Raw genomic sequence first — 144,179 nt, forward strand, 5'->3', positions numbered from 1 at the left:
AATAAATAATTTATTTATTTTTAAAAAAGAGATGCATTTCTAAGGAATAATTTCCAATGAGCCCAATCTCTTGCATCTTCCCATTCATAGAAAAGCAGTAAAATCATTAACTTGAGATATCTTTTTTTTGTGATTAGCAGTAATCTTTTGATGTTTGACTACATGTTTTTGTTTGGGTTTTGTTGTTGTTGTTTTGTGGGTTTCGTTCAGCAAAAACTCCTATATATCCTGGCTCTTCCCTTACTTATTCAGAGCAGTTCCTCAGAGCTATCTGAGAGGCTGTCTCCCAGGCCATAGTCCTCAGTAAGTTCCCTGAATAAAACGTAACTCGAGGCTTCCCTGGTGGCACAGTGGTTGAGAATCTGCCTGCCAATGCAAGGGACACAGGTTTGAGCCCTGGTCTGGGAAGATCCCACATGCCATGGAGCAACTAAGCTTGTGCACCATAACTACTGAGCTTGCGCTCCAGAGCCCGCGAGCCACAACTACTGAGTCCGCGTGCCACAACTACTGAAGCCCACGCGCCTAGAACCCATGCTCTGCAACGAGAGAAGCCAGTGCAATGAGAAGCTGGTGCACCACGATGAAGAGTAGCCCCTGCTCGCCACAACTAGAGAAAAGCTCGGGCACAGCAATGAAGACCCAATGCAGCCAAAAATAAATTTATTAAAAAAAAAAAGTAACTCGCAACTTTTAGGTTGTGCATTTTTCTTTGGTGGACAACCATAAGTATTTTGAATTTTATTCCAAGTATGATGGGGAATCATTGGAGAGTCTTAAGCGAGCGAGTACCCAATCTGATAATTAAAACAAAAATACAAACAAATCACCTTGGCTGCTACGTGATTAGTAGGAGGTGCGGCTAGCAATGTGGAAGCCACCTGACCAGTGAGGGACTATGTCCAAATCCAAGCAACAGAGTGGACAGGATCTGAGTGACCTCAGTAGAGTGAAAAACGGTTTTAAATTTGAGAGTATAAGCGACAGGATTTGCTTATGTTTTCAGTAGGGGCACAAAAGGAAAAAAGAAGATTCAAAGAAAATGTCTAACTTTTGCCTTACAAACCGGAGTCCATTCAGGGAAATTTAACTGATCACATTTCTGTTAAATTCATCCAGTAAAAGGATCCTGTGGGCAGACAGTGGTTGAGGACTTCGGGGTTAGGGGGGGGAATAAAGGGAATCAAATACAGTAAGGGGGAGCATTTGGGCGGGGGGAAGCACTGTGTTGTGTTTTGTTTTTTCTTAAACAAAGCCAAAAGATGAGTTTATTGCTAGGGTTTCGACCTGCAAGCCCGAAAACTCAAGGGTATGGGAGCAATGTGTTCACTTTTTTAAACGTTGAGTTTTAAAGGATTCTGCGGAGCTGGCCTAGAACTCTGGGAGAAGAGCCTGGACTGGGTGATACCGTATTTCCTCTATTATAACTAACACACATGATTTCCCCCTACATTTACAGGTCTGGAAATCTTTTTCTCTCCGGTGACTGAATTTTCAACGTGGTAGGGGCTTTTCCCTTGCGGTGCACCTTACAAGCGACGGGGTCCTCCGAAATACAGCAGATTCGGAAGTCATCACCAGCGTGATCTCTGGGACCCAAATGAGATCGCTCACTTAGTTATTCCCCTCAACCTCTGGGAAATACTGTAGCAGCGACTTCACGGGATGTAAACTTCTTCACCACCCTCCGCCCGCCCCCTCGCGGACCCGCGGCCGCTCCTCTTTTCCGGGAACGAGCCACGGAGACAATACACATGCAGGCCCTGTAGCGTTCTTCAGCTCGGCGCCGCCTCGCCGGTCCCGCGCCCGCTCCCGCCCGCCGCCCGGGAAGCGGCCTGTGTGCTTTCCAGGCAGAACGCCGACCAGACGCCGGACGCCGCTGGGGGCCGCCTGGGACGCCCCTGCGCCCGCGGCCAGGGCGACCCTCGCACCCCCGCCCCAGCCTAGCCCGCCGGGGCTTCCCACAGAGGCGCCGGCCCGCCCCGCCTCCCCCACTCCGCGCGCGCCAACTCCCAGCTCACGGCCCTGATTGGCCGCCGCATTCCCGCTTTCCTTCCCGAACCGCCATTTTGAAAATCTTGTTGATTCTGGGCATTCGAGAGAGCGGCGCAAGCGTCACGCCAGCGAGCAGTCCGCGCGCGTCCTCCTCGGTGTCCGTCGCCACCGCCCGGAGCGTCTTCGTGCCCTCGTGCGCCAGGCCCGCGGCGGCCGGGACCCGTGGTGAGGGCCGCGTTGGCGAAGGACAGGCCGAGAGGGCGCGCGGGGCCCGCCCGCACCGCCGCGGCCATTTGGACGGCGGCCTGGGGCGGGGGAGGGGACGCGGGGCGGCCGGCGGCGCGGGCCGGGCGGTGGGAGGGGCGGCTAGGCGCCCGCGCTTTCCCGCCTCAGGACGGCCGGACTGCCTGCGGGGCAAGAGGGAAGCCGCCCCCGGGGAGTGAGAGCAGCAGACCCGGCTACGCTGGGAGGCAACTTTGCGGTCAGGTGTCCCGCGGCTCCCGGGGGTGGCCGGTTGGAGCCGCCGCGTCCTTCCAGCCAGGGGCGAGGGGACCGAGACGTGTGGCTTCCTCCCCGCTCGCAGGTCCACAGCATGTCCTCCTCCGGCCCCGCTGCGGAGGGAGAGGGAGCCCCCGCCCAGCCCGCGTCCGAGAAAGAGCCCGAAATGCCCGGCCCGAGAGAAGAAAGTGAAGAGGAGGACGAGGACGACGAGGAAGAGGAGGAAGAGGAAGAGAAAGGTGGGGAGGAAGTCTCGTTGCTAGTGATCGATTTTCCCGAAAACGGTTTTCTGGCTGTTTTTGCGCTTAGAGACGCTAAATCGGAGTGATTTTCAGTAAGAATGTTTGCGGAATTAGGGTTTTTCGTGTTGAGCAGTAGCAGAGAAAATAACTTTGGGAATTCCAATTAAAAAAAAATTACTCGTTCCGTTGTTACTACTTTGGAGTGCAGTTTACTTCTCGCCAGCAACAGAGAAGTTCATAACATTTTATCATTTGACAGGAAGTTTGTAAGTTTCAGATCTGTTTTTTTAAAACTGCTAGCCTTGGGAGTTCCTAAGGTAATGTTTTGTTTTTGCTAATTTAAGTACACGTCCTTTGCCTTTTGAAATTATTGTAGGGTCCTAACTGAAATCATATATTAAGACTTGAAAAAGTTACTAATACGAGTCCTGGAAATATTTTAATAGTTTTAATTTATTTGCCGAACTTCAACAGACGTTCTTTTCAAAGGCTTAGGGGAGTTACTTTCACGGGGAAACACCGGTGAAAGCTGTTGCTCCCTTAGAAAGTAGTTAAATACGAAAGCAGTGAACTGTGAAAGAAAGTTAAATGAGAGCTCAGAGCTGTCTCAGTTTTGGTGTTGAGAGAGAGCGGTAGTAGCCTATTTGGAGGCACGAAACCGAGGAGCCTTAGAGAATTGAGTGGTATGCTGCGTCAGTTTATCCAGGATGCATGGGTCAGTGCCCCTTAGGTGTGCCCGCTTCCTAAAATGTTTCTAACCACTTAAAGCTCCGTGTCACAGATCTTATCCTTCTCTCGTGGTGTTAGCCCAATCTAGGTTTGTTTAATATTTGACTACCGCTCAACCAAACTTGGGAAGAGGTTTGAGGATTTCGTCCCAAACCCAGGTTTCACTGTCAATTTTTTTTTTTTTTAAGTCTAAACCAGTCCACCGTCAGCACTTTTTATAAATACAATCTGGGTTGAGATTACACGGTGTGCCTTTTGTTTGTCTAAAGTGGTATGTGCTCTAAGGGGAAGCATGTCCACGTTTAAGTACAAAAACGTTTAGGAAAAATATGAGTTATTTTTAAATTATTCATAATATAATAACTGGAAATTGGCCGCAGTATCTCACTACTAGTCCAAGACTTTCTCAGCGCTTTTTCCTCGAATTTTTGGTTTTGGATACCACCGAGATGATGAATTTCTTCACATCAGGAAGAAATTACAGAAGTCATGTAAAAATTCTATAAATGACCGGTACAGTAATGCTAGGGAGATGGATGGCAGTTTAAATTGTGATCTTTTTTAACATGAAAATTTAAAAAAAAAATAGCCCCAGGCAGTTCTATAGTTGTCCTAATTTATTATTGTTCTCCTTTTCCTCATTTGAGGTGTTTGTGGAGCAGTCGAAATTGTGGATGTTTTTATCCTACTTGGCCCTGAAAATTTAACTCTACTACTGAGGCATCATAGAAACAAGACACTGAAATTTGTGCCAAGTAAGGGGGTGAATTGACTTAGCTTGGCCGTGGTTTGGGGAGTGAGGGGAAGGGCGGTAGGAGATGCCTTGTAAAAGATGACTCCTAGGTTTCTGTCTTTGGCAGCTGGGTGGATAATACTGCCATTTTCTGAAAGATAGAATTCATGAAGGTGAGTGAGTTTGGAGATGATTATGACTTCTGTTTCGGATGCATTGAGTTTGGAGCCTGTAGGACATGAAGTGGAGCTGTTCAGATGACAGTCTGAAGCTCAGGAGAAGGCTCTGGACCGGAGGTAGACCAGGAATGCCATTAGCTTATAGATGGTAATCAGCAGCAAGCAAAGGGCTTACATCACTCAGGGAAAGGAAGTGGTGGTCACCAGCGTTGCTTTAGAGCGCTTTCTCTCCTTGCCGCACACCATTGCCAGCATACACCTGCTGGAATCCCTTTCTTTTTACTAATTCTTTATGGGCAGATCCTTACGTCTCCAAATCTTACCTGTCCTTCAAAGCCAGATCCAGTGTTTTGGTCCTTTTTCCATAATTGAAAAAGAATTACTCTTTCATCAACTCAGAGAACTTTCAATTATATCTTTCTTAAAGTGTGTTATCATCTTCTACTTTGGAGTATATTTGTGTCTCACGGACCCCAGTAGACATGATCTCTTTCAAGAAATATTCAGTTTCTTAATCATCTATTGATGCCTCCTTAGTATCTAGTGCAACTTGGCACAAAATAGGCATGCAGGTGAATGAGTGGAAGCACTTCCAGCAATCTATAGTGTCCTCTTATTTATCTGACTTTATCTCAGTCAGAAAGTAAGTGGATTTTAGAAAATCCAGCCTAGGGACTACCCTGGTGGCTCAGTGGTTAAGAATCTGCCTGCCAGTGCAGGGGACACAGGTTCGAGCCCTGGTCCAGGAAGATCCCACATGCCTCAGAGCAGCTAAGCTCGTGTGCTACAACTACTGAGCCTGCGAGCCACAGCTACTGAAGCCTGTGGGCCTAGAGCCCGTGCTCCGCAACAAGAGAAGCCACCGCAATGAGAAGCCTGCGCACCGCAACTAGAGGGAGCCTGTGCGCAGCAGTGAAGACCTAACACAGCCAAAAATAAAAAAAAGAAAATCCAGCATAACGTTTAAATTGTAAAATATATATATTACCTAGCTTAGGAAAAAAAAAGCAGTCCGGACTAAACATTGCAAAACTTTTTTACAGGGTTTTATGACCATTATTATGAACATCATTTATTGAACTACAAAGTAATGCCCTCCCAATTGATTGCCTTAAATGTAAACTTGTAGAATTTTACCCTAGCCATAGTAACTCCAGGCTGCTCTGCCTTACTGTTGCTTTTCTTCTGTCAGCTTACTAAATTATTGCTTTGCCCTGAATATCTCTTGAAGTTCTTAAAATCTCAATCTAAACTTGCTGTTTTCTGATGTACGGTAAATGGAATCCCAATTAATAGAATTATGTCTAGTCAAATCGTAGGTTTAATGAGTACCTTGGTGATTTTTCACAAATAAAATGATTGGACTTCCATAGCAATAATTGTAGCTGGATAGAAGTTTGTTTGCTTTCTGATTTTTTTTTTAAAAACTGGTTCCCCTGTGGGGTTGCCAGGTAAGTAAAATGTTACTTTTAAAAATCTTCAGCGACGCTATTAACTTATCACGTATTTTCATCTCTGTTGTATCATTTACTTCTCAAAATCATGCTCAGGAGAAGAGTTTATGTTTATGTAATAAAGTTAATACCTTCTTTAAGCTTTTTGTTATTTAAGAAGTATTAAATTGATTTCTAGAAAAGAGTCTCATCGTGGAAGGCAAGAGGGAAAAGAAAAAAGTAGAGAGGTTGACAATGCAAGTCTCTTCCTTGCAAAGAGAGCCATTTACAATTGCACAAGGTAAGTTTATGTTCCTTTCATTTTATAGTGAAAACGCCTAAATGTACAAAATGATGGATAGCAGTGCTTATTAGTTTTTAGTGTTTACTAAGTAGCAGTATATAACTGGTGTAATTCTATTTAATTTGCCCTATTAGAACAAGTTATATGTAAATTATGCTGTAAAAAACAATTCTCATTAAATTAAATGTTCTAACACATAATGGGTATTTAACTTTAACATGGTATTTTTTCCTAGGAAAGGGGCAGAAACTTTGTGAAATTGAAAGGATACATTTTTTTCTGAGTAAGAAGAAAACGGATGAGCTTAGAAATCTACATAAACTGCTTTACAACAGACCAGGCACAGTAAGACCTTTTTTATACCTTTTACCTAGTAGTATACTTATGTGTTAAAATACTTCACAGTGGAAGCATAATTTTAGTTCTGGAAAGGACTTAAGCAATCAACTAGATCAATCTCCATACCATACAAGTGAGCCAGCTGACACACAGTTGAATGACTTATCACAGGACATGTAGCTGGATATTAGCCATTAGTATTTTAACATCCAGGGCTCTTCATACTGTAGTTGTTTTTAAGGCAAACTAAAATTTCACATTGTGAAATCAAAATTATGATGATTTTAGTGATTTTTAACTGTATTAGAAGAAATCTGTTCTTTGGATTTTTAAAAAATTAATTTTTATTTATTTATTTATTTGGCTGTGCTGGGTCTTAGTTGTGGCACGCAGGATCTAGTTCCCTGATCAGGGATCAAACCCAGGCACCCTGTATTGGGAGCACGAAGTCTAACCGCTGGACCACGAGGGAACTCCCTTTTTTGGATGTTTCTAACCATTCAGAAATAAATGATTACAGCATATTGTATCTCATTTTGAATAAATATCTGTTAAATTAGGTGGTAATTTTTTGCCAGTGTTAGAATAAATCAGTGTTTCATTTACTGAATTACTATACTGTACACACAACTTCAGTATTTCATATAAGTGAGGAGACTTTGAGCTGTGAGTGGACAAAGTAAAGTTTGACATTGTTTGACTGTCTGAAGCATGGTAAAATTTATTTTCATGTGTGTTACCTCAGTCGACCCTGACAACAATCTAATCTACACAAGTCCCATTACTGCTAAATGGTATTAACTTTTGGAGGTGCTCTGTTCTTTTTAAAGAATCAATCCCTGACTTTCTGTTGGAAAATAAGAAATATTACTAGCAACTTGTATTATGTAAGGAAAGGACGTCATTTATTTTTTAATGTTATTTATTTATTTTGGCCGCACCGCACGGCTTGTGGGATATTAGTTCCCTGACCGGGGACTGAACCCGGGCCCTTGGCAGTGAGAGCACGGAGCCCTAACCACTGGACCGCCAGGGAGTAGGCTGTCTTTTTAGTAACTTTCCACATCCCCTGGTGCTGTCAGGTAACATTTAGTTGTGGTTTTATAATTACTAGTAAAAATTCCCAGATGAAATGCATTTCAGTTCAAATTGTTATTTTCAAAGAATTGAGTTTGAACACTTTATAATGTTAATATTTTAGTAGCAAATACAGTTTTCCAATGTGAAGAAAAAATGTTGAATACACCAATATTATAGTGTGGAGACAGGTGTGAAAATAAAGGTGTTGGCTTTGAAATTTTTCTTGTGTACATTACTGGGTAATAAGTAGTAGCATTAATAATAGGAGAAACATTTTCAGGTGTCCTCATTAAAGAAGAATGTGGGTCAGTTCAGTGGATTTCCATTTGAAAAAGGAAGTATCCAATATAAAAAGAAGGAAGAAATGTTGAAAAAGTAAGTTATTTTTATAAATATCATAGTTAATGTGCTTCACACTTAATTTTAAACATTTAAATATAACTGCCCTTACATTTTCAGTAGACTGATGATTCTTTGCTTTAAATTCCAAGAGCATGTCATCATAAAGTATTAATTATTTCTGATAAATAGTGGCTGTCAAGATTATTGAAAACTCAAAAGACATTTCTGTTTCTTAGAAGAATGATACAGGTAAATCATTCACACAGTCCAAAATTCAGGAGGTCCAAAGGAAATGTAGTGAAAACTCTTCCATTCCTGTTCCCTGCCAGCCACTCTGTTCTCCCACTTATAGGTACCATTTAAACTATTTTGAAGTTAATCAATTTGATAGAAATCATTTCCATTCTAATGCAAACAAGATGATATATTCTTTAAAAAAATTTTTTTTAATGTGATGATATATTCTTATAAGTGTTTTTGTTTGTTAAGTCACCTGTAGTTTAAAAACTCTAAGTATTAAAGGTCATTACCTATACCTTCTTTGAGACATTGTCAGTAGGAATACTCGGGAAAATGTGTTGTTTAATCAGTCACCAGCCAGAAGAATTAACAAGTCTGTGAATTTTATAGTATTGAAAACTTTAGGTTATATTTCAGTGAACTAAGTGAATTTATTTTCATACCACCTTTAAGACTTAATTGGTAAATGATGTTTTCCATTTATTAATAATTACATCTGGTTGTATTTTGTGCAGTAGTCAAGATTATCGGGAGTACTTCTAAGATTCAGAGAAACATTGGCTGTTTTCTTAATATTTGTGGCTGAGCCAGTTTGGTTAGCTATTATCTTTATATTGTGGAGAATGTTTATAAACTTTCCTACATAATCACATTGGTTTCTTCCATTTTCTGTTTCAGATTTAGAAATGCCATGTTAAAGAGCATCTGCGAGGTTCTTGATTTGGAGCGATCAGGTGTAAATAGTGAACTCGTGAAAAGGATCTTGAATTTCTTAATGCATCCAAAGCCTTCTGGCAAAGTGAGGATCACTTTTTACTATTTCAGTAACAAATCAGTTATTTGTAGTGTCTCCATTCTCTTTTTTTCTGGAACATTTTAATTAGCATTGCTGTCAACATTCAGTAATATCTTTTACATTCAAAGAATATGCCTTCCGTTGACATATCTGCAACAATTTCATGATAGAAATAACAGAGAAGGCATACGGATGTGTTTTCCCTTATCAGATGTAAAGGATGTAAGATTAAGAAAAATAATTGTTAACTAAATGTCAAATGGGACAGAAATACAAAGGAAGTATCCAGAGTTATGTATATAGAAGGCACTTGAAGGACAGAAACAGGTTGAGCTGAGGGTGAGGTGTTGGGCTGGTGAGGGAGAGTGTGCGACCTATAATCAGATCAGGAAAGGCAAGATGGTGTATTAAAGCTGGATATTTACTAGATACTGGAATAAGGTTATGAGAAAGTGACAGAAAAAAGCTGGCTCTTTGAAGTTTCTTGGACTGTATTTCCAGAATCATCAAGAGAGCCCAGGAGCTGGACAGGGAAGTAAAAGTCTTACAGTTTTCACTACTCTTCTAAAATCTGGATTAGGTTTGCCCTGATTGTTCAACAGTAACAAAGGACATCACTGAGTTAAAATGTTTATTGAAGTGTTAATTATATGACCTTGCATTTTCAGTTTGTTTTCAATCTTTTAGCAAATATTTTCATATTTTCTCATTTTGATAGGAAAGAAATTGGGAAGAGATCTAGAGGGCCTAGGAGTTCAGGGGAACACCATCAGTGAGGGGAGAAGGGCATTAAGATTAGAAACCAGAAAATAGCTCTGGGACTTTATTTTTGTCTGCTCTTGGTCCTGTTGACCATTAGCTGGATAGTGATACTTAAGGATATTTTTGTCATACAGCCACAAACTGAAGGCATATGGTAATGGGGGAGGAGGGGTTCTAGTTGATTTATTTAAAAGATGAGTTTGAACACTATTTCACCAGAAGCAATTACTAAGTTGCCTGAGATACGAGGGATATGTTTATATTCAACGTTTCCTCAGTGATTTTCAAGTGTGTTAGTCTCAAGACCCCATTACCCTTTTAAAATCAATGAGGGCCTCAAGAGCTTTTGTTTATGTGGGTTATTTTGATATTTACTGTATTCTGAATTAAAACTGAAAAGTTCTAAAATAACAGGCTCACTACATGTTAACAAAAGTAATATTTGTATGAAAAATAACTATACAAAATTTTAATGAGAAGAACGGCTTTCTGTTTTTGCAAATCTGTTTATGTCTGTCTTAAGAGAAGACAGCTCTATTCTCATTTGCTTCTGCATTTCCTTCTGTTGCAATGTATTGATTTGCTTGAAGTACATGAAGAAAATCCAGCCACACACAGCTGTGTATCTAGAAAAAGGAAGGATATTTTAAAAACCCTTTCAGTTAATTATGGATAGTCTCCTTTGATATAACACCAAAACTCCACAGTGGGGAGGTTCTTAAAGGTTAGTTGTAATGTGGTATCTAAAACCATGTTAATAAACTTGGACCTTTTACCTATGCATATTTTGTAATATGCACTCTCCATTTGGAAAATGTTGGTTCCCTGAATTATGCATATCTTCCAAATGCTGGCGCATTTCATTGAACACTGTCAAAAAGTCACATTCATTAATATAACCTTTGTCTCATCAGAAAAAAAAATCTTTAGGTATTGGGAGGCTGTCAGTTCCATGATAGTGGATGTGAACTTTCCAAAATTTTAATTTTCACTTGAAATTTATCATTGGCAATACATACTGTCAGGTTTCTTTTGAGGTGACAGGCTCACATTTATTTCTGAGACTATGTCTGTCAAATACCTAAGTCTGAATAGGCATAGTTTTTTAATTATTCTTTTAAAAATGATATTCCATGAAAAAAGGTAGCTTAGTTCACTGCTCAGTTGTGCAAGTGCTTTTCTTTGAGAAGATCAGTGAACTTCCTTATGTAGCCAAAGTACTCTGTGTGTACCTCCGATTTTGTTTACAGATATTATAAAGACATGTACTCAAAGGTTGAGAGTTAACACAGTATTTACTGTTTCATCAAGAACTGGTGTGTGGTTGTGAGGAATATAATGACTACAAACATAGTTTGCTGCCTCCATCTCGATAAGGTACCAGTAGGTTTACCCACCTTTGCTTTTTGCACAATTACTACAAATGTCAACGCAGTGAAAAGAGTGAATAAATAATGCCTTGGTATTATTATGAAAATAGTTCTGACCTTTTGGACTTCTGGAAAGGTCTCAGGAAACCGCAGGTTCGATGAACCAGACTTTGAGAACCACTGTTTTATCCTTTTTTATGGAATCTTACTCTTACATCCATTTTTCATATCTGATTCTGTGATGATTACTCTTTAGTCTAATGGTATCAATCTCAAGCTATTTTCTGTGCTACCATATGCTTCCATCATTTGAGGAATAGTCTTAAAATTATTGATTTAACATTGTTTTACTGTCTTTTTGTACTTCTAGCTTGACTGTTAATCAGATTTTGTTTCCAAAAAGGGATGATGCTCTTGACATTGGATTCTGATTAATAGATTCAGCTATTTTTAGAACCAGTATAGGAAAGCTCTAAGGCATTTATGTATTATTACTTTTTAAAAATGAAAGTCTCTTCGTTTATTTTTAGAAGTTGCATTTTCTTGATTGGTTTCTTGAATGATGCAACATTCTTTCACTTTCTTGTATAAATTTATCCAGCACCCATTCCAGTCCTCATCTTGCTGATTTCACATACAGATTATATTCTTATAACCTGCATCTGGTTTCTGAGCTGACATAGGGATATCACATTTTTCAAATATATTCATGTCTTGGATTTCATTTAGTGAGTAGTGAGAGTTTGGACGGTGAGTTACCTTTTCTCCAAACAAGCATATCAAAGAATTTATCCAGATGGATTTGGTTCCTGGTAATAGGTGGTAATGGCAGTAGTTCACATAACAAGGTTATCTGTATACATTCTAGGAGGTTTCTCGTGGAGAACCTCTCTGAGAAATACCTTTGGTCCACTGACTTATTTTCTGGAGGTACCTAGATTGGCTGTTTCCCAGTCTGTCTTTAGAGAATGGTAGGTTGTTTGGGCAAGCTAGAGGCTGTCCTGTGGGTTGTAGATAGCCTGAAAATGCCACATTACACAAAGCAGCCACCTTTTCTTAATTTTTGTACAGGTAACATTGACCCCTAAGACTGAAATTTCCTGGAAGAGAAGGGACCTGTGGTTCTGCTAGTTTCATGAGACATAGCTTAGAGTTACCAGTAACATTTACACAATCGCATATCTTAAGGTTACGTTACAGAATTTTCCTTATTGTAGAAAATAACATAGGCAAAAATAAAGACAAAAGATGCCCATGATTTTAGAAGTAAATAATTTTAATTCCTTAGTCTTTTCAGATCCTTTATGCAAGGTTATTTTATAGTTTTCAATTTCAGAAGTTAGTAAATACTCCCCTAAGAAAGCATTTAAAAATTAAATTTTTTAGTTAATTAAATTACTTTCCTCACGTGATCTCTGCTTTTTAAATATACATGGTTTAATTGAATATCAGAGTAATGGCAGGGGCACTTATTCTGTGGTTCTTAATTCATTTCACAATTAACATACTCAACACTTATTGCATATTTAAAATCATCAGTGAGAATATAATCCTGGCATTATTGAAAGTAGAACCCATAGGTAATATGAATATAAACTATATGTTTCATCAATTCAAGATGTGTAAAGTGAGGTTTTATTTCCTTTATGGATGATTCCTCCTGGTCGATTAGTGGGTCCCCTAAAGCAAGAAGGCAGTGACAGTTTTAATGCTTGTAGGAGTGAAATAAATAGCAAGTCTAACTGAAAATATCATCTTGATGAAGTATAAACAAATATCTGAACTTAACACAGTGTGCACTTGGGCTTCTAGTCCCATATCAGAATGTAGAACACATACTTCTTTCAAATATGTGAAGAGTCTCTTGCCTAGAACCTAAGGTTCTAAAAAACTGAAAGGGTGTTGGTAGTGCAGACAAAAAGGTTGACTTGACACATGAAGTTAAAGATGAATTCTCTGTAAAGCTGCTAAGCTTGGAAATAAAATTTCTTGAGACAGGAACAAGAAGAATTGAGTTGAGAAGTAGTTATCAAAAAGACGTGATTGACTTGGAAATACAATACCTCATTGATGTTATCCTTATTTTATGCAGCCATTGCCAAAATCTAAAAAAACTTCTAGCAAAGGCAACAAGAAGGAACGGAACAGTTCTGGAATGTCCAGGAAAGCTAAGCGAACCAAATGTCCTGAAATTCTGTCAGATGAATCTAGCAGTGATGAAGAGGAAAAGAAAAACAAAGAAGAGTCTTCAGATGATGAAGATAAAGAAAGTGAAGAGGAGGTAAAATGTTGGGGTTTTTTCCTCGTTTCTTTCCATGGAGAGAGTTAAATACTCCTGCTATATAATAGATTAAGACAGAAAGCATAGATTTGAAGGAACTATGTATGTACCATGTTGGTTGTTTTTAACTCCAAAGACACAGAAAGGATTAAGTGTAAACCCTTTCTTTCCCTTACGGAGCTTTTAGTTTTATTGCCATGCCAGAGTGTAAGAGTTGGAAAAGAATGAAGTTGCTGTGCACTGTGTTTGAGCTGGACCTTGAAGACTAGAGCAGGTAAATGAAGGGGGAGGAGTACATATCCTGACAGGAACACAAAGGAGACTTTTAAAGAAATTTTTCATAGTATATTAATACTTTATGATTGACTTGTACCATTTTATTCTGCTTTATGCAAAAAGCAAGGGGTTTAAGGACCACCGTTTTATCTCAGTTTGGGATTATTTAATGAGACTAGTGGCATTTGAAGTTTATTTGATTGGTGGGCAAATTTTGTGTCACTTAGGAATGCCTGTCAGTTTCTTTTACTTGGCAGTATTTATAAAATGTTGAGAATATTTAGTTTCCGAAGAAAAACTTTGGGAAGAGGAGAGCTGCTGAACCATGTAAGGGGTTAGCTTTACTCTCTCCTTAATATGTATCTTCAATCAAGTAGATGAGGGAGAGGGTACAAGGAGGTGATTTCCTGTTATTGTTAACAGTGTTTTGCTGGCTCTATTTTGACTTGTTTTGGTGCTCTCTTTAATGATCAGAACTTGCTGTGTAAATTGGGTAATCCCCCTTGTCTTATGTAGGGGCTTGATTAATGTGGCTTGACATTTTGGACCAAGATGATTCTTTGGTGTTGGAGGAGGCTGTCTTGTGCATTGCAGAGTATTTGCCCACTAGATGCCGGTAGCACATCCCTGCCCCCAGCCTCCAGCTGTGAAAACCAAAACTGTCTCTAGACATTGCCAAATGTCCCCTGAGGGCAAAATCACCTTCAGTTGATAACTGCTGGATTAGAGAGAATAAAGATGTGGTGAACTGTGATTTTATAGGTGTGCATTTTGTGTATACTTGTCTTTAGGTATTTAAAATCCATGCTTGTTTTAAGGTCAGATTTTATAAAGACTTCTATAAAGCTAAGTATAGAATGCTTCATAATTTTAAAAAGGATACTACAGATCCAGCAGGTGTTTCATAACTAGTATCTTAATATATTTTTGGTATGAAGGAAGATGAGTAATCTGAGCACTAGGGTTTTTATGGAATAGATTTTAAGGACATGTAGGAGGAAAACGTGTTATTTATATGTGAATATAAATAGTGGCAATTTTGCAGTAATAGATTTCCTCATTCAGCAAATTTGGGGTTATCTACTATTGTATATTCACCACGCACGCTTCCCAAGACCTTTTTAAAGGCAGACTTAAAGCATGAAAAGTTGTCGTAGAATATAAACATCTAATTTTTTTTGTAGAAGCAAGATGATTAGCATGGCCTTTGGAAACTGGGTTCAAATCCCAGCTGTACTCTGATTGTCACTGTTTGACTTTGGGCAAGTTACTTGTAAATTCTGTACCTCAGTTTCCCACCTTTAAAATGGGGATAATGATAGTACCAGCCTCCAAGGGTTGTGTTAAGTGCCTTTATTTAAAGCACTTAAGAGTAGTACTTGGCACAAGTACTATATAAGTATTAGCTGCTGCTATTACTATTAGTATTAAGATGACATTTTACCATATGCAAGATTTATAAATCCAGTCTTCTTGTCATTACTAAGGTGCAGGTTAAAAACTGAGGATATTTTACACTCGTTTTCTCATTTGCTTTCCAGATTATTGTCCCTTTGTTCTGAATAGTTAGTTGACATCTGTGAATGTAGATGACTCCTGATTTATAACCGTATTGGTTCCTGGATAATGATCACAAATGGAACTGTCCCACTACAGATCAAAGCCTTTCTTTCTTCATTGCCTTAATGAGGATCATTTGCTAGAAACCCAGGTCAAATGATGAAAATCCATGGAGAAAAAAAAAACAAAAATGCCTTTCAGACATTAAGTATGTAAAGCCACACAATCTAAAAGCTATATCATAATGCTCTGTTTTCTGCTTTGGTTTTTCTACTTGGACTGGTATTGACAGACTTCATAAAATATAATGCCAGTAAAATCTGGACTGAGAAATCTTTTCTTTTCCTGATAAATCACCCTCTAGCAAACATAGGTATTCTTCATTTCTTTAAAGTCTCCTTCAAATTTAGGGCCATCCTCCTCAAAAACTTTATTGCTGATTCCATTGCTGTGAAAGGCTCTGATTGCCTTTGAAAGGTAAGTGTTGGCAGGAAGGATAGTATTTCTATAGTAACTTTGTTTTCCCTTATGCTGTTTTTTTGAGGAGTCTGTTAAGTGGCATCCTTGTTAGGGACTTCATAAACTGAGGTATTTTTGGTCAATACTATGAAAGGACCTCTTTTCTAAGAGGCTATACAGAGGAATTGCAGGTTGATTGGAAAAGTTGAGGATTGCTTATAGATGTAATTTTTTTTTTTTTTATTTTGTGGTACGCGGGCCTCTCACTGTTGTGGCTTCTCCCGTTGCGGAGCACAGGCTCCGGATGCGCAGGCACAGCGGCCATGGCTCACGGGCCCAGCTGCTCTGCGGCATGTGGGATCTTCCCGGACCGGGGCACGAACCCGCGTCCCCTGCATTGGCAGGCGGACTCTCAACCACTGCGCCACCAGGGAAGCCCTATAGATGTAATGTTTTTTGCAGATTTTTTTTCATGGAAAATTACTGGGTTAATATTATTTATTTTTATTTCCTGAAATGAATTTTTCCTTCATAGATAAGAGTTCTCCCTGTTAAGATCAGCTGCTTGTTCTATTTTAGATTCTTGGAGTAAATAACTGAACTTGTTTCTTGTTTCCTCTGTAAATAGAGAGCTTTGGACCAAATAATCTGTATCATATTGCTGAAGTCAGAAGTTTTAAGCAGAAATCCAGTTCAAGTTATAGTTGTTCATTAGCCAGTTATATGAGGCTGAATATTATTCACCCGCTACTTTCCATATTTAGCTGTGTGAAAGAGTAGGATACTTAATTTATAAGTAAATATTATTTTAAAATGTATGTTTGAAATCACTGAAAACTGCAGTTGAAACAGAATTGACAGGGTTTTTGTTTTTCTTTTTAAGTCTTTTATATGAAATATGTCACATTTAGCATGTTAGCCAGCAATTGCTAAGACATTTTGTTTGAGGTTCTCTGTACCTATACCTCTGTTTCTATGATATGCAGCAAGCGGTTCCCAGTGATTTTTAATTCTTTTTCTTTAGAATTAATTCACATAAGGAGGTGCTCTTTCTGAGTGTGACCTGGGTAATAATTCCTTTATAAAAGAGCTGGTCTAAACTTCTTTATCACCTTGGCTCTTGGACATTTGCTTACTTAGGGCAGTAGAAGGAGAGCAATTTGGAACCAGGAAGAAACTGATAGATGAGATTTCTTTAGAATGAGAGAATAGAGGTTTAATTATTTTCTGTAAACTTATTATGAAAATCAACTGATTTACACATTGGAGTAGATCTTTAGGGGAGGATTCCTGAAATGAACCAGTGAGATTAAACCATACTCAGGCATGCCGTTCACAACAAGTATATTACCTTAGGTACAGAGAAATTATTGAGAGTACAGAAAAAAGAATGGAGAAGCAGTGCTCTCCACATTAGAGAAAACAATTCTAATTATATTTTAGACCCTTAAAAGCTAGCTTAATGCTTCTTCAGTTTTTGTTTCCTAGTGTTTTTATAAATACTCTTTATCTCTAGGAAAGTATAAAACAAACTATAGATATTTACTTTGTGAGTATTGAATTTATCTGAATGTTCCCAGATACATCAGGAATATCTTCAGCTCTGAATACTTAAAAGCCCTACTGATAATGTCCAAAACAGGAGTTCCCTTTTTCTTTCAGGACAAGAAGTCCGCAGAGAGGCAATTCTGGGCTAGTAGAGTGGCTCAAGAAAGGTACTAAGAATTTGGGGACTGTCTCTTCCTGAGCCACCATCTTTACCTGTGGCATTAAACCTCATGATCTCAGGATGATTGTTTTACCTTTAGGCATTGTATCCCTGTTCCAGATAAAAAAAGAGTAAAGGGATTTCTTCTAGTGATGTTTTGGCTTTTTCCCCCACTGGCAGGGATACCTTTTACCAGAGATCTCCAGGTACATCTCATTGGCCAGAACTTTTTACCCAGCCACCTCTAGTTGTAGGGGAGGCTAGTAAGACCCAAGTGTTAGCTTTCCTGCGTCTGTAAGAGGAAGGCAGATAAAAAGTGTGATGTTGAGTGAGCCATCCTACAATGTTTACCAAGTGAGAGAAATTTTCAGTTATAGTTTTGATAAACATTTGGGCCATTTGAGAAATTATTTGGTAGTGGTGGGAGGGTGAACGTGAAAGCTTTGTTAGTCCTTAAATATGTTCTAAAAAATAAGAATTCCCCCATCTCAATCTGATCAGAGGAATTACAGAATTATATAAACTATTGAAACCTTTTGTTGGAAGGCAAAATTGAAAAATTACCATAATAAAATCTGTTTAGGGTTAAACTTGCTTTCATAATCTTTTGTGGAATATAGCAAGGTTTGCACATTCTTTACTCTTGGCACTCTTGAGTTTTCTCAGCCAAGTTGTTAAAAGAATAGTGTATTTTAAGCTAATACTTATTTTGTTCATCTGTTCACCCAGTACAACCTTTCTGCTGTGAGGACAGGATTCTGGCTCTGTGACAGGCGTCTTTTTTGGAGACCCTCCTTCAATAGCCCTGCTGCCTATAAAAGATAGGTAAGCCTTCTCCCAAGAATTTTTTTTGCCTTCCTTCAAAAAGTGCTTGTGTCATTCCTCTGATTCTATACCTTCACGGTTATCAGACACATGGAAAATCTCCTTCAAATTTTTAAAAATTTATATTACTACAGTACATTGTAAAAAGTTTAGATGACAGTACATTGTACTACCTGAAATTAATGGCAGCTCTCAGTTTTATCTGTTTCCCTTTAGCATGTAAAAAATACCTACAGTACTGGATGGTCCTGATTGAACCACTCACAGCATATTCAAAAATGGCAAGCCAGAATCTTAGAAATAAATCCTATGAGAATTTGGAAACTAGCTTTTTCTTTTTCACCTAATTTTTTCCCATACATTTTGCTAAAAGACTCACAGTCTTGCCTCCTATTTGATTAAATAACAAAGGTGTTAAGTATCATAAGTACTTCCAAGGTTTTTGCTTTATAATGCCACGTACTGTGTTTAATTACTGAAATATTCAGAATATTTTTAAAAAGACTTAAAATAGGGGGCCAGTACTTGGTTTTTAATGTAATCACTTTTCGATTGCTCAGTTCAATAAATTGAGAGTGTGCTAAGTGCTGTTGGGGTTACAGAAAATATTTTCCTACCCAAATACCATTTGATTGACGCTTAATATAGGATTTCAAAAGAAAGAGAATCTCTCTGTTGATGAGTGGAAGCTTTGGGGAGAGATGGAAGAAATACCAATTGAAATTGACCTTGGGGATAGAAAGGAAAGTTGGACACGTGAACAAAGATGGAGAGTAGGAAAGTACTGTGACAGACACGCTTGTTTGTGGTTACGTAGTTTGTCCAGAAGTAAAGCAGTTAGAGATGAAGCTAGAGCAACGTACCTTGAAGCCAGAGTATAGAGAACCCACGTGGTTGGGCATGGCTGTGTAATACAACCTTTGGGGGTAGATTGATCATTCTCCTTCCTTCAGAATGGTTGTCTTATTCTACCTGAGCATTTTGCTAAGTGGGGAAAAGAGACATGGCCTCTGTCTTCCAGGAACTGACAGTCTATCTGGGGAGAAGTACCACTCATTCCATAAGCATTTATTGGTATGTAACAAGGAGGATACTGTTGAGATCTGCTGTGTGCCATGTACTTTCACATCTTGCTTCTTATTTAGTCTTGACTCCATGAGAGAAGGTGATATATCCTCATTTTTGTACTTTGAGGATATAATAAATAACCAACTTTCCAGAGCTTTAGGTCATACTTTTTGTCTTCAGCTCTATGTCCAAATCTGATTTTAAGCAGTAGCTTTAGGAAAGTTAATATGGGCATATATCCACTTCTGCTGGAAAAAATTTAAAACTAAAAGCTATTGACATAAAGGATCCTATTGATCTCTTTATCTGGCTCTGCCTTTTCCCTATGTCTCCAGTAATTCATGATCTAGACTAGGAGTTGGCAGACTATGGCCTGTATGCCAGATCCGTTTTTTTGGTACAGCCGAGAAGCTAAGAATGGTTTTTCCATTTTTTAAATATTTGTTAAAAAAAAAGGTGAATGTACAACAATGACCATATGAACCAGCAAAAGCTAAAATATTTACTGTCTGGCACTTCATAGAAAAGGCTTGGTGACAGATCTAGACCATATAGTTCTCTCTCATTTTACTGTGGTGCTTTTAAAAAATACATGGGTCCCCAGGCCGCACACTTGATTTTTTTTCTCTCTCTCTTAAATGTACAACCTATTTAGGTAAGTTGTGCCAGAAGACTGATACTAAAAATCAAGAAGTTTGGCTAACTGCTATTGATAGAAAAAATGTTTGTCTTAGCAGGCAGAGTGATTCTAATGAAATAGAACCTCAGGGTTGGAATAGATCGTTAAAGTTATCTAGTCTTCAAGGATCTTTTCCCATCCCAGTTTTCCAAATAATTACATAGCAACTGCTGTGTGCCAGTTCTAAGCTCTGCAGTGGAGATCAAGAGACAAATAAGAGTCTCTGTGTTAAGCCGTTCAATCTAGTTGGTAGGAGGGGAGAGGTCAAAGATTAGGAGGGAGAAAGTACAGTAAGGTATAACTTAAGAGCTAAGAAAGTGGTTTGCTCAAGATGGAGTATTTACCTCTTTCTAGGGGCAGGTAGGGAGCAAAGATCCAGACAGGGAAACGTCATAGGAAGTAGCAATTTGATCTGAGCCTTAAAGGATAAACAGGAGAGGTTGGCATAACAAAAGAAAGATTTGGAGAAAACTATGCAAAATTGGATTACACCGAAGGCCCATCTTGGCTTCAAAAAAAAAAAAATTTTTTTAGAGAAATGATCTTGAGCGCATACAAAGTTAGGAGGTGAGGGCCAGAGACAGCCCTGATACTGAGTTTGGTTGTCCTTTGTTGCCCTTCTATATTTTCTGCCAACATTTTTTATTCATTGTTATTATCAGTAACATTTGTATGTAACAGAAAAAGTTAAATTTAACAGTATGATAAATAGATTATGATATCATTGACTTACTGCATTGGTTTAGTTCAGTAGTTTCACCTCTGGCTTAAAGAAATACATAGGTACATTAGTCATTTCTATAAGCAACTAATGCAGCAGGAGGCACACTGAATTTAATCAAGGTCTTGCTTCTTACTAGCTGTAAGACATTGGCTCACTTAACTACACAGATAAATTTTCCTTATTTATAAAGAGATCAACTGTCTTTGGATTTCTTGTGTGTGTGCTTTGTTTTGTTTTTTAGGTCATAGATCGTGTATGTGAAAATAGTGCTATACAAATGCCTTTTTTCTTTTTCCTTTTAATTACATTTTTAACCATGTCCTGGGTTCAGAGTACAGGTAAAGCAGATCCTGCAAATGATATACAGAGGTGAACATGGCAAGAAATATTTACATGGCTACTTTATGGCGAACACTCTTGTGGTTGTTAGGGACAGATAGAGCTAAATTAGATAGGTGTCTCTTCTTGTGGAGATTGTCAGATAACGCCCTTAAGAAACTTGTAGTGTAGTGGGAGAAGAGACATGCAACTACCTACAGTTTAAAAAACATAAATACGTTAAATATTTTTTTGGTGCCTTTTATGTATTCACTCATTTGATCCTCACAAAATTTTACAAACATGGCCATAGTTTGTCAAATCTGCAATGCCTGTAAGGCATCATTTTAATGTAGATTGCAAAATGTACCCCAGTATCTGAGATAAGGTGTGGGAGGGGGGAGTGTTAAATTTAGCAAAGTCTGGTATTATTACCTCCATTTTTACAGATGCGGAATCAGATACAGAAGGGTAAGTGACTTGCCTGAGAATGCAAAATTAGTCACTGGTGGAGTCAGGATTTGAACCAAGGAAGTTTGGCTCTAAAAACCTGTGTTCTAATTCACTGCTTCACAGTGCCTTCCAGAAAGAAGGGGCAAATGAATTGTAGGTTAAGTACTGTGGGATTACAGATTAGTCAAGTTGGTGGTATTATAAAAGATTTGGAGGAGGTGACTGCTAAGTTGGGTTGAGACTCATGAGTGAGGTTTTCCTAAGTACAGGAGGGGGAATGAAAGTAATGAAGACTTGAAAGGTCATGTAAAATTTAAGTAGGCATGTTTTTTAACTTTACTTGTCAGTTCTCCCAGGGCCCCTTTTCATTACCTCGAAAATACCAGATTGCCATGTTTGCCTTAACTGCCAAAAATTGTACGTTGGGTTCCAATATCAAGGTCTGTCTTTTGAGATGCCCTGTTTCCCAAAGTTACCTTTTTTTCCTATACATAATATCTCGTCTTCAGGGCAGCTCAAATGATTCTTAGCAGCTGCAGGGCTAAAGCACATGATGTGAGTTATTTATCTGATTGCCTCCCTGCTCAAGATGAAACCCATAAGTATGAGTTTCTACAGTTTATTTTACTACCCAGTTTTCACTGTTTCCCCATGCCAACACTTACCAGTATGAAAAAGATACTTTACTGAATTCCTACCTTAAGTTTGTCACAGAGTAATTTGTAACTGGTTACTAAAGATAAGCGAATTCCAGTGTAAATAACATAATTTGTTATTACAGAGATTCGGTTATTTGTGGGTCCAGTTCTACCAGAATGTAATGAAATAAGCATGATGTATCATGGTTAGTTAACACAGGTGTCACTGAGGCAGTCTTACTGCTATTCTATGTATCTATTCTATGTGTTTGCCTTTTAAAGAAAACTTCAGGTCATTGGAGGAAATTACATTTGTATGATGAAAGAATTCCTTTACAAAAGGAAGCACTCATAATAGTAGTAATAGCTAATATTTATTGTTTCCTCTGTGCCCAGCACCATTAAAAGTACTTTTGTGTATTAATGTACTTACTCCCCCTAAGACTGAGTACTATGATTTCCCTCATTTTATAAACAAGGGAACTAGGGCCCAAAGATGTACTGGGTCTAGAATTTGAAACTAGGCAGCTTGCCTCCAGAGCCTACACTCTTATCTATTAGGTTGTATCTTCTATAGTACTTCTGACAGTATGTTTGCAACCTTTTTGTTAATAGATGATAATAGGCTAGTTGTCCATTTAAAAAACTGTAGAACACTCTCCCTTTTAGAAGATTTAAATATAGAAAGAAGCTTAGCTTTAATTTTTTTTGTTTGTCCAGTTGTAACATTTTTTAAAAATTTATTTTATTTATTTATTTATTTGGCTGTGTTGGGTCTTTGTTTCTGTGCGAGGGCTTTCTCTAGTTGCGGCGAGCGGGGACCACTCTTCATCGCGGTGCACGGGCCTCTCACTGTCGCGGCCTCTCTTGTTGTGGAGCACAGGCTCCAGATGCACAGGCTCAGCGGCCATGGCTCACGGGCCCAGTTGCTCCACGGCATGTGGGACCTTCCCAGACCAGGGCTCGAACCCGTGTCCCCTGCATTGGCAGGCAGATTCTCAACCACTGCGCCACCAGGGAAGCCCCAATAGTAACATTTTATGGAGATGGCTTGATTATGCTTTATTTATCACTGCACAGTTTTATGCTTTATCCAACTATTACTACTCCCAAATGCAGGTTTAAAAATGGCACCATAGTGTGTGTTCTTTCTAAAATTTTACCTTATACCCTGGCCTTTAAAGGCTCTGAAAGTATTTTAATCATCTGATTCTAACTCTCTGATTTGAATGGGGATCAAGTGGTAATGCTTATAACATTGTTGCTCTCCCTTCCTCATCCCCCCCATGCTTTCTGTAATAACTTAAGTTTATTATAAAATATTTGAATGACCCACAGGTCCAGATTTTATTAACCTTTGACTGATGAGTGATATATAATAGTCATTATTCTGTGTATTAAGTGCATCAACAGAACTTATGAAGTTTTAGTATTTCCTTTCAGAGCCTCGTGTGGTTCTTAGGAATTAAGTGGATGCTTAGTAAACTTAAAACTTAGTTCAGGTTAGTCATAGAAAATTGATGAACCATTGATGCCTTTCCGGCAACCCCCATGTCTGGAACAGCTCTGAGAATTAGGAAAAAAGTATAAATGGCCTCTAAATAGCAAAAATCCATAGGTGAAGCTTATAGACTTTATTTTTAGAAGCATGTTGGCCCTTTGACGCTGCTTAAATCCATTTTTTTAGTCGCAGTTAAACTAGATAGGTTAGCTAGTTTCCGGCCAACAGTGTATTATTGAGGTAGTGTAGGGTGATACTATACTTAAGTAAATATATACAGTGGATGGCAGTGTAGCAAAAGGAAAGACAAGCACTAAAATCCAATGAACTTCACTTAGAAATAGCTTGAGCCCACCTAAGTTTAGAACAGGTTGGGCTATGTACTTTAATTTTTCTTTACGTTCAACATAATGTCTCTGTCCTTAAAAAAAAAAGTTGAATTTTGATGATAATCTGAAATTCAGAGTATAAAACATTTGGAGAAACATTCTGTCAAGAGTGATTTGCGGTGTTTTTGGTGTGTAAAGATGAGATTTTAAGTTATCTTGAGGTACTTGCCTTATATACAGGTACTCTTACCTTCAGGAACGTTAATGAATTAACGTTTCCTAATTTCATAGACTCTGCTTAAGACAAAGTTACAGTGAACTATAATTTTGTCATTTTAATCTAACCGTATGTGTATACTTTGCTTTTATTTTATTATCTGTGAGTTAGTGTTTAAGAAAACAAGTTCTGGAGTCACATCTATTTGAATCTCACTTCTTTATTTTATTATGTGACTGGACAAAACCTCTCTAAGCCTTCGTTTCCTCATACATTTATAAATAGTTTTTGAGCAGCTCCTTTGCACCATGCGCTGTTTTAGGAGTTAGGGATATGTCAGTGAAAACAAAAAGGTCAAAAAAATCCATGTCCTCATGGAACTTACCTTTTAGTTGGGAGAGACTGACAATAAATAACAGAATATTAATAGTACCTATATTTTAGAGTTTTTTTCAAGATTAAGGTCTGATGGGGTAGACCTTAGTTAAGGGAGGGGTAGACAGTTTTCTATCTATAGTATGTAATAAATGTGAGCACCTAATAATTTTAATGTTTGATTCTTGACCTCACCTGACTAGTCTCGTGTTGGGATAAAATTAAGTTCATTGAGTGTATTAGTCATCTCAAAAATTAATAATTAGTAATAATTTTTCATTGGTGATATTGAACACATTAATTTTCTCTAATATTGTTGAGGGGTGTGGAGGAGTAGAGGGATCGCAGGTAATCTCTCATCAGTGTATGTACTTTGTTTTTCTTTCCAACAGCCACCAAAAAAGACATCCAAAAGAGAAAAACCCAAACAGAAAGCCACTTCTAAAAGTAAAAAGTCTGTAAAAAGTGCTAATGTTAAGAAGGCAGATAGCAGTACCACCAAGAAGAATCAAAATAGTTCCAAAAAAGGTATGTTAGAAATGACACATTTTCAGTGGCCTAAAGATATACATTATATGCTATAATACAGGTTTTTTTGTCTTGTTTTTTTATAATACAGTTTTTAAGCATGTGTGGAAAATAGGTAAACTCTGAGGAACATTTGAGGGGGGAAAATAGTATACCAGTTTTTTAGTTTTTAATTTTTTAATCTAATACCTTTTCAAGGATCTGATGAATACTTACAGAATTCTTCCTAATGTGTCTTGAATATTAATTTACTTTGCTATATAAGAAAAATTTATTTTCTTGTCATAAAATGTCTTACTTTTAGAAAGTGAATCTGAGGATAGTTCAGATGATGAACCTTTAATTAAAAAATTGAAGAAGCCTCCTACAGATGAAGAGTTAAAGGAAACAGTAAAGAAATTATTGGCCAGTGCTAACTTGGAGGAAGTCACAATGAAACAGATTTGCAAAGAGGTAATTGGACAAATGCTGAGATCATTTTGCTTCTGTTTGAAAAATTCTTTCACCCATCCCTCACTTGGAAGCTAGATTCTTATGTGCATTCATTCATTGAACAAATATTTATTGAACTACCACATGCCAGGTATTCTTACAGGTGCTGGGATACCACTTTCAGTAAAATAGTCAAAACCTGCCCTATTGGAGTCATTTCGTAAATAACATTTGAATGTATACAGTGAGTAAAGTTAAGGTAATACATTTCAAACTCCATAGGTGTTCTTTTCCTGATCTAGCAACTATTTTTATTGATGCACCCCTAGATTATGTTAGTTTAAATAAGCAGGATCTTGTGGACCACCTTATTTTCAATATTACTATGATAAATGAGATGTTATAGATTAGGTTATTAGCTCAAACTTCTCTTAAGTTCTTCTGATGCTTCTCAGGAAATGAAATGATCTAGTCTTGAATATGATTCTGTAGCGATTCCATACTGTAGACCAAAATTGGAAGGTTTTAAAATCTAGTTTCTTATGGTAAAATGAAATTAAAATTTGAAATGTACCAAAGGTAGAATATTCTTTACCTTTTTAAGACATACTGTTTTTCTTATTCAGCATTCGCTGAGCCTCTGCTACGTATCAGGCACTGGGATAGATGTTAGAGGTGGAGCAGGAGAAGCCATTATTTGGCTTCGGGGTCTTGTGTAATCTAGTGGGTAGAACGAGGCAACTGTTTTAGTCACTTAGTACAGTGTGTGAAAGCTGTGTTAGAAGAGTACAGAGGGTGCCACACCACCACAGAACAGAGGGTACCTGCTTGGGAATGGGGGTTGGGGGAGTCTGAAAAGGCATCTTGGAAGAGGTCTTAGAGCTTCAGCTTTCATACAATTGAGGAACATCAACACATTCACATAAAACATGACACGTAATGACTGCGAGGAATAATTATTAGTTTAATTTGCAAGGAATAGTCATTAGTTTAATTTGGCTGAAGACTAGAGTTGGAAGGAATTCTTCACAGAAGTTAGGAGAGAATACTAAAGAATTCTGCAGATTTTATATGTGTTGTTACAGAGTTTGATTTTTCTCCCTGAAGCTAATGAGGAATTGGGAGGCAGGGTAGGTTATTGAAAGGTATTTGGCAGGAGCAGTCTAGGATGACTCTTAAAAAAAAAAAAAAAAAAAAAAAAGATTTTTATTTTTTAAGGGTCATCCTAGACACATCAAGAAGAACGGACTGGTGAAGAATGAGACAAGAGTCAAGAGAAACGTTTACATCAAATCAGAGTTACAGGGCTGCCGTAATCCAAGTCTGAAATCAAGAGAGCCTGATCACAGGTTGCTCCGTGTGGGTGTAAGGGCTTGGGTGCATTAATCATAATAGGGAGTAGAACAAAAGGCTGCCTCTTGAGGAAAAGATGAGTTTTGTTCTAGACATTTGAAGATGGAGTATTTGAAACATCCAAGTGGGAGAAATGGTGAACATTGTAATTCTCCAAGGTAGGAGAGAAACCTAGACTAGGATATTGCTGGGAGTTAAAACCAGAAGATAAGGTGGCCTAGAGAAGAAGGTAAAGGATGAGAAAGGCAAAGGACAGACCTGGAGACCATTATCATCAGAGTTGGGAAGTAATTCCTACAAAATGTAAGAAATTGTAGAGTCAGTAGTAGAAGGAAGGCCAGAGAGAATAGTGCTGTAAAAGCCAAGCGAGGAGAGTTTCAAGAAGGGGCAGGGAGGGGTAGTTCCCTGCCTAAGAAAAGGTAATTAACTTACATGGGACATTGGACAATGGCTGTGGAAAGTCAGGTCACAGAAAAGAAACATAAATGACCTGTAAACGTGAAAACATTAACCTTCCCTACTAATGAGGAAGATAGAAATCAAAAGGAAATACTTTTGCTTATTAGCTTTAACAAAATCTTTATAAAGATTAACAGTTTTCAAGGTTGGCAATGGAATAGGGAAACGTACTCTCATCCTTTAAGTTGTAATAACTTTGGCGAATAATTAGGTAGTATATTAAAATTTAAATGGCAAATACCCTTTAACCCAGCAATTCCGTTTCTAGGTCTGTATCCTAAAGACATAGTCACACCTGCACAAAATGATTTCAGTAATGTTAAGCGTGTCTGTAATACTGAAAAGTCAGAAACAACCTAAATGGCCATCAGTAGGAAAATGTTTAAACTGTACATCCATATTTTTGGAATATGAACTGTGTAGCAGTTCAAAAGAACATGGAAAACCTTCCAGGTATTGTCAGATTTTTAAAACAGGTATTTCCCTATTTGTGTAAATACAGAAAAACTATATTGCCATTGATATATTTATATGTTTGTATATAAACTCATTTTTAAAGGTCTGGAAGAATACACAGCAAATTGATAACTGGTTTCCTTTAGGGGAGAGGAACAAGGGCAGACTGGAAGGAAAATTGAAGGGAGACTAGTTCTGTTCATTTGAATGAGTTTTGTGAATACATTTGTGTAATTTTAAGGGGGTTGTTAATAACATGGAGAGGTCAGGTGAGAAGAACGTAAGGGTTTTTTTTGGACTCAGCAATTAAGAGACAGTTGTTCACATAATAGCAGTTTTGAAGGGTGGTAAATGCCAGGGTTGTCCCTTGGACTGAGAATTAATAGTGAGGAAAGTGAAAGCTTCTGATTTAGTAGTTAAATTGGGGGAAGATACAAGTTGATAAAATACTTTTTAAGGTCAGAGGGGAGTGGAAGCATGCGTTAGGCTAAGGGACAATTCTGGGAAAGAAGATGAAGGTACAGGAGCATTGAGTGTTGGGTCCCTGCAGAGGTAGAGGAAACAGGACTGTTGATGAATCCAGACACACATGAACTGGAGGAGAACAGGCACGTCAGGAATTTGAAGGAATTCATAGTCATGGCTTCTTGGCTGAGAGCAGGAGTGTGGGACACTTGAATAAGGGGATGAAATTGCCACTGATGAGAATGTAAGGGGGACCTGATTAGAAATCCTTGGGATTTCTAGGGAGGCTTTGACATTGAATACCAAGTGGGACCATTTTTTTTTTTAACTTTATTCAAGTATAGTTGATAAAATGGAACCATTCTTTTCAAATTTGTTACATTTTCGCATTTGTTACATTTTCAGAATTTAACCATATAAAGGTTGGTAGTTAGACCAATTAAGGGTTGGAGTTTTACAGAGAAAGAACAAAGGGCAAACAATTAGAGTAATGTAAATGATTGACTATATTTGCAGAGGTTGGCACACTACAGCCTGTGGGCCTTTGTAACACAGACATACACCCATCCCTTTAAGTGTTGTCTATGGTAGCTTTTATGCTACAATGACATAATTGAGTAATTGTGACGGAAACTGTCACTGGATAGCTGAAATCATTTACTGTCTAGCCCTCTACAGAAAACATTTGCTGACCTTGAATTAGACAATAGGAGTGAAGCCAGCTTGGTGTATGTGGCAGTTCAGGACCAGAAGTCATTGTGAAGCCAAGCAGCAGGTATCAAGTTGGAAAATTTAGAGAGTAAAAATTCAGGAGTGGAGGACTCAGTGATACAACTGGATCTCAGTGATACAGCTTTGGGGAGGGGATTGAGCAATGCTCTGGGGGCTGAAATTCATTAGAGTTGAAGTTCAGGAATCATAAGTAGTGTTAAGATGATGTAACAGAAAAAATAAGAGGATACCTAAAATATCTGATAGATAACCTACCAATATAAAGAATTTAATCCATTTAACCTAAGGTCTATCTAGAAGTTTTCCTCATCCATGTTTATTGTTAGTTCAACTGAAACTCCCACTTTTATAAAACACTGAGAATGTTTTCATGCTAGTTTACTGCTCTTTATACAGTATTATTGAAACTACTCATTTGGTGTAGAATGCTCCATGGTGAACCACTGGTGGTTAGAACGTACTATTCAAACGTACATGCAGCTCTTGTCCATGGCACACATTTCTTCATTATCCAAAGATAGAGAATATTATTGGATTTTTAAATCTACTTTTAACATTGTTTTTCCTTTTCACTATAGGTATATGAAAATTATCCTGCTTATGACTTAACTGAAAGAAAAGAGTTCATAAAAACAACTGTTAAAGAGGTAACTATATCCAACTTTTCGAACTTGGATCATTTTGGACTTATAAGACAAAAGAAATTACATGTATCAAATACTGCGTATTTTTCAAAATATTTATGTCACTAAATATCACATGTGATGCTCAGATTTCCTCAAAATGGGAAAGATAGTTATTTTCATTCCCATTTTAGAGCTTAAAAATAAAGTTTGAACATTAGTGACAAAACCTGGCCTCAGATGAAGATGTGGGTTCAGTGTACATGGGTAGCTGGGCATCTCAGAGTTCATACAACCACTTGAGCACATGTTCCTTTCTGTCCACCAGTTAAAGGCAGGAGAAGATCAACAGTAGCTGTAGTCTTATATTGATCCCAGCTGATTTCCCAAGGTCACAGTAGTAAAATAGAAGTTAAAAAATAAAATGAGGGCTTCCCTGGTGGCTCAGTGGTTGAGAGTCCGCCTGCCGATGCAGGGGATTACGGGTTCGTGCCCCAGCCCCGGTCCGGGAGGATCCCATGTGCCGCGGAGCGGCTGGGCCCATGAGCCATGGCTGCTGGGCCTGCACGTCCGGGGCCTGTGCTCCGCAGCGGGAGAGGCCACAGCGGTGAGAGGCCCGCGTACCACAAAAAAAAAATAAAATGAGGTTTTATGTGTTCCAACTATTGTATGTTGGGTATGAGGAAATAACGTTTCTCTTTCATTACAGCTAATTTCTTAAGAGGACAGAAACAGATGACCTGTACCCATGGATTTAAAGATCTGATTTATACCATTATACCAGCAAAGAGAATGTATTTCCTTTTCTAAATCTTTGCAAGCATTGTGTTGGTAGAACTTCCTTCTGACCTTTTTATCTTGAGTGTTAGGTGAATTTGCGTTTGGCATTTTAAATTGCATTTCTATGCAGTTTTTAGTTTAAATTTTTGCATGGCAGTAATTGTCCCTTGCTTTTATAGTTGTATTTTGTACATTTTGGATTTCTTTATATAAGACTATAGATTCTTGAACTGTTGTAGTTTTTAGTGTGCGCGCAGTATTAGCTTAAGACATACTTTTAATCGTAGAACAGAAACGATCATAACTGGCATTTATACATGCAGAGACTATTGCAGTATTTAGCATATGAAATATTTTGAATACACATCTGTCAGTGTGAAAGCTCAGTGTGTGTTCATCATATTAAAAATACACAAGCTTCAGCCGTCCAGATGACTGAATCAGAACTTTTCTCCTGCATGTGTATATATGTCAAATTGTCAGCATGACAAGAGTGACAGATGTTATTTTTGTATTTTTAAAAACGAATTTGTTGTATATAAAGTTTTTTTATTTCTTTTGTGCAGATCAATTTTTAAACTCATATAAGTACGTATCTTTACAGTTATTATAAACTATGAAACGTCAGTGTTCAGCCAGATGGTATGACGGAGCAGTGAAAGTCAGAATTCAGTGAAGAAAATACTGAAGGAACATATAGTTCTCTGCTTTGCCTTGGAAGTGTCATCAATTTATAGTTTTAGTGTTAACCCTGCAACAGTGTCTGTAGATACATTTTATAGTGAGGATAGACCAAAATCAACACATCAAAACTTCAAAAATTTGGGAGAGTTGGATTAAGTAGAAGCACATTTTGCTTATAATAAATGAACTGATTTTTATTAACTGCTTTTGCCCATATAAAATGCTGATATTTACAGGAAACCTGGCCACCTTTATAATTATGGTGAAAGTACCAGTTGTAATTCCAGATTAAGATAATGTGTAGACAGTAGTGGGTATCTGACAAAGTATTTCTCAAAAGTGTTAACAGACTTATTTTTAACATTAAAGAAACTTAATGTATTTGTGGAATCAGGGGTGTTAGGCTTTAAATTTTGGCCAATTAGGATTCTAGGTGATCAACGTATGGACCACTCCTGAATGAGACTAATTTTGTCTTTTAACTTAACTGTCTTAATCGGTTTATTAAATTATCTCTTAATTTTAAAATAAAACATGCTGCTTATACAAGAATTAGGCCTTTGATAAACCATTGAGTGTTTAAAATATCTTTGCATCATAGAACAGAAATATATAAAATTGATATGTTGACTGTTAACAGGTGTTTTCACAGGTTTGACTTGTTTCTTGATAAAGTTATTAAGACATTAGAGAAAGGTATACTTAATACAAATTAATGGAATAAACAACTAAATGAGACTTAATAATTGGCATTTGGTTTTAAATATTTAATTTGTTCCTATAAACCTTGTCAATAAAAATAATAAATCACCACCTCTGTCTCTTTGCATTTGATGTTTTAACATGTATTTCAGAATAGAGATTTTTAAATGGATTTAGCCCCATAGCCTATATCATTTGGAGTGCTCATCAGTGGTAACTGACTGATTTTACTTTGAATTAAATACATTACAAAGAAATCCCTAGGGAAAACTTGAAGTGCTCTCATGAAACTAAGTTGATCAAAGTTAACAATTATGCGTGACCATTTACTTGAAAGGGATATGCAGTAATGCCTATGACCTAAAAAGTCTAAAGAGGGTTTAGAGGTTGAGGGGATTGATTTGGTGTATGTGAAAGTTTGTGGTGAAGATGTATCTGCTTAAGAGTGTGCATTCACCACTACAGTGCACAGTGTATTTGAAAAACAAGTTTTATTAAGCAGTTTTACACAATCAGCGGTTCACAGTCTGCAGTTCAAACATTGTGTATATTCACTGCTACTCAATTACAAAATCTTCAGACAGCAGTGAAAAACATACTCAAATAACTCAAGAAAAAAAAGGTACCGTGGTTCTTTAAAGAACAAAATGTTATTTGATGTCACTTGAGACAGGAAATGAGGGGTTTTTAAAAAAATTTACCATACTTTATTTAGGTAGGTTTTCCCCTTGTTTGCTTATAGCACTATACAAGTTTAAGTGCCCAGAAACTAAAGTAGTAATGTACTGTGAACCATTTCACCTTAAAATTTTGCATTTATCACTCGACACATGCTATTCTTTTAACATTTTAATACATAAAACACTTGAAAACAATACTTCCCAATCAGTACCAATGAGTCTCATCAGATAACGTAATATCAACATTTTCCTGTGTTAACCTTGAAACCAATATACTGCTATTTGCTTTCTTTCAGTTGTAGAATACTTTGCTGGGGAGGGAGGTGTGTCTCAGCTCTGTCTAAAGTTCACCGTATGTTCTTTCTATAAAATACGATTTCTACTTATAAGCTGACTTTAAATTTTAGAAATACCTAATATTTTGAAAAGTGGTTTTAAAGTCATTTTGAGTCCTTTTTTTTTTTTTGAGTCCTTTTTTAAGCTGACCAATATATTGAAAGAATTATTCAAAGACTTTTTAAAACAAAAGCACATAAATTACCCATATTTCTAACCTGTAAACTGAAGTTTCCTGGCAAGATGGGCATCCTGAAGACCCTGAAATCAATGTTTATTTTTTCTTGTCATGAGTGAAAGAAGGAAAAAGTAAATATTTACCATGTACTCAGGCTTTTAAGATATGGCTTATAAAATGTGTAATATTTACCAGGCTATTACACATTTTTCTGCAGTTTTCCAGTGGACCTGCCTATGGAATACTGAAAACGTAATTCTATAAAAAATATTCCTAGAGATGTAATCAGTTATTTTAAAAAGAGGCAGTGGGGAGAGGCTTAATTATTCTGACAAGATCCTTCTGCTAGTGGTTGCCAAAATTGAGGCTATTTAAAGTGTGCCATCCACCCAAACATGACTAAGAAGAATAGCCATATTCTATGTCTAAAGTATGAAGACCACACTAGCTCTTCCCAGTTCTCAGTGATACAATAACATGTACTGTTGAAGGAACTGAAAATTTTGCTGTTTTGCCAATGAGTGCACAAATCTAAAATTTTTTTTTATAAAAGATACCTGAATTTAAATTTCTTTTGAACACCCAATGGGAAGAAATATGTACAATATAAAATAGAAGTTTCATTTACCTTTGACTGAAGAGTTTGTGCTGTATTCAAAACGGAAAGATTTCTATCTAAATTTTAAGTAGAAGCTCAATATTGGAGCTATATAAAACTTAAGGCTCATTGGCAAAGATACTGATAAATTGTCATAGAGGAAAAGTACATGGCTTTTTTTTTTTTTAATCCTGCTTGATTGACTTGGTTTCTCAATGTGTGAAAATTGGTCAGCCAAAAAAATGTCAGATTTAAAGGGAATCTCCAACCATGGAAGGATCATATCCAAGGTCTTAATTTAAGGTTATATTCTGCCTTATTCTGAGATCCGGAAGATTTAGTGCTAGTCAGACCTATGGAAAATGCCATTAAATATAAGTGCTTACAGAAGGATTCTTGGGGCTAGTGCTTTCAGAGTGGTAAAATGGGTTTACATTACCATGCCACCTTAGAACATTTCAGTTTTGCTACCCAGAGAGGATTTTCTGTTTGATTTTATCAAAGTGAGGTTTAACATGTTTTTCAGACTCTCCCATTTGGGAGAAGAAAGCTGGGTCCAGATAAATTCTGTTTAAAATGCCGCAATCTTACTTGCTTCTCGAACACCACTCAAATATGCCCCTGTAACAGTTTGTGGAAAATGCCTGTTTGTTGCCTGTAAAAAAAAAAATAATTGTATAATTTGAGATCATGTATAAAGAATTTAGATGAAAATCAAAAGGTAAATACAAACTTACACTTTCTCTGATCCTCCTAAAATAAAGACTGTTGTCGCTCCTGTGTGCTCACATGAACACTCTACTCACCCATCCATAGCACCATGTTTCACCAAATTTATTCTACGATATAGTCAGTGCTCCCGTGAAATACTGTGTGACATTCATTAAGATATTGTCTATGTGTGCCAGGTGCTGCAGTTAAGGATAATAAGACACAGTCCCCTCCCATCAGACAATCTTAGTTGTTAAAATCAGTGATAAGTAAAACAAGCACAAAAAGTGAATCACAGTTCATCCACGGCTGGAGTTTTGCTAGATGGGTATAACAGAAAGAGTTGGGTTACTCCAAGGATAGATCAGTTCAACAGGAAGGGAAAAGACAAAAGGTGAGGACTGTCAACAGGAGAACCTCACTTTCAAGGAGGTTATAGTGCGAACAGAATAAGCAAACCAGGAGAACAGGAAACTTGAATTCATGACCGTTAGATATTAAAGACAAGGTCTGGGATGTGGTTATGGGGAAGAGTAGCTGAAATGGGAGTTGAGTAGGTCACAGAAAAGGGAGGGTAAGAAACAGATGAAGTTCCACGTGAACTAATTTAGGTTCCATGTCACCTAAACTGATGAATGGAATGGAAAACATCCAGGTGCTAAAGACTTTAATAAATGGGGGAATGACCAGGAGGTCAGTAGGAATACAGTTACGGGGGGGGGGGGGGGTGAGTCACAGAGTGACAGAAACTTCAAAGAAATGGCTTTTATAAGAAGATGAGGTAACAACTGTATCAAAGCAGCAAAGGAAAGTCAAAAACTTCCAAACCCTGTTCATGACCCTTTGGCACATCAGTCTAATAGGGCCATCTCTTGGAAGCAGTCCACAGCTGTTGCCTGGAATGTAACCATTATGCTCTGTTCCTACAAAGTTGGCTCTTCACAGGCCAAGGAGGAATCAAAGACAGCTGTTTTTAAAATTACATTCTTTTGTAAAAATTCAAAAACCCTGAAGCGAAAAAATTAAAAACACTATTTTAGATGAACCAGGAAGACCTGTATAATCCCAAACTATAATATACAAAGTATGAAGGCAGATCAAAGAGTGCTGAGAATTCATTTATTCTGCTAAACTGGGTGGATGTGTGTGTGTGGGGGGTGGGAAATAGCAAAGGGAAACCAATTCACCCTGAAAAATCCTTTATAAATCTCAGCCATTGGTGCCATCATGGAGGCAGTGGCTTGGCAAGGGTGAAAAACTGAGGACTGGTTTAAAAGACTATGAAGAGCTGATCTCCCTGTGCTATGCGGCTGCTTCCCACTAGCTATGTACCTTACGTTTGGTAGTGTATATATGTCCATGCCTCTTTATCGCTTTGTCACCGTTTACCCTTCCCCCTCCCCATAGCCTCAAGTCCATTCTCTAGTAAGTCTGTGTCTTTATTCCTGTTTCACCCCTAGGTTTTTCATGACATTTTTTTTTTTTTAGAATTCCATATATATGTGTTAGCATACGGTATTTGTCTCTCTCTTTCTGACTTCCTTCACTCTGTATGACAGACTCTAGGTCCATCCACCTCATTACAAATAGCTCAATTTCGTCTCTTTTTATGGCTGAGTAATATTCCATTGTATATATGTGCCACATCTTCTTTATCCATTCATCCGATGATGGACACTTAGGTTGTTTCCATCTCTGGGCTATTGTAAATAGGGTGGGATAGGGAGGGTGGGAGGGAGGGAGACGCAAGCGGGAAGAGATATGGGAATATATGTATATATATAACTGATTCATTTTGTTGTGAAGCTGAAACTAACATACCATTGTAAAGCAATTATACTCCAATAAAGATGTTAAAAAAAAAAAAACCTTCCTACAAATAAAATTCCAAACTTAGATAGCTTGGCCAGTTTAGAAAAACTATCATATATTTATAAACTCTTTCTGAAAATAAAAAAATTGAGATAAAAAAAAAAAAAAAAAGACTATGAAGAGCGGGACTTCCCTGGTGGTTAAGCATCCTCCTGCCAATGCAGGCAACACAGGTGCCATCCCTGGTCCGGGAAGATCCCACGTGCTGCTGAGCAACTAAGAAACACAACCACTGAGCCTACAACTACTGAGCCACAACTACTGAGCCTGTGCTCTCAAGCCTGTACTCCACAACAAGAGAAGCCACGGCAATGAGAAGCCCATGCACTGCAATGAAGAGTAGCCCCCCGCTAGATGCAACTAGAGAAAGCCCATGCGCAACAATGAAGATGCAACATGGCCAAAATGAATAAAAGATAAAAAGAATTTGAAGAGCAATTTGGTCCCTCATCAGGTTCCCCACTCCCCCTACTGCAACCCCCAGGAGTTCTGAGGTACAGGACAGGGGTGAGGTGCCAAACAAAATGCAATTAAGTATAACTAAGAGTGAGGCTTCGAGTTCCCAGAATGCCAGGAGGTGAGCCTCTATCATGCAAACGAGAAACTAAGAGAAAAGAGCTATAGATAGATCCTGATGTTTGGGCCCCCAACCTCCAGTTGACAAGCTTGCTGGAACCTTCAGTTGGCTTTTTAAAAAGTGCCTCACTCAAATCTGAACAGTCAAGGACTGGACATTCGGACATATGGGAGGCAAAGGCTAAAGTAAACAAAATAGGAACTCAGGAGCCATGTAAGGAACAAGTTACGAAGCAAGAAGAAAATGCCACCAAAAAGGAATAATCTTAGAACAAGAAAGTGCTCATAAAGTAAAGGAGCCAAAGTTTAAAAAATCGACTCAAGGGTTAGAATATAAAAAACAGCAAAGAGTAACAGCAAAGAAGATTAGAATCAATTCAACAGTTCCAATATATGAAATAGAAGATCTAGAAATAAGAGAAAAATTGTAGGAACGAAATGAGCAGAGTAAAAAAAATCTAGAGGATGAAGGACATGAGCTCCAAGATTATAAGGAATGCAAAAAAATGGCACAGAAAGGATTAGGAATTAGAACCGCAAAACATTTCTCAACAGAAGTAAATCAAGAAAGAAGAAAGGCTGACCTCACACCCATTAGGACGGCCATCATAAAAAAATAGAAAATAGTAAGTGTTGCCGAGGATGTGGAGAAACTGGAACCCTTGTGTGCTGTTGGTGGGAAGGTAAAGTGGTGCAGCTGCTGTGGAAAAGAGTGTGGTGGTTCCTCAAAAAACTAAAAAACAGAACTAATATATGATGCAGCAATTCCACTTCTGGGTATACACCCAAAATAACTGAAAGCAGGTTCTCGAAGAAATATTTGTACACCCAGGTTCACAGCAGCATTATTCACAATAGCCAAAAAAGACAGAAGCAACTCAGGTGTCCATGACAGATGAACAAACTAAATGTGATAGGTGCATATAATGGAATATTATTCAGTCTTAAAGAAGAAGGATATTCTGACACATGCCACAACATGGATGAAACTTGAGGGCATTATGCTAAGCGAAATTAGCCAGTCACAAAAGGACAAATACTCTATGATTCCACTTATATGATGAGGGACCTAGAACAAATTCAGAGAGACAGACAGTAAGTTGAATGGTGTTTGCTGGGAGCTGGGGGAGGGGGAGTTGTACACAGTTTTGGTTCTGCAGTATAAAAATGTCCTGGAGATGGATGGTAGCAATGGTTGTACAACAGTGTGGATGTATTTAATGCCACTTAACTGGACACTTGAAGATAGTTAAGGTGGTAAATTTTGCTATGTGTTGTTTGCCACAATTTAAAAAATATTAAAAAAAAGAAAAAAGAGAGGGATCTAGGAAATAAGAACCCCAAGCCTGGAAAGTGGTAAGGAGGAGTGCTGGGAGGACAGCTCTGCAGGGGTCCCCGGGATCAATCAGTGAAGCCTGGAGCAGAGGGAAGATGCCAGGAAAGGGGGCTTTGAGAAACAGAACCTACAGGCTGGCCAGAGGGATTCAACTGTGAATTAGAGATGACTCAAGAAGGGGGAGGCTTTGGAATTTCCTGGCGGTCCAGTGGTTAAGACTCTGTGCTTCCACTGCAGGGGACACAGGTTCCATCCCTGGTCTGGGAACTAAGAGTCGTGCATACAACGTGGCCAAAAAAAAAAGGAGTGGGGAGGCTTAAGGAGTGGTATAAAAAGAATTAAGCTAGTGAAAAAAGAGGCCATTATGACCGAAGAGAAAACAGCTGTGTAAGAAAGGAATCAGTGAACGCCTTCCTTCCTGGCTCAGCAGTAAGCAGCCACACCACATAAGCACTGACACCAATTTAGTGAAAAGTGAAAAAACCAGGGTGGGCTAAACCTTTAACCTGATAGGAAGTCGGGAGATATGTCTAACTTCTTAAATCAGAAGACAACAGTATAAAAATCTTAAAGCAGGGCTTCCCTGGTGGCACAGTGGTTGAGAGTCCGCCTGACGATGCAGGGGACACGGGTTCGTGCCCTGGTCCGGGAAGATCCCACATGCCGCAGAGCGGCTGGACCCGTGAGCCATGGCCGCTGTGCCTGCGCATCCGGAGCCTGTGCTCCGTAACGGGAGAGGCCACAGCAGTGAGAGGCCCGCGTACCGCAAAAAAAAAAACCCCAAAAAACAAAAAAACTTAAAGCATGAAGTAAATTCCAGAAGAAACAGGAGAAAGAGTTAAAAATGGCTGCTCGGGGAGTTTGAGGAGGGTGCTGTCAGGGTAACTGGGGCTTGTTGCCGTAAGACTTTTGACGGCATTTGATGTTGCTTTTAAACTCTGGACATAGATCACTTTAATTAAAAGCAAGTGATCAAAATGAAAGCAATCGGGGTCGGAGTCCCCGTACACACCTCGCCAGCAAAAAAGATGGTTCCTTGTATTTCCTCAGCAAGGATGTCGTAGGCCTCACCACTGCCCCCTGTCTTCACGAAGCTGTATGCCATCTGGATCCAGGGGTCTGTGCTCCACCGGGTGACGAAATACTTCGTGGGATCTGGGACTTCCTGTGTCAAGTAGAAGGAATTGGAAAACGGGATCAAGAAGGGACTTAGACTTGATGCAACCCAATGTATAAAATTACAGTTCTTCCTCCATCTAGAAAGTAAGTTAATCCCTGTAGCATTCTGAGACAGCAGTTCTCAGCATGACCCTCCAGCCCCCTTGCTGCTCTGCCCAGGCGCCGTCTCTGTGCATTTTCCTCTTTCGCTGCCCCATCTCTCTGACCTTCCCCAGCACACACACATCTCCTCGCTTTAACACTTTATCCTTCTGCCAGAGATGCTTTCTCCCACCTACCAGGGGCCATCACCAACGGCTAAGAGTCCAGGCATTCCCCTTCCCATCGCCTGAAACGCGCTGGACCAGGGGAGGAAAGGGACGGGCAGGGTCTTAGGACCTCTAATTGGAATTCTCAACAGGCTTCTCCACAAAGCAGCTACACAGGTTAGGTTTCACTCTGTGTTTCAAATAATTTTCTAGGCTGACCTCTGCCACCATGAAATAGATTTCTACGGAGCCTGTGTTAAGTTCCAAATAACTGATTTGAAAACAAATTTTTGAATAAAAGCCCCAAGCTAATAAGAACTACTGTGAGATAGAATCACATCATGTAAAATAAGCAAAACCCCGAGGGCCCCCCTCTCTTGAATGTATGTAACATTTGAGGCATTTTCATTTCTTTGTACTTCTCCTCCTTTATTTGAAAAAGTTACATGTCACGCCATTTATACTCTCCAGAGACTGTGAGATTTAGTAAACCGGCAACTAGAAAGTACCTTAAGCTTCTTGGAGAAAAGGGAGAGAAGAGACTCGCTGCGGGGTACAGAAAATTCTGGACAATGTCCCTTTGATTGGAAAACTGTTGTCAAAGCTTGCTAGGGTTTGGGTCAATACAGAATCTGTAGAAAATGCTGAGCCTTTTACCTCCTTAGGAAAGAATGGGGGTGTGCATGATGTGAGACAAAAGGGAGGAAGGCAACCATGTAAAAGGAGGAATGGGGTACTATTATGGGCTGCACTGTGTCCCCCCAAAATTCAGATGATGAAACCCTAACCCCCAGTACCTCAGAACGTGACTGTACTTGAGATGCGGCCTTTGACGAGGTAATTAAGTCACCATGGGATCATTAGGGTGGCCCTTAATCCAGTGTGACAGGTGTCCTTCCAAGAAGAGAGGATTAGAACACAGACAAGAGACAGAGCCGCGCCCATGTGAGGACACGGGGAAGGCAGCCATCTGGGAGCCAAGGAGCGAGGCCTCAGGAGAAACCAACCCCTTGATCTGGCGACACCTTGATCTTGGACTTCTAGCCTCCAGAATTGTGAGAAAATAAATTCCTGTTGCTTGAACTACCCAGTTTGTGGCATTTTGTTATGGCGGCCTGAGCAAACTAATCCAGGTACTTAAGTGGCAAGCTGGATACTGAAAGAAGTAAGAAGAATGTGGTCCACTGCCTCAAGCCCCTTCATGTCTGGTATTGACGGATTAGCTTTGGGTTCAAACCACTCCAAAGAGTGAAGTTAGCAGCAAGGGTGTCTTTCTCTCTCTTTTTTTTAAACATCTTTATTGGAGTATAATTGCTCTACAATGTTGCATTAGTTTCTGCTGTATAACAAAGTGAATCAGCTGTACGCCTACGTATATCCCCATATCCCCTCCCTCTTGCGTCTCCCTCCCTCCACCTCCCCATCCCACCCCTCTAGGTGGTCACAAAGCACCGAGCTGATCTCCCTGTGCTATGTGGCTAGTCTTTCTCTTTTCAAAGAGGGGTGTCTGACCTGCTCCTTGAAGAGCTCGCGCAGGGTGGCCATGCACTGCTGCAGCACCTGCTTGTCCTCCAGGCTCTTGACGGCCGCCACCGCCTCCCCCGCGATCACCGACATCAACACGCTGTGCTGCTTCTGGACACGTGACGGGAAAAGCACTTTACACTTTGGACTTCGGGCACCAAAGTCTCTAGACGCACAGTTCCAAACAGAGAAGGACCTCATTCTCACATCAAATGTCATCATTTCCTACTGTCCTGTAGCCTCCTTTCCATCACCCAGGCCACACATACTCATTATTCATTTACGCATTTTATTGTTCCCTGCTGGAAAAACGCCGGAAGTCATGTAAATATCAAATTCCGGGTTCTCTTGGCTTTTCCCTTCTAAGAACTTGTTTTAGAATAAGTAGAAAGACATTGAGAAAGGAAGTCTGCCGGTCAAATAATGGGAAAAAACCTTCTCAAACAGTAAGGACATTTTGCCCCCACGTGGAACCTTTGAAGATAAAGTGTCTTGGAACAAAGAGGCAGGAGGAAAAACAACTGTGATTCTTTGGCAGGACATCACCACAACTGTCACTTGCAAAGCCCCAGGTATGTCCTCTCCTCGTCTTCCTTGCCCCACCAATCACATCTACCGACTCCCAGACCTGCCCTCACCTGCGCCAGGCATATCCCACCCCTAACCAGGGCTCCCTGGCGGACTCTTGGGGAGTACATTTCAAGTACCACTCGTTACTGTGCTGACACCAATTCTCCCTGAAAGGAATCCTTCCATCAGCCTGAAATAACACATTTCCACGGCAACAAATTCATTTCCCAGGAGGCAATATTAGTACTTTAAGAAAATATGGCAGATACTGGGGCTCTTTTCCTACAGGAAAATGTCCCATCCAAGTGTCCCCCCAGAATATAAACAGACATCTGGAGCGTCCACAATGTCCATTAGCTCCTGGGCTGGACACACGAGTAGTTACCAAACCAAATCCTAAACTGTAATAAGGGGATTCACACCACATTCCACCAACGATTTTACCTGGGGATCCATGTCATAGAACACGGCAAAAAGCCCTCGCTTGCTGGCACTAGGAGGAACGTGACCAAAAAAGTCAGCCCCTTGAACTTTACTGTCCCAAAATCTATAGGGAAATTGCAAGGCAATCTGGAAAGCGAGCAAGAGAAAGGTGGTTAACAGCTTCTTGAAATCAAAAGTACAGCAATCTCTAAGAAGCCACCTATAGCTCTTACATACTTCAATTAAAAAAAAAAAAAGATGCTCAAAAAACTCAAACATTTCTAAATATTCCCTTTCCATTCTCCTAACCTCCTTTGTTCTCTTTGTGACCATCTGGCTTTTTATGCCACTCAGTCCTGTACTCCCACAGATAATGGTGGGAACCACTGACAGCCTCTAGGCTAATCTGAAGATGCGGAGCATCCCTGAGACCTGGTCTTGAACCTTACATCCATGAGATAAATTCTTACTAATCATAGGTCTGCTGGTATCTACTGTAGCGCTGAGAGATTCTGCTAAAGGAGCTTTTCAAGGCAAAGGAAGTATAAAACACTCTCGTCACTGGGGCTAATTAGTGCAGGGTAGACATGGAAAGCAGAAAAAAAAAAAAAAGAATTGCTTATTTATATACCCAGTTCAAATTCTGAATAACAAGAGTCATTCTCCTAAAATCAAAACTTGCAGACCTTAGCCAGCTCTCCTCTTTTTGTTTTGTTAATATCCTTTTATATTCTTCATGAACAATTACTCAAAGGAAAAGGAAATCTTCGAATTTGATTTGGATTAAAAAATTACCTGCTGCTTCCCAATATCAGAAGTTAAGGAACCCCTGTCATCTGATACTCATCTCCCTAGTTCTGAGGCTTAAGTAATTCGGTTACCTTTTCAATGATGCCTGCACCTAAGCTGTTGATAGCCTTCATCTTCTTGTCTGACAACGGTGGATTAAACTGAAGGGAACCTTTCTGCAGTAAGGCCAGGGGCACAGTGACTAACACCTGTGGGAAATAATGAACAGTTAACATACAAACAGCAACTGAATCTAATACTCAGTGGGTTCATTTCCAGGAAAATCTGCCCCGCTGCCTTTTATTGCCAGTCATGAGATTATCAACATCCTATGTTGTTACACTGGTAAGAAGAATAACGGCCATGTACAGTTGTGCAGGCTGTTCACTGCACAAGAGTGGACTGGCTGAGCAGAAGCAACATTCCTATGGAGGAATCTGCATTAAGGTTTTGATGCATTAATAACCTTCGGTAAGAAGAGTCAGCAGATCTCAATCCTGAAAAGCAATGCTGTAAGAGGAAATAGCCCTAAATACAGAGTCAGGAGAACCAGATTTTGTGTATCATTCCTGACACTTTCTAATGCGTGGCCAAGGTAATACCTGCCCTACTAACCTTAAAGGATTGGGGATATGCTTAAAACTAAAACTCTTACAGTATACATCAGTATGCTTCATAAATGGTAAAGCACATCACAAACATTAGGGATTATTATAATCATGTAAAGCCACATACCTTTTTTTTTTAAAGGAGGAAACAATTTATTGCAGGTTTTCAACTAGTTTACAGAATCATTTAGAGCCTCCAAGAACAACTCACAAAACCAGACCATCAAAGAGAGCTGCTGTCTCTCCATACAATCAAGAAATTTCTGGGAAACTATCTGCTGAACAATCATCGACAGGAAGACGCTAGAACTCACCAGAAAAGATACCCCACATCCAAAGACAGAGGAGAAGCTGCAGTGAGATGGTAGGAGGGGTGCAATCACAATAAAATCAAATCCCATAACTGCTGGGTGGGTGACTCACAGACTGGAGAGCACTTATACCACAGAAGTCCACCCACTGGAGTGAAGGTTCTGAGCCCCACGTCAGGCTTCCCAACCTGGGGGTCCAGCAACGGAGGGAGGAATTCCTAGAGAATCAGACTTTGAGGGCTAGCGGGATTTGATTGCAGGACTTCAACAGGACTGGGGGAAACAGAGACTCCACTCTTGGAGGGCACACAAAGTAGTGTGTGCATCGGGACCCAGGGAAAGGAGCAGTGACCTGAGGGGAGACTGAACCAGACCTACTTGCTAGTGTTGGAGGGTCTCCTGCAGAGGCGGGGGGTGGCTGTGGCTCACCGTGAGGACAAGGACACTGGCAGTGGAAGTTCTGGGAAGTACTGCTTGGCGTTTGAGTCCTCCCAGAGTCCACCATTAGCCCCACCAAAGAGCCGGGGAGGCTCCAGTGCTGGGTTGCCTCAAGCCAAACAACCAACAGGGAGGGAACCCAGCCCCACCCATCAGCAGACAAGCGGATTAAAGCTTTACTGAGCTCTGCTCACCAGAGCAACACCCAGCTCTACCCACCAGCAGTCCCTCCCATCAGGAAGCTTGCACAAGCCTCTTAGATAGCCTCATCCACCATAGGGTGGACAGCAGAAGCAAGAACTATAATTCTACAGACTGTGGAACAAAAAACACATTCACAGACAGATAGACAAGATGAAAAGGCAGAGGCCTATGTACCAGATGAAGGAAAAAGATAAAACCCCAGAAAAACAACTAAGTGAAGTGGAGATAGGCAACCTTCCAGAAAAAGAATTCAGAATAACGATAGTGAAGATGATCCAGGACCTCAGAAAAAGAATGGAGGCAAAGATCGAGAAGATGCAAGAAATGTTTAACAAAGACCTAGAAGAATTAAAGAACAAACAAAGATGAACAATACAATAATTGAAATGAAAAATACACTAGAAGGAATCAATAGCAGCATAACTGAGGCAGAAGAATGGAGAAGTGACCTGGAAGACAGAATGGTGGAATAAACAGCCATGGAACAGAATAAAGAAAAAGAATGAAAAGAATTGAGGACAGTATCAGAGACCTCTGGGACAAGATTAAATGCACCAACATTTGAATTATAGGGGTCCCAGATGAAGAAGGGAAAAAGAAGGGGACTGAGAAAATATTTGAAGAGATTCTAGTCGAAAATTTCCCTAACATGGGAAAGGAAATAGCCACCCAAGTCCAGGAAGCACAGAGAGTCCCAGGCAGGATAAACCCAAGGAGAAACACGCCGAGACACATAGTAATCAAACCAACAAAAATTAAAGACACAGAAAAATTACTGAAAGCAACAAGGGAAAAATGACAACATACAAGGGAACTCCCATAAGGTTAACAGCTGATTTCTCAGCAGAAACTACAAGCCAGAAGGGAGTGGCATGAAATACTTAAAGTGATGAAAGGGAGGAACCTACAATCAAAATTACTCTATCTGGCAAGGATCTCATTCAGATTCGATGGAGAAATCAGAAGCTTTACAGACCAGCAAAAGCTAAAAGAATTCAGCACCACCAAACCAGCTCTACAACAAATGCTAAAGGAACTTCTCTAAGTGGGAAACACAAGAGAAGAAAAGGACCTACAAAAACAAACCCCAAACAATTAAGAAAATGGTCATAGGAACATACATATCGATAATTACCTTAAATGTGAGAGGATTAAATGCTCCAACCAAAAGACACAAGTTTGCTGAATGGATACAAAAACAAGAACCATAAATATGCTGTCTACAAGAGACCCACTTCAGACCTAGGGACACATACGGACTGAAAGTGAGAGGATGGAAAAAGAATTCCATGCAAATGGAAATCAAAAGAAAGCTGGAGTAGCAATTCTCATATCAGACAAAATAGACTTTATAATAAAGGCTATTACAAGAGACAAAGAAGGACACTACATAATGATCAAGGGAACTATCCAAGAAGAAGATATAACACCTGTAAATATTTATGCACCCACCATAGGAGCACCTCAATACATAAGGCAACTGCTAACAGCTATAAAAGAGGAAATCGACAGTAACACAATAATAGTGGGGGACTTTAACACCTCACTTACACCAATGGACAGATCATCAGGACAGAAAATTAATAAGGAAACACAAGTTTTATTTTATTTTATTTTATTTATTTTTGTGGTACGTGGGCCTCTCACTGGTGTGGCCTCTCCCACAGGCTCCGGACGTGCAGGCTCAGCGGCCATGGCTCACGGACCCAGCCGCTCCATGGCATGTGGGATCTTCCCGGACCGGGGCACGAACCCATGTCCCCTGCATCGGCAGGCGGACTCTCAACCACTGTGCCACCAGGGAAGTCAAGGAAACACAAGTTTTAAATGACACAATAGACCAGATAGATTTAATTGATATTTATAGGACATTCCACCCCAAAACAGCAGATTACACTTTCTTCTCAAGTGCACATGGAACATTCTCCAGGATAGATCATATCCTGGGTCACAAATCAAGCCTCGGTAAATTTAAGAAAATTGAAATCATATCAAGCAACTTTTCCAACAACAACGCCACGAGATTAGAAGTCAATTACAGGGAGAAAAATGTAAAAAACACAACACATGGAGGTTAAACAATATGTTACTAAATAACCAAGAGATCACTGAAGAAATCAAAGAGGAAATCAAAAAATACCTAGAGACAAATGACAACGAAAACACGATGATCCAAAACCTATGGGATGCAGCAAAAGCAGTTCTAAGAGGGAAGTTTATAGCAATACAATCCTACCTCAAGAAACAAGAAACATCTCAAATAAACAACCTAACCTTACACCTAAAGGAACTAAAGAACAAACAAAACCCAAAGTTAGTAGAAGGAAAGAAATCATAAAGATCAGATAGAGATAAATGAACTAGAAACGAAGAAAACAATAGCAAAGATCAATAAAACTAAAAGCTAGTTCTTTGAGAAGATAAGCAAAATTGATAAACCTTTAGCCAGACTCATCAAGAAAAAGAGGGAGAGGACTCAAATCAATAAAATTAGAAATGAAAAAGGAGACATTACAACAGACACCACAGAAATACAAAGCATCATAAGAGACTACTACAAGCAACTCTATGCCAATAAAATGGGTAAACCGGAAGAAATGGACAAATTCTTAGGAAGGTATAACCTTCCAAGACTGCACCAGAAAGAAACAGAAAATATGAACAGACCAATCACAAGCACTGAAACTGAAACTATGATTAAAAACCTTCAAACAAACAAAAGTCCGGGGCCAGATGGCTTCAAAGGTGAATTCTATCAAACACTTTGAGAACAGCTAACACCCATCCTTCTCAAACTCTTTCCAAAAGATTGCAGAGGAAGGAACACTTCCAAACTCATTCTATGAGGCCACCATCACCCTGATACCAAAACCAGACAAAGATACTACCAAAAAAGAAAATTACAGAGCAATATCACCGATGAATATAGACTCAAAAATCCTCAACAAAATACTAGCAAACAGAATCCAACAACACATTAAAAGGATCATACACCATGATCAAGTGGGATTTATCCCAAGGATTCTTCATTATACGCAAATCAATGAATGTGATATACGATATTAACAAACTGAAGAATAAAAACCATACGATCATCTCCATAGATGCAGAAAAAGCTTCTGACAAAATTCAACACCCATTTATGATAAAAACTCTCCAGAAGTGGGCATAGAGGGAACCTACCTCAACATAATAAAGGCCATATATGACAAACCCACAGCAAACATCATTCTCAATGGTGAAAAACTGAAAGCATTTCCTCTAAGATCAGGAACAAGACAAGGATGTCCACTCTCATCACTATTATTCAACATAGTTTTGGAAGTCCTAGCCACGGCAATCAGAGAAGAAAAAGAAGTAAAAGGAATACAAATTGGACAAGAAGAAGTAAAACTGTCACTATCTGCAGATGACATAATCCTATACATAGAGAATCCTAAAGATGCTCCCAGAAAACTACTAGAGCTAATCAATGAATTTGGTAAAGAAGCAGGATACAAAATTAATGCACAGAAATTTCTTACATTCCTATACACTAATGATGAAAAATCTGAAAGAGAAATTAAGGAAATACTCCCATTTACCACTGCAACAACAAGAATAAAATACCTAGAATAAACCTACATAAGGTGGTAAAAGACCTATACTCAGAAAACTATAAGACACTGATGACAGAAATCAGAGATGACACAAACAGATGGAGAGATATACCATGTTCTTGGATTGGAATAATCAATATTGTGAAAATGACTATACTACCCAAAGCGATCTACAGATTTAATGCAATGCCTATCAAATTACCAGTGGCATTTTTTACAGAACTAGAACAAAAAATCTTAAAATTTCTATGGAGACACAAAAGACCCCGAATAGCCAAGCAGTCTTGAGGGAAAAAAACACAGGTGGAGGAATCAGGCTCCCTGACTTCAGACTATACTACAAAGCTACAGTAATCAAGACAATATGGTATGGGCACCAAAACAGAAATATAGATCAATGGAACAGGATAGAAAGCCCAGAGATGAACCCACGTACCTATGGTCAGCTAATCTATGACAAAGGAGGCAAGGATATACAGTGGAGAAAAGACAGTCTCTTCAATAAGTGATGCTTGGAAAACTGGACACCTACATGTAAAAGAATGAAATTAGAACACTCCCTAACACGATACACGAAAATAAACTCAAAATGGATTAAAGACCTAAATGTAAGACCGGACACTATAAAACTCTCAGAGGAAAACATAGGAAGAACACTCTTTGACATAAATCACAGCAAGATCTTTTTTGATCCACCTCCTGGAGTAATGGAAATAAAACCAAAAATAAACATATGGGACCTAATGAAACTTAAAAGCTTTTGCACAGCAAAGGAAACTATAAACAAGAAGAAAAGACAACCCTCAAAATGGGAGAAAATATTTGCAAATGAATTAACGGACAAAGGATTAATCTCCAAAATATATAAACAGCTCATACAGCTCAATGTTAAAAAAACAGACAGCCCAATCAGAAAATGGGCAGAAGACCTAAATAGACATTTCTCCAAAGAAGACATACAGATGGCCAAGAAGCACATGAAAAGCTGCTCATCATCATTAATTATTAGAGAAATGCAAATCAAAACTACAGTGAGGTATCACCTCATACCAGTTAGTATGGGCATCATCAGAAAATCTACAAACAACAAATGCTGGAGAGGGTGTGGAGCAAAGGGAACCTTCTTGCACCGTTGGTGGGAATGTAAATTGATACAGCCACTATGGAGGTTCCTTAAAAAACTAAAAGTAGAATTACCATACGACCCAGCAATTCCACTACTGGGCATATACCCTGAGAAAACCATAATTCAAAAAGAGTCATGTACCAAAATGTTCATTGCAGCACTATTTACAATAGCCAGGTCATGGAAGCAACCTAAATGCCCATCGACAGATGAATGGATAAAAAAGATGTGGCACATATATACAATGGAATATTACTCAGCCATAAAAAGAAACGAAATTGGATCATTTGTAGAGACGTGGATGGACCCAGAGACTGTCCTACAGAGTGAAGTAAGTCAGAAAGAGAAAAACAAATATTGTATATTAACGCATATATATAGAATCTAGAAAAATGGTACAGATGAACCGGTTTGCAGGGCAGAAATAGAGACAAAGATGTAGAGAGCAAATGTATGGACACCAAGGGGGGAAAGCGGCGGGGGTGGTGGTGGTGGTGGGATGAATTGGGAGATTGGGATTGACATGTATACACTGATGTATATAAAACAGATAATAAGAAAAAAAAAAAGAAAAAGAAATTTCTGGCTCTAGAACCATGTTACCACTGTCACAATCAGGAGCCGTTACTACGGCTACGAGCTCCAGAAATATGCCACTTATTGAACAAGCTGCACCAGCAAAAAGGATACCTCATGCCCTGGCTCTTGACTTCCAGGTAGTAAATGAGTGGATCCTGGGACCTCTAATGTTCCGGCTGTGGAAGAACCCAACATCTAGACCATTTTGCTTCGCAGCAAAGGCAGCAGAAGTGAAGCAAAAGCCATACCACACCTCCCAAGTCTCATGCGAGTACATCTGACTGGCTGGACCCAATTCATATTTAGACCCTCGGCTGCAAGGGAGACTGGGAAATGTGTGTGTGTGTACGTGTGTACTTTCCATCATCTGCAGTACAGGATAACACAGTTGGATGAGAAAGGAGCTGAACACCAAGGACCATATCGACTGCTACCCTCATCAAAGATGTAGTCTATTGAAACCCCAACTCCAGGATCACAGGAAGTTCAGAGCTCTTCCTGTGATTTTGTCACTATTTTCTGCCACGTGAAAATTTTATAAAATATAAAACATGTTCTCTCTCCTCAATGTGGTTATAGATAATAGCCACCATGCAACAAAAAGAAAAAAAGGAACAATTACACTCTTGGGTATATAAGACTATAAGTAAATAAGATCTAGATGTTTTCTTAATGACAAAAAAAAAAAAAGCTTTCAGAAACACACAAACTCAGGTAAACAAATAGGCAAAAGATATAAACATACCCTGGTAAGGAACTAACGCTAGGTCTCAGTGGAAGCAGCCTAGACTGAATTACAGTTTGTTAAGTGTTTATCGGTGTATGCTGTCGGGTTGGAGATCTTTCACTTATAAGCTGGGGAAGCTTTCAATTGAAACTCTGTGATTTGTGCTGACTACTAAAAATAAACACATTTGCTTTTCTCATTTCAGAGCAGGCTTTGAATCACAGCCTGAAACTATGTTCTAATTATTCTAAAGAGCCAGAATACAAAGAAAGAAAGCAAATATGCCTGGTCAGGGTCAGGCAGAGGGTGACCCAGCAGGGTAAGCACACCTAGCATGTGGTCCTGGATGCAAAGAAGCAAAGTCACAAAATACCAGAGGTTGAGCCATCAGCCGACTTCCAATTTTATAAGGTGATATTAAAAAAATTTTTTTTACCACCAGGAAGAATGTCAGATATTAGCCTGATTCTCACCTGGGGACTCACAGATAAGAACACTGTTGCCCAGTGGTTCTTAACTCTGGTCGCATGTTGGAATCACTTGGGAAGCTTTAAAAATACGACCAGATCAATTCAGCAAGAATCTCTGCAGGGTGGGGCTTGGCAAGCTTTCTTTTTAAGCACCTCCCAGGTGATTCTAAGGTGCAGCCAGGATTGAGAACTACTGCTACTCCAAAGTCTAGATGACCAATACTCACTATCCAGCTAGTAAATGGCAGGAATAATATGAGGAAACATCCCCCTGGGCTCATACACTCTACCCCGTCTTTCCCATTTGACATGCAGTCCTTCATTTCTGTATGAATATCAAGGACTGTGAAATGTTTTTTTAGCTAGCTGAAAAGCATAAAACACAGCTAGTTTAGGAACTTATGATGGTTCATCAATTACACTTTTTGGTAATCACTTCAGACATAACTAAATTTAAATAAATCTATGGGGTTTATTAATCCCCCTCCACCCCCAACACTTTATTTTCCAACACTACAGAAATCTCAGTGTGATTTCATATATCACATTACAGCACCTTTCACTGTCCGCCTACTAAAGCTGTTTACAAAAAATTCAAATGATATAAAAGTACTTCTGCCACTTTCAAGATAAAAATGCAGAGTGTTCTTGAGCTGATTTAAAAAAAGTTTCCATGGTACAAACACAAAAAACACCACCAACTTGGAAACCACTGAATTACACAAAGTAAAACAGGTTTTTAAAATGCAGGACTTCTCAGAGCCTTTAATGTGCTCTTATTTAACCCTAAACTTAGACTGTAGTATATAATACTTTACAAACTAATTTGGCCAAGTTTTCTTCTCTTGTCAACTCTCAGAACTAATGTACCATAGAACCCACTCTGAGAAACACTATTCAGAATTCCATCTGCCATGAATCTATATAGTGTTTGAATAATTAAATCTGATTTGCATATCCATACACAACAAGTAGAGATACAGAGTTCTCCAGAAATCGAACAAGGCTCTGGGCAGATTGCCAAAGGCAAACTGCTTGGTGGAAAACACTGGTCTCCCTTACTCCCAGGCCCCTGGCAGCACCTAGTGGAATCACAGCACTTACCTTTTGTGCTGTACACTCTGTCCCATCTGTAGTGGTAACTTGCACTTCATCTCCAGAATAATCAATACTCTTTACCTGCTCAAGAAAAGCATTTATGAAAAACATAATGAGGGACGGAACCATATGATCCAGGATCCTTTCCAATTCTCTTATTATGGGAGTTTACATTTCCAAGGCCATGGGGAATCACTTCCTGGCATTCAGAGACCTAAACAACAGGTATTGCTACTTCAGGGAACTCTCACTCAGCCCCTTGATTATTAATGAAAATGCATCTCAGCCACTATTGTTTCCAAACAGCAGCAGCTACCTCATCGACAAGGATAATGTGATTGATCATAGTATCAAAAGTATTTGCAGACACTGGCTGAACATCAAAGCAGGCACCTGTCTCCTGTGTAATCCATGTGCCCCAAACTTCACATTCTCCAAACACCACCAAACCAGAGCCTCCCACCACTGTGGATACTCACTGGAGACCTGAGCCGAATGTCCAGTCCCTCTGCCAGTTTTTCCAAGATGACGGAGTATCCGGGAGTGAGGAGGGTGTGGTCACCGGCAAACTGGGCAAAGAATTCATTGTGGTCCCAGGAGCGAGCAGACACCTGGGAAACATCAGGATAGGTTGGGAAACAAGAGGTGGTGTAAACCCTGGAGCCTGCACCGGAGGGACAAAAACAGGAGCCCCAAGGTGGGAAAGACCACCTCAGGCCAGAGGGCAGAGGGCAAAACAGAAAGGTGGGGGGGTGGGGCGTGAATAGATAAAACCAGGTGGATACCGCTGCCAGGGAAAGGAGATCTCTCAATAAAGCACAGGAAAGCTTATTTTAGAACAAAAGGTAGACATGATTTGGGCACGGGTACCACTCCGTGATAAAAATGAAAGGTGTATTATACATCAACAACCCTGGATAAGGAGAATTCCATGAGAGGAGAATTGCATTCAATCAACTCCATATATAAATATGCCACCTAGATGTCTTCAACATGGAAATTCCACAGACACTGAAATGCAGCATGATTTTGGAAAAGTGTAATTCCAATTGCAAAGAATCATCAAATGGAAACATGAATTGTTGTCCCTGCCCGCCCCACCAAAGAGGATTATTAAGTGAGGGGTCATCCACAGAACCGCTATTCAATGTACAGCATATCCAAGTATCGAGATCACAGTTGGTGACATGAATTAGGCAAGTTTAAATCTATTTTAGCAAGATGAACAGATCCTAATTGCAAAGATGCTCTATTCTGGTTCCTTAGGAGCAGTGTTTTCAGCCCACAGTTGCACAGAAATGGCTCGAGGGCCCCCAAGGAGGGCAAGGGGAAGGCAAGGACACTGGCTCTTGCCGCCTCCCTGACTCAGCCCAGCAGCCCTCCTGTATTCAGGTTTACGGACTGGGTGTCTTCACAGGTATGATTTGAAGACAGGTTTCTCTTGCTTTAAAAAATTTTTTTTTCAAAACCACTGTGGGTTTCATATACTCTAAAGTCCTGGTGTTTGATCTTTTAAGCAGCAGATCCATTGTTCCCCGTTTATCCAGACCATCCCAGGCTAAATATCTCAATATATAAAACACACACATACACAGAAACAAGCGTCTTCAAAGCCCACCTGATGGAGGCTGCTGCCACAGGCATATTCCAGGTTACTGAGATGGAACTGAAGGACTTCCTCCTCCAGCTCACTGAACTGGATTCCAGACTCGTTAATAAAAGCTTTGTAGATCTCCTCTATCTTTTCTGCAATGGGAATGGAGCAAAGCAGAAAAAAAACTTTAACATTATTCTCGAATTCCTTATCTTTTGCGTTCCACCTCCTTCAACCTGCAAGGCCCCAAACTTTTGAAGACCTTTCCCAGGTAAACTCAGGGGGAAAGAGCATCTGTCTTGATAAGGTTGGTTTCTCTCAGGAAGTAAAAGCTTATCTTAATGGGAAACAAAACCATGCAGGTTCTATGTCTTCAACCATGTTTCATTTCTGCTTAGTTGAGAAACTATTTCTTCTTTTGCTCAACAATAAAGGAAAAGTAACCCTTGCACATATAAAGACAGAGAGAAGATTCCCACTCCCTTTCTGGTCCTATTGCCATCACCTTAAAGTCAAGTTCTTATAACAGCTCACCTCAACTAAGAGACCTATCATAGACTGACTACTGGCTATCTTCTCTCCCAAACATTCCAAATAGTCCATCATGGACTTTCATCATGCCAACCCTCTGGCTCAACACCTTTAATTACTGGTTCTCCATTGCCTATGTAATAAATTCCAAAAACCACAGTCAGACAGTGTTAGCACATTTTTAGCCTTTCCAAAGACAGCAAACACCACCTGTCCACTCACAGGCTCTGCTGCACTGCTGCTCAGTCTTTTCCTGGTAAATGCCAACCCTGCAAAGTCTGCTACTACCACGCCCCTCCCTGGAATGCCCTCCCCACCCTAGTCCCATCCGTCCTTTACAGACCAGTATCACCTGGTCACTACCAGCCTCAGGAATCGCTCCTTGGTTATCAACCCCCAGCACTTATCTATCCCGTTCACCTGGAACTTTCAACTACATATACACGGCCCCGTGACATCGTTCCAATGATTGGTTTAGATTCCTTTTTTGGGGGGGTGGGGGAAGGCTTGTGCCTGACAAAGTATAAGAATCTTAGCACAGGTTACTTCTTTATAACCTTCCCAGTGGTGACAACCACCCAACAGATACACTGCAGTCTCAAAGCTTCTATAAAGTATTGTGCACATGCTTGACTAGAAACAGAACGGAGCATCGGTTAACTTTTCTTTTTTTGACAACTCAAGGTTCTCATTAAAATGTTCCATTCTTATGTTAGACTGTAGTATGGGGATGTCTGTGGCACCTCTGTGCTAGGCTTTTGCCCCTAGACCACTGGGCTTTTTTCCACTTTTAATACCTTTTTGTAGCAATCCCATTCCTGCCTCCTGCTATGTAGTTTCTATTTTCCTTTAGGTTTTGTAGAGGTGTGGGAAGAACCAAGACTGCTAGAACAGTATAAACAGACTGAGAGAGGCCTTGGTGTGATCTCTACGTAAATAACATTTAAAAGCTTTTAGTATATTTGCTTTGTGAAATTCACTCTAGCTTCTTAGTATTTATATTTTTGTCTTTTCAGCTAAATGCTAATAAGGTGAGAGCTCAGACAGCTGAGATAGGGCTAGGCAGGCTCTAATTGTAACCTCATGGAGAGATGTGCACACTATTATTAAAGCTTTTCCAAAAATATACTAATGAGATGAAACAACTACTTACACAGTAAGTGTTGCTGATCCTCCCTTAATAACTTGTTTTAAGTAAAGCCAAGACAAAGCAATATTATTAACTTTTGTATTTGGTGGCCCTGAAAGAATCGTAAAGAAAAACGCCACCCAGCGACTATCACACGTGCAAAAACACTAATCAGATTCTGACAACATAATGCAAGTCTGCCTAGTCGCTGTCTTCATTTCCAGAAAATTCAACAACTCACCACTTGGTCTGGACACCACATTTGGTTAAATGTTCCCTGTCAACCCCAGTAAGTTTCTAAAAATGTTCTGTTACGGTTTGTCAGTCAACACTTACTAAGGGCGATTAGAATGTGGGTTGGTCTCAGAGGCGAAGAATTGAGGTCGCGGTGGGGAGGGCGGGGGGCGAGGGGGGTTGGCGGCGTGGGGCAGGCGGGGAGAGAGGATAAAAAGAGGAGACAGACAGTCCCTGCTCTTGAGAAATGTACCCCAAACAGAGACAGAGTGTATTCCAGGATGGAGACTTGAGACCCCTTGCACAGAAACACATAGCTGAAGCAAATTAATACCCTGCCAATTGGATTCAAATGCTCGTACTGTAAGAAACTCCGACATGCTTCCAAGAATTACAAGTGAATACATTCAGGTCATGAAATTGTAGGTTAAATAAATATCAATTTAAGAAGCAATATAGTAAGATCTCAGCGGGCGCCCGCAGGGAAATGAGCTGTTACAGTCAGGTTTTCCAAAGGGTGAATACTGTCCATTTAGTATCAAAGCCTAAAAACTTTGAATTAAAGTTCTTAAATCATAATACAGAGTCTTGCATTCTTAAACAAAATATACTGGAAAAAAATCTTAACCTACTGTCCAAAAAAGAAAAGGAATCCTTTCACACAGGAACTCTTATCTAGAAGAGTCATTATGTGGTGGCTTGTTACTCACATAGAGCTTACCACATGCTTCCTTAAAAGTAAGCTCTTCTGGAAAATTGAAAATTAAACATTTAAATAATTTTTTTAAACACTGGCTACTGTGTAAAGAATTATGTGTGCGTATGTGCGCGCGCACACACACACACGCATCTAAAGGTCCCTGAGGCAGTTCTGCTCCCCTCTGTGGAATGGTCAGTTCAAAAGGAACGCTCCTAAGGGCTATTCTTGTTGCATCCATCCAGGCTTGTGGATGAATGACGCTACCGCTAATCAAGCTTAGGTTAGAATGAGACTCAGATGGAACAATCAGAACACCATTCTCCCCATACCTCCTAAAGGGACATCTTGGAGCTGAGTCTTATCCTTCCTCCACTCAGAGACCACATCCAAGAGAGCATTAAAATGAAAATCCATGCGCTTGTCAATAGTGGGGTCAGTTATTCTTCCACCTTCCTGAATTAAGTCACATCTTTCTCCAAATTTATGCATGCTGATGCCAAGCTTCAAAATAATAAGAATAAGAAGGTGAAAAGTTTTCCCTGGAAAAAACAGGTACAGGTTCTAAGCTGAAATCAGACAGAGCTCTCATGGAGAAAAGGGTCTAGGACCTCTCAAAAACAAATGCTGATTGGGGAATGGCAGCAAAGTAAGGCAGTGAAAAACCAGCATGGAATCTGCGAATGTCAGCGTGCCAGCAACAGCTCCTATGCCACGCCCTCCACAGCTTTCCAGCCAGTATTTATCAATGTTTCAGACGCTATAGCTGTGCACCGCCTCTCTCTGCTCTGACATCCTATTTCCTCTGTGGAATCTCATGTGAAAGAGCACACAAACACACGAACGCTCACAGAAGTTGAAATTGAATTGACTGTCAATAAATAGTTCAGAAAAATCCTTGGGCCTACCACAGGTCTTCAAAGACACTAGGTAGGTTTGCCTGATGAAAGATTTGATTCTCAGATAAACAATGAATACTTTTTTTTTTTAAGATAAGTATGTCCCACATATTGCATGCAAAATATCCCGTGTAATATGTGGGACATACTTATACTAAAAAAATTATTGTTATTTATCTGAAAGTCAAATTTAAGTGGGCATTCTGTAATTTTGTTTGCTTAACCTGGCAACCCTAATCAACTGGCCTGCGAATAATGCACAAATACAATTAAAGACCTTGGGGCGGGGGCGGGGAATATTTTAAGTCCTCTAGTTCCACCTTCGCAGAAAGGAAGAACTATACTTGTTCTTATTTACTTTTCAGAGGGCGTGAGGGGGCAAGAAATCATTTTGGGGTTGTTACATATTATTTAGAAGCATATTAATACTGCACACAAGCAAACTGAGACCATTTTTTCTTTTCTGTATCTACAATACAAATCTTAAAGAAACCCACTTGTTCACACATTAGTGCTACTGGGTTGTTAATACAGCCGTTGACAATCTGGGCTCCTCGTCCCACTGTGACGCCTGTGAAAGACTTATCATCCCACACTCGGCCTCCAATTCTGTCTTTGGCCTCCAGGACAGTCACCTAAAAAGACAATCAGGGAAGCTGAATAGGATGCAGTATAAATGTACAGTGACACTGTTAAATGAGTTTCATAGCCGGTTAATGTATTATTATATTATTAGAGAAACAACTTTAAAAAGAGGGCAGTGTGCATATGATCCAGGAATCCCACTCCTGGGCATACATCCAGACAAAACTCTCATTCAAAAAGATACATGCACCTCTATATTCACAGCAGCACTATTCACAATAGCCAAGATATGAAAACCACCTAAATGTCCAACAACGAATGGATAAAGAAGATGTGGTACATATATACAATGGAATACTACTTAGCCATAAAAAAGAATGAAATAATGCCATTTGCAGCAACATGGATGGACCTAGAGATGATCATACTAACTGAAGTAAGTCAGAAAGAAAGACAACTACCACATGATATCACTTATATGTGGAATCTAAAATATGACACAAATGAACTTATTTACAAAACAGAAACAGACTCACAGACACAGAGAACAGACTTGTGGTTGCCAAGGGGGAGGGATGAATTGGGAGTTTGGGATTAGCAGATGCAATCTATTATATATAGAATGATAAACAACAAGGTCCTACTGTAGAGCACAGGGAACTATATTCAATATCCTGTGATAAACCATAATGGAAAAGAATATGGAAAAGAATGTATACATACCTATATGTATAACTGAATCACTTTGCTGTACAGCAGAAATTAACACACTGTAAATCAACACTACTTCAATAAAATAAATTAAAAAAAAAAAAGAGGGCAGTGTGAATAGGAGCCCAAGTAGATGTTAAAAACAAACAACGCAGGCTCTAGTAAGGAGTAAGTGAGTGGTCTGCTGGAGAAGCCCCTCAAACTGTTTCCTCTCAAATCCCAAAATCATAAGACTGGATGAACTAGCATGTGAAATGCATATTGAAAGCTTTTACTAAATAGTATTCCATAAATTAAAAGGCACTCTTAAAAACTAAGTTAGGGGCTTCCCTGGTGGCACAGTGGTTGGGGGTCCGCCTGCCGATGCAGGGGACGCAGGTTCGTGCCCCGGTCCGGGAGGATCCCACATGCCGCGGAGCGGCTAGGCCCGTGAGCCATGGCCGCTGGGCCTGTGCATCCGGAGCCTGTGCTCCACAACGGGAGAGGCCACAGCAGTGAGAGGCCCGTGTACTGCAAAAAAAAAAACTAAGTTAAAGAGGTGGTTTTGTCCTATGAAACATTTGTGTCTGTAGCAAAATTCCTTTAGCATTGTAAGCAGGCCTTAACTTCCCTATGACTATTATTTAAAAAAAAAAATCATATGTCATTATATCTAAGTATGGCCTCACAGGCTTGGCCAAAGCAGGTTGGTCCCACCGCACCCAGACCGTTTTATCTCCTCCAAATTTCTGATGCTGGTGGTGGTGGGAGCTGCTCTCAGGTGGACAGCCCTGTGGCTCAAAGAGCTTCACTGCCCTTGGTTGTAGTAACTGAAAATGTGAATCCTCTTCAGGGCAAAACCAGTCCTTTCATTTCTGGATCCCTAAAAGCACTTCTTGAAATTGCTCCAGGAGGTTCCCCAAGCTAACCATCTCTTAGGTTAGGAGGAGTCTACTTCCTAAGCACGAGGGAGTGGGGTGACCTCCCCAGGGTCTCCTTAGAGAAAGGGGAGAATAACAGAGGTCCCCTAAATATGCTTCTTCCTTGGACCTATATTTCTCATTTTCTCCAACTAGAAAGGCTACAGCTTGTGATTCTCCCCTCCCCACCTTCTTTCTCTGACTTCAGATGAACTCAGAACCATCCGTTTCTAGTTTATTTTAGTCTATAAGAGGAAGGCTGAACATTAAAGACAGCATCCCTCCTAGACTTTGGCTAGGACTAACCTTCCTTGTAACATAATCTGTGGGTTTCCCAAGTGAAAAACGAACAAGAAACCTTGGCTCTAATATCTAATGCTGAAATACATAAATGACCAATTAAAACACCTCATAGCTTAATACCACTTAGACAATATTTTGAAATGCAAACAGACTTCTTATACATTCAACTCAGATTCTTCTGTTTTGTCAGCAATATATATAAGAATCCAAGACGTAGGTCTTGCATTCCACCAAAAGGAAAACCTCTTAGGCAGAGCCACTGAAAACTTTCTCATCGCCGAAACTCCTCCAGCAGAGAAAAACGTTGTGAAAAAGAAGTTGTTTCTTTCAGCCAGAGAGAATACAGCGAAAGACTAATTCAATTCTACCAAATTGATTTTCACATTTGGTTTAATGGAAGACCAAAGTCCTTGCAAAACAAGTTTTTAAAAAAGGAGAAATGAGTCAGACATAGCAAGTCCCAGAAATTTGGAAGATTTGAATGAATCTAATGGAAATTAGATACTGAATTGCACAATTTTTGTTTTTTTGTAATTGTCTCTATTTTGGCTAATTTTGAACAATTAGAATAAGGCAACATACTAGATAAAAAGAAATAATATCCTTCTCCTTGGGGAAGAAGGATACCTCAAAAATATACAGTACTTTACAAGTCACATAATTCTGTCTTAACCCTGGATTAACTAATTCAATCCTGCTTCCAAAAGCAAAGATTGTTTGTTTTCAAAGTGTGATTTGCATAAGAAAATGTAACTGCATAGTTCATTAACTTTTACGCAGGAAATGGTGAATTTCCAAGCTGCTGTTTGTTGTCTCAAACTATTGCAGAAACAAGGGCTTTTTCTTCACTGCTGTGTCAATAACGACATGTCAAGAATTTCTGCTTTTTAAATTTTACTTTTTATTTTATTTTTTGGCCACACCACAGGGCATGCAGGATCTTAGTTCCCTGACCAGGGATCGAACCCGTGCCCCCTGCAGCAGGGGCGCAGAGTCTTAACCACCGGACCACCAGGGAAGTCCCAAGAATTTCTGCTTTAATATCATCTTAGAGTCTCCTGAGTCTTGCCCATCATAGTCTAAAATCCTCTCCAAAGCTGCTGGAGTTTCTATTTCCTCTACCTTTCTTCAATTAAACCAATTGCAAATTTTGTATCTTTTCTAGATCTATTGTAAAGTTATAAAGATATAATGTATTTAGCATTCTTTGCTAAAATCAGGAACTAGTTTCCAAGTCTTAGAACGTTTGGACCAAAGGAGCAGTTAACCATCTGTTTCCGCCTCCATGTCCCCCAAATCTTACCTTAATTCCAAAGTTATGCAGTTGCCTAGCAGCTGCTAATCCTGCTGGACCAGCTCCAATAATGATGACTGATTTCTTTAACAAAAAAAAAAAAAAAGAGAAAGAAAAGAAAAAGAAACAAAAATCCAATTAGAGCAATGGAAACAATGTAATAGAAGGTACTAGCTGCTAAGCAACGTTCCTTCATCTGTATTTCCTTGATGTCCTGTCTGTACAAGTTATTTCCCTAAAGAATACATTAGTACTTGTCCTGAGTCAGCCCTTCCTCCTTTCTACCGCCTAGAGGAATAGTGATTGATATTCTCTTCCCTTGGAGAAATGCATATTCTACAAAAGTCTTGCCTTCTAACTTTTATAGTGCTTACGGGAGTTTTACTTGTATTATGAGCATTAATGTACTAGCATTTATCATGACCGATGGTGGTGGTATTGCTAGAGCTACAGTCACCTACGTTGTGGTAATCTTTAGGAAGAAGATGCTGGTCGGTGCCGACGGTGAGAACTCCTGTGTTGATGAGACCTTTCCTCGTCATAAAATAAAGTATCCTCTCCACTTCCTGAACACATCGGATGCGCACGAGACCCCGGACGATGATGTGAGGAATACATTTCTGAGGAGTAAGAGCTTCCTGTGTTTGGAAATAAAACCAAACTGTTAAAACCAACCAACCAACCAAAAACAACTCTTGGTTCCTCAGAAAGTGAAACGTAGCATTACCGTATGACCCGGCAATTCCACTCCTATGTATTTACTGCAAAGAACTAAAAACATAGGTTCAAAAAAAATTCACAGCAGCACTATTCAAATTGCCAGGACAACCAAGTGTCCATCAGTGGATGAAAGGATAAAGGAAAGGTGGTCTATCCATACATGGAATATCATTTGGTCATAAAAAGAAATGAAGTGCTGATGCATGCTACAACAGGAATGAACCTTGAAAACATTATGCTGAGCAAAGAAGCTAGTTACAGAAGGCCACGTATTGTATGATTCCGTTTATATGAAATACCCAGAACAGGCAAATCTTATAGAGACAGAAAGTAGTTGTCAGAAGCTGGGGGAAGGGAGGAATGGGGAGTCTCTGCTTAATGGGTGTGGAGTTTCCTCTTGGGGTAATGAAAAAGTTCTAGAACTACATAGAAGTGATGGTTACACAATACTGTATACGTATTTAATGCCACTGAATTATCCATTTTACAATGGTTAAAAGGGTAAAAATGGTAAATTTTATGTTGTGTGTTTTACTACAATTAAAAAAAAAAAAAAAAACCTCTCCAGGTAACTGGAATCCATCATTTATCACTAAGATATAGTAAGACCAAAGGAAGGTCTGCCTGGCGAAGGAAAAAAAGGAGAAAGGGACAAAAGAAGCACATAGCAATCTGCATTTTATCATCTAAGTTTCCCCTCGCAGAGAATGACTGACCCGAATGACTGACCCAGGAGTGTGGAGGCAGACCATACCACAAATATATTCCTGATTCAATAAGTCACACAACAAAGGCCATTACAGAAACCCAGGATGCTGCTTGCACTGGCAGCAGAAAAAGCTGGACACTCATCACTGATAAGACATGGGGGGAATGGACTTAGGAACTTGTTAAAAAAAAAAAAAAAAAAAAGACACTGCCTTTCTCTTTTCACCCCAGCAGCTTTGGCAAGTCCTTGGTCTGTTTCAAAGATTCAAGAGTAATGTGGCCTCTGCCCAGTGTCACGAAGTTAGAACAGGCTTGGGCCATGCAGGTGGTGGTGGAGGGGGGGAGAGGGCCCACCTTGGCCTTTCCTCTACTTGTCCCCAAGCCCCAGCTCCAACAGAACCTGAACACAGGAAGATGACTATATACTCAAAATGTGAAAGAAATAACATGTACAACATTGGCTTGGATTGCTGCAGAAGATTAAAACACGTGTTTGTATACATGACGTTAAAAAAAAAATCACGATGAAACATCCCGCGCTCCGCAAAGAAAGATCCCACATGCCACAACTAAGACCTGACGCAGCCATAAAAATAAAATAAATAAAGATTTAAAAAATCATTTCAAAGTCTGACCCCTTTAAAGCAACCATATTTGAGTTTTCCCACTAGAGTATTAAATAGATACAATACTTGCTATCTTATTACAAATTAAAATAGATCCACACTGATAAGTGGAGGATTTTTTTTTTTTATAAGATTCTTCTCCTGTATAAGTCAAATTTCAAAGTCAACTAAAAAGTAATGGGAAGAAAAATGAACCCAAGGCTGTTTCTGAAAAGTGCATCTTCACAACTTATTTACAGGAAATTCTGACCAGTTTTGTTTAGTTCAGCAAACGTTTATTGAATACCTCCCTCAAGCCTGCTGGAGAGGAAATGAATAATTCTACCTTGTCCAATCCACTCACCTGGGTGTAATTCATATAAACTGCATTTATAGCCAAAACTTAATCAAGTCATCTCAGACTGGAGTCTAATCCAGTGAAATACCGGGTTGGAACTGGAATATCTTTCTTTAACCAAGATTTCTTTGGCAGTCTTGTAAAATGTTCTGCATTCAGCAGTCACTCAGATAATTGCAGAAGAAATTAATAAATTGGAAAAACACTAGCGTCAGGAAAGCCTCTGCTTTAAAAAGAAAACAAAACTCGTGGTCCCGCCCTGCCCACCCTCTAATTTATCTTCATCCCTTTCAAGGTGGGCACTGTGTGAGGGCCCTAACATTTATTCAGTCCCAGCAAAAAGCGAATCACTGGTCTCAGATGCTTGAGGATAACCAGGTGAGTCAGATTCCCTGCCCTCGAGGGGTTTATAATCCAATCTTTAATGTTTTATTCTTTTTTCTCCTGGTATTGTCACTGGAACTCCTTGAACCGAATTTTGCACCATATAACTAGAGAGTGAAGAATTCTGATGACATATGGTCTAAAGTGGTGGTCCTCAGGAAGGGGAGACTTTGCCCCCATTTGGCAATATCTGGAGACATTTTTGGTTGTCACAACTGGGGGAAGGGGGTGCTATGGCATGTGGGGGGTAGAGGTCAGGGATGCTGCTTAAACATCCTACGATGCAGAGGACAGCCCCGACACACAGAATATCCACCCAAATGTCAGGAGTCCTGAGGTGGAGACACCCGGATCCAAAGGTTCCGTCCACAGTCAAAGCAACTTCTCTCCTTAACAGAAGTCTGTGTCCATGTGCTGCTGGCTAACGCACCCTTCACTCACCTTGCAGTTAGTGTACCACAGGGCGAGGATGAGGTTCCTCAGAGCCAGGTACATGGTGGGGTCTCGGGAATACTCTGGGAACTCATAGAGCTCGTCCAGCTCCATCACGTCTGGCCTCACGCACAAGGCTTTGCCGCACTCGTTGGGCTGGTAGAAAGGCTGGAAGTACCGGTTCATGCCTGGAACTGAGAGAAGACGCAGAATGGGCAAACCTCACAAGCTGTAAATTCTAAATCTGGCTAAATTGAAGAGCAAAAAGAAACCAGAAAGGAGAGCCTAGACAAGCTCCCCAGTCTGTCCTACATAAATATTTCCACTTCCTCTGTCCAGTTAGACAAAATAGGCGTGAATTAAACAGTTTTTTTTTTTCCCATTCGTTCTTCAGAAATTCAATTTCTGTGGCATGGAAATTTTTTTTTTTTTTAATTTTTTGGCCACGCCACACAGCATGTGGGATCTAGTTCCCCGACCAGGGATCAAACCTGTGTCCCCTGCATTGGAAGGACGGAGTCTTAACCACTGGACCACAGACCAGGGAAGTCTGGAATTTTTTTTTTTAATTTTTTACTGTGGTTAAAAAAAACACGTGCCATAAAATTTACCATCTTAATCATGTTTGAGTGTTACCATTCGGTAGTGTTCAGTATACTCACATTGTTTTCCAACAGATCTCCAGAACATCTTCATCTTGCAAGACCAAAATTCCAAGCCCAACTGAATGCCAAGTCCCCATGGAAATATATCTTAAAAGCAACTTTCATTGGAATTTTTCTGATTATAAAATTAATAGGTTCATAGAAGTAAATAACAATCACTAACTACTGATAATCCTTGAGCGGTGTTAACATTTAGGAGTATAGTCTAACCTTGGTTCTGTTTCTATGAATAGAGAATATAAATATAACTGATATTTTTTCTTACAAAGCCAGAACAAAATGCAATAAAAAGGCTGTTTTTCCTACCTGCTTTTCAAGAACAGTGTCCCATGTCATTAAATATGACTTCAATGGACATATAATATTATCCTATTTATTATTTAACCACTGCCCTATTGCTGGGCACTTAAATTTCATCCAATTACTTCACTATTATAAACAATGCCACACAAATCTTTGGACTTACTTTTGATCATCTTTGACAATTTATTTAGGATAAATTCCTACATCCAAAGAACATCTATTTTAAGGTTTTTGATTCATGCTGCCAAATTGTCCTTCATAAATGTATACACTAATGGTATCTGAGTTGCCTGTTTTATTCCTCCTTCATTAATACTGGGATTTATCACTTCAGCTTTGATTTTGACCACACCTGCATTTTTAGAGGGCCCAGTGTTATTAGTTAAAAACCTTAAGATAGGGCTACAATGTCAAAACCTACTTGGCACCATCAAAGATGAAGTTTGTTAGTGTGCAGGAGATGATCTACCATTCTTGCTTGTACACCAAGAATTCTGATGGAGAATTTTAAAGATCCCTTTAAAGTAAATGGTTATCAGTCTGCCTGCCTTGACCTGAAGTTTTTCCAAGAGTGGGTTGTTTGGCTGAGATTAGCAATGGCATAATTAGAAGCAGAAAGACTCGGGGAGAAAAAAGAAGGGTGGCTCATAGGGTCAAAACTTTCTTCTGGCATGTCAGAGCGAGTAGGTATTATCATCAAATTATGCAGCTATCCAACTTTCAAAGAAATGCTCATTGAACTCCGTAGGCATGATTCCTGGACAAGTGTTACAGGCTTTCCCACTGACTGAGGGCAAAATTAACTGTCCAATATATACAAATGATACGAGTGATCCACAGTGAAACCAGATCCGTGAAATAATGAGGTGCTTTGTAGCAAGCTGCAGACATTAAAAAAAAAAAATCTTTTCCGTTCTGCTCACCCACATATTTCCAGGGCAAGGGCGGAGGGAGGAGGGAAAGCAGGGAGGGCCAGGACCAGCTCTCACCCAGCACACAGGGGACTGCCTTGGAGTGCTCCAGCTTCCCAGGACTGGCATCGCTGGCCGCGCGGTGCGTGCTGGTGCAGGACGGGCTCATGCCAACGCAGTCGGGGTAGTAGGCAGAGAGCAGGGGTGCTGCCACGCTATCTTTCAGCAAAGGAGGTAGGATGAGCATGGAGTACCACCAATGGTTGGAAACTTCCGACACTCTCTGCAAGGGGGCAGAGCAAAACGAAGAGGGACAATGGCAACCAAGAAATGTACATGCAGATGGTTCTCGTCGTGTCATCCATTCTCATTCATCCTTAACCCTTCTACTCTGCCTTCTCCCACTCCATAGTCCTAGACCAGACTTCTGCACAGGAATATTCAGAAACAAAAAATGCCTGATGAGACCTGGAGAGAATGTTTCCTAGGCCGAGTTTTTTCAGATCTTCAGCAATGGCCTCCCCCTTTCCCTCCCTCAAAAAACCCCACCAACACCAGGTAAGTCTTAAAGCTACCCCCACTGACTATACCGCAAGCCCAGGTTTGTTTGAGTCTGACATGAGAAACTTATTTCTGTTCCGTAATCATTTATCACCCATCCCTTCCCCCTTTTAACTGAGGATCTAAAGATAACTGAAATTACAAAATTCAGCAGAAAAAACTATTCTCTGGAGTAGCAGTCCAAACAGTACTGCTTTTTGCCAGAGGCTACTGAAAAAACTTCAGAGGGAAAAGTACATGACAATCATCAAAATAAAATGCTCCATGTAGAACTGAATTGAAAAAGCTATTTTCAGTCTTAAAATATGTGATCATATTCCAGAGCTGATTTAACATATGGAGTCATTCGATCAAAGCAGCCCCGTGATGACTAACTATTGTGATAAAAATAAAATTTACCTGGCTTCTAAAGCGAAACTGCCACATACCCTATGTTAGGCAGCCTTCGCTACACATGATCTTGAATGTACGCTCCAGGAACTCTAGGAACCTGATAGAGGAGAACTCTGGGCTCAGGGACCCTCTGATGCTAGTTATCCAGGCTCCACGCAAATGCCACTTGCCATCAAGCAGGGGTTTGTGATCTCACGATGCATTTTATTTGCCCTTCAAAGTCCAAATCTGGGGCAAGCATTTTTCAGCTTACTACAAACCCTAACAGCCCCCATAAGTTACTCCCAGCTGCTACACACATTTATTTTACTTGCCCGGCCCGTGAAGGCTTTTCAGTTTGCAATCTTTGTCCTCAAGGCTTGTTTTAGGTTTGGCTACCCTTGAGCAGCCTGTGCTGGACCAAAAAGAAGGAAAGCTTCAGTTCCTTCTCCAACACACCAGGGCTGCCTCTATGGACCCCCTTCCTGGCTCAGACAGAGTAAAACTGGGTGTTCAGTACCTGACACTCAAAATGGACCAAAGAGGGCAGAATGTAGATGCCTTAAAAAAACAAGAATCCCCCAAAATAAAATAAAGTAAACCAACCAAAAAAAAGGGGAGGAAAAAACAAAAACAAACCACATACCCAAGCGCTCCCCATTCTAATCCACTTCCTGGGCTTTGCAGCTGTGTTGGGAAATTAAGTCAGGACCCAAGAGAGACCCTGCCATTGCTACCTGCCCCAGGCTTTCTTCTCCTTGGAAGCCCACCTGAGGGCGCGCCAACCAGCCTCTGGCTTAGCGTAGGAGAAACTCAATGACTGGTAAACAAACACGTGGTCTTGCTATTCCGAGTGTGTTAGCACACTCACCATTCTGGGACACCTGACTATAATTTTGTCAATATGCCATCAAATGTTCCACTCTCGCTTTTAATACACATACCACTGAAGAAACTGTGCTGGATACAGTCAGTCTATTAGCATATTTAATGAAATGCCCACTACACTCGGTTAAAAAGTTGTCTCCCCAAATTCACGTCTACCCAGAACCTCAGAATGTGACCTTATTTGGAAACAAGGTCTTTGCAGATGTAATTTGTCACACTGTAGTAGAGTGAACCCTAAATTCACTCTAATGTGTCCTTATAAGAAGAGAAGAGACACAGGGACCGGGAGACACACAAGAGGAAAAAGGTCATGTGAAGATGGAACAGAGATTGGAGTGATGTGGCTATAAGCCAAGGAATGCCAGGGATTGCTGGCAGTGCCAGAGCTGGAAAAGGCAAGGAAGAATCCTCCCCTAGAGACTTCAGGGGGAACACGGCCCTGTTAACACCCTAATTTCAGACTTATAGCCTCTGGAACTATGAGACAATAACCTTCTGTTGCTTTAAGCCCCCCAGGTGGTGGCAGGTTGTCCCAGCGGCCCTAGGAAACTAATACAGGCACTCAAAATTTAGAAACTGCTTTAAAGGTAACCCCAGAATCCGTATGAATAGAAAAAGGGTAGCAGGTATAGGTGACATGGCTATAAACCTGCTCCGGACTCTTTCTTAACCAAAGACAAAAATAAATAACGGGCAGATGAATACCCAGGGACTCTTCCAAGCTTTTTAAAGTTCTTATATCCCAAGAATATGGCCTCTGTCCTAAAGTTCAGACTCCTTGCGCGCAAAATGGTCTGAATACTAGGGGAAATATTCTTAAGGTATTTGTAAGTGTTATTTAAAGTTATTTTGTCCTTTCTTTCTGTAATGTCATCCTGTGTACCCTAAATCCAGAAATTATTTAGGCCACTGCTTTACTATGGAAATGTTTGACGGTACAACTGTTTTTGTTTTTTTAATGGGTCTGTGTGCGCACGCACGCACACGCGCGGGCATCTCACACAGTCCTTTATGTAACAGAATAGATATGCTAGGTGTCAATTCTCCCTTTGCCTAAACATCAGTCACAGTCCCTGGGTTTCAGACATCTAGAAAAACTACAAACTATCTTGGATCGCTGTAATGCAGAATAACTCAGAAACTCAGAATTTTAAAAAATCATTTTCTGAAACAGCTATTGGATCTAGCTATGTGGCAAAATTGGCCAGCTCAGGTGGCAAAGTTTCCTAAGACAGATGAAATGTGATGAGGCTCTGCCAGCTGCTTCCCCTTCCACATCTGGGCAGGGATGGGACAAAGCAGTTATGCTGAGGTCAGAATACACAAAAACACTCTCACAGCTGAGTCTGGGCCAAGACCATCAAATTATGGGCCTCTTGTTCTCTTCCTGGAACGATTCAAGTGGAGAGAAGGTCATAAAGTCGCCCTTGAAAAACAAGTATAACAAGTCTAGTCCCTGTAGGAAGGCAAGGTGTCCGTTTCTTCCTTTTTGTTTCCTTTTAACATAGAGCAATAACATTTTAGTTTTTTTTTTTAAGTTGGGAGAGGATCACCCACAATACCACTATTGTTAGCATTTTCATCATGTTATCCTGTTAGATAAAAACCCCTTGGATCAACAACCAAAAAAAGAGAGATACTCATAAAACTGTTACTGTCATTTACTTATAGCACTTATCACTGAAGGCGTGACGCACTCTAGGCTAGAACATGCAGAAAATACTCACGAGATCCTCTGGAAGGGAACAATGATCTGAGGTCTCAGGCTGCAAAAACAATACAAAAAACAAGCATTAATTAGGTTTAATTATAAAACATAGTCTTAAGTGTCAATTACCTTCAATAAGATACCCCTTTTCACTGATTAGACTGGTAAAAAAAAAAAAAAGTGTGATAAAACACCGCATGAGTGAGGGTACGGGGAAGACAGCCTCTTGTGTAAAGATGTCCTGGGTGGAAATCTAAAAGAATGTAACCACTCTGGAGAACAGTTTGACAAAATACGAAACTTTTAAATGCATGATAATTTGGCATTATCTTGTATCTATGCCCAGCAATTCCAGCCTTGCTATATAGACATACCTCAGAGACACTGTGGGTTCAGCTCCAGACCAACCATTCCAATAGAGCAAATATTGCAATAAAAGTGACTCAAACGAATTTTTTGGTTTCTCAGTGCCTATAAAAGTTATGTTTACACTATGCTGTAGTTTACTAAGTGTGCAATAGCAAAAAAAATTACCATACATACTTTAATTGGAAAATACTTTATTGCTAAAAATGCTAACCGTCAATGCAGGGTTGCCACAAACCTTCAATTTGTAAAAAAAAAATGCTTATCTGCGAAGCGCAAAAAAGCAAAGCACAATAAAACAGGGCACACCTGTATTTTCTAGAGAGACCCTCATCCATGTACACCAAGAGAAGGATTAGAAAATGTTCAGAGGAGCACTGTTTTTAAGAGACAGAAGATAAACACAACCCAGAAGTCCATCGAGAGTAGAATGGAGAAATAAACTGTATTATAGTAAGAGAATAAACTACAGCTACATGTTACAACATGGACGCCCCTCACAAACATAATGGTGAGCGAAAGAAGCCAGACCCCAGAGCATACATACTGTCTGACTCCATTTACATGAAGTTCAAAAGCAAGCAAAACAGCCATAGTGTTGTGAAGTCAGAGGGGTAAGCAGAGATCTACAGCCGTACCACCCTGGATGTGCCTAGTCTCTCTGGTCTCAGAAGCTAAGCAGGGGTGGGCCCGGTTAGTACTTGCATGGGGGAGAAGAGTTAGTAGGTAGTTACTCTGGGGAGGCAAGGGATGGACTCTGTGAGTGAAAAGGGGTGCAAGGGGGCTTCTGAGGGGCTGGTAAGTGTTCAGTTTCTTTACTGGGAGCTGGCTAAATGAGGACTCTGAAAATTCACTGAGCTATGCATTTTGACTTGTGCATTTTCTGTTTGTATGTGATATTTCAATGAAAAAAAGTTACCTAAATAAACTGAAGACTGGCATGCCATATGGCCTGGGAAATCTGGCCCTTGGAATATATTCCAGAGAAACTCTTGCATGTGTGCATGCACTAGGAGAGACGTGCAAGAAGGCTCACAGAGCGCTGTGTGTAGCAGCCCCAGACCAGAAACAACCCTCACACCTACGAACAGGAGAATAGACATGTTGGGGTAGATTCACACAACGCAAAACTACACAGCAGGGAAAATGAATGAACCAGACCTGCAGGCATCAACGTGGATGCAGCGGAAAAACCTCAACGTTAAGTAAGAGAACAAAGCTGCAGAGGAATACACACAATAGAATACAATTTACAACCAACATAAAAATATGCAAAACTTTACATGTTATTTAGAGTGTCATACATATTTATCAACTCTGTAACAAAAAGCAGAGGAAAAATGAATACAAAATGCGAAATACTGTTTGCTCTTGTAGGAGAGGCAGAGGAAGAAAACTACTGGGGGGAACCCAGGGAGTTGCAGAAGCACCGGTAACGCTCTGTTTCTAAAACCAGGTTGGGGGGCACACAGTGAGTGTTCACCTTCATCCTTTATTCCTCACACACAAGTTATAAATACTCTTCTGGGTCTAAGAATTATTTCATATTAAAAACAACTGGATAGGGACTTCCCTGGTGGTCCAGTGGTTAAGAATCCACCTTTCAATGGAGGGGACACGGGTTCGATCCCTAGTCAGGGAGCCAAGATCCCACATGCTGCGGGGCAGCTGAGCCTATGCGGGGCAACTACTGAGCCCGTACACCACAACTACAGAGCCCACGCGCTCTGGAGCCCGCACACCACAACTAGAGAGAAGCCCGAGAAGCCCGTACGCCACAAAGAAGAGCCTGCGTGCTGCAATGAAAGATCCCGTGCGCCACAACTAAGACCCAATGCCAAAAATAAATAAATAAGATTTAAAAAAACAAATAAACAAACAAAAAACTGGATATACTCTGACACAGCAATTTTATTTCTAGAAACTGATACTACAAATACACTAAAAATTAGCACAGATACAAAGCTATTCATTACAGCACTCTCACTAACGGTAAATGTTTAAAAGTCACCTAAATGCCCTTCAGTCACACCAAATTCATCATGACATATCCATTCAGTGGACTATTTACTACACAGTCTTTAAAGTGAAAGAGATCTTTACATACTGAAGCATATGTAAAGATCTTTAAGAAGCATCTTTAAGAAATATTAAATGACAAAAAGCTCCAAAACAGTGTGTGTTGTTTGCTACAATTCTTTTTAATGCTGTTCTACAAATAAACCTTTCCAGACTTTGTCCTTGACAGAAGATCAAACTGAAAACCAAAAGGGTTTGGGTCAATAAACACCCTTTAAATAAATATTTCAAAAGTTCAGGCTCTGGGTGGTAATCAATCGCAATGGAGCAGGAGAGTCTCAAAGGAGGATTTCTTGGGCAGGGGTGGGGGAGGAGATTTAAAAGATGTGATACCATCCTTAGAGGCTGGGATCTAAGAAGATCATAAAGTCTTCAACTTGAAGACGGATGGAAGAAGAGAAAGGCATTTAAGTTTTTCAAAAACAAGGACTCTGACACCTCAGAGCTCTCCTGGAAAAAAGTACTTGATGTTAAAATACATCCAAGCAGGTGATGAATCAAAATAATGGGATAGAAGGAACTGTAGTAACAGAAATTGTGGGCACCAGTAATTGCATATAAGTGCAAGAGTAAACAATGAATGGGATATGGTCATAGAAAAAAAGTGATATTCCAACAGAGCAAACTAAACTAACACAAAACAGCAAAACCCTAACAAAAATGGGAGAGAGAAAAAGGGGAGGTGGGCTGAAGTATGGTGTCATTTACTTTTCCCTCTGTCTTAGCAGGGTGTCAATTGATACAACCTAAAATTGAAACATGCAATTTTGTTAAAAAGCTAGAGCGATTCCAACTTATCTTCATCATGTATTTTCTTAACCTTTTAGGGAGTTTTTAGAAACTACTATTTCTTGAGATGAAGAAATAACTGTCCTATGTCCAGCAATTTCGTATTTCACTTTGGCTTCTTTTACTTACTTTAAATTATGTTGTACTGAACTGAATCATTTTACATAAAACAAGCATATACAGCACTCCTCCTTAATATGAAGTTATCTATCTGCCAGGCTTTCTCCTTGTATACATGAATTCTCTTGAATGAATCTCATTTAATAATGGTTATTTCATGATGATGACTGCATGAATTTTTTAAATCTTTTTTTCTATATTGCTTGAATTTTTCAATGATAAACAAATATCATTTGTCTGAAAACAAACTCATTCTAAAGAAAACAGACTTTTCAAAAACTACATAGGGGCTTCCCTGGTGGCGCAGTGGTTGAGAGTCCGCCTGCCGATGCAGGCGATGTGGGTTCGTGCCCCGGTCCGGGAGGATCCCACATGCCGCGGAGCGGTTGGGCCCGTGAGCCATGGCCGCTGAGCCTGCGCGTCCGGAGCCTGTGCTCCGCAATGGGAGAGGCCACAACAGGGAGAGGCCGGTGTACCACAAAAAAAAACAAAAAAAAACATAAATTGAAGAAATTGTAAATGACACACCTGAAGAAAAATCAAGTAATCAAAAAAAGCAACATGGATAATCTGAACAATTAGTAGAGATGAAGTCAAAGTTAGATTCAATTATCTGCAAGTGAAAAAGAGGAGAGATTATGGATAACTCTAAACAGTGGTTAAACCAAAGCACAGTACAAAATGATTTTAATGTGAACTTTTAATATAAAAATCACACCTAATATTTAGTAAGGTAACATTAGTATGCAAATATTCCAATATATATATTTTTGGAACTGTTCAGAAACTTCACAGAAATAGGTTGAGTGAAAATGACCCAAAGGCTAGTAACTATTAAAACAGTCTGCTATTTTTGACTGCTCCTTGGCTGAACTCTTCTTCAAACGTTACAATAACATGCCACTGAGTCTACTTTTCCCTTGAGAAGTAATCTGGAGCACAGGTGCTGGTTAAGTTCAGTGCAACCATATTGTTCCCGCCAGCTGGACATGCTCCCCTTCACCACACAAGCTCATGGTCCCTTCATCACTCAAACCCCAGTTTCCTTTGGTGTACCCACTCAGTCTGGAAAATCAATTACCCATTCCCTCGGGGTAAGCCCCCTCCCATTTTTTTCTCTTCTATCCCTCAGAGAGGTCTTCTACTCTGGAGGCTGAGCTCAAGAATCAATTTAGGGCTAAACTGAAAGGTTTTAGAACAGGATTTGTTAATTCTGGGACCCTGACCCCTGACCCTGAAAGATCAACGCTTTCCACTCTTCACTCCCAAATCACCAATATCAACAATAAAAGGATTCCACCATAAATACCAGTGGCATTAAAAGGAGAATTAAGAGAACACTGCAAACAGCTTTAAGCTAACAAACTTGACAATGTAGATGAAACAGACAAATTTCTTGAAAAACACCATGTTCTAAAATGGATAGAATAAACCACCTAAGTAGCTATGTATCTGTTATAGAAACTGAATTTGTAATTTCAAAACTTCTCACAAAGAAATTGGTCCAAACGGCTTCACTAGTGAATTGTACCAAACACGAAATAAGAAATAATATTAACCATCCACAAACTTTTCAGTAATAGAGAAGGAAGATATACTTCTCATTTCATTTTATGAAGCCAGTGTAACTCTGACAGAAGAACCTGACAAGAACATTACAAGAAAAGAAAATGACAGAGACTAAACCTCATGAACACAGATACAAAATCCTTAACAAAATATTAGGAAACTGAATCCAACACAATGAAAGGATAATACATTGAGAACAAGTGGAATTTTTTTCCCCCAGGAATGCAAGGTTGCTTCAACATTCAAGAATCAGTGTAATTCACCACATTAACAGATTAAAGGAGAAAAACTGTATGATCATCATAAAAGATACAGAAACAGTATTTGAAAAAATCTAACATCCTTTCATAATAAAAAGTTCTCAGCAAACTAGGAATACAAAGGAACTTCCTCAATCTGATAAAGGGCATTTGTGAAAAGCCACAGACAACATTACACATGATGATAAAACACTGAACACATCACTCCTAAGGTCAGGAACAAGGCAAGGAAGTCTGCTCTTCCACTTCTATTCAGCTCTGTACTGGTGGTCCTGACCAATGCAATAAGGTAAGGAAAAAAAATGAGCAAAAGGACAGTTTTTTAAAAAAGCAAAACAGTCTTTATTCACAGTTGATATTGTAGAATTCCTCCCAACAAAAAAATCTACAAAAATATAAATGGAATTTAAAATGAAGTCAACAAAGTCTCTGGGTATAAAGTCAATATGCAAAATTAAACTATTTCTATATAACTGCGACAAACAACTTGAAAAGTTAAAAATAAATTCTACTTACAATCACAGAAAAAATAAGTATCTAGAAATAAATTTAACAGAATACATTCTCGGTGAAAACTAGAAAACACTGTTGGGAGAAATTAAAGACCCTGAAAAGATGGAGAAACAGACCACACCCATAGGTCAGAACAGGGGTCGGGAAACCTTTTATTTATTTATTTTTTTGAATTTTATTTTATTTTTTTTATACAGCAGGTTCTTATTAGTTACCTATTTTATACATATTAGTGTATATATGTCAACCCCAATCTCCCAACTCATCCTACCACCACCACCGTCCCCTTGCTCCCCACTTTGTGCCCATACATTTGGGGAAACCTTTTCTTTTAAAGGCCAGATGGTAGATATTTTAGTTTCTGCGGATCACATGGTCTCTGCTGCAACTACTCTGCCATTGTAGTATGAAAGTAGTCATACACAATACATGATGAATGAGTATGGCTGTGTTCCAATAAAACTTTATTTACAAGAACAGGTGGAGGGGGCCAGATTTGACCCATGAGCCATAGTTTGCTGACCCCTGGATTAGAAGACAAAAAAATGTAAAGATGTCAATTCTCCTTCAAATAATTTATAGCTTCAATCCATTCCAATCAAAATTCCAAAAGTTTTTGTAAATACTGACAAGTTGATAACAAAATTTTTATAGAAATGTAAGGACCTAAAATAGCCTAAACAATCTTGGAAATAAAAAAGTTGGAGGAATTTATACTACCTGAGTTACTATAAAGATACAATAATCAAGACAGCAGGGTACCGGGTTAAGGATAAACAAAGAGATCAATGGAATAGTGTCCAGAAATTGGCTACAGGTATGGCCAGCTGACTTTTTTATAATGTTGCCAAAATAATTCAATGGGAAAAAAATTGTCTTTTGGACAACTAGATACTTATATGAAAAAAATTTGAATCTTGACCCATATCTTACATCAAAACCAAAAATTAACTTGAGATAGACTAGTGTCCTAAATATAAAGGCTAAAATAATAAACCTCCTCAAAGAAAACATAGGAGGCTGTCTGTGCAAGTTGAGAGTTGCAATGATTTTGCAGAAAAAATACAAAAAGTTCTAAGCATAAAAAAAAAAATGGATACATTAGGCTGCAAAATTTAAAAACTGCTCATCAAAGGATCTATTAAGAAAATGAAAAGGCAAGACAAAGACAGGGAAAAATATTCAAGATAACATATCTCATTTCCAGGTTACATAAAGAACTCCTACAAGACAAGAGAAACCCAATTTTTAGGAGACTTGGACAGATATTTCTCCAAAGAGGAACTATGAATGGCCAATAAGCACATGAAAAGATGTTCCACATCACTAGTCATCAGGGAATTGCATTTTAAAACCACAATGATAAAACAATACATACCCATTAGAATGGATGACATTAAAAAAAAAAAAAAGTACCACCTCCAAATGTTGTAGTCTTGGTACAACAACTGTGCAAAACCATTTGGTAAAAAAAAAAAAACAAAAAAAAAAAAACAAAAAACCATTTGGTAGTTCCTTACACATAAATTTACCATATGACTCAGCAATTTCCTATGTATTTACCCTTCAGAAATGAAAACATAAGTCCACAAAAACACTTGCATAGAATGTTCATACAGATTTATTCATAACAGCAAAAAATTTTAAACAACACAAATGCCCTTCAACAGGAGAATAAACAAATTGTGATACATCCATACAATGGAACACTGCTCAGCAATAAAAAGGAAAAAACTACTGATCCATGCAAGAACATGGATGAATCTCAAAAGCTGTTTTACTCGGTGAAAGAAACCAAACGCTAAAAAGTATATACTGACTGATTCCATTTTACAAAGTTCAAGAGCAGGCAAAACTCTGTTTAGGGTATGGCAGTCTAAATAGTGTTTGCCTCTGGAGGGAGGGAAGGAAATGACTGGAATTTTTTAGGGTGGTGGAAACATCGTGTATCTTGACTGGGGTACTGGCTACATAGTGTGGACATTATCCAAAACTCAATGAAATTCAATTAAGATCTGTGCATGTAATTACAATATGTAATTATACCTCAATTTTAAAAACAAGACGTAATTTTACATCTATTAAAAATATCACCACTCAGTGTAGGTAAGGTTTTGATAAAATGATCACTCTGAGCTATAGTTCTTTAAACCTTTAAAAAGTTTTAGATATTTGTATCAAGTGCCTTAAAAAAATGTGCCTACCCTGGCGGTCCAGTGGTTAGGGCTCCGTGCCTCCAATGCAGGGGGCACAGGTTCGATTCCTGGTGGGGGAACTAAGATCCCACCTGCCACATGGCACGGCCAAAAAAAAGTGCCTACCATAGATACATAATCAAAGCACAAAAAAAGTTCTAGCAGGATAAATGAGTCGTTAAGAATGGTTATCTATTAGGGTGGAAAGGAAGAGATGGTTAAGGGGCACTTTCATTTTTTATTTGTAAATTATATGTGTGTGTATATATTTACATATACATACATATATTCAATTTACTTTTTTTAAACCCGAGATTATATTCATGTAATAATTGTGTAAAATTTAAAACAATAAAACACAGAACTCCTAAATGTTCATACCCTTTTTCTCATCATTTCACTTTGCAAAATCTTCCAAATATATTTACAATAATTATGAGTCACTTTAATAATATTTGTATCTTAAATCCCAGGCTTTTAAAAACTTGATCATAAACTTTATAGAGCTTTTCATCATTTCTTTAAAAAGAAAATATTCTGCTCAGGATAACCGCATATCTTTGTGAATATACAGCAAACCACTGAATTACATACTTTAAAAGGGTGAATTTTATGCTATGTGAATTAAATCAAAATTTTCAAAAAAGAAAGCCTCTTGCTTCTGAGATTACAATGATTCCTAATATTCTTTAATGTACTGATGGAACTAGAGACATTTTGTAGATGAGTGCTTTAACACATTTAAGCAATTAACACATTTTTAAACGCAAGTAATTATCAAATCCCAAAACAGGCACACTATACCAACTATGGAAGACTGCTAACAGTCCAAACATATATATCTTTTTCACCTTACTAACAAGATCCTAATTTTGATTCTGTTATAAAATATTTTCTTCCAGTTATAAAATATTTTATAAAATATAAAACACGCAACAGTTATAAAATATTTTCTTCCTTGGTCCCTACTGCTGTTCAGAGTAGCTGCATGATACTATTCTGGCCAATGAGCTATAAATAGAAATCTACTGCTGGAACTTCCAGGAAAGCTCCTGGTTTCCCAATAAAAGAGGGAGAGACTTGGCTTGGAATACCCCAGCCTTTCCCATCTTTTCTGCTTTGAAGTTGGAATGATGGCTGACAGTGCAGTAATGATCTTGTGACAGAAATGGAAACTAAAAGGAGACTTCCTTGGATACCTACACCAACTCTGGACTGCCTGTTTCTAAACTGCTTACAGTGAGAGAAAAATAAAAGCCTTATTAATTGGTCAAGCCATTGTAGTTGAGATTCTTTTATACGTAGGACAATATAATCCTGATACAATGATCAACGGAGTTATTGAAAAATATACACCATTATTATTTACTGACAAATAAATTAACATATCAATTAATTCAGAAGGAAAGCCAACAGAGATCATACCTTAACAGCAGTATTTGGTTTCATACCACATCGGTACGTCCTTGCTATCTGTGGAGTCAGCTGGATTTCCTTGGTAAGTTGCCTCCATTTCCTACACTCAGGTTTTGTACATTGAACCTAGATGGAAAGTAAGAAGTCAAGATCAATGGGTTGGCACCTCGTGAACTATAGCATTTCTATCTTCCACCTCTCACTTTGCCATCTTCTTCACATGATTTGGTCAACAACCGTTCAGCACTTCCAAGTAAATACCTTTTCTTCCCCTTGCGCCATCGCCACCCATAAAATCCACTTTTACCCCATCAGTCTAATTCCTGATTCAATACTAGCTCAGGCTCCCAGAAGTGCAAAGGGGATCTTAGTACTGTTGTCAGAATGGCTTTCTAGCTCTAACCTAAGGAAACAGAGTTAAATTTAGTTGCAGGTAGTCAAAAAGTATCACACTAAAAGCAATGTGGTATCCTGGATTGCATCCTGGAACAGTAAAAAGACACTAATGAAAACACTGAAGAAATCCAAATAAGTCTGTAACATACTTATTAGTACTGTACCAATGTTAAGTTCTTAGTTCAAAATATAATCCTGGTGTGTTAGATGATAACAGTAGGAGAAACTGGGTGAAGGATATACAGGAACTCTGTACTATCCTTGCAAATTTTCTATAAATTAAAAATTTTTTCAAAATAAAAAAGCATGCAGATATCCATCTGCAGAAGAATGAAGTTGGGCCCCTACTTAATACACATACAAAACTTAAAATGGATCAAACACCTTAATGTAAAGAGCTAAAATGATCAAATTCTTAGAAGAAAATATGAGTCAGTCTTCATGACCTCAGATTTGGCAGTGGATTCTTAGATATGACACCAAAAGCAAAGCATCAGAAGAAAAAATGGATAAATTGAACTTCATCAAAATTTAAAACTTCTGTGCACTAAAGGACACTATCAAGAAGTGAAAAGACAACCTAAAGAATAGGAGAAAATATTTGCAAATCACTTATCTGATCAGGGCCCAGTATCCAGAATAGATAAAGAACACTCACAATTCGACCACAAAAAGACAAACAACCCAATTTAAAAATGGGCAAAAGACTTGAATAGACATTTCTCCAAAGAAGATATACAAATGCCAGCAAGCACAGAAAAGATGCATTAGTCATTAGGGAAATGCAAATTAAAACCACAATGAGATACCACTTCACGCCCACTAAGACAGCTATAATTTTTATTATTTATTTATTTATTTATTTTTGCAGTATGCGGGCCTCTCACTGTTGTGGCCTCTCCCGTCACGGAGCACAGGCTCCGGACACGCAGGCTCAGCGGCCATGGCTCATGCGCCCAGCCGCTCTGCGGCATGTGGGATCTTCCCGGACCGGGGCACAAACCCGTGTCCCCTGCATCGGCAGGCGGACTCTCAACCACTGCACCACCAGGGAAGCCTCAAGACAGCTATAATTTAAAAAAATGGTAAACATGAGTTGGTGAGGATGTGGAGAAATCTGAACTCTCATACATTGCTGGTGGGAATGAGAGATGGTGCAGCAGTTAGCTATGGAAAAGAGTTATCAGTTCCTCGAAAAGTTAAACATAGATTTACTATGATCCAGCAATTTCATTCCTAGGAATGTACCCAGAAGAACTGAAAACAGATGTTCAAAAATATTTGTATACAAATATTCACAGCAGCACTGTTTGCAGTAACTAAAAGGTAGAGATGACCCAAATGTCCATCAACAGATGAAGGGATAAGTAAAATGTGGCAAATCCATAGAGTGGAATATTATTCCCCCATGAAAAGGAATGAGGTCCTAATACATGCTACCACGAGGATGATTCTCAAGTGCACTACGTTAAGTGAAAGAAGTCAAATATGAAAGGTCACACACTGCATGATTCCCTAATATAAAATATCTAAAATGGTAAATCCATAAAGACAGAAAGCAGATTAGTGGTTGCCAGGGGCTGGAGGCAGGGAGGAATGGGAGGTGACTGCTGAATGGGCACAGGTTTCCTTTGCGGATGCTGAAAATGTTTTGGAATTAGACAGAGGTGGTGGTTGCACAACATTGTGAATGTACTAAATGCCATTGAGGTGTACACTTTAAAACGGTTAATTGTATGTGAATTTTTTGTGAATTGAAAGTTATGTGGGGACTTCCCTGGTGGCTCAGTGGTTAAGAATCTGCCTGCCAAAGCGGAGGACACGGGTTCGAGCCCTGGTCCAGGAAGATCCCACATGCCACAGAGCAACTAAGCCTGTGTGCCACAACTACTGAGCCCAAGTGCCACAACTACTGAGCCTGTGCTCTAGAGCCCGTGCTCCACAACAAGAGAAGCCACTGCAGCGAGAAGCACGTGCACTGCAATGAAGAGTAGCCCCCCCTCGCCGCAACTAGAGAAAGCCCACTTGCAGCAATGAAGACCCAATGCAGCCAAAAATAAATAAATAAATAAAATAAAATTTAAAGTTATGTGAATTTCACTTCAATTAAAAATTTTTTAAGTATGCAGAGAGAAGCTCAAATTACCTGTAATATTAAATAAATTAGCAAATCATTTATTAAATGATGTTATATTTATATTATATATGCAATTGCTAAAATATGTTTTCAAAGAACAGCTAGATAGAAAAATGATATAGTTAAATTAATAAAAAAACTCAGTTAGCAAAAACTTACATGCAAAGTATGATTTTAAACCTAATTAGGATTTGTATATAAAGCATAAAATTGTGTTTAAACATACACAGAAAAACATGAATAGAAAAAAAGATGAGAGAGATATGGACCAAACAGCACTGACTATCACCAGTTGGTAATGAGTCTTTAGTTTCTTCTTTACACCATAGGTTGAATTATGTGATTTCTGTACAAAAATCAAAAACGTGATTTGCTTTAACAGTTACAGAAAGAATAAATGTAATAAAAGAAAACTTTCCTAAAAATTGGTATTTTCATCCATTCCTCTTGCATTTAGCTCTACAAATCCTTTACAGAACAGTAAAGCGTTGTTATCTTCTTTACCCAGTAGGGAAGCTGCTGGTCTGCCATGAAAGCCTTGGGGCTAGGTTCAGTTTTTCCATTGCTAGTCCATATTTTTTTCCATGTAGTATATTTGTCATATCCATCCTTATGGCTGAAAAAGAATAAAAATAAATATATCAAGCTATAAGTTATTCAGGTTTTCAAAACAAGTGGCAGAAATCTTACATAAAGGACTTAACCAGCCATATTTTAAGGAGGGGGGTAGTTATCATGGCACCCATAAAACAGGTGGCATTCCTATCAGTTTTAGTACTTAAAACTATCAAGAAGGGATGGTTACCTGTCTGTCCAGCACCCTCTAGTTGTCAGCATCCTCCCCCTAATCTTTGCATTCTGCCCCCATGCATTGGCACAGAAGAAGCAGCTCCTAGATTTTTCAGAATTTGCAAACTAAGGAGAATAACTGTCTCACAGCAGATGCTTTTTGAGCGCTGAGTGTGCACACACATAAGTGTACACACATGCAAACTACAGCATCAAAGTCCTGGCCCACCGGTAGTCAGCACAGGTGTGGCTCAAACAGTGGAATAATTCAGTAAGCCTGGGGGCTCAGTCAACCATCTGACCCCCTCCACCACCCAAGCCACCATCCCTTCCACCACGGAAACCTCAAACAATTATCAGAACAAACCTTCTATAGTAATGGTCAAAGCATTCATTACAGAAATGCTCCCCACAGGAGAGGTGATACCACCGGGATGTGTAGCCATTTTTGGCACATCTGAAAACAGCAAAAACGGGTAGCTTTGGTAATGAATAAACATTTCTTCTCTTTTTTTTTTTTTTTAACATTTATCAAATCGTTTAAAAAAAAAATTAATCAAGCACCTCCTAGGAGCCCTTTTGCCTTACCTCCAACAGACAGAATTACAACAACCAGAATTATAACAGGGGAATCCTAACAACCAGATTACAACAAGGGAAATGGAAAGGCCAACTGATACATAACAGTGCATGGTGAGGACACAGGGACTTAGATCAGTGGTACCCATCAGAAGGGCCTGGGACTTAGCAGTTTTATCAAGACTCCACGGAGTGATGATAGGGTTTTAGACATGAAAGAAGGGATGCCAGTGGCCTTGCTGCATGTGAGTGAAGGAGCGAAGTGCGGTCTTTAGTAATAACATCTGGCCCGATACTAAACAGTGAACGAATCTGGCCAGCTGGAATGGGACCATCCAGCATGCAATCTAGTAAATACAACCTACCACACAGCTAATCATGTAGTCAAAGAAGGAAATATAATGCCACTATGAACAGTAACACCACCACCTCTTTGTGATTAAAAAAACAAAACAAAAAACCAAAAACAACAACAACAAAAAAACCCAGGATATGTTTTCCAGGTTTTACTGAATGTTAACTGAAGATTTTTCTCTGGAAGTAAAAGGTTATGCTTCCGTCATCCTAATAAGAATGGCAAGAGTACAGTTAGCTACACAGCTTTAATGAGACCTGTATATATCTGTTGGAGGAGAAGGTATGTTATATGAGGGAGAAAAGCAGCACAGGGAAATAAGCATATACTCGTCTCTCCAGGGAGGTCAAGGTTCTCTCTCCTCTGCCCTCACCTCTTACCCCCATCCCATCCTCAAACTGTCCCCCCTGCCATCCCCTACCACCAGAGGTATAGCCATTGTGGATGGGACTGGAAGACACGGATTGGCAGAGTTGGGCGTGCTGTATACAAAATGGACAGACAATGTCTCTGTTGTTGGATAACAAGTATCTCTATGTATCTTCAGGAAGACTATCTTTGAGGATGAAGGCTCTCACCCGCAGGAAGGTGAGGCCAAGACCCGCCATCTAAACAGACCTTTCAGAAGCACTGGCAAAGCACACGGGACACGCGGCTGTACAGCCGGCTTTTTCGCATTTCCTGTACTTCTTCTCTGACCCACCATCTTCATCCTCGTCTGCCGTCTCTGTGGCCTTTTTCTTCACCTGAGAAAGAACCAGCTGAGGTTAAGAGTACACCGGCAGGGCCAAAGGTAAAGGCGGTGGGAGGTTTACTACTGAAATCACTTCCACGTTAGAAGTTCTAAACGTGAAGATCAACAGCATCCTGGCAGTGGGGGAGGGGTTGATGATACAGCCATTTCCCTGAGACTGCACTTTGCAAATAACTCGCTAATTTGCTAGAAATTTAGAACTAGCACTTTGACAACAGCTCTCTGAGTAGAGAACTAAAATGCGTATGAGCTTCTCTTAGGAAAAAGCTGTTTCAACTATACTTCAATAAAAAAATTAAAAAATTTTTAAAAAGCTGTGCCATCAGAAATAAAAGCCACTCTCAAATCAAGATTTTTTTCTTTACTTAGTTATATCCTCTCAGTATTATAGATTTTAAAAACTAGACAAATTCTAGAAAAAGAATTCCATCATTCAATATTTTTCTTTAAAAAAAAAAAAGTCCTACAGGAGAGATGGCAGCAAGTAACCTGCTAACAGCACCCAACCAACTACAAGCTGAGGTCCAAATTCCTATGAATGACACCAAGAGAAGCATGATCTGACCCCAGCTCATATCCTGGAGGCAACCCTACAGCTGTGATTCTCTGAACACCCCATGCTGATTCACACTCTGCGCCTTTTATCTCCGCAGTTCCCTCTGCCAGATAACACTTTTTTCCTACATTCTATCACTTTATCACACTGATTGTCCCAAGGTGAATTTCTTCACTAGACTGCAAGCCCCTTGAGGGCTGGAATTATATCAACTCTAATTCTTCACTCCCAATCACAGTAGCCTGTTGTTCAAAACAGGTGCACTGAATGAACAAATGAGTGATACCTGCCTACCGGAGCTCCTCAAAGGAAGGCTATCTGGAGAATGATCAAAAGGTGCTTTTTTCTTTGTCCTCCCCCGTGGGGTTGCCATTGTATCAGAAAATCTGAAAAAAAACAAACAAACAAACATTACATATTAGCATCTGCTAATACTTTCAACACTCTGGAGTCAAGTTATTATGTAATTTAGTTGGTAAGAGTGTATGGTCCGCAGTCAGATGGCCTGAGTGTGAAGCTATTGCTTTTAAGTTACTTAAGCTCGCTAAGACTACACCTCAGTGTCCTCATATATAAAATGGGCACAGCCAGAGTGTACCCTAGCATTGGTGTGAAGATTAAGTAAAATAACTAATTTAAAGCACCAGGCCTGGTATAAGTACTCAGTAAATGTTATCCATTAGTAGTATGTATATTTACATATAAAAATGTAACCACACGAATGACCAATAAACATCTGACACTACTGTTTATAAAATTCAATGAGTAAAAATATCTCATTTTTGTTTGTAATATTCCTCTCTATCTCACTGCATCTTAGTTCCTGAATTTTGCTCTCTTATTATACTTTAAAAAGAACACTCATTCATTCCTTCTCAATAAAACCCAACAAATAAATCTCAGGCACACTGTCTAGTCACTACTGAATATAGGAATCTGGGTTAGATAGTCACTAATATCTTCCACTGGACAAATTTTATGAGTTCTCAAACTAGTCTAATAACAGCACAGTTAAAGAAACATTAAGAACCAAAAGTCTACAAGAAAAATAATGCATAAAACCATGAATGATTAAGTTATCATATTAGTATTTTTTCAATTAAATTCGATAAGGAATGAAAAATGCTTAGCATAAGTACTCAACAGTGTACGGATCCTACAATTATCACACATCTCCTTCCCTGATCCATATTTACTACACACACATACACTTACACAAAACGATAGCATGAGAAATAAACAGGACATACCTATGGATAAGAAAATGGAAAGTGGAAAAGTGTTTTTATCTTAAGATACAAATCCCACATATATGATCTTAATCTTGGGGAAAAGCTTTAAAGGGCCTGTAGTCCTATTGTTTCACTATAAAGTGTAATCCTATTATTTGCACTAACATTCATAAGCGCATTTTTCATGGATTATTAACATCACGTGTGAAGACTTTCAGTCTGCCATCTATAACAACTTTGAGAAATCTTGACACCGATGTTATGGATGGTTTTTCTTTGACTCAGTCTTCACTTTCTCAAAACCATTATGTTAGTTGTGAACAAATATACCTTACGCATATTTTGAAATGCATTACAGTTCTTTAACCATTAAAAAAAATTGCCATTAGTGCCACAGCACTCATTATACAGTTGGATAAAGAACTAATGATTTTAAAAGTACTACTGTCTACCTATACTTATACCCAGAGGAGGCTTTCTGGATCACATTTTCAAAATTTTGTCCAATCTAACCAATCTTTTTATGTAAAACATATATCCCACATTATTAATAAAATGGACCATGAATAAAGCATGTGTAAACACGTATACAGTATACATTAAGTATTGCAGCAAAAATATTTGAGTCTAATGTGGGGTTTAGGGACATAAATAAAATCAGGTTCATACAACATTTGAAAGTGTTACCTGGGCAAGAAAGCACTCTCAAAAGAAAGCTCTCCCAAAAGAAAGCATAGACTCTGGAAATTTCATCAAACATTTTAACCCAACTGTATACTGAAAAACATGTATTTGATTGCAATGAAGAAATATGTAATTCAAGAAATGGTTAACAGGAAATGAAAACATTAGCTATAAAAGCCATTAAGAAATCTGTGTTGTCTGGGAAAAATATGATTGAAGATTTTTAGGGCAGTAATTTTGTCTCAGTTAATTATACAATTAACAGTTATGTACCTTCATCCTTCTTTTGACACTTACTGTAATCTCTGTATTTTCACTGTTGCTGGGTTCTTGGGGCTTAAAATAGAGGAAAAATATTTAAGTTGGAAGGACTACAGTTAATTGTGCTTTTAAATATAGTCTTAGAAATATGATCAAAAGTGTCATTAAAACAAATTAGTTTACTGGAAGTGCTTTCCCACCTGGTTCTTCAAATTAATAAACTCACCTAACGTTAAGTATGATCAATTTGTTTCAGGTTCAATATGACTTTATAGGCATATTTCTTCCTAATTTTAAATTCATAGCTTTGGTTTTCTTTCAATGTGACAAAAGAAAGAAAAAAATGGTTGGGAGGGCATAAATATATAGGTGAACATATCAATGTCTAGATTTCTACTTTAATAATTCCCAGGATTTTTTCAGAAGTAGCTTATTCAAAAAACTTTTTTAAAAGACACAGAATTCATAAAAATATGAATCTAAAGAACTCCAGGTTGGAATAAAAATTTATAGTGGTGTTAGCATAATTTCTCAAAATACTAGAAACTTCTTCAGAGACAAAAAGAGCAAAAGTTTCCCTTTGGGCCACCTGAAATTCTACCCACAATAATCAAATTTTCCGAAATATGGATCCAGTTCAATTGCCCGAATGCTTTGTTGACTACTTTCTCTGCGTGGAAGATAATTATTAATGGTCATTTTCTCCTGTACCTCCTGACGAAACCGTCCCTCCCACTCGCTTTCCTTTTACTAAAATAGGTTTAAAAAAAAAAAAAAAACCAACCAAAGTGTAAAAGCCTCGAGTTGTGTGTGCACAGGTGGAGTGACGGATCTCCCCAAAGGGAGTGGTCTATGGACGCCCGTACGCTCTCCCGAGGGAGGGCTGGGCCTCCAGCTGGCTAGGTTCCAGATCACGCAACCCCAACTCATTACAGCTGGGCCTGCCCATTCCTTCCTCTTTCACCTGCCGGCTGCCAGGCTGTTGACTAACAGCTACCGTAATCGGGCCGCCCCCTAGGGGTCCCAGGTCCCGGCGGAGTTACCCCAGCAACCTGGCAATGCCGATCGCGTCTCATCGCGTGGTCGCGGCGCCGCAGTCGAACTAATAACACCTGCGAGGCCGTGCCGGCTCCTCGGCGCCACGCTCTTGGCTGGGAAGAACAGCCAGGGAGTTCCTACTCCCGGACTGTAGGTCCCCCGCCTACTCCCCGCAGCAGGTACTCCCCAGGTGACAGGGCACTGACAGCCCCCAGGAGGGAGCCCCAACGTTCCCTGTGCCAGATGCAGCAGCCACGCTTTCTGAAAAGCTTTCTCGTCTCTTCTCCGAAGTCGAAGCAACAGCCTCTCCGGGCTCACCTTTGCTCTGGAGGCGTGCAAGGAGTCGCGGCGAGAAGGCACCGCTGTACAGAAAGGAAATATTGCGGGGAGGGGGGGTTAGGAGAAACCCGCAGCACCGCAATGAACCGGGGAACCCGGTCGCTGCAACACCCCAGCCCGGGAATTCCCCCTTTCTCAGGCTGGGATCCCCACCTCTCACCCCCTACCAATCCGGGGAAGGAGGTATAGCCCCGAGGGCACCGGTCCGCCTCCCACCCGGGCAAGGAGCGCTGCACAGGGGCAGGAGAGCGTGCACCCCGGCCAAGCTGCTTTGTGCAGAGCTGTCACCCGAAATCCACCGCCGCCCTCACGCCCGCCCCCGGAGCCGCGTGCCCCCCACCTCAGAGCGCAGGCGAGACCTCGCGCGCCGCCCAGAGCTGCGGGCGCCTCTCCGAAGCCGCGCGCCGAGCGCACGAGACTGCAGGATCCGCGCAGCGAGCCGCAGCCCCCGCTCGGCCGCCGCCGCCGCTGCTTCCGCCCCTGTCACGACGTGACCCGGGGTGGGAGGAGCCGGCGGGAAGAGGGAGGAGTAGGGTCCCCGCCTTCGCCTGCGCCGCGCTACTCGCCCCGCCCTGGCCATTTCCGCCGCTGAGCAAGCCGGGGAGCGTGGGGAGGGGGGCGGGGTCTGTGCGCCACGGGAGGGGCGGGTCCGGGGGCGGGTCCAATAGCAGGGCTGAGCCTGGGGCTTAAGGGACTCAGCCGGTGAGGCCCGCGGCAGCGCCAGAACCAGCAGCGGGCGACGGACAGCGCACAAGGTAGGCTCCGCCGGGTGCAGAGAGGGTGCGATGACCAATGGGACGTTTGCTAGGTGTGAGTGTGTGATCGGATTCCGGAACGGGGCGTCCCAGCCATCCGCACCCTGAAATGGGCTCAGGGGGCCGAGTGGGAACGGGGAATAACGAGATCAGGTAGTGAATGATCTTTCTGAGTCCATGGTTAAAGTGACCCCAAAGCATTGTCGGGTATTGTTGATTTTAAGAAAAGAGAAGTACTTGCCGGGACAGTGAGGGGAACTGGGGTGCTGTAAATATTGTCTTGCTCCATGGTAATTGCATAGGTTGTATGCATGTATAAAAATTCACTGAGCCATACTCTTAAAATTTGTGCACTTTAGGGAAGTTATTCTTCAATTTACCAAAATTTTAAAATAAATCAGAAACATGCTTTTTGAAAAGGTGAGGAGGAAACCAGTCTTGGGAGTCCACCCAAGGAGAACTTGGGCGACCAAACTAGCACATCTGCTATTTCTGTGTATGGGTAAGAATGATTGTGAAATTTGCCTTTCCTGATTCTTATAATTTTGCACTTTTATCTTGCTTGTAGAAAGAAACTTTTTATTTCCCCAGAAAAGGATGTGGACAAGTTAAGTACAGGTTGAGAAGCTATGAGAACACCTAAGAAGTGATTAAGTTATATTCATGATGTTAAGTTATATTTCAAGTTTGTGTAAGAGGGGTAGAGTTGAACAATTCCAGGCTGCCCTGGCTTAGTGATAAAATTATGCTTCCCTTTTGTTTTAAGTAGAGAACTGTTTATGAAAGCTCAAGTTCAGGTTCCAAAGTTTCTGACTGAATGTGGAAATGGGAAAACTGCAACTTTCTTTTGCTTTTCTGTACCCAATACATCAGATACTTCCCTCTGACCTCTCAGAAAACCCTGAGCATCACCTCTTGACATCATCAGGGCCCTGCAAAAGCCATTTGTTAACAAAAGTTTGCTGGGAAGTGAATTTGTGTTCCCAATTCCAAGAGAGGTGCCTTCTCCTTAAATCCTAAGCACACTGAAGCCAAGTTTTGCCATAAAGGGAACTTTTCCTTGAATAACTGCTTTTCCATGAATAATGATTCATGGATGAATCATTAAATTAACTCCACCAAGAATAGCCTGCTAGTGTAATCCAAACTAAATTAGTTTCACTAATGACTCAAAGGATATGTTACAACTATTGTGTTGTATCATCCTCACATGACAAATTTCACGTTGAAAGGACAGACATTTTCCTCATACCTTCAGGTAGATTTGCAGTTATGTTCACATGTCCTTTTTTCTCAGTTCGCTTTGTAAAAGGGGGGAAAAAAAGGAACAAAGAATGTTGCTCATCAACCAGTTATACTAAGGGTTAAAACACAACCCCCTGCAGAGGGTGATGTACCCCAGGCGATTTAGGACTTCAGGAGGGAAAATAAGGGTGAGGCATTCTGGGTTTTGTATAAATGGCCCCTAGATAGCATGCCTCAGGGAGAATTTCAATGGCCCCAGATTCTTGCATCTTCTTGTACATAGAAATCACTAAAATCATTAACTTGAGGTATCTGTTCTTTGTGATTAAAAGTAATCTTTTGGGCTTCCCTGGTGGCGCAGTGGTTGAGAGTCCGCCTGCCGATGCAGGGGACGCGGGTTCGTGCCCCGGTCCGGGAAGATCCCACATGCCGCGGAGCGGCTGGGCCAGTGAGCCATGGCCGCTGAGCCTGCGCGTCCGGAGCCTGTGCTCCGCAACGGGAGAGGCCACAACAGTGAGAGGCCCGCGTACCGCAAAAAAACCCACAAAACAACAACAACAACAACAAAACAAAACAAAAAGTAATCTTTTACCAAAATGTATGCTAGACTACATGTTTTTCCTAGTCAAAAAAAAAAAATCTTATACATGTGGAACATATATATTTGGAGCAGTTCCTCAGAGGTATCTGAAAGCTGTCTCCCAGGCTATCATCGTCAATAAGGTCCCCGAATAAAATTGAAACTCACAACTCTTATGTTGTGTGTTTTTCGTTAGGTCAACGCCTTTGTGTGCATTTTCCCATACCAAAAAAAAAAGCTATAAGAAAATTATTTGAAAATGCAAACTTGTAGGGTAGAGACGGGATATTGAATCTGTACATCTACTTTTGCTTCCTCCTGAAACTCCACCAAAACAACAGTAGGATTTTTAAAGACATAAAGGGAAGACAGAAGAAAAGATAAAAGCAATAAAAATTTGAAACTAGAAAGCAGATGGACGAGTGATAAAGGATTTTGCAGACTGAAGAAAGCTAAATTCTAAACCAGCGATGGGGAAAGCCAATGAGCAATCCTATTTGCATTATAGAATCCCCCAATGCTCAGGAATTAGCGGCACCAGGTACCTAAGGGAGATGGAAGGGTATGGTTGAAATTAGGAGGATTGCTTGAAATTCTGGTTCCTAAAAAGGCTAAGTCCTCAGATCCCTTTCCCAATTCCCTGCAACCAAGTATCTCTTCTTCACCACACCAGCAGACTTTGGGGGGTTTATTCCCTGGAGAGGGTACAGTCTTTGGACTGGGAAGATACAGTTCACAGTTGGGGGTGGGAGTACCATACTGAAAATATGGGGATTAATTGAACACAGGCAAACTGAATGCTGGGGCCCTTTCCCACTTTTATCCTTTTCTCGTGTGAGTATAGAACCATAGTCCCAAGGACTCAAACTTTCAACGGGAATTGGGAAGTCCATCTATGGAAAGTCTGATGAGTCCAAAGAGAATAAAGATAATGACATCTAAGTTTCCAAATAATATCTATTCATATTATCCTACAGAGAAGCTTACAGTCTATAAGCCCCATCCACAAACTTAAACTTATAATCAGCTTTTTGGTATTTACTCTTAAATGTGAGTAGATAATAAGAATTGCTAGGAATTTGAGGACAGTCACTAGTTTGAAAGATAGAAAACAAAACCAACAGAAAAAAATGACTCAGTAACAGACCATGCAGGTAAATAAGAGAAAATATTATATACATTCTATACATGAAGTAACAACAAAATAAAATGAAAAGAGAACATCAGAAACAAAAAGGAGCTCTTGAGAATTAAAGACTTGAGAGCAGAAAAGAAAAACTAAATAGCAAGGTAGAAAGATAAAAATAAGGTGGGCTGTCAGAAAATAGGACAAAACGATGACGAGTTGGAAAAAGAAAAAAATATGAGAAATTTAGAGCATTGGGTCAAGAGCTTCTACAACCGTAAAAAGGGGTCCTAGAAAGAGAAATAGAAAAAAAGGACCAAAATCATCATCTGAATAATTCAAGAATTTTTCCATAATTGAAGGATATGAGCTTCCAGATTAAAAGAAGTCAGCCAGATGGATGAAAGCAGACCCAGGATAAGGCATAGAATTACGAAATTGCAAAAACTAAGGGGCAAAGAAAAGCTTTGAGAGAGAGAAAAATATTGGCCACATGGAAAATATCAAGATCCAAAGTTCTTTGAATTTAAGCAGTAACGCTACAAGCTAGATGACAAGGGAATGATTTCTTCAGAATTGTGAGAGAAAATGTTTTCTGACTAAGAATTCTTACCCAGCAAAACTATATATCGAGGATGGGGAATAAATAGTGTGGAGACATTTTCTACATGCAAAATTGCCAAAAGCCTTTTCTCCCATGCACTCTTTCTCAGAAAGCTGCCGAAGGTTGTATTTTACCAATATAAGGGTGGTAACCAAAGAAAAGGAAAATAGCCAATAGAGGAAACAGGAGATTCATCAAAAGATAAGAAGGAAGCCTCCAGGATGGTGGTAGATAAAGATCGCAGAAGGCTAGCTGTGTGCCAGGAGAAGACAGCATCCAGGTCAGAAGGCTATTCTCTGAGATGACGTTGATAGGATATCTGATAAGCGAAGAGATTGAGAGTGTATTGACAGGAGATTGGGAGAACTTAGAGTTGAATTAGTAATAAATATATGGAAATTTTATAAATGAAAAAGCCAGATAGTTATTAACTACAGAATAAAAAGTTGTACAGGAAGGGAAAAGTAATCATAGAATTCTATATGGTTTACCTGTGAATAGTATTTACCTAGTCCTAATAATGTGAACTTGAAATGTTTAATCACGAATATGCTATATCTATATGGAAAGGATAGGAAAAATGAGAAGGTGGTGTGTGTGTGTTGGAAAGTTGAAAGAGGACTAAATGCTTATCTTTTCTAGATGCTTCCTAGAAATAAAAAATTAAGAAGATACAAAATAAGCATGCTATTTGAGTTATATTTTGAGTTATATTTCAAGATTCAGCTAAAAGAGTTAAAGATGTTTGTCTCATTGGAAATGGGGACTGCTGCTTTCATAGCTCTGTTGAACTCTGAATTGTGTGCATTATAACATTGATTAAAAAAATAAGAAGTAAACATTAAAGGAAATTTTAAAAATTGAAGAGTGAGATGCTAGGAAAGATTCTAAGCTTACAAAAGTTATAATGCCTGGTTTTTTTTTTGCCCTGTCTCTTTTTTTAAAACTTAAATTCTTTTACTCTAAGATGTAATTCGATTTATTTAAAGATCTTTCCTAATGTGTATTATGAGATATGCCTCTACCATCAGATTCACTGAAAAGTAATTTTTTGTATAGCTTTTCTGTGAATATTGAAATATTTTTAAATAAGCCATACTGCTGGAACTTCCCTGGTGGTACAGTGGTTAAGAATCCGCCTGCCAATGCAGGGGACACAGGTTCAAGCCCTGATCTGGAAGATCCCACATGCCGCGGAGCAACTAAGCGCATGTACCACAACTACTGAGCCTGCGCTCTAGGGCCCGCGAGCCACAACTACTGAAGCCCGCGCGCCTAGAGCCCGTGCTCCGCAACAAGAGAAGCCACTGCAGTGAGAAGCCCGTGCACCGCAGCGAAGAGTAGCCCCCGCTCGCTGCAACTAGAGAAAGCCCGCGCACAGCAACGAAGAACAAACACAGCCAAAAATAAATAAATTAATTAATTAAAAAATAAAATAAAAGCCGTACTGCTGAGAATAATAGGTTTTTTCTTCATTCATCAATAGAATTGAAATGCACTTAAGTGACAACCTTGCAAACATTTTCCACTTAGGCATTGGAGACATTTGTTTCCGAGTCAAAGCTATCTACAAAGCCATGGCTAATACAAGAGCAGTACTTGATGCTGAAGAGTACCCCAACACTGAGGTACAGAAAAACCGAGTGCTAACTCTGGAAGAATGGCAAGAGAAGTGGGTGAATCACAAAATTGCATTTCACCAAGAACGAGGACATCAGTAAGAAATGTTTACGTTTCTTTATATCAAATGTTGGTCTGTAACAGAAATGCTCTATCAGAAACTGACTTTGCAAATAGAAATAATAATATAGATATCTATTATTTGATTTTAAGATGCACATTTTTAGATTTTCACATTGGAGCATCTCTGAAATCAGGATGCATCTGTGGCATGTCAAAGTGAATTGGCAGTGATATTTCTTCTCATGGAGTGTAAGTAATGGTGTGACTTACAGTTGATGACATCTTAGATTTATGAAATATGTCTTTTTTTAATCCCCTATAATATTTATTTGTTGGGCATACATGTTTATACATATGCAGATGCTCAGGTTATATTAATGCTGGCATCTCTTTATGCTGAAAAGTGGTGGTGTTCTGACTTTGCTTTCCAATAGCATGTGTTCAAATGTTAAAGTATTATCTATATGGTAGAAGAAGAGAAGTTGAGAGAAATTAATCAGTGAGCTGAATGCTAAGCAATGTAATAGTAGTAGTAGTAGTGGGCTTTGAAGCAGCAGCAATAAAGATGGGTCAGTGCTGAGTAAAGTGGTCGTGACAGATGTTCCTTCTTCCAGGCAGCCACCCTGACTGCCCAGGGGACATCATTATTATTATTACATTTGCACACTAAGTAATAGTTGGGGTATCATCCTAGAACCATTGTATGAGTTATCTCTGTCATGTAGCTGGCCTTAGAAGACACACACACACACGTATACATTTTCAAAACATATCAAACAAGGAAAAATTAATTTTTTATGTTTAATTACTAATCAGGAAAGCCCCAGGTTTGAGTCACATTAACTGCTTGCCAGTTACCTGACTGAGCAAGTTGCTTAACCTTCCTGTTTCTTCATGTATAAACTGGAGATTTTAATGAATAATGTTACCTACTTCATAAAGTTGTTGGGAAATATTAAGTGAGGTAATACATGAAATGTACTTAGCATTGTAAAATTGTAGTCCTTTCCTCTGTGTCTTGGGCTAATTAAAACAAACAATTTTTTTTTTCTCCCCAGGCTATTAAAGAAGCATTTGGATACTTTTCTTAAAGGCGCGAAAGAACTGAGGGTATTTTTTCCTCTTTGTGGAAAAGCAGTTGAGATGAAATGGTATGAGCAGATAAGCATGAACGTACTTTCTTGTCTTGATGATAAACACTTTGGGTGAATAATAGGATGTAAGTTTTAAAAATTCCATTCTCAGGAAATGCACAGGGATTCTATATTTTTTAGTAGACTAATACTGATGGGTTCATAGAGGTAATACTCTCAAACAGGAAGACAGTGCAGAAACAGAGGGGAGAACTAGTCTTTCTGTATTGAGTTTCTAAGCAAAAGAATTAGTCTACAACCAAAGTGGTGGGGGAGGCAAAGGATGGGACCAGCCTTCCCTCTTAAATTTCCTTCATCTTTGTGGTGGTTTAGTTTTTGTAGGTGGTTTTGGAATGTAACTAAGTTAATTTTAGGTATTTTAAATAGAGGTGGACAGAAAAGCTCAAAATGACTTACAGCTTTTTGGCAAAACCGTGTATAGTCCACAGTTCAGCTCAACTCTCCCGTCCCTCTACGAGCACATAGGAGGTTTTGTTTTCATGAATCATTGCTAATAAAACCAGTGATAAAGAAAGTATTTCTTGTGAGTAATTCTCTCTTGTGAGGATTCATTTTAATTCACAAGCCACTGTCACTATGGGTTACCCTAAAGTCACAAACCTGGCAATCGTTTCCTATACAGAATTTGTTGTAATGATAATGTACGGAGGCTATCGTACATGCCAAGACATAAGCTTGTATAAACTTGAACGTTGAGAACTTTGATCGTCAAGCAGGAAAGAAAAATAAAATATATGAAAATGATTAGTAAATGAAAAATATAGTAACTTAAAAATGCTCTCTGCCCTACATAAATACAGGTGGGCAAACTACAGAACATGTGTGCATTGGGAGTGGATTTCTGAGCGGGGATGGTGGCATTTTTGCAGCCAGCCCCCTGCTCCCTCAACTTGTAGCTGAGAGCATTTGTGAGTGGCTGCTGTGGCTTAAGATTCTTGGGTGGCCACGAAATTGAGAACATTATATCCTAACCAACTCACTGGAGCAGAAGAAAGAATTACTTTGCAAACTACCTGCAAGAAAAACATTAACTCTATGAGCAGATTGTCTTTTTGCTGTGTCATAAGTGATAACAATCTAGTTCTAGCAGAGGCTTTGATACAAGGTTAGAAAATGGTATTATGAAACAGCCAATTAAATGCGATTGTTGAAGATTTAGGATCTAAAGTCCTTTGTAATAAAAATGCCAGAACTAAGCTACTGTAATTGTATAAAAGTTATTATATTAGAGGATTTTTCACTTAGGTAACAAATTTGTATATTAAGGTCTATACAGATATCAGATGTGAATAGATAAACTATGAGCTGAAGCCCAAAAGCATTAACATAAAATGTTGAAGACATTTCCTTAGGTTTTGGGTTTCTTTTAGGACAATATATTCCAGTAGAATCCAGCCTATGCCAGTCTATAGTAGGCTATGGTTCATTTTTCCATATGTTGAGTAGAAGTAAAAATCCATGCAGCTGGTTTGGGTAACTTTTTTGTTTATATTTTATAACTTCAAAAAATGTATGGAGAATAAAAAAAAATATTCCATGTATGTTAACTTACAAATTTCCCAGGAAATGTGAAAGACAAGTTATTAATATGTATGTTTTAGAACTATAAACAGTTCATGTTCTGACCACATTTTTGAAAGTGTGTCCTCTTGTGTAGGGAATAGGTACCATCAGCTCTGCTATTATTCAATTGTTTTGAAAATGCTAATTGCATTCTAACTCCACTAATACATTAAGGAACAATTTGAGCATGGTTTGAATTTCACATCTGCTTATGTGTAATTTTGTCTGCAAGAAACATGAGGTGAAACACCCAGCTCTACTAAACCGTGTACAAATAGATGAAGTGCACCATGCACAAACCTCAACTATCTCCCCGATACCTCAGTTCACCTCGGTGTGCTGTGAGCCACTTGCTCCCATCCACAGCCACTGTTGGAACTTTCCACGGCTGCCAATAATCCCCCTTCCGTTACTTTACAATAACTTGAAAGCTGCAGCCCTTCCAACGCCTACAAGTCTACAAGTAAACTTCAGGTCTCTCTCAAGGTAGAGTGCCATGTTGTAGTATTTATATATTTTGTAACCATTTAACATGTAAAACTGTGCCACCATGTCTATTAGGTTCTTGTCTTTTTTCTTTTTAATGTGGCACTAAGTTTTTTCTTCTTAAGTACTATGTAATCCATTTTATTTCTAAATACTGTTTAATTACATATTATTGAGAAAATCCTGATTCACAGAGATGAGTTATGGCAAATGTGCAGCAGCTTTTTCTTAAAAAAAAAAAACTTTTTAAAAATTAAGGTATAATTGACATACAACATTATGTTAGTTTTAGGTGTACAATATAATGATTTGATATTTGTATGTACATATATTGCGAAATGATGACCTAATAAATCTAGTTAATCAATACATAGTTACAGAACTACATAGTGTTGTGTGTGATAAGAACTTTTAAAATCTACTCTCTTAGCAACTTTCAAATATGCAGTACAATGCTACTAACTATAGTTACCATGTTGTACATTACATCCCCATGACTTATTTATTTTATAACTGAAAATTTGTACCTTTTGACTTCCTTCACCCATTTCACCCATTGCTCACCCCCAGCCTCTGGCAACTACCAATCTGGTCTCTGTATCTATGAGCTTGTTTCTGGTTTTTGTTTTCTTTTGATTCCACATATAAGTGAGATTATAAGCTCTTTGTCTGTGTCTGACTCATTTCACTTAGCATAATGCCCTCAGAGTCCATCCATGTTGTCATAAATGGCAAGATTGTTTATGGCTGAATATACTCCATTAGGACAAAGTTGTTTAATGTGTACTCCAACCCCCATTTTCCCCATAAGCCTCATGATTTTTACTGCATGATTTTGCATGGTGTGTGATTTTTAAAAATGCATATGTTGGGCTTCCCTGGTGGAGCAGTGGTTGAGAGTCCACCTGCCGATGCAGGAGACACGGGTTCGTGCCCCGGTCCGGGAAGATCCCACATGCCGCAGAGCGGCTGGGCCCGTGAGCCATGGCCACTGAGCCTGCGCGTCCGGAGCCTGTGCTCCGCAATGGGAGACGCCACGGCAGTGAGAGGCCCGCGTACCGCAAAAAAAAAAAAAAAAAAAAGCATATGTTGCATAACTGACTTATGTGTTTATTTAATGTAACATAAAATCAATACTGTACCTGGGTATTTGTGCCACTAGTGCTGTTTTCTTTGAAGTCTAAGATCCCAAGACTGAATTCTGTAATTATAAACCTTACCAGAAAAATACTGGTAAGCTTTTGCATATGGTAATCAAATAAATTTTTGGATAGGGTTTAGTGTAAGTGGAAATTATAAGATTATTATAGAAATGAATGATAATGTTCTAGAGCCGAGTGCTCCAGTACGGTATCTACCAGCCCCATGTGGCTGTTTAAACTAAGTCACACGAGCCACGTCTCAAGGGCTCAATAGCCTATGTGGTTAGTGGCTGCTGGATTGGACAACACAGGTATAGATTTTTCCATCATCACTGAAAGTTTTAATGGACAGAGCTGATTTAGAGAACTTGAAAAGCATATCTAATTCATAGGATGCTTTTAAATCAGAAACTCTTCCAGTCAAATCCATTTGTAGTAAATCAACATGTTAAGGTATAATTTTCCAAACTGTTAAATTTTTCCTAAGGTCATATAAATCATTTTTTCAGAATTCCACATAGCATAAGGTTTGAGAATATATAGATCCACTTTCTGTGTATCTACATGTTCTGTGAAACGTTGTGAGTCTGAATTCAAATAAATCCCTTAAAATTAAGGAAAATGTATGCTTATTGGTACATATCCTTTTACTTAGTACTGTATTTGAAATAAAAATTTAAGTGTAATTATATGATTTTATGCAGGTTTGCAGACCGAGGACACAGTGTAATTGGTGTGGAAATCAGTGAACTTGGGATACGGGAATTTTTTACGGAGCAGAATCTTTCTTACTCAGAAGAACAAATTATGGAAATTCCTGGAGCCAAAGTATTCAAGGTGTGTTTTGATTTTGGTAAATAGTTATTTCCATACCCCCAGAAGAAGGTTTTTCTCAGCATGAGTAAGTGAGGATACTATACAAGTGTCAGATGACCCCACTTTATCACCAGATTCACCTGGATATTATAGTGTAAGGAGCATAAAAAGATAGACAGTAGCTAGGTGTGAACAAATATATATAAAAGCCAAGGTCGAAGCTTATTTGTCGTGATTTTGGTTTGGGTTTGTTTGATTTTTAATTTATAAACAGGTGTTTCTGAGCACCTGTCTTGTGCCACACCCTGCATAAGACACTGAAGAGATGAAAACACAGTCCCTGCCCTAAAGAATCGCTTAGCTTAGGAGAGAAGAGAAACAGAGGAGGCTGTTTGTCATACATGGAGCGAAGTGTAATGACACGGGGTATTAAGGGAACAGAGAGGAATGTTTCCTAACCCAGCCTGGGGGAGCTTCCTGAAGTGTGGTGACAGATAGGGCTAGGACAGGCAGAGAGTCAGGTCATCCAGTCCAGATGTCCTGTAAAGCTGGTACCTGAACGTGACACAGCCAGCTTTTCTTTTGTGACCGACCACCCTTGTGGCCTCAAGGGAAGTGAGCTTGAAGGGCAGTAGCCTTCTGGCAAAGAGACCAGATAGGAGGTTGTGAGCAGTGGTCCAGGAAAGAGATCCTGAAGGGCTGCACCAGGAGAGCGATGGGGCACTTAGAGGAACAGATAGATTAAAATGATGTTTAGGGTGTCAAACTGGGAGGATTTAGTGATTAATTGAGTGGGAATCCAGGGGGTGGTGAGTTCACATTTCCAGCTCAGATGACTGGTTGGATAGCAGAGAATAAAGGAGAAGCAAGTTGAAGAGCAGAGAAAATGAGTTTTGTTCTGGAGGTGAGTTTAAAAGACCTGTGGCATGATGAAGGGATAACTGGCAAACGTCTCTGAAGCGTGCACCAAGCATTTGGGCTGGAAATGATAGATTTGGGAGTTGTCCTCCTCCTGTGACCAGAATGATCCAGTGGAACTGCTTCTCTAGCTTGGGGTAATAATGTGGAAATAAACAGAGACCACCCAAATGAGAACAAGCAGAGGCTGTCAATTCAGAGGGAGTCGCCAATTGAATTTGTCAGAGGCTCAAAGCTTGGCAGGGGGGTAGGAGAGCTTTCTAGAGAAAAATGCAAAGACTTCTGGCGCTGTTGGCTAACTAGAAGCGGCATCCCTTGTGATTGGTTTGGGAAGCGTATTTGATTTTGAGCTAGAAGAGAGGCGTAGGGGTGGAGGGGAGGCGTAAAAATTAGGGAGGCTGGCAGTCATTGACCACGTCCTGCAAGGCTGTGGTTAGGCTTCCCTGGCTAGTTGGTGCAGAGGTTATGGGTCCGAGCTCTTACCAGATGTGGTCTGGCCACCATCCGTCTGTACATTCGGTCTCTCGCAAAGCACTCTCTTTTCTAAATATTGAAATTAATTGCTCAGGTCACTAGGAAACTTGATAGGACTTTATTTTACAGCTTCCTCCCACTCCATTCTGAGATCAGCTAAGAATTGCTGTTTGCTCAGTCCGGAGAGGCTAGTCCTCTTCCAGACTCCTTGGAGGAAGTGGTTCTCAGCCCTGGTGGCACATTTGAAATTATCTGTGGATCTTTTAAAATTCCTAGTGCCAAGGCCTTGCCTCCAGCTAATTCAGTCAGAACCTCTAGAGATGGGGCCTGGCATCAGGTCTATTTAAAGCTCCTGGGGGATTCCAGTCTGCAGCCAAGGTTAAGATTCACGGGCTGTTTCCCTGCCTCCAGACCCCTTCCTCTCAGGGCTGACCCCCCACTGTGCTTCCAGACTGGTCTTCAAAGACCCGCCCACCTCTGTTGCACCTTATTTCAGAATAAAATCCAACATTTTCACATCCTGAAGTACATCTCCTACCCTGCTCCTCCCCCCACCTCTCAGACTTCTCACCTCCCACACCCGTGATGTCAGCAGATGCATCCAGCCAGTTCTTCCGCCACCTTTTGTTCCGCCTTTCCTGGTGCTCGGGCAGTGAGTTCCCTGCTCTGTCTGCTCTGTTCCCACAGTCCTGGGCACACAACCAGAACAGTACAGCCCATTCTGTACCGTGATGGTTCTTTGTTCCCGCACCTCTCTGCTCCACCAGGCTGTCCTCACTGGGGTCAGAGACTGTCAAATTCACTGCAGTATCTAGAACTTGGGCTAGTCCTGTCTACAAGGTGCTCAGGAAATAAATGCTCATCAGGCAGTGAATGAAAGAGAGGACACTGGGGAGTCAATACAACTGCACTTTTCAGGAGTAACTTTTTTTTTTTTTTTTTTTTGCGGTACGCGGGCCTCTCACTGTTGTGGCCTCTCCCGTTGCGGAGCACAGGCTCCGGACGCGCAGGCTCAGTGGCCATGGCTCACGGGCCCAGCCGCTCTGCGGCATGTGGGATCTTCCCAGACCGGGGCACGAACCCGTGTCCCCTGCATCGGCAGGCGGACTCTCAACCACTGCTCCACCAGGGAAGCCCTTCATGAGTAACTTTTAAAATGTCTGTCCTTTCTCTCTCAGTCTGCCTGGTAATTGATTGATGTGTATACTTGTCATTAGGGGGTCAAAATATTAGGATTTTGCTAAAGTAAACATTGCTAAAATACAACAAGCCCCAAAATGAGTAACAGTTAACTGATCTTCAGGATTAACCAATCTGATTTTCCTTTTTGGGTTGATCCAAAAGAACCCTATATAGGTTTTTAATTTTAAAAAGTCCCATTAAAAATTATTTTCAGTAAAATTGTATTTTATTTTCAGTTAAAAAAATATGTGCATAGGTTGCAAGGTGCAGGAAGTGAGGGGGGAAAGATAGAGAGGAATTCACCAAATGATTAAAATCACTGTGTTCAGAGGGTGGCATGCAGGGTTTTTCTTTATTCTATAAATTCTCTGCAGCATGGTCCATATTTATTTCAAAATTTAAAAAAAAATTTATATTTTTTATAGATTAGTGTTTTTAAAAAATATGTTATTTATTTATTTGGCTGCGTTGGGTCTTAGTTGCGGCATGCAGGATCTTTAGTTGCAGCACATGAACTCTTAGTTGCGGCATGTGGGATCTAGTTCCCTGACCAGGGATTGAACCCAGGCCCCCTGCTCTGGGAGCGTGGAGTCTTAGCCACTGGACCACCAGGGAAGTCCCCCAAAAATAAAAATTTAAAGTAAGATGTCTAAAAAAATTGTTTGACGTGAAATTATGTTCTTTATGTTTAATTACACATTCTTTCTCTACCACTCATGTGCTGCTTTGCCCCTCTTTTTTTTCCCTTGACCATTCAAGTACCTCCTAATTAAGTAGAATTTTTTTTTCTTGACTTTTTCATTGCAGAGTTCTTCAGGGAACATCTCATTGTACTGTTGCAGTCTTTTTGATCTTCCCAGGTAGGACTGATGTCTACCTCTGCACTTTTAAAACCTCGAGTGTTTGCTAGGCAATGCTGGGGTGGGCTGAGGGTCTTTTTATCACTCCCATTCCCTTGCGTAGCACCCATGAAGCACTGATTTGAGTCTCTGTTCTGCAGTTATTTTTAACTGCAGCCTGTATGTCTGCACACTTGATATCTTTGCCCTTGGGTAGCTGCTAGGCTCTGGAAAAATTATTAGGACCCTAGGAAGGTAGGGAAAAGGAGGGGAGAGCAAGAAAGTGTCTTCCACTTCACACCTGTGTCTGTAACAGAAATGCATTTCAGGGTGTGGACGGAGGTGAGAGCTCATCTCCTAAAAGTCCCTGATACCTGTTCCAGGGGCTGGGAGGAGAGTTGTCTCAAACTGTCCCTTGTTCCTCCTTTGTGGCCCCAAGTCCAAGCTGCTGCCACCAGCTCCTAGATCTAGGAGGAGATGGACAGCTACATACACACACACACACACACACACACACACACACACCAGCATATCCCTAGAGACTCTGAGGAAAAGCAGATGTGAGATCCCAGTTCCTTAACAGCTGGTGAGGTTCTGACATGTGCCATGGGGAACACTGTGTTGTTAAAGATTTTATTTTTCTTACATAAATTTTTTTATCTTTTTCTTTCTGGTAGAGCAAATATTGGCAAATTTGACAGAATTTGGGATAGAGGAGCATTAGTCGCTATTAATCCAGGTGATCGCAAACGGTTAGTGATTTGGCTCCTTTAATTATGTTGTTTTTTCCCCCTTTTTTAGCCTCCTTAATTTGCTATATTGTACTTTTTCTGGTTTCCAGAAGATTACTAGACTTCTGCTAGTTTGAAATAGCTTATTGTATTTGGAATTAGAAGACCTATATCCAATAGCATCTTGGTCTAAAAAGTATAGGATTTGGCCACGGGAACATGGGTGCAAGGCTTGTGGCTCTGTCACTTCTAAGCTGTATTGCCCTGGTCAAAGAATTCAACTTCTCTACACTTTAGTTTACTCCTCTGCAAAACTGTTAATTTTCCTACTAATACCACCCTCACCACCTCCACTGAGAGTACCAGGTAATACTTGTTCACTCCTTGCCATGTGCCAGGCTTTCTTAAAATACCTTATGTGAAACAACACAATTTATCCACCAAGCAACCCTTTTTTATTATGCTATCATTATTCCCATTTTACAGATGAGGAAACTAAGATCAAAGAGGTTAAGTTACTTGTCCAAAGTGTGGCAGCAAGTACGTGACAGAATTGAGATTAAAACCCAAGGACTTTGGCTTAAAAGTCACGCCCATGACTAGGCCCCCTCACACGGTTGTTGTGGGAATGGAAAGAAATAACACGTGTAACAAGTGCCGTGTTGACCCTAAATGACTGCTTAAATATTAGCTGCTATTGTATTAGAGCTTTTGGTCTAGATATTTTGGGTGACCATTCTTTTGTACCTGGTCTTATTAGAAAATAAAATTAAAATATGCGAAAGTATACTGAGTAAAATGTGACCCCTCCTGTGTACTTTCCAACCCAAATATCATTCACAGCCTTACTTGGGTGTAACACATAAATACTGAATTACTTCGTTGTATGGAGGCAGACTCAACATATCAGCAAAATGAAATTTCTCTTTTTAAAAATGAATTGTTTGGGACTTCCCTGGCAGTCCAGTGGTTAAGACTCCGAGCTTCCATGGCAGGGGGTGCAGGGGCTTCAATACCTGGTTGGGGAACTAGGATCCCGCATGCTGCACGCGGGCCAAAAAAAAAAAAGAATTGTTTGGTGAGTAAGGCTTGTTGCCAAACCTAATCTTATTTTAATTAGACATTGCCACATCCTCTTTTTTTTTTTTTTTTAAAGATTTAATTTTATTTATTTTTGGCTGCACTGGGTCTTCGTTGCTGCACAAGGGCTTTCTCTAGTTGTGGCGAGCAGGGGCTACTCTTTGTGGTGGTGCGCGGGCTTCTCCTTGCAGTGGCTTCTCTTGTTATGGTGCACGGGCTCTAGAGCTCAGGCTCAGTAGTTGTGGTGCGCGGGCTTAGTTGCTCCGTGGCATGTGGGATCTTCCCGGACCAGGGCTCGAACCCATGTCCCCTGCATTGGCAGGCGGATTCTTAACCACTGCATCACCAGGGAAGTTCCACATCCTCTTAATATATATTTTCCTCTGGTGATAAGTCACACCCCTTTTTCCCTTTTCTTTCTGACACCTTCCTCCTTTCTCTCTTCTCTGGGACCCTCACCTTCCTCACATGCCTAGAAGTCATCATTCCCGGAGGGACCATCCTCAGCACGGCTGTGCTGTCCTCTCTCCTGTACTTGCTCCTTCAAAGATTGCTTCAGTTCTCCTATTACTTTCGTTCTGGTATTCAACAAATACACATTAAGTTCCTACTGTGTCTAAATACACATGATGTTGGGGAAATAACCGAACAAGTCGCGCATGGTATTGGCCCTTGTTGTTTCTGTATTTCCAGCTCCGTTCTTTCTCCTAAATACCCACATCCCATATCCAGTGTCTGCTCGGCATTTCCCTGTGACATCAGTGTCCGTCATCAACTCAAAAGTACCACCTGTGACTTCTGCGTCTCCATAAAACACCACATTTATACACTAAACTCAGTTCTGCTGAGTCTCTAAGATCGTAGGTGTTCCCCGCTTCCTAAGGTTGTCTACCCTCTTCCTCGAGGTTAGTCTCTCTGCAGGCTTTGGTTGCGTCACTCGGATCCCCAAGGCAGTGGGGAGCAAACCGGAAATCACAAAGCTCACTCTACAGACCGTGCACCTTGTGTTCAGTTATTTCTCCACCATCTGGCTTAATTTTTATAGATAATGATATCATCTGGCATAATAATAAATATAGCACATAGTAGGAGCTTAATAAATATTTGTTGAGTAAATGAGTGAAAACAAACCTGACTCAAAGCAAGGAAAATACACTGTTTCCCACCAGCCACCATTGCCTCCTCTCTCCTAGAAATAAAGGCCATCTAAGTGGCCTCTGTACTGTTTAGTTCACGGTAAGAAAGAGTCATGAGGCCCCTCCAGAGCTCTTGGAGAATCTAGTTCTAGTTTGGTCACAGACTCTGTCTTCCTGGTCCCCCTCTTCTCTTTCCTCCCCTTCCAGGTGTGTGTGTGTGTGTGTGTGTGTGTGTGTGTGTGTGTGTGTGTGTGTGTGTGTGTGTGTGTGTGTGTGTGTGTCTTGTCACAGCCCCAAGAATGCCTTGGCCTTTGTTTCCGGAATAACTGCTTATTTTGAGCCATTAGGAAGATAAATGACTTTATCTTAGCATTTACAGTACTTACTGCTTTTTCCCAGTCCTGCTGAGATTACACATGGGCAAGAACGGATGTGGTTTCTGCTGTGACTCTCAGGTTTCTTGCCTACCGTCAATCATACCTCTCATTTTTCTGAATTTTTGAGGCTGGTTGACAGAGAAAGTCCGCATTCCAAGAGGAAGGATGCCTGTGAGTCCTCTGAAACCCTGCCAAACCTGTCTGACCGATCACTTCATGGGGACAGCAAGTCCCTCCTTTCTTAAGAAGAAGAATCTAAAGTTAAAAAGTAAAGGTTTCTGCTCAGAAGTTTGCTTAGGTCTGATTCTTTCACTTGCAAGGAAGAGTGACCAGCTCAAGCCAGCTCAAGTTTTAAGGGAGTGTATGTTGAGGATGCTAACGGAATAAGCTACTGACCCGGGCATTTACCACGTACCAGGCAGTGTTCTAAGCACTTTATGTGTGTGCACTCATTGAATTCTCACAACCACCTGTGAGTTGGTTACTAGTTTTATCCCCATTTTACAGATGAGAAAACTGAGGCACAGAGGGGTTAAGACTTTGTCAAGCTTACATAGCCCGTAAGTGGAGGGGCTGGACTTTGAGCTCGGGGACCTTGCAGAGTCCGTACTCCTAACCCCCATGCAGGACAGCCTCCCTGATTTCTCCCAGGGCTCCGGACAGGGATGGCAGCACAGCCAGGCCCCGTGGAAAGAGCCAAGGCTCCTCACTCAGAGCTGTGCAGCTCGTCCACCTCTGTCTGTCTGTCTGTTTCTCATGGCCTCTTACCTCCCTGTGCATGCCTCCGCTGCCCTCCTGCCTCAGCACTCAGCTTCCTCTGCTCCAGCCTCCACCCAGCACAGAAACTCCAGCGTTTGGTCCAATGACCACAGCGAACTAGCAGCTCCTCTTTGGATCTCTTAACTCAGTTTCCCAGTGGAGTCATCTGATTGGTCCAACTTGTCATTCTGTACCAGATCCAGGTCTGGCTCCTGGTCTGTCTGCTGTTGGGCCCTGTTAGGGCAGGTCCCCACTCTGAACCCATCAGACATGGCTGGGAAGTGGCATCACCTGCTCCTCAGGACACCTACTCCAAAAGATGACCCCGTCATCCAGGATATTTATTAAGCTGCAGCATCCCAGGCCCCACAGCAAACCTACTGACTCAGTCTTGGGATGAATGAAGCTCGAGCATCTCTTCTTCCAGCAGGTGCCCAGGTAATCTTGATACCAGCCTGGTCTAGGAACCACTGCCCCAAAGCTGGCAGTGCTTCGGGAAATATACGTTCAAAGCTGATGGGCCTCCGGGGACCACAGCACGTTGGAAGGAGCCTCTGTTCTGCTTAATTTGACATCTTCTAGTCTGATGGGCTCCAGAGCCAGGCCTCCTTTGGATCCCCATCCTTCGCTATTTCCCAGCTTAGGCAGGTAACGTCATTTGCTGAGCCCATTTATAGCTTTTTAGAATGAGAATCTACTTCATGTGATTTTTCAGGAGAGTTAAACTCAGTAATAGAGATGAAAGGAAAAGCTGGCTTCCCTCCCTGCCTCTCGTTCTTTGTAAAGAAATGTAACACATGCTTTTCAATGTTCTTTTCAGCTATGCAGATATAATGTTGTCCCTAACAAGAACTGGGTTTCAGTACCTCTTGTCTGTTTTTTCTTACGATCCAACTAAACATGCAGGTAAAGTTTCTTGTTCTTTTTTCCAGTTGCCTTGTTTCGTGATTTGATTCTATGACTTGGAGAGCATTATTTTCTCCTGTGAGGCATACTGCTGATATACACGCAGTCTGTGTCATCCATGGTGGTGGGGATGGGATGTATTGGGCTGACGCCTACAAATACATCCTCATAGGAGGATGGGGTGAGACGTGGATGTGGGGAGGTAGGGGTGTGCAGGAAAATCTCTAAACTATTGCTGTTTTTAATTTCTGGAACTTTATAATTTATTGCATTTAAAATATAACTGTATTTGTTTTGAACGTGTAGAAGGGATGTTTTCTTCTGGATTCATTTAAATGTGTTTGAACATTAAAGCCTGACCTTTTTTCTTTTAACATCTTTATTGGAGTATAATTGCCTTACAATGGCGTGTTAGTTTCTGCTTTATAACAAAGTGAATCAGCTATACATATACATATATCCCCATATCTCCTCCCTCTTGCGTCTCCCTCCCACCCTCCCTATCTCACCCCTCTAGGTGGACACAAAGCACTGAGCTGATCTCCCTGTGCTATGCGGTTGCTTCCCACTAGCTATCTATTTTACATTTGGTAGTGTATATGTGTCCATGCCACTCTCTCACCTTGTCCCAGCTTACCCTTCCCCCTTGCTGTGGCCTCAAGTCCATTCTCTATGTCTGCGTCTTTATTCCTGTCCTGCCCCTAGGTTCTTCAGAACCATTTTTTTTTAGATTCCATATATATGTGTTAGCACACGGTATTTGTTTTTCTCTTTCTGACTTACTTCACTCTGTATGACAGTCTCTAGGTCCATCCATCTCACTACAAATAACTCAATTTTGTTCCTTTTTATGGCTGAGTAATATTCCATTGTATATATGTGCCACATCTTCTTTATCCATTCATCTGTCGATGGACACTTAGGTTGCTTCCATGTCCTGGTATTGTAAATAGAGCTGCAATGAATATTGTGGTACATGACTCTTTTTGAATTATGGTTTTCTCAGGGTATATGCCCAGTAGTAGGATTGCTGGGTCGTATGGTAGTTCTATTTTTAGTTTTATCAGGAACCTCCATACTGTTCTCCATAGTGGCTGTATCAATTTACATTCCCACCAACAGTGCAAGAGGGTTCCCTTTTCTCCACACCCTCTCCAGCATTTATTGTTTGTAGATTTTTTGATGATGGCCATTCATTCTGACTGGTGTGAGATGATATCTCATTGTGGTTTTTTTTTTTTGCTGTACGTGGGCCTCACTATTGTGGCCTCTCCTGTTGCGGAGCACAGGCTCCAGACGTGCAGGCTCAGCGGCCATGGCTCACGGGCCCATGCCGCTCTGCGGCATGTGGGATCTTCCCGGACTGGGGCACAAACCCGTGTCCCCTACATCGGCAGGCAGACTCTCAACCACTGCGCCACCAGGGAAGCCCCTCATTGTGGTTTTGATTTGCATTTCTCTAATGATTAATGATGTGGAGAATTATTTCATGTGTTTGTTGGCAATCTGTATATCTTCTTTGGAGAAATGTCTACTTAGGTCTTCTGCCCACTGTTGGATTGGGTTGTTTTTTTTTTTGATATTGAGCTGCCTGAGCTGCTTGTAAATTTTGGAGATTAATCCTTTGTCAGTTGCTTCATTTGCAAATATTTTCTCCCATTCTGAGGGTTGTCTTTTCATCTTGTTTATGGTTTCCTTTCCTGTGCAAAAGCTTTTAAGTTTCATTAGGTCCCATTTGTTGATTTTTGTTTTTATTTCCATTTCTCTAGGAGGTGGGTCAAAAAGGATCTTGCTGTGATTTATGTCATAGAGTGTTCTGCCTATGTTTTCCTCTAAGAATTTTATAGTGTTTGGCCTTACATTTAGGTCTTTAATCCATTTTGAGTTTATTCTTGTGTATGGTGTTAGGGAGTGTTCTAATTTCTTTCTTTTACATGTAGCTGTCCAGTTTTCCCCGCACCACTTATTGAAGAGGCTGTCTTTTCTCCATTGTATATTCTTGCCTCCTTTATCAAAATTAATGTGACCATATGTGCCTGGGTTTATCTCTGGGCTTTCTATCCTGTTCCATTGATCTATATTTCTGTTTTTGTGCCAGTACCATATTGTCTTGATTACTGTAGGTTTGTAGTATAGTCTGAACTCAGGGAGCCTGATTCCTCCAGCTCCGTTTTTCTTCCTCAAGATTGTTTTGGCTATTTGGGGTCTTTTGTGTTTCCATACAAATTGTGAAATTGTTTGTTCTAGTTCTGTGAAAAATGCCAGCGGTAGTTTGATAGGGATTGCATTGAATATGTAGATTGCTTTGGGTAGTAGAGTCATTTTCACAATGTTGATTCTTCCAATCAAAGAACATGGTATATCTCTCCATCTATTTGTATCATCTTTAATTTCTTTCATCAGTGTCTTATAGTTTTCTGCATACAGTTCTTTTGTCTCCTTACGTAGGTTTATTCCTAGGTATTTTATTCTTTTTGTTGCAAAGCCTGATCTTTAAGTCATGGCTTTTCAGGAAGAAGTGAAAACGAAGTACATACACTTTTAATTTGTAAAAATACCCTATTTGATTTTTAATTAAGCCTTTTTAAAAAAGTGCTTTGTTTTATAAATATCTGTGTTAGTATTATTTTTTTCTGTTTGAATAAGTCAGATCTTAAAAACTCATTAAAAGATGAGACCTAGTGTCCATAATTAAGTCTGGGACAATCAGATGGAAATAGAAAATAAGGGAAACAGATGTCAGCTCTGTGAAAGTGATGTAAGTTCCCTTCCTGAACAGTAGGCCTAAGGAAGGGCCTGTAGGAAGAAGATAGAACAGGCCTTGTCTGGGGTGGAGGCTAGGAATTCCCTTCTAGGAAGGGGCAGAAGCTATTTCTTCTAAAATAAATGGCCCACAGAAAAGTGGGCAGAGTTTGTAGGTTGAGGGTAAGTGCAGGAGTGGTAGAAAATCTCTACCCTGGAAGCAGGAAGCCCCAAGGAAATTTGTTCATGAACTCCACTCTGATTTTCCTGTTCCCAAGTTCCAGCTGACTCAGCCATCTCATGTAAGCTGGAGATAGGCATCTAACATTACCAGTCCCCTCAGTAAGCCAGTCTTTGGTATCAGATGTGCAAAAGAAGCAGCAGAAGAACCTGTCACATCCTCACCTATTTGGATAATTGAGTTATGTATGGAATGTGTATACCAAGGTCATTGGAAATAAGCTGAGAAGTGGGCCCTGAGAATTTATTTCTCTTTACAATTAGATCTATTAGAATTTATTCTTCACCATGTTTCTCTTTTACTTAGGTCCACCATTTTACGTTCCAGATGCTGAAATTAAAACATTGTTTGGTAAGTTACAGACACGTGCTATAACTTTTGAAATAAAGTCAACAGTTAACTGTTTTGAGCTATTAGCAAACTATTAATATCTAGAAGTATATAAAATTTAAAAGTCAGAAGCCAGTTAATTGGAGACTATTATATCCAAAAAAGGAACCCATCTCTGTAATAGGACTTTTTAGCTAAATGGTATGCTTATGTTAAAGACATCTGAATTCTTCTAGAGAGATGGTATGTTTATTTTAGCTCTTAGGAGTTATAAGTGACAATAACAATTCAGAGTGCAGAAAACTTACCCTTAATATTTATTTCCCCATGTTCATTAAAAAGAAAGAAAAGATCTTCAGTACACACTCTTTTAAAAATCATCTGATATGTTTTTAGAACTGGTTGCATTCTTCATAAAGTTTTAACTTGTCACACTTTCTTTTTGTTTCAGGTTCAGTGTGCAATATTCATTGTCTGGAAAATGTTGATGCTTTTGAAGAAGGACATAAAAGTTGGGGAATTGACTACATTATTGAAAAGTTATATCTATTTATAGAAAAGTAAATGAGACGTAAATAGAAGCAAGTAATATCAACATGTTTTTGAGCAATTGAAAATTGTGCTAAGGCATGAAAATATAATAGGTGACTTTTGGAAAAAAATTCTTTACAAATCACATCACAGATCTTTGCTCAAAAATGCTTATAACCTTTTAGGAAAAAAAACATGTACTTTGGAAAAGAGACTGATTGGGGGGCGAAAGATTATACCTGTGTGTCTTACTTACAGATTGCAAGAATTTTTTACAATCAGCATGTATTACTTATATAATTAAAGAATAAAAGAAAAATATAATGCATATAACTTAAATATAATAGACAGAAACATTGGCATTCTTTATGAAATTTAAAACCATTGAGTAAATGTAACACTTTAATGGGGTCCAAGGTAAAAGATAATGGTCTAAGACATTACATAAACATTAATTTTTACTGTAAACCCTCATATTGTACTCAATCCTAGCACTCCTTTTCACATTTTTTCTCCTTATATAATTTTATATATGACAGAATGAAGAAATAAACTTTTAAATTAATGAAATTAACCAATCTATATGGAAAAAATATTTTTCCCAAACTGTAAAAAGAAATTATTTTTAAAAGTTGTTTTCTGTGTTTGGAAGTTTTTTGTTTCTCGTAATTTAATCTTGTTTAAATGATAGTCTTACGAAGTGCAGTGTACTTAGGGCTGGATTCATGTCTGTTCATTATGAAAGTTTAGATTCAAAACTTTTAAGTTTTTCATTAAAAATCACATTTTGATAAATCAGACATTCCTTTCTTACTGCACTACCTAATATTTAAATGATTTAGATTGTTTAGCTCGTGTTAATGGGATGGTGTGTATTATAAAAATTATTTCATTGTGTGTTTATGAAAATTTCAGAAACTTTGAAATCTCCAGCTTCTCACTTTCAGCCATACACCTCCAGCTCATTTTTCTGTGTGTGCTCAGAACCTTCAAGCCTGCACCACTTTCCCCTCCGCACCAAATCCCTCACCCCTGAAGCCAAGCACGTGGGGCATGAGTTGTGAAATTAGATAGGTGGTCAGAGTGGGTGCTGGAAGACCAGGTGCCCTTGGGGGAGAGCAAAGCTGGAGACCAGAACCCAGGTTGGGTCCAAGGAACCACACAGGTGATGGAGATCTGCCTGTTAAGGAGGTGCCCGGAGGCTGCCTGAAACTCAAAGCCCACCAACCCGGGAGGGATTCAGGTTCGTAACGGTAGCAAGCTTTTGCTCCTGTGAGCTCACAAGCCCATGCTAAAGCGCCTACAGTCTGCTCCTTCTCTGTTCAAAGGTTGCACCTCTCCTCCCGGACTGAGATACTTCTATGTGGCTTGCTCTCTTCCTTTCTCTCGTCATTGTCAGGTACAATCTGAGATGTAACTGTGTTACATCTTTCTCTCGTTATTGTCAGGTACAATCTGAGATGTAACTGTGTCATTGGACTCGTTCTGGGATTCCTTCTCAACTGCATGTATGTGGCATGTCTTCCCACACTTGCAAAACCAGCAGTCCATGTGCATAAGCACTAACTCCCTCCCCCAGACTCCTCAGCCTGTCGCCCTCCGCCCCCTCCTCTCTGCTGTAACCACCCTGAGCTGGGTCTCCATTTCCCCCCCTCTGCCGCGTGATCCTTTGCACAGGAGTCAGCCACTGACCCCAAGATGTATTCTTCAAATCCTTTGCCTCCACAGGCCTCAGGGCTTGTTCTAGGTGGAAGGAGGAAGAGATGGTCATGCTATTCCAGGACCCTCTAAGTAAGAAGTATTGGAGGGAAGCACAGAGGAAATCCATGGAGACTTCGCCATGGAGGAGGGATGATTCTTCATAGGAAACTCAGAATGTTAGAGTTAAGACTCAGGGCATTGCTTCTTTTTTTAATTTATTTTTGGCTGCGACGGGTCTTAGTTATGGCACGCGGGATCTTCGTTGTGGTGCGTGGGCTTCTCTCTGGTTGTGGCGTGTGGGTTTTCTCTTCTCTAGTTGTGGTGCGCAGGCTCCAGGGCGCGTGGCCTCTCCAGCTGAGGCACACGAGCTCAGTAGTTGTGGCACGTGGGCTTAGTTGCCCTGCGGCATGTGGGATCTTAGTTACCTGACCAGGGATCGAACCCACGTCCCCTGCATTGGAAGGCAGATTCTTTACCACTGGGCCACCAGTGAAGTCCCCAGGGCATTTCTTTTATTAATCAGTGTATATATGCGACGAGGATTGCACTATATAAGGTATTTGAGAAACCTTTCAACATTGACTCTAGAGGTAAGCAAGTGCTATTTTCCTAGCAATACTTCCTATAAATACTAGAGAATCATCAAAGGAAAGGTATAACATTGGAGTTTGCTGCCTGTAAGTAGTATCCTTTTAAGTATTCATTAGTTCGTCCATTTAAAAAAACATGTATTGACTCCTGCTGTGTACCAGGCATGCGCTAGGCACTGCGGATATGGTTCCTGCTCTCCTAGAACTTAGTTTCTGTCTTCAGAAAAAGAAAGAAAGGATGAAGATAAAGAGCAATTTTAAGATTGGATAAAAAGAAACTGGACTCTACACTTGGTAAAGTACAAAAAGGACAAGTGAAAAGGGAAGGGAGGGTGTGGGTTGGGTTGACAGGAACGCTGGAACAGAATTTGTGTTTAACTCCATGGAGAGGCAGCAAACAGTGAAGAAAATGATTGCTAACGATGCCCAGCTAGAATGTGGGGATCCTCAGTGTGAAAAACGCAAACCTACTTGTGTTTAGTTCAGAAGCTTTGTGTCACTGAGAAAGCTTTAACTCTGATCAAACGCCACAAAATTACATTTCCATACTTTAAATTTACCAATTAGAGTCTTGACAGCAAATCGTCAGGGTGAATTGTCAGTGTATGTGCCACAATGCTTTCCAGAACCGCTTTGCTAACTACCAAGTGGCAGAGCGATGACTGAACATTCTTAAATAAGTCGTATTTATTGCAGATTTGTCTGGTTTACCTCGCTAAACACCGCCAGCCTCTTGGTGCAGTACTACTGGTTGCCGCACGGGGACAGCACAGGATCAAGAAGAAGAAGGCAGGCTACTCACCAAGCAGAGCTCCTCTCTACTGAGAATCACTCAATGGCAAGACGTCGCTGAGGGGTGGGGTAGAAGCTCCGTCACAGTCAGCAAGGAGTTGGGGGTCTTTGGATTCGTTTTAAAACAATGTTGGAGCAGAGGCAAGTTAGAAGCACTTCAAGCATCAATGAAATCCGTATGAAAAGCATCTTGAAAAGGTAAATAATCACAGACTTGGTCTAGATCTCTGTTCCCCGCAGTAACCGCCAGCTGCATGTGGTTACTGAATGGAATTAGGATGTGCTGTGGGTTTGAAATACATACTGGACTTTACTTAGTACTTAAAAAAAAAAAAAAAAGAGTAAAATATCTCACTAATAATTTTTACAGTGATTACATGTCATAAGGATATCATTTGGGATATTTTGGATGAAATAAAATACGCAATTAAATTCATTTTATTAGTTTCTTTTTCCTTTTTAAAATGTGGCTACTAGAAAATTTAATATTCTATACATGGCTCTCATTATATATCTTTTAGTACTAATTCTAAAAATATTCCATTTTTAGATGGGATTTAGATTTCCTGAATGTTTTTCTTGACTTAAGGATGACTTCAGAAAGTAATTTCTATTTGGAATGAAAATGTATTGTAGTCTGAAATTATAATATTAAGTTGGTTACTGTGTCCCAATACACAGATAATCTTTGAATCTTGTAACACTGCATAAGAAAATGTTCTTTCTTGTCTTACATTAAAGCTTCCTCCAGGGGATTTAATGGGATAAAAATCCCTTGTTTTCTCAGAAGTCTAGCAAATAAGAGGGTGAATGATCACGGTAATTATCTCTAAATGAGGAGAAGTGATCTGATAAGTGGTTTTGCCAAAGACAATGTTCACGTGATCCATTGAGGGGAGACTCCTGAAAATGGTTGCTTGTAGTACCACAGTGATTTCCTGAGAGAGATTGTGCTATTTCCTGTTTGAGGATCTTTGAACATATTGTAGATTCTCTGTGCTTTCCATATTGATTGAGGTGGAGAGAATTTAACCTGCTGTCATGTGTGGGACGGTCATATCACAGTGATTCTCAAACTTGGCTGCACATGATAAGCCCCTAGGAAGCTTTAAAAAAATCCCAGCTGCCCAGCCCACACCCTGGACAAATTAATCTTTGGAGGATGAAACCCAGGTATTTACCATGTGCAACCAAGTTTGAAAAGACTGGTATAGTTAAGAGTGTGGGCTCTGCAGTCAAATCCCAGCCTGGCCACTTCCTAGCCATGTGACCCTGGGTAAGAAACTTAACCTCTACAAACACTATGGTAGAAAATGGGTGATGAAAGTAACACACCTAGTAGGATTGTCATGTGGTTTAAATAAGATAACCTATGGAAACCACTTAAAAGAGGGCAGGCATGGAGTAAGTTTATTATGAACTAATAGCTTTCTTCTTTCATATTAATTTCTCTGGGAGACATTCCCAGCCATAGTCCCCACCTTGACACAAATTCATCTGGTGGATTGCATGTATTTTCCTATAACATTGCTTCATTCATACATAAATTCATTTTACAAGTAGTCATGAAGCATCTACTGTACTCCGAGAGTGATAGAAGACCCAAAGGAAGTACGTGCACCTGCCTCACCCCCTTGGATTTTAATGTCCCTTGTACGTCTGTGTTTTCCCAGTCAGATCATAAGCATCGTGAGCTCTGAGACCAGGTTTCATGCCTGGCCAGCCCCAGGCCCCAGCACCCAGCACTGCCGACGGGAAACTGCAGGGCACTCTGCTGGGTACCAGGGAGCAGCCCGCTTGTCCTCAATATGTATGTTTCCTCAAGTGTAAATTGGAGATAATCCATCCATGACTGTTGTGAAGATTACAGGTCTGACCACGCGCTGTGGATACAGCTTGTCAGTGTCCACTGTCAGACCCTCAGGATGCAGTGCCCACCAGGGGGCAGCAGGTCTCGGCCGAGCGGCCGGCCGCCGTCGACGTCAGGACCAGCGCCCCGCCCCGTGACCGTGACCCTGGGCGGCGCGGGGGCAGCGTACAGCTCCGCAGGCTGCCGGCGCGGCGGGAGTCCTTCAGGCCGCGCGATGGGTGCCGAGGCCTCCGGGAGCGGGCCAGCGCTGCGGGAGCTGGTGCGCGAGGCCGAGACCAGCCTGCTCGAGTGCAAGGTGTGCTTTGAGCGGTTCGGCCACCGCCAGCAGCGGCGCCCACGCAACCTGCCCTGCGGCCACGTGGTCTGCCTGGCCTGCGTGGCCGCCCTGGCGCACCCGCGGACGCTGGCTCTCGAGTGCCCCTTCTGCCGGCGAGCCTGCAGGGGCTGCGACACCAGCGACTGCCTGCCGGTGCTGCACCTCCTGGAGCTCCTGGGCTCCGCGCTGCGCCCGGCCCCAGCGGCCCCGCGCGCCGCCCCCTCCGCCCCCGGGGTCCTCACCTGCCACCACGCCTTCGGAGGCTGGGGGACCCTGGTCAACCCCACTGGGCTGGCGCTGTGTCCTAAGACGGGGCGGGTCGTGGTGGTGCACGACGGCAGGAGGCGTGTCAAGATCTTTGACGCGGGGGGAGGATGTGCGCATCAGTTCGGAGAGAAGGGGGACGCCGCTCAGGACATTAGGTATCCACTTGACGTCACCGTCACAAACGACTGCCATGTGGTTGTCACCGACGCCGGCGACCGCTCCATCAAAGTGTTTGACTTCTTTGGCCAGATTAAGCTTGTCATCGGAGGCCAGTTCTCCTTGCCTTGGGGTGTGGAGACCACCTCTCAGAATGGGGTCATGGTAACTGATGCGGAGGCGGGGTCCCTGCACCTCCTGGAAATCGACTTTCCAGAAGGGGTCCTCCGGAGAACTGAACGGTTGCAAACTCACCTGTGCCATCCCCGGGGGGTGGCGGTGTCCTGGCTCACCGGGGCCATTGCGGTCCTAGAGCACCCCCTGGCTGTGGGGACCGGGGCCTGCAGCACCACGGTGAAGGTGTTCAGCGCAAGTATGCAGCTCATCGGCCAGGTGGATGCCTTTGGGCTGAGCCTCTTTTTCCCCTCCAAAATAACCGCCTCCGCTGTGACCTTTGATCACCAGGGGAACGTGATTGTTGCCGATACTTCTAATCTGGCTGTCCTATGCTTAGGAAAACCTGAGGAGTTTCCAGTACTGAAGCCCATCATCACCCATGGTCTTTCCCATCCTGTGGCACTGACCTTTACCAAGGAAAATTCTCTTCTTGTGCTGGACAGTGCAGCCCATTCTATAAAAGTCTATAAGGTTGACTGGGGGTGATGGTGGGAGTCTTGGGGCCTGGCATCAGAAGCCCTGGAGCTGCCACTGCTGGATTGTTGAACACTGGATAAATTACTTAATCTCATCTGTTCAACAGAGATAATTATAAGTGCCTGGTAGACTTACAAAGGTTGGGACAATTATTAAAGGATAATAATTAAATCTATGATTTATGGATTATGTACTCCCTGTGCTAAGAAATTTGCTAATATTAGCTCCTTTAATCCTTACAATTACCCAATTTCTATTATGAATCCCATTTTAGAGATGAGAAGACTGAGACCCAGAGAGCTTAAGTGATTTACCCAAGATCACATTTACTTACTATGACAGTCACAAATGGAACTCAATTCTGACTCCAAAACCCCTTGCTCTTAAATAAGATAACAGATGTGGAAAAATATATGTGGGTGTGTATTGTTGCTATGTGTACTCTATTTACAGGTAGCTATTTAGTTAGATGCACAGAGAAAGGAGACTTTATAGAGTCCAAGAGAAAAAGGATTTTGTGGAGGACATCAGTTTAGTTCAACTTGCAGTTCCTTTGGTGGCTCATTAGATGGAGTTACTGTAGATCCTGAGTTACTTGAATAGGAAAAACTATTGAAATTGCTTATTCAAAAGGTCAACGCGTATCTTAGTACCTGTATCTCCTCCGCTGTAGGTACTCAGGAAATACTCCTTGGTTTGTTGAGAAAGGCTTGTGTTGACGTAAGTTCTAAACTCCTGCGGAACGCTCTACCCCTATACTCTGTGTTAGAGGGCTGGATGTTATTTCTGTTCATGTTAATAAAGAGATAAGTCACCACAATCAGTTCATGGCAGAAATGATTTTGCCTGCCTTTTTATGATCAGTGGTAACCTGAAGCACTTTGGTGATGGGGTTTTTCTCTGTCCAGTTTAAATCTGTCCCATGTGTTGCAAACACTGTGTACCCAATAAACAATTCCCTTGATCCTGAGTCAGCATTTAGCCACTGGTAAACAGTTAAATACTTCTTGAATTGAAGTATAGCCTTGACCAAGGTAATTCCTGCTTCAACGTTGCAATTGATTAAGTGAATAGGTGGAAATTTCGGGTGAAGTGGCCAGTTCCTTGTAAGTTGTGTGTGTTTAGCTAGTGTAAACATTTCAGAGTTGAGGGCTGTTGGAATAGTACCAAATAACTGACACCTCAGAAGCAGCAGGAAAAATTTTTTCTCAGGGAGAAAATATTGGTTCTGAAAGGTGAGAGTTTGTTTTAGGTAATAGCTGATGCTTTATCAGCAATAGGCTTCTATTTTACAAAGCATTTTAATAGATAGAATGTACATTCTAGGGATAACCCCCAAATTATGAATAAGATTATAGTTTGTCCTGAAAGAGTGAGCTTGGCTCCCGTGCCAGTCCACAGAAGCCCATTTTGCTTCAATGTGCCCATCATGCAGTGCTAATAAGATTTCAGGCACCCTGGACTGATCACCATTTGTAAACGCATTCCAGATAGGGATTCTGGGAACAGCCCCAAGCCCTCACGCTCACCCAACCCTTAGAAATCGCCCTTGGGTCTGTGACATCACAGGTATTCTGGGTTGCGTAACAAGAAAAGTTGTCTCAGGTGGAGATACGGGTTCAGACTTGGTCATTTGTGAGTAGGGCAACCGTGGATTGACCTTAAAAACATTTTCCTCGGGAACAATGACATTTTATTATTATTTTTTATTTATTTATTTTAAATCTTTTATTTATTTTTTTATAAATTCATTTTATTTATTTATTTGGGTGCGTTGGGTCTTCGTTTCTGTGCAAGGGCTTTCTCTGGTTGCGGCGAGCAGGAACCACTCTTCATCGCGGTGCGCGGGCCTCTCACTGTCGCGGCCTCTCCTGTTGCGGAGCACAGACTCCAGATGCGCAGGCTCAGTAGTTGTGGCTCATGGGCCCAGTTGCTCTGCAGCATGTGGGATCTTCCCAGAACAGGGCTCAAACCCGTGTCCCCTGCATTGGCAGGCAGACTCTCAACCACTGCGCCACCAGGGAAGCCCCAACAATGACATTTTAATGGCCTCCGGGTCAGTTGAGCCAATCAAGTCACCTTCTCCTATTTGGAATTATCAGTGGCATCGTATTTGCCTATAGAGCTGTGCGTATGTCTTTTTCAGGCCACGTGTGGTATATGCAGCACGTGTGGAGATATCACTTGTTACCATGTGGAGTACCCAACCGGAAGAATGGGGCATGAGTTCCTAAAATGATGTGGGAGCGAATCAGAGTGGTGATAACCAGTGACCTTGTTAATGGCTGCCTCTACTTGGCACATGAACGGGCTCGGGAGTGGGTGCACATCCTGAAGGAACAGGTTCAGTAACCCGCAAGGCAGATGCTAACTTCACCTTCCGGGCTGTGTTCTTTAAAGCAAGCTGGTTAAAGAGCTCAAACCGTGCCCCACTGAACTCCAGGTTATTAGAGGAATTGGAGAGTCTGAGGTAGGCAGGAGGAAGTAATCACAGCAGAAAGTAAACGGTTCCAAGGTGATGGAGGAGAGTTGGAATGACTCTCCAGAGACCAGAGACCAGGGGTAAATGGAGAAGGAGAAGGAACAGACTTTTCCTGAATGTCCCCCTCAATCATGTGCCCTTAGGCCAGCACTACCCACCCCGCGCCACCTGGTGAATCCAGAAAAGCAAGCAAAGGCACACTCAGCGGCGCTCACATCACCTTCCATCTGTTCTAGTTGTGCTCGATACCTGACCCTTGGATTGTCTCCTGGTTTTGACCTTGTTCTGCCCTCTGGACTTGCCACCTGGACTTGATTTTCTCAGTCTTTTTCCTTGGCATTTTCTAAGGACTTTGGTTCAGCGTCATAAATCTTCCCTTAACAAGACACACTCCGGATCCCAGAACCCAAAGCATCACCATTCTGCTTGTGCCTCGTCTAGACCTTTCCTGCTAAGTGGAGTGCAGACCTCGTTGAAAGTGAATTATGTGCCTTTTGAGGAAGAAGCAGTATTCCATATACCTCAGAAAAGCGAGGAAGAACCCCTGATGATAGCAATTGAATCATCCTACACCTGCCGCAGAAAGAAGAAGTGTAGACTGGTGGCTAGTGCTCTACTAGTAGTGACCACTGTGGTGGCGTGCCATGGTTAATAAGGACGTGAACTGTTTTCTTGAAGACTATGTAGAAAATATGATAAGGAGGCTGCCACAACTCACCACAACTACCGTGCTGAACAATGATGGTGTCTGCTGTGCCCACGACCCCTTCTAAGGAAAACCTCCCCTCCCACAGGCCCCGCTGATGAGCCAGCCCTCGGCCACCATATTTCCTACTACCCGACCCCCTCCAGAAATAGCTGATTGGATTAGGGGTGCGCACCCAACTGAAGAATAGCCTGTTCATTAATGTCCCATCAAATATATTAATTAGACCAGGAAAGCGGCCTACAAATTGGCCTGGGATGAACAGGTTTTTCCAAAAAGGGGCAAGGAGTTCCAATTAGAGTCTTTTTTTTTGAGGCGGGGGTTGCCTGTTTCTTTTTTAATTGAAGTACAGTTGATTTACACTGTTGTGTTTCATGTGTACGACAAAGTGATTCAGATATACGTACATCCTTTTTTAGATTCTTTTCCCTTATAGGTTATTACAAAATATTGAGTATAGTTCCCTGTGCTATTTAATCTATTTCCATTTTCAAACCACTGATGGATAAATCTGGATGGACTGAAATTGGTGATATAGGAGGCCAATTCCATTACATTTTGGAGTTAATTTCCACAAAATTATACAGGCCCATCTGGTGGACACTAAAATACAAATCTTTTTTTTTGTTTTTTAGATAAATTTATTTATTTGTTTGTTTTTGGCTGCGTTGGGTCTTCGTTGCTGTGCACGGGCTTTCTCTAGTTGCAGTGAGCGGGGGCTACTCTTCGTTGAGGTACGTGGGCTTCTCATTGCAGTGGCTTCTATCATTGCGGAGCACGGGCTCTAGAACACAGGCTCAGTAATTGTAGCGCACGGGCTTAGTTGCTCTGCAGCATGTGGGATCTTCCCGGACCAGGGCTCAAACCTGTGTGCCATGCATTGGCAGGTGGATTCTTAACCACTGCGCCACCAGGGAAGCCCTAAAATACAAATCTTAAAATTAGTAATTTTTCTTCTCTGACAAATCAGTAAGAAATACTTTATATAAATTTGCTGGAAGCACTATTTGTACATGTCAGACACGTGAGGATAGCCAAATGCATTCTGATCATGGACGAAATTTATCAGTTCATGGAGTTTGTTTTTCTTTTTTGGTGATGTCTTTAGGTTTTAGCATTAAGGTTGTGCTGGCCTCATAAAATGAGTTGGGAAATGTTCCCTCCTCCTTTATTTCCTGAAAGAATTTGTGTGATATTGATGTCATTTCTTCTTAAATGTTTGATAGAGTTCACCAGTGAAATCTAGTGGCCTAGGAGATTTCTTGTGTGTGTGTGTGTGTGTGTGTGTGTGTGTCCAGAGTTTACAGTTTTTTTCTGTAGAAAGACGAGTTGGAGTTTACTCAGCCATACTGGAACAGGAAGTTTATCAATTAAAAAATAACTTTTAAATTTCTTTGATTTTTTTTTTGGCAAGCATTTATTCACTGAATATTTCCTGTGTGCTCATTTTGTGTTGAGCAAGGTGTGAAGCAGTGAGGACGTGAAGGTTTCTAGGCACGGATGGTCTGCAGTGGAGATGGCCAAGCTAACCAGAAGAACACGGCACAGAAGTGTAAGTGCTCTGGAAAGCACGTGCTCAAGGCGCTAGGAAAAGTCAGCGCCCCAGATGGCCAGAACAGAGCCAGCATATTGGAAGAGATGATGTCACCCTAGAATTCCAGACTGATTAATGTCATAAATACTGGTCACTTCATCCAAAACAAACTAAACAGTTGTATTTAAGCCTGTGTTGTTTCTTCATGGTCCCGACATCACGGGCTACTTTTCTGTAGATGTAGCCAGTCGGGATTCTGGGACCATATAAAGAAGACAAAATGACAGCTGTGTTTCTGAGCATCTGGGGGTACTTTCTGATATTTTTACATTTAGCTAAACACCACAGAAGTAAATTTAGTAATATCTGCCTGGGTCAAAAGTGCCCCATTTGAACAAAGCCTATCTATTATTAAATAAAATCCATCCCGCAGTGAAACATTTTATAATCCTCTCCCACGTTTAGTCCTTTCCCATCATCCTGGCAGCCACAGATTTTATGGGAGGAGGAGTCAAAGGGACATCACAAATACTTCACTAATTCAGAGATTCTTGCCGTTGGAGGCATCCTCCTGTCTCCTGTGCTCTTGACGTCTCTCGATGCTCAGCACCTGCTTGTTGTTATATCAGGACCTTGCCAGACATCTTGGCATGAGGGTGTTACTCGAGTCCTCCCGTCCTCCAGCTTCAGCAACTCAGGGGGCATCGCTCCCATGCACTAACCACAGGATAGAGGCAAAATATTGAAAATAAAGACGTTGCAAGTTTTCACCTGGAGCTTTTTTTTTTTTTTTTTTGCTGTACGCGGGCCTCTCATTGCTGTGGCCTCTCCCGTCGCGGAGCACAAGCTCCGGACGCGCAGGCTCAGCCGCCATGGCTCACGGGCCCAGCCGCTCTGCGGCATGTGGGATCTTCCCGGACCGGGGCACGAAGCCGTGTCCCCTGTATCGGCAGTCGGACTCTCAACCACTGCGCCACCAGGGAAGCCCCACCTGGAGCTATTTTTAATGAATCGGAAACCGTCTGTTAAAAGAGATCAGAAACAGTGACTAATTTCAGAGAACAGTGTTGGAGAAATAGGGAGCTTAGAATAGTTTCGGCTCCAGGCACCCAGCACTTGGTCAGGATATTCAGAAAAGCTTCTCCAATTCTGATGGAAACCACCCTAAATAATGTATTGATTTGATGGGATATTTCACAACTGAGTTCAGAGATATTTTTTTTCTGCCAGGGCATGTGTTAAGTTGTCTATAAGGTCCTATTTTTGTTGTGAAACTTGCCAAATAATTTATGAATAGTATTTAGCACCATCTCTTCATGTAATCACCGTCCGTGAAAGGCTTCCTGTCAGATTGTGACCTTCACTTGGGTTCCACGCTCTCTCTTCCAGCCAGGTTAACTCATTACCGTCTCCCTCGGGGGAGAACGGGCTCCCACCTGCAGCTGTTCTGCTGGTACACTCTGAAGCTGGCTCCTACCCCATCAGGAGCAGTATTAGAAGCTTCTAGTTAGAGGTTTTCCTGCTGGTGCCTGGGGTCTGCCATCCGGGGTATAGGCCTCGCTACTGGCTCCCATCTAGGCTAAATCAGCGGCCTTGACTTAGCTCTTACCCTCAGCTCTGTCATCCCAACCTGGATACTACATCTTGGTTCCAGCTTTGCCCTCGCTCTGCTGTTTTAGGCTTCCTTCCCTCCGTCTCTAGCTGTGACCTACTGTGACACTTTCTTACCTAATGCTGTTAGCGACCATGGAATGTATGAGGTTGAAGTTTTTTTGGACCATTACAGGGAAAGAGGCAGAGGATAAGAAAATAGCAAGTGGAAATGGTACCAAGAATGACTGGCTTCTCACTGGCTGCAGTGGCTCTACTCTGGGTACCATCCTTCAGTTCTTACGTAGCCTTATCTCATTCTCACTATAGCCTAGGAAATAGTTGTTGTTGGCGTTTTTACAGATGAGGAAACTGAGGCACAGAGAGGTTAAGTAATTTGCTGAATGTCATACAGAGAGTAGATAAACTAATCTCTTTGAGCCTTAGTTTCTTTCTGTAGAACGCAAATTTAATAGTACCAACTCTCTAGAGTTGTGAGACCTACATAAGTTTATACGTGTGCAGCAGAACACAGGGCAAGCATTCAAATAATTCTTAGCATTATTTTGAAGCATTATTTTGAAGCATTATTTTGCTTGAACCATTTGGGGGCAAGGCAATACCTCTGTTTTTAAGCATAGAAGTTAATGATTATGAAGCTTAGACCTGCAGGAAGCCATCTGGGCTCCGACATAGGGAGAGCCTGCCTGACAATGAAGCCCATAGAAAAGAAAGCAGAGCTGAGAGACTGAGGAAGATGACATCCATGTAGCATTGTTGAGTCCCCAGTTTTTCTGTTCCCAAAGCTGGACGTAACCCTGGATGTCATGGTATTCTGAGCTGACAAGCTCCCTGTTCTCCTGAAATAAGTTTGAGCTGGGTGTCTGTAACTTTCATCTAAAGGAGCCTCAAGAGAGTCCAAGGTAGAGGCTTCTAGAAAACATCACATATTACGAGGACTTTTCTTTACACCTTATGTCAAGTCAGCACAAAGCTGGTTTTCAGTCTATGCTCAGAGATCCACAATAGAAGAAAATGATTTGGCTCCCTTGAGTTTTGAGTGGGTTGTCAAACTACTAATAAATTGTTTGACTTTTTTGAGAAGTGGGAGGAGAGTCGCCTGATACCAAATTGAAAGGATTTTTTTGAATTATCAGAGCTCCTTTGATACATAAGATTTTAAAGTTTGGTAGGATCATAGAAATGTTGATGTCTAAGTCCCTTACTTTCCAAATGAGTAAATTGAAGCCCGGAGAGGTTAAGTAACTTGGACAAGTGATTAATCTTCTTAGGAGAAAAACCAGAATTCTAAACCTTGCTGCTGTTTGAATTCTCTCTGATTTTGGATTTTCAGCAACATAAGCTGCACACAGCATTTTTTTCTACAGAGATATGCAGAATTGGAGAGAGTCAGCAGCTGATGTCAGCTCTCCTGACTCCTAACCTAGTTTGGTTTTCCCATTGTATCTTGCTTCTTCTTATAAGTAAACACTTTTCTCGTAACCACCATTTTTCCTTATCATACTATAACATATATAAGCATGTGACAAATATGTAGAGTAGAGTTCTAGCCCTACAGGATGTTACTAGAATGGGGGTAATATGGAAAAAGAGGTTCTGTATTTAAATGAATTTATGAGTTAAATGGGTTTCTTTATTGCAGTAGATCTCAAAGCCATTAATAAGCTATTTTGTGCTATAAATTGCAAAATATAGGGAATGGTTAGAAACAGGATACAGTGTTTTCCAAACTGATCTGACCCCAGGTCTGCTGTTATGGGTAATGCTGTATTAGAAGCCTGAATTTTCACATTTTTTTTCCAAGGCTGAATATCTGCCTTTTCCCATAATTCCATTCTGCCCTTTTCTTTGGTGTTCTTCTTTCTGGGTCTCCAGTTTTTAATTCTTACCTTCTATTCTAATCCTCCCTCCCAGCCTTCTGTCCCCCCCAAGTTTCTACATTTGGTTGCTTTTCTGGTTTTAATTCTCCTTCTCAGTCTCTTTGTGTGTGGCCTTTATCTGGGGGGGTAAAAAGTTATAATGAGACAATGTCTCTGGTGGGTTTAAGGAAGAATGACCAACTTGGACTCACTCAGATCAGCCTTGACTTAATTGTATCTCAGTATTCCCACACCCTCAGGTGGACTTGTGGGAAAGATACCGTCAAGGGCTTGCCCAGAAGTGCCACGAGAGCCACTGTCCCCCTTGTTGAATTCTCCTTGTCTTTCCAGGCACAAGGCCAGCAGCGGAACGTCTCTGCAAATTATCCAACCATCCAGACGCTCTCTCCAGACATCAGGTAAAACACCCAGTTACACCTCTGCATTTAGCTTCTTCTCTCCTGATAAGGCACCACTCTGTCCAGGATGGCATTTACGCTTCTATGGGAAGAATCAGCCTCCCTGATTAAGACCTGAAGCAATTATCACTGAGTACGTTGCTGTCTTTTATCTTTCCCAAGTGTTCTTCTGTGTTTTCTACATTTGCCTTGTTGTGTCCACAAAATTCTAGCAGTAATTTTGAACATGTTTTACACATGGGTATGATTTCTCTTCATTTACAGTTTTTACACTTAAAATCCCCTAATTTTCAACGTTCTTCACAGACCTCACAGCAGAGTTTCAAGTAGTACCGTGCTTCTTCTGTAGGATAAACACTGTCAGAACCAACATTCACGCTGATCCAATTAAATGAATACCTCGTGATGTTTCCCCTTCTCACACTTTTTTCCCCAGCATTTTCCACATTCATTCTGAAACTGCGATGCATTCTATGCAAATCTCTCTTTCGAGGAGTTTCAGGTCTGTGGCCTCACTGTGGAGACCGCAAAGCCAAACAGTCCATTTCCAAGGCCAGGTGTGAATTATTGACAGGTGGCGCTTTGGACAAACTTTATACTCATCAATGTTCATTTCAAATTTTGATACAATCTATAAGAGTAAATCAGAAAATATATTCTGAAATGTTGATGGTAAGTATACTTCTAGTATTTTCTACTTTAATGGCTTTCCTAGAGACATACATACCTCTTTTACTCTTTTATCTTGAATCAGACCTTCCTATGGCTGGTTCTCGTCACACAGTGCTGTCAGCTAGCAGCTGATCACGTGTCATCTTTAAGCATTGTGGTGTGTGTTGGGATTTGTTTGTAAGGAATGTTAAACTCTGATTGGCACATTGGTAGAGAACTGTGACCAGCCAGCAGAATATCCCGTGTACCCCTCTCCCAGCCTGGCCTCTGGGACTCACCAAATGGTGATACCCACTGCCTACTCATAAGGCACTCTCACAGGTGCAACTGAAGGAAACTATAGCAGAAATGACGCCTGATCTGATAACACCTAGATCCAGGAAAGAAGAAGCTAAAGAAGGTTACTTCTGCTATGTACCTGAGACTCAGGTAACCTGAGAAGTACTACGTGGCTGGCCATTAGTTTAAATAAATTACTTGTTTGGTCTCAGGTATCACATCAAGGTGTTAAATTTAATCTCTAAAGACTTATGTGGTTTGGACTCAGAATGTTCGGTAAACACAACTTCTTTCCCTTCTCGTGTTGCATCTAAACTCTATAACTGACCCAGATTTAAGGACTTGGCTGGGACAAGGAAAATTCCACAGGAAAATGTGAGGCAGAGTCTGGATTAAGTTCAGGATGTTTCCAGTTCTGGTCTGGCCCTTGATAGTATAGCTTGTCCAACTTTCCTGGTTTTCTGTCTCTCTTGGGATCTGAATGAAACCTGAAAACCTTGGACAGTAGAGCGTCGGACTTTGACCATGAGAGTCCGGGGTCAGACTCCAGTCTGTTCAAGACAATGTCTCTGTTCCTTTCTTCTATCACAATAGATAAGGATAGCCTTATGCCTTCCTGAAATTCCCAGCACATAGTAATATAATATTAGGATACCTTCAGCTGCAGGTAACAGAAAACCCAACTCAAAATAGCATAAATAAGGACATTTATTATCTTGTATCAGAATTCCAGAAGTAGGCTGGCTCTAAGGTGGGTCAAGTCAGCAGCTCAACAACATCATCAGCTACCCACGTTCATTATATCTTCCTGCTCTGACACCTTCAGGCTCGTGGCTCTCACAGTTGCAAGAGGACTGCCCTCATTCTAAGAGTCATACTCAATGGAAGAAGAGGAACCATTCCACCCCACCTCCCATCCTGTGCCATGCTTCATTTTAGGGGAAAATAACTCCTTTCTAGAAGCCATCACGTCACATTGCCTAGACCAAGACATACAACCAATCCTAAGCCAATCACTGGCAAGAGAAGGGAGACTACCACTCGTGATAGATTTAGAACCATCGTTTGTACTCTTGGCAGCATTTCTGAATATTTGAGTCTAAGTAGGAAACTTCTAAAAATACCAGTGCCCAGGACCACCTTCAGACATTCTGATTTAATTGGTCAGGGGAGGGGAACCAGGCATGGGTATTTTTAAAGTTACCCCCAGTAACTCTAGTGTGCAGCCGGGATTGAGAACCACTGACTTAGATTACTCAGGACTTATCCCTGAGCCACATCAGGAAGAAATGAAATCAGAGGTCAGCCAGGGGACAAGAGGAAATGGCTGTTGGATAGGCAGATGACAAAAAAATGTTTGTTGAATTTCTCCAGAGAAGATGCACAAATGGCTAGCAAGCAGATGAAAAGAAGCTCAGTATCACTAATCATTAGGAAAATGCGAATCAAAATCACAATGAGATACCACGTCACACCATCAGGATGGCTGTTATCAAAACATCAGAAAATAACAAGTGTTGTTGGAATGGGGAGAACTTGGAACCCTTGTGCACTGCTGGATAGAAGGTAAAATGGTGCAGCCACTGTGAGAAACAGTATGGTAGTTCCTCAAAAAATTAAACAGAATTACCATATCATCCAGCAATTCCACTTCTAGGTAGAGACCCTAAAGAACTGAAAGCAGGATCTGAAGAGAGATTTGTCCATCCATGTTCACAACAGCATTATTCACAATAGCCAAAAGGTGGAAGCAGCTTAAGTGTCCACTGATAGACGAATGGATCAACAAAATGTGGTCTAAACATACAATGAAATATGATTCAGCCTTAACAAGGAAGGAGATTCTGATACATGCTACAACATGGACAAACCTTGAGAACATTATGCTGCGTGAAATAAGCTAGTCACAAAAGGACAAATACTGTATGACTCAGTCAAATCCACAGAGATGGAAAACAGAATGCGAGTTGCCAGGGGCTGGGAGAAGGGGGTAACAGGGTGTTGTTGTTTAATGTGCACAGAGTTTCAGTTTCACAAGATGAAGAGTTCTGGAGATGAATTGCACAACCATGAATATACTTAACACTTCTGAACTGTGCATTTAAAGATGATGGTAAATTTGATATTGTGTATTTTGCCACAGCTGAAAAAAAAATGTTTGCTGAATAGATGCAGAGCTGAGAAAACCATTTGTCTTCTGTGCCAGTGACTTGGTGGTGGAGGACAAAGTGAAGAAGCTGCACAGGGCAGGGGAACTTGGAAAGCAACATATTGCATTTCTTCATAGAGCAATGAACTTCCAATTCCAGTGATGTTTAAAAAGAGGGGGGCGGAAAATAAGAATTGAGAAATGCCAGGAGGAGCCTGCACCTAGATAGTTAGCAGCCTTCAGGGGAGCCCCTGCCAGGTGTCCTTTGGCAAAATGCCCTACTGAAGACCTGGGAAGATGAGGCAGCCCGTGGCCCCGTGGACCGCAGGCCTCAGTGAGGATTTTGCAAGAGGCAGGTTGAGCAGATGTCTACTCACCCCTCACTTTTCCATTCTAATGAAGCCTCTGGGCAACCCTGAACTACTGGTGATAGCAAAGTCTCTTCAGTTTGGCTTCGGACTGTGTATGAGGATTGATGTTTAAAGTTTGTTTTTTTGCCTGCGTTGGGTCTTCGTTGCTGCACGCGGGCTTTCTCTAGTTGCGGTGAGCGGGGGCTACTCTTTGTTGCGGTGCGTGGGCTTCTCATTGCGGTGGCTTCTCTTGTTGCGGAGCACGGGCCCTAGGCGCACGGGCTTCAGTAGTTGTGGCTCGCGGACTCTAGAGCACAGGCTCAGTAGTTGTGGCACATGGGCTTAATTGCTCCACGGCATGTGGGATCTTCCTGGACCAGGGCTCGAACCCGTGTCCCCTGCGTTGGCAGGTGGATTCTTAACCACTGCCCCACCAGGGAAGTTCCTGATGTTTAAATTTGAATGGGTCTGATGGAGAGGGAATTTATAGCCCTCAAGGGAAAATCATAAAGCCATACTTCTAAGCTCTGACTTGGTATAAGCTGGAGGCTCTCCAGACCCATCAGTCTCCCCTCTTGCATCTCTAGTCCAACATAAGCCATCTGCTCTGTTTCTCCCTGCTCACCACTCCCCAAGGAGTACGGACGGCAATCTGTAGGCCAGTGAAAACTGCCAGTTTTCCCTACCCTCTGCCCCCATTTCCACACCGCCTCGGCTCACGGTGTTTTTCCCAACACTTACCGGGACGGAGCACCTCATTAAATATTTCGGCTCAACGGGGTTTTTCTTCCGGCTGTTGACAATGAAAGGAAAGTAGTCTTGTGCTAAAACAAAGAAACACTTGGAAATTTTCAAATTGCGTTTCCAGGAGTGTGGACGGCAATCCACCTGACTCAGAATTACCTGAAATAAGTGTTTAAAATGACACTTCCTGGGCTGTAACCCAGACCAACTGTTCCATGGTCTCTGGAGGTGGTGCCCAGAAGCTGCCTTTTAACAAGGATCTCGAGTGCTTCTTAAGCCACTGAGGATTGAAACGCAGTCTTCAAAGGGAGGTGGCCAGAGAGAGGCTGCCGGTGAGTGACCTTGGGCCAAACAAGTACAGCAGCAAAGGAGGAAGCATTGACTGATTATCTCCTTTTAAGTCTTTTGTATATAATTGTCATTTAACGTTATCAATGGGAGCTTGAACAAGGCTGACTTGCCTAAAAAATCCGAGAAACTGGAACTTGAATCTGGTTGGTTTTGTTTGTTTGTTTGTGTTTTTGGCCGTGCCACACGGCTTGCAGGATCTTAGCTCCCCGACCAAGGATTGAAACCGGGCCCTCGGCAGTGAAAGCACCGAGTCCTAACCACTGGACCGCCGGGGAATTCCTTGAATCCAGTTTTAACTGAAAGCCCCTGGGCTATGTCAGCTCCCAGAATGTGTCCACCTTCTCATCTGTCAGGAAAGCCTGGAGGATGATGAACTCAAGTCGCTGCCTCCTGTTTACCTTCAGACCCTGTATTCATTTAAGTCCACTCTACCAAGATACCATTATATCTGTAACGAAAGCCCTTCACCCAATAGGAGGCTCAGGGTCCTTCCAGGCACCTACTTCATTCCTCATTAAAAATAGAAGCAAACAACTCCTCCTCATGGGGCAGGTGTGACATCTGACAAAAGGAAGCAACACACCCTCAAATAAGGAAGAACTAGCCAAGTCTAAGGATGTGGTCTGATAGCAAACGTTCCCCTTCAGATCGCACTTAGGCTTTGACCAGCTGCTACTTTCATTCACCGGGAAGAGTTCACTTTCTGATCCCTTTGTGCATTCAATGCCTCTTCCTTTACATCCTCCGCCTTGGAGAGGCTCTGCTGGTCACAGCTCTTGGTAAGGAGATCCCACAGTTCCTTGGGAGGTGATCTTGGGCAGGAGATCAGGCAATAAAGCCAGTCAGATAGTCATTCCATGCAGGTTTAGTAAGAAGCTGCAACTACGTGCAAATTAAAGATGAATAAGGTATCACACCTGCTCCTAAGGAGCTTACAGTCCAGTGGGGGAAGAAAGATACAGGCACGGTGAGTTTGGGGAGCATTGTGTAGCAATGCTTAATTATAGTGGCCCAACCCAGGACCGGGCAGTGGCAGAAGGCAAGGGAGGCTTCCTGGAGAAAATTACATCTACAGAGAGGATTAGAGGGTTGAGGGGGAGTGACCACCGTGAGCAAAGATGAGGGAAGAAATAACAGAATATTGAGACTAAGGATAAACCTGCATCTACCACAGAGACCCCCAACAACCATTTCCATATGGCTACCTCAGCTTGTTGTTTCTCAGCAGATTTTTCCAAAGACTTTACTTCCCCAAAGGTCATTTGGCTGTTGCTTTTTGTAATTTTCCTGACCAGCCTTATTAACTCTGAAATTAGCAGAAGTTCATCTGGTCCACCTTTCCCTCCGTGCAGAAATCTCTGTTTTTTCCATTTCAAGTTTAGAGCATTCAGATTCTACTTTCCACCTGCATTCAATAATTCCTTGATATTCAGACATTCTGTTGGGAGGATATTTTTAGTTGGAAAGGCCCAAACTATCTTATTTGATCATCATGGGAGAGAAAGGAGTAAGGCTATCTATCGATGTTATATCTGGAAAGTAGAAAGATTTCTTGAAGAGGTGTAATGACTCTCTGAGGGAGAGGATTCCCTGTCAGTTCAAAACATGGCCCACTTGAGGTGTGAAATGCTTTGGTTTGGCCAACCAGCAAATGAGAAGAGTTCCATCTTTTGGCCAAAGTCTGAATTTTAAGCGACATATTTTGTCATTGAGAGCAGGCCCAGTGCCACAGAAACACTCTCCCACGTTTCTTTTAATCACTTCCTCATGAGAACAGATTTTTTTATGGATTGAGAGTCTATATTAATACAAATATGATGAGAAACAGAGGAATCTGAGCCAGCTGACTATTCCCACACGAAATGCACATTTAGGAACTGACTGAAAGGTCTGAGGGAAGTCGAAATTTTTGGAAATTTTTCTGCAGGGAAATAAAAGTCTGTGGAATTGCAATAATGAACACAGGCCTGGTGGAGCATTAATGATAACCCATTACAAATATAATAAGCTTTCTTTTGACCTTTAAGGAATAATCACAACCTAAGCTAAGTGATCACCAATGAAAATCATGCGGCACAAAGTCAAGTATAACCCCTGACAAAAGAGTGAAATTCAGTTGTTCTCTAAGTTGTCGATCATGCCTTTGTAATAGAATGATGAATCATAATCCCAGAGGCCAGGAATAATACAGTAGATATTCAGGACACGGATCCTAACTGGAAGGCTAGTCCACTGCCTTAGGTTGGGTTCAAGACTGACTACATAACTCGCAGGGCCCAGTGTGAAATAAAAATATAGGGCTCCTTGTTCAAAATTATTAATAATTTCAAGATGGCAATAGTAGAGCATTAAACCAGATACAGGCCCTTCACAGGTTGCACACCCATGAAGCTGGCCCTACTTGAGTTCTTCCTTTGCAGACCCTGAGACTATAGTTTATTTGGGAGGTAATTCCAGGAAGCATCAGTAGGAAGAGTGGGGAAGTACCATGATACTAAAAACGTACCATGTCCCTGGAGAAAAAGAAGGAAAAATTAAAAGGTTTTAATATGTCTGTTATTCATGGGATAAGTATTGATTTTAAGCAGAAAAAGAACCTAATAGTTTTATTGTAACTTGGAGAGAAGTGAAGTTTAAAAATGAAAAAGACTCAATGACTTAACGACATGATCCAAAAATGTCCAGGGTATTTAATTCAATCAGCATTTTTTGAGCTATATGACTTACCGGACACTGTGTTAAGAACCAAAGGATATACACATTTGAAAAAAGTTCTTTTTCTATCATGAAGTAAATTATTATGTAACGGGAAATCCTGAGAGGTAGATATTTTCATATGTCCCATTTTGCAGGTGACAAAACTGAGGCTCAGAGAGGTCCAGTTACTGGTTCAAGGTCACATAGTTTGTGACAGAGCGAGGATTTCAGCCTAAGATAATTCTGGAGTCATTTGCTTACGCAAGAATCTCTTCTTATACATGTAAATAAGTTGAAAGACAAGGTACAGTTTGATAAGTACTAGGTCAAAGTGTTAACAAAAGTATTGGGGAGGAAAAGACTGATCCTGACCTGTAAATGTTTTCTGAAAAAAGTGAGATTTACCCCCAATCTCTGTGACCTGGAGCAAGTTACTGAACCTCTTTGAGCCTCAGGATTTGATAAATGGATAAAGAGGAGATGGACATTCCAGGAATAGGGACCAGGCTGAGCAAAGAACAGAGATGGCGAAGACAAGTGCCAGCACAGGGCATGTAAAATAGCAAGAGATGGTTTTGATAGGCATTTGGGGGCCATATCTCGGAAGAGCTTGATAATCAGTCTGTATATCTAGTACCTTATTCCATAAGAAATAGGAAGCCATTGAACACATTTGGTGAGGAGTTGACATGCTATGATTGCAGTCTTCTGAAGTTTATGATAACTTCATTGTCTCTAGATTCTGTGGATAAGTGCCAGAGTTAAAATATTTGCGTCTACATGGCTCATCTTGTCTGTAATGATGCTGCTGTATTCTGGGCTGAAGGAGTGGTGTGAAATGATGGAGAAGAAGGCATTCTGGGCCATCTAATGGACAGTAGATTGCTAAATTCAACATTTAATGAGAGTCTGGAGTGGAAAGTCTAGGAGAAAATAAGAGATGAGTTTGGAATGGTAGGTTATGGAGATAACCGTAGATCTGGAACAATGTCCAGCTCAGAGATGTAGACTTTTCCAGAGGCAGTGGACACCCCCTGAAAAGTTCCAATAAGGCAATGACAACCTAAGTTGTGAGTAGAGAAATCGGATGCAGTCGTCTTAAATTAGTTCTGTTTGTGCCTGCCCACAAGCCACCTCCTTATTCACCCATTTTGTCATTCAAAAAGCAAAGATTGTCCCCATGGCTTTCGAGTGCCCTTTGTAATATAGATGCTGATATACTTTTCATATCCACTTATTAGATTTTAACTTACCTTCACTTATTCCTTCTCCAAAGCTCTTCATTTCTTTATCTGGATTCGAGTTTCTGACCTATAGCATTTTCCTTCTCTCTGAAGAACATCTTTTAACATTTCTTCCAAGAAGGTCTACTGGCACACATTTCCTCAATTTTTGTTTGTCTGAGAAAATCTTTATTTCTCCTTCACATTTGAAGGATAATTTCATAGGGTACAGAATTCTAGGTTAGTGTTTTTTTTCTCTTAACACTTTAAATATTTCACTTCACCCTATTCTTGCTTACACAGCTTCTGAGGAGAAGTCAGATGTAGTTTTTATCTTTGCTTCTCCTTAGATAAGCTGTTTTTTTTCTCCCTCTGGCTTCTTTCAGGATTTTTTCTTTATCTTTGATTTTCTGTAGTTTGAAAATGGTATATCTCAATGTAATTTGGGGGGTATTTATCCTGCTTGATGTTCTCTGAGCTTCCTGGATCTATGGTTAGGTGTCTGGCATTAATTCAGGGGAAATTCTTATCATTATTCTTTCAAGTATTTCTTCTGTCCCTTTCTCTCCTTCTTCTCCTTCCAGTATTTCCATTTTACACATACATATGTTACACATTTTGTAGCTGTCTCAGTTCTTGGATATTCTGTTCTGTTTTTCTTTCTTCAGTCTTTTTTTTCTGTTTGCTTTTCGGTATTGGACGTTTTTTTTTTGAGACCTCAAGCTCAGAGATTTTTTTCCTCAGCCACATCCAGTTTCCTAATAAGGCTATCAAAGGTATGCTTCATTTCTGTCACAATGGTTTTGTTTGTTTTGGTTTGTTTTTTTATCTATAGCATTTCTTTTTGGTTCTTTCTTAGAATTTCCATCTCTCTGTTTACATCACCCATCTGTTCTTGCACGACGTCTATTTCTTCCATTAGGTGCATTACCATATTAATCATACTTAGTTAAAATTCCTTTTCTGATAATTCCAATATCTCTGCCATATCTCAGCCTGGTCTGATGCTTGCTCTGTCTCTTCAGTGTTTTTTGCCTTTTAGTCTGCCTTATAATTTTTTGTTGAATGCTGGATATGATGTACTGAGTTAAAAAAAAAAAAAACTCCTGTAAATAGGCCTTCAGTGATGTGGTGATAAGGGGTGAGGGAAAGGGAAGCATTTTTTTTTTTATAGTCCTATGATTAGGACTTGGTCTTTTTTTGTTTTTTTGGCCATACCACACAGCATGTGGGATCTTAATTCCCTGACCAGGGATCGAACCCACACCCCCTGCAGTGGAAGCATGGAGTCTTAACCACTGAACTGCCAGGGAAGTCCCAGGGTTTGGTCATTTAGTGAGCCTGCGCCTCTGGACTGTGAACTTCACAATGCTTCTCAGTTACCCCCTACTCTTCAGGTGGGCAGGATGGCTAGAGTGGGCTGGAGTTGGGTATGTCTCTTCTCCCACGTGGAAGGCTAGAGGCAGCTGGTTAAGTATTTCCCTCCACCAATCAGTTAGGCTTTGATAAAACCCCAGGAGATTAGCTCTGGTTAAATAGTTTCTCCTGAGAGCAGAGCTTGTTAAGAACAGAATGCTCAGGTGTGTTTCCAGATGGTTCCGTTTTCCTCCTCCTGCTGGAAGCATGAGGGGATTTTTCTCTGAAATTCACCGTGAGGAGGTGGTAGAGATCCTGGAGGTAAAACTCGCAAGTATGGGTGGCCCCCCAATGACTGGGTCCCCCTGGAGTTTTTATCTCTTAGTCTTGTCCACATGGAACCTCCAGCAATTTGTCAATTACAGCTCAAGTTCCCTACGGCCAGCCCTGGTTCCCGCGAAGGTTTCTGCTCCAGTAAGTTGTGATTCTTTGTATTTGCCTGTCAATCTATCTAATTCTGGGGGCAGCAGTTTGTCCTGTGACCTTACTTCTCTTACAGATTTAAAAAGAGTTGATTTTCAAGTTTGTTCAGCCTTTTACTTGTTGTTAGGATAGAGGGGTGACTTCCTGCTTCTTATATGCTGGACCAGAAACCAGAAGTCTTATTAGAGTCTATATTCATTTTTATTTCTTAATAACAGGTTACCACAAATGTAGCTATTTAAAATAATACTGGTTTATTATATCACAGTTTTGTAAGTATGAAAACCAGGCACAACATGGCCAAGTTCTCAGCTCAGGCTCCGGCAAGGCTGAAATTATGATGTCAGCTGGGCTTGATTTGAAGATTTGACTGAGAAAGAATCTGCTTTGAAGCTCATTCAAGTTGTTGACATAATTCAGTTCCTTGCAGTTGTAGGACTGAGGTCTCTGTCTGCTTGGTGGTTGTTGACCTCAGGTCCCTCTCAATTCCTAGAAGCCATTTCCCTGTGTCCCTCTCCATCTTCAAAACCAGCAGCAGAGAACCTTCCTGGCATTGAATCCCTCTCATGCTTCCAGTCTGTTCTTCAGGGTGAGCATAGTCCCTTTTAAGGCTCACATGATTCAGTCAGGCTCACCCAGGTAATCTCCCTTTCTTAGTCAGCTGTGCCATATAACATGACCTAATCAAAGGAGTGATTATCATATCATAGTCACAAGTCTCGGGGATTATACAGGGTGTGTGTACCAGGGGAAGGAATCTTAGAGGCCACCATAGAATTCTATCTACGATGGATTTTAAGTCCCTTGAGGGCAGGGATGGTATAGAAAATGCTTCAGAACCTAGCACAGTGCCTTGACCATAGTAAGAACTCAACAAGTGTTGTTGAGCTAAAGAAGTACATCACTGACCATTCCATTTAAAATAGCCCCTCACAGTCCCATGGGGCCAGGTGCTGAGGGGAGCCTCTCTGCCCCCCACCCATCACTTGCTTTCCCCCTCCCTCGTTGGGGGACCCACGTTGGGCACTGGCCCATTCACAAATACCTCGAGGGGGAGGGGGAGGGATGGGATTATAGCTGTTTTGTTTAACGGGAACTGGAAGAGGGATCACGTCCTGCTACGTGCCCTGCCCAGGAAGGGGGGACTGCGATTGCACTCCTGTACTGGCCACCGCCACTGTCAGTCATCACACTGAGTTCACTTCCCTCGAGAGTTTGGATAAATTCAGGTCAGAGCTGCGGGTACGCAGCCCTCAAGTGTCATAGTAAAGCAGTTCACCGATCTCTCCATTCAGAAACATGCAGTCATAATGTACAGTGATGCGAAACTGTTATTTCATGATCTTTTCATTAAATAAAATAGCCCTCACTTCTGCCACTCAATGCCCTTTAACCTACATTTTCTTCTTAGCACTTGCCACTACTTGACTTTATATATGTATTTGTTTATTTATATCTTATTTGTCCATTTTCTGCCCTCCTATCACTTGAGTGAAAGCCCCATTGAGGCACGGACATCTTTTATCTTATTCATTCACTACCGCATCCTCAGTGCTTAAAAGGAACAGTGCCTGGCACCTCGTAGCACCCATTAATAAATGTTTGGTAAATGAATGAATGGCTGAACAATCTCAAGGCGTCCGTAGGTTAAAGAAGGTGCTACTTTGGGGCCATAGAGCTATATGAAGAAATGTTCCAAATTTCAGCTCAGGAATAACTTGCATGTGTTTGGAATACACCAAAACATAAACATTCGTGGAATGCGTATTATGCATATATATAATATATATTATAACATAGCAGCAGGGTGCTAAGTATTTTATCCTGTGCAATCAATAGAGCACTCAGAGACAAAAATACTCAAGACCTAAATCAGATCATGTCCCTCCTCTGCTCAAAAGCCTCCAATGGCTCTCATCCCACTCTGGGAAAAAGTGAGAATCATCCTAATGGCCTATAAGACCCCACGTGATCTTCCCCTTCCGGATTGCCCTCTGCCTCATCTCCTCCCAGTTTCCCTCTGGAGTCTCCCCTCCAGCCTTCCTGGCTCTTGGAGGTTTCTCATACCAGGCTCACTCCCAGATCAGGGCATTTGCTCCTTCTACTGGGCCTGCTCATTCCCCCAGGTGCTGGCATGATTTGTTCCCTCACCTCTTTCAGTCTTCACTCACATTCCACGTTCAAAGTGGAGCTTTCCGTGGTCACTCTATTTATTTATTTATTCATAACATCTTTATTGGAGTATAATTACTTTACAATGGTGTGTTAGTTTCTGCTTTATAACAAAGTGAATCAGCTATACATATACATATATCGCCATATCTCCTCCCTCTTGCGTCTCCCTCCCACCCTTCCTATCCCACCCCTCTAGGTGGTCACAACCATTTGTTTATTTTTGTTTTTATTTCCATTTCTCTAGAAGGTGGGTCAAAAAGGATCTTACTGTGATTTATGTCATAGAGTGTTCTGCCTATGTTTTCCTCTAAGAGTTCTATAGTGTCTGGCCTTACATTTAGGTCTTTAATCCATTTTGAGTTTATTCTTGTGTATGGTGTTAGGGAGTGTTCTAATTTCTTTCTTTTATATGTAGCTGTCCAGTTTTCCCAACACCACTTATTGAAGTGGCTATCTTTTCTCCATTGTATATTCTTGCCTCCTTTATCAAAATTAAGGTGACCATATGTGCGTGGGTTTATATCTGGGCTTTCTATACTGTTTCATTGATCTATATTTCTGTTTTTGTGCCAGTACCAGACTGTCTTGATTTCTGTAGCTTTGTAGTATAGTCTGAAGTCAGGGAGCCTGATTCTCCCAGTTCCATTTTTCTTTCTCAAGATTGCTTTGGTTATTTGGGGTCTTTTGTGTTTCCATACAAATTGTGAAATTGTTTGTTCTAGTTCTGTGAAAAATGCCATTGGTAGTTTGATAGGGATTGTATTGAATCTGTAGATTGCTTTGGGTAGTAGAGTCATTTTCACAATGTTGATTCTTCCAATCCAAGAACATGGTATTTCTCTCCATCTATTTGTATCATCTTTAATTTCTTTCATCAGTGTCTTATAGTTTTCTGCATACAGGTCTTTTGTCTCCTTAGGTAGGTTTATTCCTATGTATTTTATTTTTTCTTGCAGTGGTAAATGGGAGTGTTTCCTTAATTTCTCTTTCAGATTTTTCATCATTAGTGTATAGGAATGCAAGAGATTTCTGTGCATTAATTTTGTATCCTGCTACTTTACCAAATTCGTTGTTTAGCTCTAGTAGTTTTCTGGTAGCATCTTTAGGATTCTCTATGTATAGTATCACGTCATCTGCAAACAGTGACAGTTTTACTTCTTCTTTTCCAATTTGGATTCCTTTTATTTCTTTTTCTTCTTTTGCTGTGGCTAAAACTTCCAAAAGTGTGTTGAATAATAGTGGTGAGAGTGGGCAACCTTGTCTTCTTCCTGGTCTTAGAGGAAATGCTTTCAGTTTTTTGCCATTGAGAACTTTCTTGGCTGTGGGTTTGTCATATATGGCCTTTATTATGTTGAGATAAGTTCCCTCTATGCCTACTTTCTGGAGGGTTTTTATCATAAATGGGTGTTGAATTTTGTCAGAAGCTTTTTCTGCATCTACTGAGATGATCATATGGTTTTTCTCCCTCAGTTTGTTAATATGGTGTATCACATTGATTGATTTGCGTATTTTGAAGAATCCTTGCATTCCTGGGGTAAACCCCACTTGATCATAGTGTATGATCCTTTTAATGTGCTGTTGGATTCTGTTTGCTAGTATTTTGTTGAGGATTTTTCCATCTATGTTTGTCAGTGATATTGGCTTGTAGTTTTCTTTCTTTGTGACATCTTTGTCTGGCTTTGGTATCAGGGTGATGGTGGCCTCGTAGAATGGGTTTGGGAGTGTTCCTCCCTCTGCTATATTTTGGAAGAGTTTGAGAAGGATAGGTGTTAGCTCTTCTTGAAATATTTGATAGAATTCACCTGTGAAGCCATCTGGTCCTGGGCTTTTGTTTGTTGGAAAATTTTAAATCACATTCTCAATTTCAGTGCTTGTGATTGGTCTGTTTATATTTTCTATTTCTTCCTGATTCAGCCTTGGAAGGTTGTGCTTTTCTAAGAATTTGTCCATTTCTTCCAGGTTGTCCATTTTATTGGCATATAGTTGCTTGTAGTAATCTCTCATGATCCTTTATATTTCTGCAGTGTCTGTTGTTACTTCCCCTTTTTCATTTCTAATTCTATTGATTTGAGTCTTCTCCCTTTTTTTTCTTGTTGAGTCTGGCTAATGGTTTATCAATTTTGTTTATCTTCTCAAAGAACCAGCTTTTAGTTTTATTGATCTTTGCTATCATTTCCTCCATTTATTTTTCATTTATTCCTGATCTGACCTTTATGATTTCTTTCCTTCTGCTAACTTTGGGTTTATTTTGTTCTTCTTTCTCTAATTGCTTTAGGTGTATGGTTAGGTTGTTTATTTGAGCTTTTCTTGTTTCTTGAGGTAGGATTGTATTGCTATAAACTTCCCTCTTAGAACTGCTTTGGCTGCATCCCATAGGTTTTGGGTCATCGTGTTTTCCTTGTCATTTGTTTCTAGATATTCTTTGATTATTTCTTTGATTTCTTCAGTGATCTCTTGGTTATTTAGTAGTGTATTGTTTAGCTTCCATGTGTTTGTATTTTTTACAGTTTTTTTTTTCCTGTAATTGATATCTAGTCTCATAGCACTGTGTTCGGAAAAGATACTTGATACAGTTTCAGTTTTCTTAAATTTACCAAGGCTTGATTTGTGACCCAAGATATGGTCTATCCTGGAGAATGTTCCATGAGCACTAGAAGAATGTGTATTATGTTGTTTTTGGATGGAATGTCCTATAAATATCAATTAAGTCCATCTTGTTTAATGTATCATTTAAAGCTTGTGTTTCCTTATGTATTTTCATTTTGGATGATCTGTCCATTGGTGAAAGTGGGGTGTTAAAGTCCCCTACTATGATTGTGTTACTGTCGATTTCCCCTTTTATGGCTGTTAGCATTTGCCTTATGCATTGAGGTGCTCCTATGCTGGGTGCATAAATATTTACAATTGTTATATCTTCTTCTTGGGTTGATCCCTTGATCATCATGTAGAGTTCTTCTTTGTCTCTTATAATAGTCTTTATTTTAAAGTCTATTTTGTCTGATATGAGAATTGCTACTCCAGCTTTCTTTTGATTTCCATTTGCATGGAATATCTTTTTCCATCCCCTCACTTTCAGTCTGTATGTGCCCCTCAGTCTGAAGTGGGTCTCTTGTAGATAGCATATATACGGGTCTTGTTTTTGTATCCATTCAGCCAGTCTGTGTCATTTGGTTGGAGCATTATTCCATTTACATTTAAGGTAGTTATCGATATGTATGTTCCTATTATCATTTTCTTAATTGTTTTGGATTTATTGGCCACTCTATTTAAAATCATAGCCATTGATTATCCCTCCTCACCTAGAACTCTCTGTCCCTCCTGTTTTAGTTTCCTCCTTAGTACCATGTACCACTTATATTTAATTTATTTGTTTCATTTATTGTGTGTCTTCTCCCACCAGAATGAGAGGGAAGCAGGGATCTTCTGTCCATTTTGTTCACTGCTCTATCCTCAGCACCTAGAACAGAGCCTGGCAAATAACAGGTCCTTAATAAATATTTGTTGTATCCTTGAGAGCTGACAAGGATACAGCAACAACTCAAATGAATTCTGATTCAATATTTACCCAGTTAATTTCAGACAATTCAAACTTCCAGGTTCTCAGTCCCTCATCCCAATGAAAAGTACAACCCCATCTCCCACCCTTTGAACAATTTATAAACCTCAGGATAAGAGGTTTTGATGTCTTCTTAGAAACCTGGTCTTCTTATTCTTTTGAATGGCAAAGTGCTTAGCAACTCCTAGTAACATCTGAGCCTTGCATTGCCTTTGTATTTGGCAGGAAGAAGTAGGTTAATGTAACTGAGCTTTTTATCTGAGCCAGTGAAAGCACTTTGAGTCATTATTAGCAATGGATTGGACCTCCTTAGGAGAACTGTTGAGCAAACACACAAAATATGGTGTCTTGGGAATTCAAAGGGAAGATCAACAAAGGCTCCAGGGGAAAGGGGAGTGTAGGAAACTGTGTAGTTACTATGATGCCTGGGCCATCATCCTGAGGGTTTAGGTTTGGACTGTGGAGCTGTATTTAAATCCAGTATTGGCAGCTGGTGATTGGCTCTCATCCTCTGCTCAGCTGCTATTTTCATTTCATTCACTTTATAATCATGCAACCTCACATTTCACACAATTGCAGCTTTTGAACCTCACTCCCAGCATGACTTTATTCTAATGAGCTAGCCACACACAGCAGTTTCTAATGGATTCTAAACAGTGGCTGGACAATGTCTGTAATTTGGGGTTTTCAATGCAGTGAAAGAACCCATAACAGTCCTCAGTCCTTCTGAGTCTCTCTTTGCAGTAGATTTGTCCAATAGAAACTCAGCACATAATCACCAGCCTCAGATACCTGGAAGACACACCCATTGGTGTTTTCTCAAGAAGGAACCCACTCAGAGCTGCTCTGGTTAGCCTGGTTATTGATATCTTCCTCTGACATAAGGATGAGCCAGGATTTTCTTATTTGGTAACTAGTCGATGCTGTAAGAGATGAGGTCATTTGGACAGGCCAGGATGTATGTTGTTGTTTTGGGGTTTTTTTTGGCTTCCACAGAGGATTATTTGGAAGATTTACTGTGCATGAAACAATTTGAAATTCTTATGTAACAAACTCTTTGAAATCTGAAATTCCTCCTTGTAACAAACTATTGCTAAACATGAAGTAAATCTTCATCACCACTACTCTGCACCATTTTCTGAGCAACTTCTACAAGGACAGAGAGTATATGACAGTAATATACTACTATGGGGAAAATCCTCTTGCCTAACAACCACCTTGGGTTCCCTAATTGAAATGGAAATCAACATTGGAAAACATTAAAGTGGGAACCTGTGGATTCTGATTCAGAAAAGTTCGTGCAACATCCAGCAGTCTTCCCTCCTGTGAAGCTGTAGAGAGACCTTTCTTTTCAGCTATTCAAAAGTCCATTGTGCAACTAGTAACCAGAACCTACTATTTAGTAAGAAGAGTAACCCAGGGATGCTTCTCATCATAGCCAAAATGGTGGCTACTTGCATGGCGTGAAAATAGAGATACACCAACATGTCTGAATGCTGCCAACTATCTGCCCATTATTAGAGCCATTTCTTTGCTTTAAGACATTAGGTCTGCCTCTTCCTTATATGGGAGCAGAGGCACTGGAGTCATATTAAAGGTAAAATTCTGTCTTTTCATTACTTTTGCCTGGTGTCATCCCTGTTAGCACTATTGAGGAGCAGTGTTTTTGTTTTCGATTTTGTTTTTGTTTGCGGTACGCGGGCCTCTCACTGTTGTGGCCTCTCCCGCTGCGGAGCACAGGCTCCAGACGCGCAGGTTCAGCGGCCACGGCTTATGGACCCAGCCGCTCCGCGGCACGTGGGATCTTCCCGGAGCGGGGCACGAACCCGCGTCCCCTGCATCGGCAAGTGGACTCTCAACCACTGCGCCACCAGGGAAGCCCCAAGGAGCAGTGTTTTATAGCGATGAGGATCGTGAGACTTAGAAGCACATGTCTCTTAATTCAAATCTAGTTCTTCCACTGATTAGTTGTATGACCTTGGACAAGTTACATCAGGTTCCTGAGCTTCAATTACCTGTAAA

The 144,179-nt window shown here is 40.5% G+C and overlaps 4 protein-coding genes across 11 annotated transcripts; 3 read left to right on the forward strand and 1 right to left on the reverse strand.

Annotated features, from left to right (window-relative positions):
* The first annotated feature begins 2,070 nt into the window (after nucleotides 1-2,070).
* On the forward strand, nucleotides 2,071-31,794 carry DEK (DEK proto-oncogene). 2 transcript variants are annotated; one of them, XM_082848848.1, is made up of 11 exons: nucleotides 2,071-2,220; nucleotides 2,579-2,732; nucleotides 6,009-6,110; nucleotides 6,349-6,458; nucleotides 7,813-7,907; nucleotides 8,793-8,913; nucleotides 13,135-13,323; nucleotides 24,846-24,981; nucleotides 25,286-25,434; nucleotides 29,457-29,525; nucleotides 30,211-31,794. In XM_082848848.1, the coding sequence occupies exons 2-11, from the start codon at nucleotides 2,588-2,590 to the stop codon at nucleotides 30,220-30,222; spliced, it is 1,128 nt and encodes a 375-aa protein (XP_082704974.1). In that variant the 5' UTR covers nucleotides 2,071-2,220; nucleotides 2,579-2,587; the 3' UTR covers nucleotides 30,223-31,794. The 2 variants fall into 2 exon arrangements, with proteins under 2 accessions (XP_082704974.1, XP_082704975.1); XM_082848849.1 differs by lacking the exon at nucleotides 2,071-2,220 and having other exon boundaries at nucleotides 2,414-2,732.
* Nucleotides 31,795-32,171: 377 nt separating this feature from the next.
* Nucleotides 32,172-88,238, reverse strand: KDM1B (lysine demethylase 1B). 7 transcript variants are annotated; one of them, XR_014326529.1, is made up of 24 exons: nucleotides 88,106-88,238; nucleotides 87,745-87,788; nucleotides 86,425-86,463; nucleotides 84,498-84,597; nucleotides 83,520-83,647; nucleotides 82,335-82,424; nucleotides 81,683-81,794; nucleotides 78,655-78,771; nucleotides 69,358-69,396; nucleotides 65,888-66,092; nucleotides 63,940-64,124; nucleotides 61,185-61,361; nucleotides 60,733-60,807; nucleotides 57,429-57,566; nucleotides 56,365-56,536; nucleotides 53,466-53,593; nucleotides 52,327-52,458; nucleotides 51,854-51,928; nucleotides 42,780-42,896; nucleotides 41,920-42,045; nucleotides 40,894-41,016; nucleotides 38,967-39,119; nucleotides 32,276-34,114; nucleotides 32,183-32,227 (listed from the first exon to the last, which is right to left on the reverse strand). XR_014326529.1 is itself a non-coding variant. In XM_082848491.1 (23 exons), the coding sequence occupies exons 4-23, from the start codon at nucleotides 84,582-84,584 to the stop codon at nucleotides 34,031-34,033; spliced, it is 2,463 nt and encodes an 820-aa protein (XP_082704617.1). In that variant the 5' UTR covers nucleotides 84,585-84,597; nucleotides 86,425-86,463; nucleotides 87,745-87,788; nucleotides 88,106-88,238; the 3' UTR covers nucleotides 32,172-34,030. The 7 variants fall into 7 exon arrangements, 6 of the variants coding, with proteins under 6 accessions (XP_082704617.1, XP_082704618.1, XP_082704619.1 ...); XM_082848491.1 differs by having other exon boundaries at nucleotides 32,172-34,114; XM_082848492.1 differs by lacking the exon at nucleotides 86,425-86,463 and having other exon boundaries at nucleotides 32,172-34,114.
* A 251-nt stretch (nucleotides 88,239-88,489) lies between these two features.
* Nucleotides 88,490-111,869, forward strand: TPMT (thiopurine S-methyltransferase). Its single transcript, XM_082848934.1, has 9 exons — nucleotides 88,490-88,520; nucleotides 93,609-93,792; nucleotides 94,817-94,909; nucleotides 98,808-98,940; nucleotides 102,301-102,353; nucleotides 103,010-103,084; nucleotides 107,236-107,321; nucleotides 110,611-110,655; nucleotides 111,086-111,869. Exons 2-9 carry the CDS (start codon nucleotides 93,653-93,655, stop codon nucleotides 111,196-111,198), a joined length of 738 nt encoding a protein of 245 aa, XP_082705060.1. The 5' UTR covers nucleotides 88,490-88,520; nucleotides 93,609-93,652; the 3' UTR covers nucleotides 111,199-111,869.
* A 4,463-nt stretch (nucleotides 111,870-116,332) lies between these two features.
* On the forward strand, nucleotides 116,333-117,520 carry NHLRC1 (NHL repeat containing E3 ubiquitin protein ligase 1; the record flags this gene model as incomplete). The annotated part of the gene is made up of 1 exon (XM_082847358.1): nucleotides 116,333-117,520. One exon carries the CDS (start codon nucleotides 116,333-116,335, stop codon nucleotides 117,518-117,520), a length of 1,188 nt encoding a protein of 395 aa, XP_082703484.1.
* Nucleotides 117,521-144,179: the final 26,659 nt, after the last annotated feature.

Source organism: Leucopleurus acutus (assembly GCF_964270905.1).
Source record: "Leucopleurus acutus genome assembly, chromosome: 10".
Classification (NCBI taxonomy): Eukaryota; Metazoa; Chordata; class Mammalia; order Artiodactyla; family Delphinidae; genus Leucopleurus; species Leucopleurus acutus.

Excerpts from the sequence above, each read along its gene's own strand:
- KDM1B (XM_082848492.1), bottom strand. The coding sequence starts at position 84,584 with ATGGCAACCCCACGGGGGAGGACAAAGAAAAAAGCACCTTTTGATCAT. Across the intron at positions 61,362-63,939 it reads TGTGGTACACTAACTGCAAG|GAAGCTCTTACTCCTCAGAA; the intron begins GTGAGTGAAGGG and ends TTCCAAACACAG. Across the intron at positions 41,017-41,919 it reads TCTATGACATGGATCCCCAG|AAGCAGCACAGCGTGTTGAT; the intron begins GTAAAATCGTTG and ends TCACGTGTCCAG.
- DEK (XM_082848848.1), top strand. The coding sequence starts at position 2,588 with ATGTCCTCCTCCGGCCCCGCTGCGGAGGGAGAGGGAGCCCCCGCCCAG. Across the intron at positions 6,459-7,812 it reads TTTACAACAGACCAGGCACA|GTGTCCTCATTAAAGAAGAA; the intron begins GTAAGACCTTTT and ends AAACATTTTCAG. Across the intron at positions 7,908-8,792 it reads AAGGAAGAAATGTTGAAAAA|ATTTAGAAATGCCATGTTAA; the intron begins GTAAGTTATTTT and ends TTTCTGTTTCAG.
- TPMT (XM_082848934.1), top strand. The coding sequence starts at position 93,653 with ATGGCTAATACAAGAGCAGTACTTGATGCTGAAGAGTACCCCAACACT. Across the intron at positions 98,941-102,300 it reads CTGGAGCCAAAGTATTCAAG|AGTTCTTCAGGGAACATCTC; the intron begins GTGTGTTTTGAT and ends TTTTCATTGCAG. Across the intron at positions 110,656-111,085 it reads TGAAATTAAAACATTGTTTG|GTTCAGTGTGCAATATTCAT; the intron begins GTAAGTTACAGA and ends TTTTTGTTTCAG.